General features: G+C 41.5%; 10 protein-coding genes across 15 annotated transcripts in view; 7 read left to right on the plus strand and 3 right to left on the minus strand.

The window, feature by feature from the left end:
• The window catches only part of ipp (intracisternal A particle-promoted polypeptide), a 7,375-nt gene extending 5,250 nt beyond the window's left edge, over positions 1 to 2,125 (plus strand). Inside the window, exon 10 of the mRNA XM_034215174.1 lies at positions 1,633 to 2,125. Within this exon, the coding sequence (XP_034071065.1) occupies positions 1,633 to 1,857 (225 nt within the window). The 3' untranslated portion in view covers positions 1,858 to 2,125. The remainder of the gene's footprint in view (positions 1 to 1,632) is intronic.
• A 17,643-nt stretch (positions 2,126 to 19,768) lies between these two features.
• Positions 19,769 to 21,542, minus strand: LOC117545551 (transmembrane protein 69-like). Its single transcript, XM_034215381.1, has 3 exons — positions 21,328 to 21,542; positions 21,103 to 21,145; positions 19,769 to 21,021 (listed from the first exon to the last, which is right to left on the minus strand). Exons 2-3 carry the CDS (start codon positions 21,136 to 21,138, stop codon positions 20,326 to 20,328), a joined length of 732 nt encoding a protein of 243 aa, XP_034071272.1. The 5' UTR covers positions 21,139 to 21,145; positions 21,328 to 21,542; the 3' UTR covers positions 19,769 to 20,325.
• On the plus strand, positions 21,529 to 41,683 carry gpbp1l1 (GC-rich promoter binding protein 1-like 1). 3 transcript variants are annotated; one of them, XM_034215380.1, is made up of 12 exons: positions 21,529 to 21,806; positions 23,700 to 24,996; positions 25,589 to 25,703; positions 28,073 to 28,202; positions 33,532 to 33,860; positions 35,530 to 35,605; positions 35,843 to 36,039; positions 36,329 to 36,472; positions 38,236 to 38,391; positions 39,345 to 39,469; positions 39,983 to 40,085; positions 41,065 to 41,683. In XM_034215380.1, exons 3-12 carry the CDS (start codon positions 25,644 to 25,646, stop codon positions 41,233 to 41,235), a joined length of 1,491 nt encoding a protein of 496 aa, XP_034071271.1. In that variant the 5' UTR covers positions 21,529 to 21,806; positions 23,700 to 24,996; positions 25,589 to 25,643; the 3' UTR covers positions 41,236 to 41,683. The 3 variants fall into 3 exon arrangements, with proteins under 3 accessions (XP_034071271.1, XP_034071269.1, XP_034071270.1); XM_034215378.1 differs by having other exon boundaries at positions 21,563 to 22,057; XM_034215379.1 differs by having other exon boundaries at positions 21,563 to 21,944.
• Positions 41,684 to 43,214: 1,531 nt separating this feature from the next.
• LOC117545642 (nuclear autoantigenic sperm protein-like) lies at positions 43,215 to 50,303 on the minus strand. 3 transcript variants are annotated; one of them, XM_034215496.1, is made up of 14 exons: positions 50,167 to 50,303; positions 49,920 to 50,030; positions 49,528 to 49,608; positions 49,334 to 49,443; positions 48,898 to 49,227; positions 48,730 to 48,806; positions 48,195 to 48,280; positions 48,035 to 48,108; positions 47,286 to 47,474; positions 46,620 to 46,795; positions 46,307 to 46,378; positions 46,112 to 46,186; positions 43,466 to 43,570; positions 43,215 to 43,346 (listed from the first exon to the last, which is right to left on the minus strand). In XM_034215496.1, exons 2-13 carry the CDS (start codon positions 50,018 to 50,020, stop codon positions 43,487 to 43,489), a joined length of 1,455 nt encoding a protein of 484 aa, XP_034071387.1. In that variant the 5' UTR covers positions 50,021 to 50,030; positions 50,167 to 50,303; the 3' UTR covers positions 43,215 to 43,346; positions 43,466 to 43,486. The 3 variants fall into 3 exon arrangements, with proteins under 3 accessions (XP_034071387.1, XP_034071385.1, XP_034071386.1); XM_034215494.1 differs by having other exon boundaries at positions 43,215 to 43,349; XM_034215495.1 differs by having other exon boundaries at positions 43,215 to 43,349; positions 49,920 to 50,025; positions 50,167 to 50,249.
• Positions 50,304 to 55,626: 5,323 nt separating this feature from the next.
• Positions 55,627 to 61,475, plus strand: prdx1 (peroxiredoxin 1). Its single transcript, XM_034215501.1, has 6 exons — positions 55,627 to 55,728; positions 57,374 to 57,486; positions 58,345 to 58,498; positions 58,579 to 58,701; positions 59,920 to 60,050; positions 61,020 to 61,475. The coding sequence occupies exons 2-6, from the start codon at positions 57,381 to 57,383 to the stop codon at positions 61,100 to 61,102; spliced, it is 597 nt and encodes a 198-aa protein (XP_034071392.1). The 5' UTR covers positions 55,627 to 55,728; positions 57,374 to 57,380; the 3' UTR covers positions 61,103 to 61,475.
• A 728-nt stretch (positions 61,476 to 62,203) lies between these two features.
• zte38 (zebrafish testis-expressed 38) lies at positions 62,204 to 66,014 on the plus strand. The gene is made up of 12 exons (XM_034215254.1): positions 62,204 to 62,491; positions 62,709 to 62,853; positions 63,460 to 63,523; positions 63,649 to 63,685; positions 63,777 to 63,797; positions 63,890 to 63,916; positions 64,022 to 64,089; positions 64,183 to 64,331; positions 64,425 to 64,657; positions 65,602 to 65,650; positions 65,742 to 65,785; positions 65,881 to 66,014. Exons 1-12 carry the CDS (start codon positions 62,444 to 62,446, stop codon positions 65,923 to 65,925), a joined length of 930 nt encoding a protein of 309 aa, XP_034071145.1. The 5' UTR covers positions 62,204 to 62,443; the 3' UTR covers positions 65,926 to 66,014.
• aldh9a1b (aldehyde dehydrogenase 9 family, member A1b) lies at positions 65,986 to 80,602 on the minus strand. Its single transcript, XM_034215253.1, has 13 exons — positions 80,381 to 80,602; positions 79,087 to 79,244; positions 78,652 to 78,868; positions 77,550 to 77,695; positions 76,860 to 76,989; positions 74,938 to 75,072; positions 72,916 to 73,112; positions 71,952 to 72,092; positions 71,682 to 71,870; positions 71,518 to 71,605; positions 69,994 to 70,135; positions 69,425 to 69,537; positions 65,986 to 67,109 (listed from the first exon to the last, which is right to left on the minus strand). Exons 3-13 carry the CDS (start codon positions 78,827 to 78,829, stop codon positions 67,015 to 67,017), a joined length of 1,554 nt encoding a protein of 517 aa, XP_034071144.1. The 5' UTR covers positions 78,830 to 78,868; positions 79,087 to 79,244; positions 80,381 to 80,602; the 3' UTR covers positions 65,986 to 67,014.
• uck2b (uridine-cytidine kinase 2b) lies at positions 79,434 to 85,980 on the plus strand. 2 transcript variants are annotated; one of them, XR_004568843.1, is made up of 7 exons: positions 79,434 to 79,573; positions 81,700 to 81,859; positions 82,465 to 82,561; positions 82,973 to 83,115; positions 83,209 to 83,484; positions 83,711 to 83,759; positions 84,560 to 85,980. XR_004568843.1 is itself a non-coding variant. In XM_034215256.1 (7 exons), the coding sequence occupies exons 1-7, from the start codon at positions 79,469 to 79,471 to the stop codon at positions 84,694 to 84,696; spliced, it is 789 nt and encodes a 262-aa protein (XP_034071147.1). In that variant the 5' UTR covers positions 79,434 to 79,468; the 3' UTR covers positions 84,697 to 85,980. The 2 variants fall into 2 exon arrangements, 1 of the variants encoding a protein (XP_034071147.1); XM_034215256.1 differs by having other exon boundaries at positions 83,209 to 83,306.
• Positions 85,981 to 86,248: 268 nt separating this feature from the next.
• Positions 86,249 to 92,001, plus strand: czib (CXXC motif containing zinc binding protein). Its single transcript, XM_034215214.1, has 9 exons — positions 86,249 to 86,360; positions 86,541 to 86,597; positions 86,688 to 86,771; positions 87,005 to 87,061; positions 87,137 to 87,218; positions 87,304 to 87,335; positions 87,831 to 87,908; positions 91,399 to 91,464; positions 91,724 to 92,001. Exons 2-9 carry the CDS (start codon positions 86,592 to 86,594, stop codon positions 91,799 to 91,801), a joined length of 483 nt encoding a protein of 160 aa, XP_034071105.1. The 5' UTR covers positions 86,249 to 86,360; positions 86,541 to 86,591; the 3' UTR covers positions 91,802 to 92,001.
• Positions 92,002 to 93,550: 1,549 nt separating this feature from the next.
• Positions 93,551 to 121,335, plus strand: scp2a (sterol carrier protein 2a). Its single transcript, XM_034215503.1, has 16 exons — positions 93,551 to 93,688; positions 95,203 to 95,260; positions 95,393 to 95,464; positions 95,807 to 95,938; positions 96,583 to 96,647; positions 97,164 to 97,290; positions 97,431 to 97,494; positions 98,399 to 98,485; positions 99,160 to 99,310; positions 100,394 to 100,541; positions 100,667 to 100,774; positions 105,071 to 105,224; positions 106,489 to 106,585; positions 114,176 to 114,305; positions 119,762 to 119,841; positions 120,745 to 121,335. Exons 1-16 carry the CDS (start codon positions 93,569 to 93,571, stop codon positions 120,838 to 120,840), a joined length of 1,689 nt encoding a protein of 562 aa, XP_034071394.1. The 5' UTR covers positions 93,551 to 93,568; the 3' UTR covers positions 120,841 to 121,335.
• Positions 121,336 to 142,134: the final 20,799 nt, after the last annotated feature.

Raw genomic sequence — 142,134 nt, forward strand, 5'->3', positions numbered from 1 at the left:
AATCTTTCTTAAAAGTTATTTTAGACGTTTTCAAATGAATGCTCTACTGTTGTGTTAATATTCAAGAGGGAATATATATTTATTATTTGCTCAGTGTGAAAACAAAACCACAATCGAAATAAAAGTTTTCTCAGGGTTACCCCGAGCATAACCATTAAGCTCCATGATGACTATTATACTACACTACCAGCTTGTTAAAGGTCCCATGTCTTGGCCATTTCTACTGACCATAATTCCATTGTTGAGGTCTACTAAAATAGATTTATATTGTGCAATTTTCCAAACACACATTGGTTTCTCATACAGCATCTCTGCATAATAATAATAATAATAATAATAATAATAATGGGTTCCATTTATAAAGCACTTCATATTTGATTTCAAATCCCGAAGTGCTACAAGTAGTGAGCATGAACAGTATAAATAAACATTACACAACACGGTAGAATTAATAAAAAGCAATACAAAAATAAATAAAAAGGTCTAGGCAAAGGCTCGTTTGAAGAGATGGGTTTTTAGGCCTTTTTTAAAAGCCTCCACGGTCTGTGGTGCTCTCATTTGGTCGGGGAGAGCATTCCACAGACTGGGAGCAGCCGAGCAGAAGGCCCGGTCTCCCATAGTACGGAGCTTAGTCCTGGGGGGTTTGAGGAAGTTAGAGTTGCTGGAGCGGGTGGTCCGCAAGGAGGTATGGGGGGTGAGGAGTTCCTTGAGGTAGGGAGGGGCAGTTCCATGGACACACTGGTGGGTGAGGACGGAGACCTTGAATTCGATCCTCAGTTCCACGGGTAGCCAGTGTACGCATAGTATGTGTATTCACTCTCTGTCCTAAACGGCTTGTTGGAGCTTCTGCCCCCCCCCTCCCTGTGAGCCCAGTGGCCTTCTGCGAGACACAGCGAAACCCAGCCCGAACACACACACACACCCGCAGCCTGGCTGGGAGTTTGTGTGTGTGCTCACACACAGCCGCACCGCGTCCCACCGTCTCAGGGAGGAGAAATCGGTGGAGCTGCAGCTGAGAAAAGATTGAGTGTGTGTGTGTAACGTAACGGCTCCGCGGACGGAATGACTCCGCGGACGGAACAGAACGGCTCCGCGAATTGGTCCATTTGGAGCAATTGGTCCATGGGGTCATCGTTACGTCACTTGGTTCCCAGAAGAAAAAAATGAAAAAGAAAATGTCCAACGAGGCGTTCTGGGGCAGCATAGACAGGTCTTTTCTGTGTTAGAGTTTTACTCCCTACAGGGTGTACTTTGAGGGGTTTTGACCAGTTTACATGCATACAAACCTTCATAACACACAAGGGGACGGGTAATAACCGGAAAAGCATGACATGGGACCTTTTTAAGATTTATGTATAATATTTTGCTAGCTTGGAGTCCATTTTGCTTAATTTTGCTGCGATAAGGAAGTGCAGACTCAACCAGACATCAATGTAAAATACAATGTTTATATGTGGTTGAAGTTTCTCTGGTTCTTTAAAAAAAATTACCAGCAATCTGATTATTCTTTTGAATGTAACTGTAAGGCAATACAGTTAACTTTTTTTGTATCCTGATTATGTAATCCCATTATATGTAATCCATTACTCCCCAATCCTGTTTATATCTGTGTGCCAACATTTGTTCTTACAGGAGAAATGGATGGAGGTGGCGTCGATGTCCACTGCTCGTGCCGGCGTTTCAGTGTCAGCGGTCAACGGGATGCTGTACGCCGTCGGGGGCAGGGCGGCCAGCAGAGACTTCTCCGCCCCGGTGACGGTGGACTCGGTGGAAATCTACGACCCTCACCTGGATACCTGGATGGAAGTGGGCAACATGATCACCAGCCGCTGTGACGGAGGGCTGGCTGTGCTTTGAGAAGCTAAACATTTTCAAACTGTGAACAGCCATGTCTCCTACAAACAGCATAAACTGAAGAAAAGCGGCACCTTAAAGGTCACATGTCATGCTTTTCTGGTTATTACCCGTCCCCTTGTGTGTTATGAAGGTTTTTATGCATGTAAACGGTGTGCAGAGTCAAAACCCTCAAAGTACACCCTGTAGCGAGTAAAACTCTAAAACAGAAAATACCTCCCCAAAACGCCTCGTTGGAGATACGTCACTGTCCATTTGATTCTTCCGGGTACATCATGATGTCATGTCGTCCCCGGAACGAAATGGACCAATCCGTGGAGCCGTTACGTTACGTCCGCGGAGCCGTTACGTTAAGCCCCCGCTGATTGGTCCAAATTGACCAATCCACGGACTTCCTCACACACTCAGTGCAGGCAGCTCTGCTGATCTCTCCTCCCTGGCTGCAGGCTGATAACAGACAGTTGGGATCGTGGCGAAATTCTCTCTGCAGACCCATTCTCTCTGCAGACCCATTCTCACAGCGTTTATCAACCTTTTTCTTACTCAATATCAAGCCACACTTATTGTTTTTACTTCGGCTGTGACTTTGTGTGCGCTCAGGGTGAGTTTGGCTGTGTATCGCTGAGAGATGCTCTATGCGAAACCAATGTGAGTTTGGAAAATTGCACAGTATAAATCTATTCTAGTAGACCTCACAAATGGAATTATGATCAGTGGAAATGGCCATGACATGGAACCTTTAAGGAACACAAAAGTGTGTTTCTGCCTCGAATAGGCTTTACGTTACAACGTCCTAAAACGTTTCCATTGGGAGAAACGTGCTGTCGTTTCAAAAACAGTGCAAATAAAAAATAACACAAATGTGCCAAAAAACACATGCAAATCAAAAAAACATCTTCACCAACTTGACATGCCCAGCGTTTACTAAAAGCGCTGCGTAAACAGATCGCTGCAAATACAAAGCACTGAAAATAAAAAAAATCGCTGCAAGAATCTCAAAACACATGAAACGGACTATCTCTGCAAGAGTTCAAGTTGGCCAACTTCATATTCCTTTTCCGTTGTGTTTGGAGCTTCTTGCAGCGTTTCGTCTACATAGCGCTTTTAGTAAATGCTGCGCATGTGTTTCACGTTGGTGGAGATGTTTCTTCATTTGCATGTGTTTTGGCTGTTGTAGCGTGTTTGCACCTATGAGCCACCGTAGGTCACACGTTTCTTTTCACATTCATCAGGCATATGACAGCGGATTTCAAAATGGAAAAACGGCCAAAACGGCTACTTGCCTTTGTCACAATTTTTATAGTGACAATTTTATCCACTTGACACTTTTATAAGAAAATCAGTTCCCATGTTGTGTATGTAAAGACAAAGCGACGGACCTGAGTTTTTTCTTTCTACGTGGAACATTCCTTAGACAAGATGTGAAAGCACTGTTTTTATGTTTTCGCCTTCTTTTTTCTTAAAGAAATGTTTAAGTGCATTGCTACTCGGAAGACTGATCAAACCACTTGAGCCTATTGTATTAATGGAACCGAAGTTCCATGGTAAGTGATTCCTGAACAGCACCACCGTTAATATTCACTGGATTATTTTTGGCATGTGATTCTGTTAATAATAGTGCCTCTTAGTCACTATGTACACTCGAAAAGAGTGTTAGATCATTTCACTCATCAGTGGCATCTGACATTACTACGATATTGCAATATAATTATTAGACGTAGAAATGTTTTTACCTTTTCATGGTAATTGATGTCATCATTTCCTTTCATGTACGGTTCTCCCTTTGCAAACAGCAAAATAACAATGTTACATAACATCTTTTAGTGGTTGCTTTTCAGGCTGAATAAACTTCACAAAGAGTTATAGAGTGGGTGGACCTCTTTTCATTTAGGATAATAACAAAGGAGGGTTAAAAAGGATACTCAGTTGACCATTGTTTGCAAGATAGATAGCAAACACAAAATGATGGGTTCTCTTCCCTCCATCCATCATCAACCCCTTATCCGGAGTCGAGTCGAGGGGAAGCAGATCCAGCAGAGGGCCCCAACTTCCACAACAACCAAATACACTGGGGGGTTCCAAGGTGCTCCCAGGCCAGCGTGGAGGGGGCAGTCCATGTAAGCATTTATTTTAAAAAAAACATACTTTTAAAAGACTTTAAAATGGTCATAACTCAAGAAATTGTGTTTTTCAAGGATGGTACGGTGGTGGTATGAATATGACTTTCTGTCAAACACCTTGGTAGCCCTCTTGTACAGCTGTTATATTGGTTTCAGGTGTGTGGCACAAGCAAACGACCAGTTTGTAAAACAGTATTCAATATGGGATAGAATCATGCAGTGGAGGTATGACTTTGCAGCATTGATTTGGCTCCGTTGATCAAAACACACTGTTTTCTGTTCGATAAGTAAGACAAAAACCAATGTATCGAAACTGCCGAAAAATTGAAATGAGTCAGCTTTGTACGGAGCAACAGTGTCAAAACAGTGTCAAAAGCCTTCCTGAGATCAAGGAAGACAGCATATGGGCTCGTGTCCAACATACATTTAATCCGATAATTTCTAGGTCGATAACATAATATTTCAATATTGTGAGTCAAGTCGTTGGTTTATTTTGTATGTGACCATATCATAAGCGGGATAATAATCATCCCTTACATAAAATCGCATTTCAATGAAAATACATCAGATACAAGAATAGCCTACATTGAAGTCAATGGCGAGAGAAAGATTATCTTTCGATCCCGTTTGAATTGTGCCACGAATTACACATATGATAATTTTACAAGTAAAAAAAATAAAAATGTGTCGTAAAACTGGGAAGTAACACTTTTTTTGTGTGAAACCGCTCAATGAACTACATCTCCCGTCTCGCACCACACACCAAGACGGCCGTCACGTTGGCACATTTCACTTCTTTCTTTCAGAATGAGGCGAAAAGTATTAAAAGAGGTTAAAATCACTACAAGTCTGGGCATATTGAGAGCTGTACATACACACAAGGGGAGTTAGTCGGTTCCGTAAGAGCCAGCATGCGGGACCGGGATTCTGGGATTTGTAGTCTTTCTAGTTGCGTATTTTTCAATAGTCTTATATTTCAACAGTTTTACGACAAACTGTGACTTTTTTGACATAGAAATGATTATTAAAGATTGACAAACATCATATGTGTAATTCGTGGCACAATTCAAACGGGATCGAAAGACAATCTTTCTCTCTACATTGACTTCAATACAAACTTTTTCCGAAATAAGGGTTGTGTTCCATTTAGCTTAGGAACCTTCCTAACCAAGTGAAATGACCCGGAAGTACGTCACTGGCAGCCATGTTAAGTGCCGTTCCAATTCTCTAAGGTTTCAAACTTCCTTTATAACCTCCTTTAGCTTAGGAACCACTGGACCTCCCTTGACGAAAGGAGAGGAGAAAATGCTGTCCTACAATGCATTGCAGCCGCAGCATTTGCCGTAACTCAACAGTCGGCCGTTCACGGAAACAACCGATTATGACCGAGAAATTATATCATGAAAGTTACGAGGCTTATTACGCATTTTAAAACGTATGTGGTAAGTTGCCAAAGTGCTTTGTTCTGAACGTTCATCAGTATTATAATCAAAAAGAGAAATATGAACGTTAGTTTTGACTGAAATGATCAAATAAAGTCAACATTTCACAGTCTTTACTGAGCTGTGTGGAGTTTGTTCAACTTTTAAAAGATGTTTGAATGGTGATATACACAGTGATAGATGTTAAGGACTAACGTTTATAATGAATAAATTTGTATTTATTTTAAGATATTTTCATACAATCATACGTATTGTAGCGATCCTGATAGGCTACTCAGGGTGTCACTTAGGCATCCCCCGTCTCTCTGCCAATCATAGAGCTGCACCGTGATGGTGGCTGAGGTGCGGGCCTGTGGTTGGTGGAGCGGACGGGGGAGGGCGGGGAGTTGTGAGTAGACAGTGCTATATATATGGGTATGTGTAGAAGTTAGTGTTAGTGTGAGTGTAGTGTGCGGTAGAACCCACGAAGTGTACTTGACCTGTTATCATCTGTCTTCAAATACTAGTTATTAAAGCCTAATAACTACAAGCCTGTCTCCGACTCATCTTGGGAACGTTACATTGGTGTCAGAAGTGAACTTTTCGAACAAAGGACGTCTATCCGGACGAGAGTCGTAACTGCGTCACGGAGCTAGCCGGTAAGCTAGCGGGGATGGATAAGTTCAACAAGATGGGAGTGAAGCAGGAACACAGTAGTGATGAAGAGGAAGATGGAGCATGCGGGTGGTCGAAGGACATGAGAGAGAAGTTCATGAGTGCACGGGAGGTGAGAGAGCGCCTGAGAGAGTCGGCGGTGAGGATGGCTAGAGACGCGGGAATGTCTCCGTCTTCTGCGGCAGTTCGCTCCATTTCCAAGCGGGAGGTAAACAACAGTGGCGGCGCCCATCAACCCGCAGCAGCCGCCGCCGGGTCAGTGAAAACACCCAAATTCTCGGGTAAGGCAGACTGGGAGGCTTTCCATGCCCAATTTGAACTGCTTGCTCATGCCGAGGGGTGGTCAGTAGAGACTAAAGCACTACAGCTAGCTTTGTGCCTCACAGAAGAGGCTCTTTCATGTCTGCTACTACTTAGCCTTGAGGACCGACACAGCTATGAAGCGTTAGCGGGGGGCTTTGAAGAGGCGGTTTGGACAGTGTTTCCCGCCAGAGCTGCTCCAGAACGAATTGAGTAACCGCTGTAGGAAGTCTGGAGAGACGCTGCGTGCGTTGGCTAACGACGTGGAGAGCCTGACGCGGCGGGCATATGCACACATGCCACCCGGAGTGCAGAGTGAGCTGGCACGTGATCAATTCATCAGGGCTCTCCTCCCTGCGGACTTGAGGGTTGGGGTACAGCTGCAGCATCCACAGTCCTTGCAGGCGGCCTTGGAGATGGCTGTGGAGAGAGAGATTGTGTGGAGTGTAGCGGCGAGGAGCAACGGAAGGCCGGTACCACCGGCTGTGAGGAGCTGCAGAGTGGAGGAGAAGCCTGTATGGGTTACCGAAATGACTGAAAGTGTTAAAGTTTTATTAGAGGAGAAAATGAGGGAGATGGAAGCAGCTGTCAATGCAGAGAGGGAACTGCGGCAGCAACAGGAGGCTAGACTCAAAGCGGAGCTGGCCTCTCTTGAGCGAGATCTCCAGGAGAGTAAAGAGAAGGAGAGCCTTGTGGCCTCTCTGGAGAAGTGCCTCCAAGAGGGCAAAGAGAGAGAAAGGAGCCTGGTGGAGGAGGGTGCCAAGAGGGAGGCGCAGTTCAAAGAGATGCTCAGGAGCCTGGAAGCCGAGAAGGACAACCTGGAGGAGCGTCTGACGAACCAGCTGTCCCAGCTCAATGGCAGCATCGCAGACTACCAGCAGGAGGCGGCGGACAACCGGGAGCACTTGGCCGAGCTGCAGCGGGAGGTGGAGCGGTTGGCGAGGGAGCGGGCCGAGTTGGAGGCTGAGGCGCAGAGCGAGAGCGACCGGGCTGCCAGGCTGGAGGAGGACATGAGGCAAGCACAGAGAGAGAGAGCAGAAGCAGAGTCTGGTAAGCAGGAGGAGCTGCTGAGGGAGAAGCAGCTGCAGAGGGACTGCATCAAGTACCAGTAGAGACGCTAAGGCGCTGCAGCAAGGTTACAACGAGCTCCAGAATAAGCTAGGACAATCCCAGCTGGAGACTTTGAAAACTCTAGAAGACCTGAAAAGGACAGAAGCAGAGTTGGATACCTGTAAACCTCAGCTGGATGAGTCCCAGAAGCAGGCAAGCGTAGCTATAGCGGAGAATCATGGAGCAGAACGCCCAACACAGAGAGGCCTCGATGAAGGCAGAGGTGGAGCAGACCCTGGACTCTGTGAGGTTCAGACTCGGAGGCGAACTGAAGGAGATGGAGCTGAGACTGGACGAGGTGGAGAGAAGCGGAACTATGACACCAGCACAAGAGGGCAGCATTTCCGGGCCGGGGAGCTGGTCTGGATCTACAGCCCACAACGGAAGAAAGGCCGGTGCCCAAAACTGGACAGTCAGTGGGTTGGTCCCTGCAGAGTACTGGAGAGGGTGGGGGTAGTGTTTGTGCTGAGTTTTATTTGTTCCTCGTGGGCGAGGAACTTTGTAGTGGGGGGGTAGTGTAGCAATCCTGATAGGCTACTCAGGGTGTCACTTATGGCGCGTTTCCACTGCAGCGGGTAGCCCCGTTTAAGCGTCCTTAACCGTCCTCAAGCGGCCAGGCCGGTTTTTGGTGGCGTTTCCATATAGCCTAGTACCGGCCAGCGGGTACTTTTTCCCTCTTTTTCCGCCCTCATAAAATCGTGGTTCCCTCAGACCAGGGCCAGGGCTGAACTAGTGACGTCAACACTCTCGACTGCTGATTGGTCAGAGAGAATTGTCACAAGATTGTGCGCGAGTTCATCCCTAGCGTCGCATATATATCTAGAAGCAAGCGTGCAGCATTTTTATACACAGCATTTTGTAAACGGAGGAGCTACAAAAATGGCTACTTCTAAGAAAAGCACACCGTGGTCGACCGAGGAGGTGACGACGTTCCTACATCTCATTGAGGATGATCAAATCCAGCGGGAGCTCGACGGAACAACTCGAAATGTGAACAAAAACAAAGCCGATCGCCCCGCCTACACTGCGTTGCTACCCCAGGTTCTAAACTGTAATGGAAATGCGCCACGGCCTGGGCCGGCCAGCGAGGCAGCCCGAGGCCAGAGCGAGGACGCTTAAACGGGGCTACCCCGCTGCAGTGGAAACGCGCCATTAGGCATCCCCCGTCTCTCTGCCAATCATAGAGCTGCACCGTGATGGTGGCTGAGGTGCGGGCCTGTGGTTGGTGGAGCGGACGGGGGAGGGCGGGGAGTTGTGACGTAGACAGTGCTATATATATGGGTATGTGTAGAAGTTAGTGTTAGTGTGAGTGTAGTGTGCGGTAGAACCCACGAAGTGTACTTGACCTGTTATCATCTGTCTTCAAATACTAGTTATTAAAGCCTAATAACTACAAGCCTGTCTCCGACTCATCTTGGGAACGTTACATTGGTGTCAGAAGTGAACTTTTCGAACAAAGGACGTCTATCCGGACGAGAGTCGTAACTGCGTCACGGAGCTAGCCGGTAAGCTAGCGGGGATGGATAAGTTCAGCAAGATGGGAGTGAAGCAGGAACACAGTAGTGATGAAGAGGAAGATGGAGCATGCGGGTGGTCGAAGGACATGAGAGAGAAGTTCATGAGTGCACGGGAGGTGAGAGAGCGCCTGAGAGAGTCGGCGGTGAGGATGGCTAGAGACGCGGGAATGTCTCCGTCTTCTGCGGCAGTTCGCTCCATTTCCAAGCGGGAGGTAAACAACAGTGGCGGCGCCCATCAACCCGCAGCAGCCGCCGCCGGGTCAGTGAAAACACCCAAATTCTCGGGTAAGGCAGACTGGGAGGCTTTCCATGCCCAATTTGAACTGCTTGCTCATGCCGAGGGGTGGTCAGTAGAGACTAAAGCACTACAGCTAGCTTTGTGCCTCACAGAAGAGGCTCTTTCATGTCTGCTACTACTTAGCCTTGAGGACCGACACAGCTATGAAGCGTTAGCGGGGGCTTTGAAGAGGCGGTTTGGACAGTGTTTCCCGCCAGAGCTGCTCCAGAACGAATTGAGTAACCGCTGTAGGAAGTCTGGAGAGACGCTGCGTGCGTTGGCTAACGACGTGGAGAGCCTGACGCGGCGGGCATATGCACACATGCCACCCGGAGTGCAGAGTGAGCTGGCACGTGATCAATTCATCAGGGCTCTCCTCCCTGCGGACTTGAGGGTTGGGGTACAGCTGCAGCATCCACAGTCCTTGCAGGCGGCCTTGGAGATGGCTGTGGAGAGAGAGATTGTGTGGAGTGTAGCGGCGAGGAGCAACGGAAGGCCGGTACCACCGGCTGTGAGGAGCTGCAGAGTGGAGGAGAAGCCTGTATGGGTTACCGAAATGACTGAAAGTGTTAAAGTTTTATTAGAGGAGAAAATGAGGGAGATGGAAGCAGCTGTCAATGCAGAGAGGGAACTGCGGCAGCAACAGGAGGCTAGACTCAAAGCGGAGCTGGCCTCTCTTGAGCGAGATCTCCAGGAGAGTAAAGAGAAGGAGAGCCTTGTGGCCTCTCTGGAGAAGTGCCTCCAAGAGGGCAAAGAGAGAGAAAGGAGCCTGGTGGAGGAGGGTGCCAAGAGAGAGGCGCAGTTCAAAGAGATGCTCAGGAGCCTGGAAGCCGAGAAGGACAACCTGGAGGAGCGTCTGACGAACCAGCTGTCCCAGCTCAATGGCAGCATCGCAGACTACCAGCAGGAGGCGGCGGACAACCGGGAGCACTTGGCCGAGCTGCAGCGGGAGGTGGAGCGGTTGGCGAGGGAGCGGGCCGAGTTGGAGGCTGAGGCGCAGAGCGAGAGCGACCGGGCTGCCAGGCTGGAGGAGGACATGAGGCAAGCACAGAGAGAGAGAGCAGAAGCAGAGTCTGGTAAGCAGGAGGAGCTGCTGAGGGAGAAGCAGCTGCAGAGGGACTGCATCAAGTACCAGTAGAGACGCTAAGGCGCTGCAGCAAGGTTACAACGAGCTCCAGGATAAGCTAGGACAATCCCAGCTGGAGACTTTGAAAACTCTAGAAGACCTGAAAAGGACAGAAGCAGAGTTGGATACCTGTAAACCTCAGCTGGATGAGTCCCAGAAGCAGGCAAGCGTAGCTATAGCGGAGAATCATGGAGCAGAACGCCCAACACAGAGAGGCCTCGATGAAGGCAGAGGTGGAGCAGACCCTGGACTCTGTGAGGTTCAGACTCGGAGGCGAACTGAAGGAGATGGAGCTGAGACTGGACGAGGTGGAGAGAAGCGGAACTATGACACCAGCACAAGAGGGCAGCATTTCCGGGCCGGGGAGCTGGTCTGGATCTACAGCCCACAACGGAAGAAAGGCCGGTGCCCAAAACTGGACAGTCAGTGGGTTGGTCCCTGCAGAGTACTGGAGAGGGTGGGGGTAGTGTTTGTGCTGAGTTTTATTTGTTCCTCGTGGGCGAGGAACTTTGTAGTGGGGGGGTAGTGTAGCAATCCTGATAGGCTACTCAGGGTGTCACTTATGGCGCGTTTCCACTGCAGCGGGTAGCCCCGTTTAAGCGTCCTTAACCGTCCTCAAGCGGCCAGGCCGGTTTTTGGTGGCGTTTCCATATAGCCTAGTACCGGCCAGCGGGTACTTTTTCCCTCTTTTTCCGCCCTCATAAAATCGTGGTTCCCTCAGACCAGGGCCAGGGCTGAACTAGTGACGTCAACACTCTCGACTGCTGATTGGTCAGAGAGAATTGTCACAAGATTGTGCGCGAGTTCATCCCTAGCGTCGCATATATATCTAGAAGCAAGCGTGCAGCATTTTTATACACAGCATTTTGTAAACGGAGGAGCTACAAAAATGGCTACTTCTAAGAAAAGCACACCGTGGTCGACCGAGGAGGTGACGACGTTCCTACATCTCATTGAGGATGATCAAATCCAGCGGGAGCTCGACGGAACAACTCGAAATGTGAACAAAAACAAAGCCGATCGCCCCGCCTACACTGCGTTGCTACCCCAGGTCCTAAACTGTAATGGAAATGCGCCACGGCCTGGGCCGGCCAGCGAGGCAGCCCGAGGCCAGAGCGAGGACGCTTAAACGGGGCTACCCCGCTGCAGTGGAAACGCGCCATTAGGCATCCCCCGTCTCTCTGCCAATCATAGAGCTGCACCGTGATGGTGGCTGAGGTGCGGGCCTGTGGTTGGTGGAGCGGACGGGGGGAGGGCGGGGAGTTGTGACGTAGACAGTGCTATATATATGGGTATGTGTAGAAGTTAGTGTGAGTGTAGTGTGCGGTAGAACCCACGAAGTGTACTTGACCTGTTATCATCTGTCTTCAAATACTAGTTATTAAAGCCTAATAACTACAAGCCTGTCTCCGACTCATCTTGGGAACGTTACAGTATTGAGATCATTTGTATGAGCATAAGTTTCACTTTCCTTTTTTATTTCAATTCCAACTTTGGTCATGAAAAATATGTTTCTCTGTTGTCCACGTTCATAAAGCATAAAGCAACAGCATCAGAGCACGGTGCAGTCTTATTATACATCCATGTGTAGTCCGCTATAGGCTCTGTGCACAAGATGGCGTCTATCAACTTCCGGCGGCTGGGTGTGCGGCTGAGTACTTCCGGTTTGAGAACAGTTTTGACAGCTTGACAGTTTGTTATGTCACACCGAGAGCAAGAATGAGCGGATTTCGGGGTAAAGAAAAGCGATTGGCATTCCAGCGTGTAAGAAAGTCGGCACTACATTGCTGTGTGCCCCTTTGTACAAATTCGTCCCGTTATCAGAATCAGAATACCTTTATTAGTCCCACAGAGGGAACAGCGTTACAGCAGGAAAGAGCCACAGACAGCTTAGTGTTGAATATCTTACATGCGTTAAAAAGTACTAAGTTATAATATAATAAACAATATGCTAAAAAAAAAAAGATAAAAAGTTACATAATTTTCAAAAATACAGATAAAAAACAAATCAAATCTACAAATCAAATCCTGTAGCTGCAGTTCTTAGGATTTAGCAGCCCGGTATATATTACAGTTATTAAAGATGGCATATGTATATAAACTATATATTGCACATATTGCACATAGTTTGACGGTATTTAACAGCAGCAAGTTACACAATGTTATAATCGGGAGATAAGTTTCCATTCATTTCGGCAAGCCTGGGCAACAACGATTAAAAGATTTCTTGCTCCCAAACCAATTGTGTATTTCATTACAAAAAGCAGTTATACCATACTATGTTTAGGTACTAATGAATTATATCCTCAAAACAAACGCACACATAAATAACAAAGGAAAATACATAATTTAATAAATCCACAATATGATAACATTTTACAGATTAATTTAATAAACTTTTACAAAACATAGGTTGATGTTATATCGGGGGGGGAAATACATATTTAAACATTTCAATTAGTCTCTGCATATTTAAGTAATGCTAGTTTATATAACAGATGAACAGATGAATATCCAGATAGTAGATGCAAAAAATATATATAATGTGTGCATTTCCAACATATCCTCTGAAAGAGTGTTAAGGCCCTGACACACCAGGCCGATTTCGGCTGTTTTCGTAAGTCGGGAGACGAAGCGTGTCCTGTCGCCCAAACTCAATTTGGTGTGTCCCACACCGTCGACCGTGACACGCCTTATTTGGACTGCCTGTCCCGATGCATGGCCGATTCAACATGTTGAATCGGCCATGCATCGGGTCTGGCAGTCGGACCAAACAATCACTCTGATTGGCTGTTCAGCTAGCGAATCAGTGCATGAGAAGCGAAACGGAAGTGAGGGACGTAAGCACACACAGACTGATATTCATTTTCATCTCATCATGGCGATCTGGAATGACGCAAACGAAGACCTGCTCATCACATTGATCCAGGAGAGGCCAGCTCTGTACGACATCACAGAGAAAAGGTACTCGAACCGAGTAGTGAAAATCAGACTCTGGCGAGAGATTGAAACGCAACTTGGTTTCTCAGGTAAGATTATCTTTTTCATCAATTGAGCTCTTTAGCAGATATTGTTGGCTTTTTATTGTTTGCCAGCGTACAGTGACGTTAACGTGAAATGTAATTTGTTATTTCAACCTTGTGTTTTGTTGTTATCTTGTTGCTAGCTGTTGCTAGCTGTGCAGTTTGGCACTGCATATAGATATGAATTGGACATGCTAACTAGCCACAATGCTTACATCGTTTATTTGTGTGCTTCAGAGAAAGAGCTGAGGAAGAAGTGGGATTCTCTGCGAACCCAGTACACCCGGTACAGGAGACTTGCCCCTTCGGGTAGTTGTGGAGCACCAAAGACGGGCAGACAGCAGTGGATCATAACCAGGCTGCAGTTTGCACACGCTATTTGTTGTTGTTTATATCACGCAGTCTGTTCTTCTTCTCTGTCTTCCGGTTGTTGCCTATTTTTAATGACGAATACACACTACCGCCGCCTGCTGGTAAGGAGAGTTATTGCCACTCACGCACTGAAGTCTTTGCGGTGTGTTCCCGTGCGACACATGGCCAAGACGCAGGAGAACACCGCGACGCAACAGCCGACGTCGGCGAGTCCTCTGGTGACTGCTTGGTGTGTCAGGGCCTTTAGTCGTTGAGTAGTGAGCCATTCGTTTTTTTTTCGTGGTGCGATGTCTGCTGAGAAGTCCTTGTATGCCTCGCTGACTTTGAGGGCATCTGGGTCTGGCAGCTCCCCCCGCACGGCCTTGTAACGTGTACTCCTTTGAACATGTTTATATGATAATTAGGACTTTAAGAACAATTTTACACTCAGACAACAATCAGAAAGTTGTAGCAGGCTACATACAATTACTTAGGACAATATATATTACCTTACACCGTCAGCAACTGTAAACTGCTTTGGCTTAGTGGAAATGAACACCATGTCACTCACTCTGCCTGGTTTCACACCCTATTAATTACACAAAATAATTGTCAAATTAATTGAAATGGTCATTGATGCAACATACTAAATCAGCTCTTGGCACAAAGGAAATACTCATTAAACCGTGGATTGGTTGTGAACACATACTGTACTTACCATGGTTCTTGGCTTGTGCCATCGCTGCTCTGTTTCAGTGCAGCTGAGGACAGGGGGGTACAGCAGCCAGGTTGAGTGTGCAGTGTGAGTAGTGTGCAGTCTGGAACAGCAGTGCAACATTGTGGTTGCAGAGTGCTGTTCCAGCTACACAGGAACACTTTGCCACTGCAACCTCCACAGGTGAACAGTTCTTAAAACAAAATGTCAGTCATTTTACATTTAGGACACTGCTTCAATACAACACAGACAAATGAGAAATCTGAGAGCAGGCTGATCAGGCAAGTAATAGGTGTGGGAAAAGGCTAAACCATGTCAGGTTGTCAGTCACATCACATACACAGAAGTTCTGCTGTTTGGAATACTGTAATTTGAGGACATTCAAACAGATACGCTTGTATAGCCTGTCTCAGCTCTCTCAATTTATTATCTTATATTATAACTACATCAAATAGTGTTAGTAGTAGAACGTTGAACAGCTTAACATAGATGTAGGGTACAAAACCAGCACTTACCTAACACTGGCCAATACAAATAATTGGACCCTACATGGATTATACTAACCATTCAGTAAAGAACAGCAGCCGTCACAAACAGTTTCTGGGGTTTCCATGAAAGCAGAGACGGTTTTCAACCTCTCATTAAGAATCTTTGATGAAAGCTAAGTTTGGGTTTAGCTAATGTATTTATCATTTTACACGAGAGGGTTACAAAACGAAAATAAATCTGTAGCCCCTTCATGCTACACACACATAGCTAGCTACCAGTTGATGTGAGCAAATGTATTGTCACTATGTAATCTGTTGCAACACGTCAGCTAGTTGGGCTTATTTGAATCCTAAATCACAGGTTACCTACTCTTGCCACATCAAAACCCCAGAACATGAACCTGATTGAGGCTTTGAACCGATTAACACTTTTTATTTTCCTCCCTACTCTGAGATCGTGAGGCTTTTCATGCTTTCTCATGGACCTGTAACAGCTAGCCCTGATGCTCACTCTCCCTGAAGGTAGATCTTTGTTTGAAACTGTGGGGAATTGGATATCATTCATGTTATCCAAAAAAGCGTAATAGAACATCATTAAAACGCTTTACACTGTATCAAGATTGTCAATTTGTCAAAGTTAGCCAGTAACTACAGCTTTGTTTGTCACTTACCTTCATAATTGTCGACGTAGCTGGATATGTAGCTACATCTTGAACCCCTTTTCTCTTTTGCTCCTCGGGGCTGAGCCTGCCGCTTGTACCAGCCGATGTACATCACTGATGTTAACCTTCGGTAGGTCTTGGAGACATCGAGTGTAAAATAGTGCCTATATAATATCTATACGCTATCTCTTTCTCGCTATCTATCGCTCTTCCCCTCTACCGCTCTACTATAGACCGGAAGTTTACAACCGCACACCTAGCCGCCGGAAGTTGATAGACGCCATCTTGTGCAACTAGCCAATAGAAAACTGTATTTTCCATAGTTTCCCCACAGCAGCAGACGCACATTTATGACGTCCGCTGGCGCATCATAAACACGTCGGATAGTGAAAGTGCAGTCGGATTCTCTAAAGTACCACAGTCTCTTCTCCTAAATCCTTTTGAATTCTCCTATCCACTATCCCTTAACCCCGTGACGTTTCACTCAGAGGTCAAGGAATAGGAGATAGGGTTAGAATTTAGGAGCTGATTTTTGGATTATCGGAACGCAACCCTGGTCCCATGAGTCCCACCGGAAGGGGAGGGACTTCGCCACTCTATGGGCTCGTGTCCAACATAGATTTAACCTTTTCCACAAAGACACAGTTAGCTGTCTCAGTGAATTGGTGAGCACGAAAAGCAAACTGCATTGGGTGGAGTGGAGCAAAACCTTTGTCTAAATGTTTGGTGATTAGTTTTGACACCAATTTCTCAGCTATCTTAGAGACACAGGGGAGGATGCTCATTGGTCTATAATTGGACATCATTGCCTTATCCCCAGATTTAAAGATCGGTGTCACCGTGGCCACCTTCCAGGATGATGGGACTTCCCTAATGCTGATAGATTGATTTACTAGCATAGTAATTGGTTTTATTAGACCGTCGATATGTTTTTATAAAGTTGGTGTCTAAATCATCTGCATAGCCTTAGAACCTCTTAACCCTAATATAATATTTTTTACCTCAACCTCTGTGATTTCCTCCAGCTGGTCCTGGGTATGCCCCTTCTCTCTCCTGTTTGTGAACAATGGTGTAATCCAGGGCACACCACTATTAAAGAACGAATCTACAACAGGGACATAAAGCTGTTAGCTGTTAGCATGAGGCCCCACTATTTACCTCGGGATTTATCTCGGCCCCACTATTTACCTCGGGCAAACAATATGTTATCTGCACCACCAGAGGCAATAAAACACTGGACTTACTGTATGCCAACACCAAGGATGCATACAGCTCACCCCCCCCCCCCCCCCCCTTCCTCCCCTGGGCAATTCTGATCACAACCTGGTTCACCTCCAGCCTGTGTATCAACCTCTGGTCCACAGACAGCCGGTGCCCACACGCACCGTGAAGAAGTGGTCTGAGGAGTCTGAGGAGGCCCTGAAAGACTGTTTTGACACTACTGCATGGGATGTGTTCACTGACTCTCACAGGAGGACATCAACGGCCTTACAGACTGCATTACAGATTATATGAACTTCTGTGAGGAAAACGTCATACCCACCAGGACTGTACAGTGTTTTCCCAACAACAAAGCCTGGATTATCCCTGAAATAAAGGCTGAGGTGGAAAATCAGAGAGGGGAAAAACAGCTACAGGAAGAGGATGGAGGAACAGCTGCAGTTGAGGAACGTCAGCGGAGTCTGGAGAGGCCTGAAAACCATCTCTGGCTACAAAGAGCCAGACTCCCAGGTCCGGGGGGACCGCCAGGGCAAACGACTTGAATAACTTCTTCAACAGATTTGATCAGTTATGCGCCTCCCTCCCCTGACCCATTCCCCTCTGCTGCACCCCCCGTTGTCTCCACTGCCTGGAAATGGCCCTGTTACCTCTCTCACCTCTACTCAGCCCCCGGCCATCAGCTCACAGACACTTCTCACATCAGCCCCTGGTTCCCCTCCACCCGCTGACGACACCTTGTCCCTCACAACCAACCAGGTGAGGAGGGAGCTGCAGAAGTGTAAGGCGAGGAAAGCGGCGGGTCCAGATGGCATCAGCTCGAGGCCCCTCAAATCCTGTGCGGATCAGCTGTGTGGGATTGTGGAGCTTCTATTCAACCTGAAGACCCTGGAGAGGCTGGTCCTTGGACACCTCCGGCCCCTTGTGGGACCATCAATGGACCCGCTGCAGTTCGCCTACCAGCCTGCCATCGGGGTGGATGACGCCGTCATCTATCTACTGCAGAGGTCCCTCTCCCACCTGGAGAAGCCTGGGGGGGGGGGGCACTGTGAGGATCATGTTCTTTGATTTCTCCAGTGCCTTCAACACCATCCAGCCCCGCTCCTGGGGGACAAGCTGCAGCTCTCGGGGGTGGATCAACACCTCACCTCCTGGATCCTGGACTACCTCACCAACCGCCCACAGTACGTGAGGACCAGGGAGTGTCAATCAGACACCATCATCAGCAGTACGGGGGCCCCCCAGGGGACGGTGCTGGCACCGTTTCTCTTCACCCTCTACACTGCAGACTTCACCCACAACACTGCAACCTGTCACCTGCAGAAGTTCTCTGACGACTCCGCCATCGTTGGCCTCATCACCAACGAGGACGACAAGGAGTACAGGGAGCTGACGCAGGACTTCACCCTCTGGTGCCAGAGGAACCACCTCCAGCTGAACACAGCGAAGACCAAGGAGCTGGTGGTGAATTTCAGACGGCGCCAACACTCCCCCCCGACACCAGTGAACATCCAGGGAGCGGACATTGAGATTGTGAAATCTTACAAATACCTGGGTGTTCATCTGAACAATAAACTGGACTGGACTGACCATTCTGCTGCTCTGTACAAGAAGGGACAGAGCAGACTCTTTCTGCTGAGGAGACTGAGGTCTTTCGGAGTGCAGGGGGCACTCCTTCAGACTTTTTACGACTCTGTTGTGGTATCAGCCATTTTCTATGGTGTGGCCTGCTGGGGCAGCAGCATCTCGGCTGTTGACAGGAAGAGACTGAACAGACTGGTAAGGAAGGCCAGCTCTGTCCTGGGGAGTCCTCTGGACACTGTGGAGGTGGTGGGAGACAGGAGTCCTCTGGACACTGTGGAGGTGGTGGGAGACAGGAGTCCTCTGGACACTGTGGAGGTGGTGGGAGACAGGAAAATGGCAGCCAAGCTGTCCTCCCTGCTGGACAATATATCCCACCCCCTCCAGGACACCCTGTCCTCATTGTGCAGCTCCTTCAGCGACAGGCTGCTGCACCCCTGCCGTCTCACGGAGAGATACCGCAGGTCCTTCCTTCCTGCAGCGGTCACACTGTACAACCAGCACAGCCCCTAGTAGACCCCCCCTCCCCTACACAAACCACAACACAGACTATATCACCCCTTGCTGCTAAATACCAATCAACTATGTGCAATATGTGCTATATGTGCAATATATATATATATATATATATATATATATATATATATATATATTATATATATATATATTATATATATGCCGTTAATAACTGTGTAATTTATACCTGGCTGCTAAATCCTTAGAACGGTTACAAGGTGTGTTTTTTGCATTTTGTAAATTGTGTAACTTGCTGCAGTTAAATACCATCAAACTATGTGCAATATGTGCTATATGTGCAATATATACATTATTATATACATATGCCATTAATAACTGTGTAATATATACCTGGCTGCTACATTCTAAGAACTGTTACAGGATTTGTATTTTGAATTTTTTTTTTTTTTTTTTTATTATATTTTTTATTATATCATAACTTAGTACTTTTTTTTAACATATGTAACATTAAGCTTTCTGTGGCTCTTTCCTGCTGTAACGATGCAAATGTCCCCTCTGTGGGACTAATAAAGGTATTCTGATTCCCTCCTCCAAGCTGGATGTGCCTGAAACACCTCCCTAGGAAAGCAGTTAGGTGGCATCCTTACCAGGTGCCCGAACCACCTCAACTGTCTTCTTTCTACATAAAGGAGCAACTGCTCGACTCCGAATCCTCTCACCTTATCCCTAAGGGAGATGCCAGCCCCCCTCCGGAGGAAACCTATTTCGGCTGCTTGTATCTGTATGTTATTCTCCTTGTACTTTTGACAGCAAGGAATATGATTCTGATTAATGTTACATTTGTTGTTCAACATTTGGATATTTTAGAGCCCCTTTTGCAACTGTTTTTATTCATTTCTTTGTAAGATATAACACTTTTATACATGTCACGTTTGTCCCAAAAGATATTATAACTATTTAATATGTTACAGAGTTACTGTTCAGGGATGATGTATTGTACAGTATGAACAAATCACACCAGACTTATTATTGAGTACATGTGACTCAGAGTAAAAACTGTCCTTGTAAATTCAGTTCTGAACGCTTTTTCTCAGTGCAGCATTTCCTCATTTTCAGGCTAGCCACCAGTGAGAAAGAAGCAGCCCGAGTGATCAGAGTACGCACGGCTATTCGGCTAATAATAACTTTTCACAAACAATGTGATTCTACAAATGTTTTCTTTCAAAGTCTTTCTTGTTTTACGCTTGGTAACTTATTTGTTTTCTAAATGATATTTCACTCACATTCGTCCTAAAAGTGAAAAAACTATTACTTAGTTACATAATTATGCACATGTCTTCACAGCTGTGCATAATTTGAATGTTTTATTGAGTCCATGTGGTTTCAAAAGTACACACTGTCCCTTTTGAGTCATTTCTTACTCTCTTTAAGTTTCTTCTCAGGACAGAATTTCTTAATTGTCAGGGTAGCCACCAGTGAGAAAGTGGCGATCAGAGTGAGTATAGTCCGCATGGCTTTAAACCAGGAGGGGTAGCCCGGCAGCAGGGTCAGGTCATAGTGCAGAGACAGGCCCAATCCCATAATAACCACCAGAGCTCCCTCTGCTATATTGTCCCTGCAGAGCAGCGCCATCCAGGCCAGGAGTGCAGGAACCACACTGTTGCCCAAGTTCATCCAGTCAGGCTTAGCAGGACTACCGGCTGGGATGGCAAACCCCCAGCGGGCGCCTCCGAGGAAGGACACTATGGAGGCTCCGTAGACCATCTGAGCATACGCCACTTCCGGGTAGAAGGTCTGTGTGGCAGCCATCAGGAGAGGGGCAGACAGGAAAGGGATAAGCCCAGAGACACCGATGTAGAGGGCTGGTTTAGGAGCCTGGCTGAGGGCCCTCAAACTGAAGCCGTCTTTCCTGTCGACTCTCCCTGAGGTGGCTCTTGAATCACCGTGGCACAGACGTGAGGCATGCCAGCTGATGCTCAACAAACTGTTGGTGGGAGTGAGTCTGGATGACATCAACACTGAGGAGGCTTGAGAAGGAAACAGCTGAGATGTTGTTGTGTAGTGTGGGGCTCTGGTTATCTGCTGAAGACACCTCCATACTGAAACCTGAGAACATGATAAGCATCAAAGTGCATAAAAAACATGTTTTTATTAGTGCATGTGCATTGTCAAGAGTGGATTTCTTACCCCAGAAATTAAACGTCTTCCAGATGTAGTAATCATTTTGAATCTGTAAAATAAACGTTATTAATTAGTAATGACATAATCCCCATAAGACATGCACAATGGAATTGTATGATATAACCACCCTATACCAACGTTGTGCTATTAACAGTTAGCATACACCCTGATGCAATACAGAGCTTTCATACTGTAACAATCAATAAAACACAGAAGTGACGTATACGTTACCCTTTAATTGTTTTGTCATCCAATGGCCACTACACGCACAATTACACAGAGTTAGTGGTCACAAAGTTAACGTTGACGAGCTTAAAGCTTAAAGGTCGTTTGCATGCTGCCATTGTATCCTTGCTCGATTAAATGCCTGTCTTCTTATATTCTCAAACTGAATGAGACTGTTCTGTTATCGACTGGTTTGGCTGTCAGTGGCGGGGGAGGTATTAAGTTATATTCAGGATAGCAATATCCCACTTTACGTGCTACCGACATAGTGTCCTTGGAGTACTTTAAATATATATATATATTGTATATCACTGCAGAATTCCAGGTTCAGCCATGTATGTTATTTCAAAAGAAACGTATTTTCAGAGACTATTGAGCCTGTTCGACTTTAAAAATACTAAGGGACTTCTTTAGGTTGCATAATCACAGCAGATCTTGAACGTAGCATCATTGAGGCTGTTCGAATCCCTCAGTGGCAGCGAGTGGTAAGAAAACCCAAACAAACGTCAATAGCGTATCAGTAAAGAAGTGCATAGTTGTAAAAAAGTGCAATCTCGTTAATGTATTCAGACTATTGATATCCTTGAACATTCTGTATTGGAGACTATGTTGCTTCGGAGAAGGTACACGTCACGAAATACTGCAAGTTAGCTCGGTAGCACTTAGCAGGCTGATGAATGTGTGCTGCCGCTGCTAAGGAAGCCATTTTGAAACTGTGTTGTTCCAACGAAGCCAGGTCTGTTTACCTCTATTATATGTACGTGACAGCTGCCTAAATAGACAGTTTTAGTTGCAGTTAGCATACTGGATACGTTTGTGCTTTGCTTAGCCCTCTAACTGTCTTAAGTAAAGTCAACTACCTCACAGTTATCAGTGGCTAACGTCACTTAACAGGCTGACTAACGCCAGCTATGAGCTAACAAGTGCTACGCTAACGTTAACCTGAGTTAACTAAGCGGAGTTAGCTAACAGCAGAGCTGACATAGATCTGATAACGTTGTTAGTTGGCGATTGACTTTGGTTATTAAGCTCACACCACGGCTGCATTGCTTCTTACCGTATTTCAATGCACTTTAATACATAACATTGCTCGGCTAGCGTTCGTTAGCTGGGTGAAGCGTGCATGTAACGTTACTGTGTGTTGCATGCTGCAGTGTTTGTGGACATGTGGGGGTTTCACAGTGAATAATAATGTTAAAATCCGTGCATTGTGTTGCCGTCATTTACGTGAGTGTTGTTCACAGTGAAGTAACGTTAGATGTTTGTGTTGCTCTTTGAAGCCCGTGTCCGTGGCAAACTCGTTGATGTTTAGCTGTTACGTAATAGTTCAGTGGGAATACGTTAACGGTGTCTCTGAGTGTGTGCTGGCATACAGGGATGGATTTGGTGTGAACTGTATTTTATTGCATGGTTGGTCAAGGTGTAGGGGTGAACAATCGCTGTTGAGGTTTTAGACCTTTCCTCCAGCATTGCACTGTGCACGGTTTAGATGCGCAGCAGTCTGGGACAAGTACCGAGGAAGAAAGTGTTTTGAGTTATTTTTACACTGTTATAAATATTTCATTTACCAAAGCTGACACATTTTTTTTTTTAAAAGAGCCAGCTTTCAGCATGAGATCACTGAGTCATGATTTTTTTTCTTATACCACTCAAAAATGTATTTCAAGTGAGCTTTGAAGGCATCTCTTGAACTGGAAGCTATTTTGGGTTTAAAAAAAGGAGCATTTTACTCACATCCCACATAGCTGTTTTCAGTCAAAGAAGATATTGCTTTAAGCCAAATACCGTATTATGTGAAGCAAGTTTATTATAACAGCCCTGCCTTAAACATGTTACAGAGAGGTTTCATTAGATGGCTATTTTGCTAGCTGTTGCATTGTGGTGGTGTTTTCTTAGGTGTTGATCATGTTTTTTTTTGTTTTATGTCAAAAAGGGTGACCTAAACATGATAAACTCAGTAATGCAAGCCTTCAAAGAAATCTTATAGCCGAATCAAGACTCTTCTAAATCAGGTTTAGTGCCAAGTAGGTTTACACATATGAGGAATTTGTCTTAGTGTATATGACGCTTACATAAACATATTTAATGAAGATAAATAGTTAAAACTAACAAACTAAACCATTATAAAAAACTATATTTATAAAAAGAAATTGTTATAACATTAAAATATAGAGAAATATTTGCAGTATTTGTATTAATACAAAAAAAAGTTTGAACAAAACTGGAGATTTAATTTTCGTAAAGGAAGGATTATTTTTGTTGCCGGACTGGTGAATTTGAGAAGCTATGTGTACTAAAGAAACTAACACCTTAGTGTTAATACGTTTATATTTGTTGAACCTGCTTTTCTGAATGAAGTCTGTTTTTCTTTTATTCAGGTCCAGTGTGTTCCTGTGCTGATACCGTAAACCCTGAGCAAGAACAACAGAAAACTGCATCGCAGAAACTTCACGTGTGGGAGAAAACATCATTGAAGAAAGGAAGGGAAATACCCTCATGACACATTTTGGACGTATTCTATTTTTCAACTCAGAAGAGGACGTTGAATAGGCTGTCGTGGATTTCTGTTCTGACTATTTCTATTTGTCAATGAAGGACTTTTGAGCATCGTATGACACGCAGAACCCTTTTCTTTGGAAGATTTGCTGTTTCGCTTTTGAGCTTGCATACCTATGAAATCAGAGCTAAACCCTATATCTGCTTCAATCAGAAAACGGCAGATAATTAAATGGGGATCTTACAAATGTGAAATTAAAACGTATACAGATAAAAACGGCATTATAATGAATCATCCTGCAGCATCTATATTTCACTAACCAACACTGACCATGACGGCGATGTAACATAGGGTTTTACTTCCTTCATTGTCATGTGACTTTGAACCCTTTTGAGCATTATTTTCTTCAAACTCAGACAGTCTTTTTCAGCCGTTTAATGAGGTGAGCAATGGTTTTCAGTGACCTCTATCGCCAGTAAAAGACTGTCTCTGAACTCCTTTTTTCTTTTCTGCGTGCGTTTCGGTAGATCTTAAAATGATTCGGTAAAAGGCGAGTCGAGGACAAAACATACTGGCACGCAGTGTGGCAGCTGTCTGTCTCCCCTCGTCTGGTGTCAAAGTGGAACTGCTACACAAACTGCTGTCCATGTTCCAGGGCAGACAACTTTCACAGACTGCTTCCCATAAGAATTTGTTTCATTTTTGCCATTCAGCATAAAGTCCTATCAGGGTTACTCCTGACAATAAGAAACAGTGGCTCAAATGAGTTTGTGAAGAATTCAATCTGCCTGGGAAAGAAATACCTGAACTGGAAACGGTAGCACTCGGAAATTCATCGGAGACGTGACCCGCATAGGAGCTGTTAGGGGAATCTGGTTCAAGAAGGAGAATCGCTTCTGCTTAACAATCTGACTTCCTGCTTGGCCAGTTCTCTGGATCGCCATTCCAGATCATTCCTGCAACCTTTTGACCCATCTCCCAGTGTTTCACCCTGGAAGAAGGGATCTGCCTCTGGGGAAAGGGGCTGTGCTTTCCTGTGGGAGGTGGAGAGGGGGTCGTCGGTGTGCCGCTCCCCGTCCGTCAGTGCACACACTCTGTGATCAGCGCCAACGGGCCTGAGGAACCGAGCCAAGCCGGACCGAGAGAGGAGGCAGAGGACTTCAGAGCCAGACTCTGGGGTAATGATGCAGTCTGATTTCACGCTGCAAAACATGCACCGGGTACTCTATAGCGATACATGAATTGCTGTGACTTGGCCATTTGTCAACATTGTGTCACTAGCAGGTGTTCATTTTCTACAAAGTATGCATAATGTGTTAAAGGAGGGCAGCACAATTAACCACAATTGAATGATCTGTGGCAAACATGCTACTTACACATTTTATACAACAGAATAATCTCCACCGATTTTACAATTTGAAGTTGAAATGCATTGGGCAGAAGTAAAAAGCAAATGCTAGGCTATAAACTAAAGTGGTCACATAGCTGCTTATCACCACAGCTATTCTAAATGAGCTAAATACATTTATGACACACTTGTATTATGGTGCACAAGATATCTACCATCCAAGCTGTCAACCTCCTTCACAGCTGCATCAAGTCGAGCTTTGTTGTTTTCTGCTAAGAATAGAACTCTTTCTGGCACTTGAGAGACCCTTTATGCAGTGAATGTCTAAATATCTATCGGTAGACAAAACTCCTTGAAAGAAATGTCATGGAACTGAATTCCTAAAGATGTCATTCCTACTGTCTATTCCCTTTTTGTATCAGATCCTGGCCATGAGGTTTGATGCCTCGATCCACTGACCGGAAACACTGGACCTAAATGGCGCAGCATGACTTTGTCCCTGCCTGGCTTAACTTCTCCACGCCCCAGCCTGCCAAGGTGTGTGTGTGTGTTTATACTGTTTGTATTTGCCGGTTGAATACAGAAGCACATGGTAATTGAGATAGACAGAGCTTGACGATATAATTGTCACTGCTCTAAATGTGTACCTGAGTGAAAGTGTGTGCTGTTGGCAACATGTCAGCCAGCACACGGTTCAGCTGAGGGTCACTGAGATATTGTGTGCTTTCATTTTAAAGTAGGAAGGAAAATAAACTATTTTAATAACATCAGAGCCAGAAATATTTTGTTTTCACTCGGCAGGGAAATTCTAAGCATTACAAAAGCAAAGGAACTGTGCAGACAAAAGGAAAAATTAAACTTTCATATTTAAAGGGGCCCTATTATGCAAATGTTCAGGTTCATATTTGTATTTTGTGCCTCTACTTTGACATGTGTCCATGCTTTAAAGCTCCCATGTCATGGCTATTTCTACTGATCATAGTTCCATTGTTGAGGTCTACTAGAATAGATTTACATTGTTCAATGTTCCAAACTCACATTGGTTTCTCATACAGCATCTCTGTATAGTATGTGTATTCACTCTCTGTCCTACACGGCTTGTTGGAGCTCCTGCCCCCCCCCCCCCTCCCTGTGAGCCCACTGTGCTCTGATTGGTCAGCTCGCCCACTCTGTTCTGATGAGTCTACCACCGTTACAGCGGAACATCAGTGATTATGTGTTACAATGGCGTTTGTTAGCAACCAGAAAATGACAACAGTAATGACAAACAGATGAGAATGCTGCGTGGGGTCTGGGTGCCGTGTTGGCAGGACGTTGGGGGGCTCGCTGCTGCGAGGAGCAGACAGTGTGAGCTGGCTTACTGGTGTGGTTTCCTAGTTGCTGCGTGGGGTCGGCGAGACACAGCAAAACCCAGCCCGAAACCAGCCCGAGCACACACCCGTGCCCTGCCGTCTCAGGCTGAGAAATCCGCGGAGCTGCAGCTGAGAAAAGATTGAGTGTGTGTGAGCAAGTCCGTGGATTTGTCCATTTGGACAAATGGGTCCATTTGGGTCGTTGTTACGTCACTGTGACCAGGAAGGAAAAAAATGGAAAAAGAGAAATGTCCAACGAGGCGTTCTGGGGCAGCAGACAAGTATTTTCTGTGTTAGAGTTTTACTCGCTACAGGGTGTACTTTGAGGGTTTGTGACTCTGCAGACCGTTTACATGCAGAAACACCTTCATAACACACAAGGGGACGGGTGATAACCGGAAAAGCATGACATGTGACCTTTAATGTTCAAAAAGGTCTTTATTTTTCTCATACTGCCCGTGCTGCAGCACCTCTTTTCACCCTCTGTCTGAAACCAGAGCCCAGTCTGTTCTGATTGGTTAGCTGGCCGACTTTGTTTTGATTGGTGAACTGCTTAGTCCATCGCCTATGCGCCTATCGCATACATTGTGTTGGAGTGCTAGCAAATAGAAATGGGAGTGTTACATAGTGATGTCACTATGTTACAGAAGTAAACAAAGGAGTCCAATGGCATTTCAGGCAGATGGAGGGAGGGAGGGGTGGGAGAGAAATTCCCTCTGGAGGGAATACAGGGATTTTGGCCTTTTGTAGACCATTTACATACAAAACTCTAAAGGAAAGGGTTAACCCCCCCCCCCCCCAAAAATAGGGTATTTTTAAATGAAAGTGTTGAATGCTCTGATTGTCCTTTTTTAAGACCTTAAATGTGTTTCTCCTGTGCAGAGCTCAGTGTATTCTGTGAGTCAGGAAGAAGCCCAGCTTAGTGGCCTGTCTGTGAAATCAAGAGTCAAGACAGTGAAACAAGTGCACAGTCATTGACACATGACTTCACCTCAATGTCATCTGTCTTCAGGGATTAGTCTGCACTCACCTGTCAGGGTCGGAGCCGCAGTTTATTCTCATGGTTTGATTGCACATCATAACGCTGTAAATCTGCGGGGGGGGTTATTTCCCTGAGGTGACTCTTGCAGGCATAGGCTGAAGAGAAGTCGTATCTTTGAACCTCAGCTCATGGCGAGGATATGATTCAGATGGAGTCGATTTTATGAAACGCAGAGGCTTTCTGATCTCTGCCACAATCCTCCAGATAAAGCATTCCCAGATTCTTCTCAGTTCCTATGATGTCTGCTTTTGGGATCTCTAAGAATAGATCCCTGCATTGGTTTCACTTTGAGTTATTGAAGTTGTCTGAGGGAGTAAGACAAACTATGGGGATGATTTATAAGTTTCTTCACAAGATCACAAAGATTTAAAAAAATGATGTCATGGAAAATGGGCTAGGGGTAGCTGCTTTATCTATTTTGGCAATTTTTTGTCCTCAGTTTACATTGACACATAATTCATTGTCCAGCATCTCCCTTTGACTGACCCGTCCCCTTGTCTGTCCTCCTCCAGTCCCCTGCTGCCAACCTTGAGAAACAAGGCGAGCCCCACCACCACAGAGACGGCAGAACCTCTGTGAGCCGCCGCCGCCACAACTCCTCCGATGGCTTCTTCAACAACGGCTCCCTGCGCGCTCCAGCAGGTAACCTTCACAACAGTTTACCTCCGCTCTTGTTGTTAACGATGTTACTGTCAGCACATGGCAGAGACGGTGAAAATATGAATGAAACTGTGAGTGTAGTGAATCTTCTTACAGTGAGGTGCTGGATAAAAGCAATCATAGGCGTTCTTGGAAGTCTTGTTATGGGTAACCTATAGACTGGTGCAGTGATGTTTTTTTGTAGACCAGGAAGTTAGCATCGTCGGGGCTCCTTCGACAAAAAGCAAGGAGACTTTTCCATTGGATTCTGGTATATTACAGAAAGAAAGCTCTGTGGCGCTCACGCTCCTGACACTCAACACGTTTTGTTCAGCAGGATAATCTTCACATATTGACACCACTTTGTGATTTCTGAAGCGTAAATTCTATTACCAGAAATAAAAAGCTAATGTTAGGCTTTAACAAGCTAAATGAAAGTTGCATGTCTGTTCATCACCACAGCTTAGCTAAAAGGGGACTCATGTCGGAGTGATTACTTTTTTAAGTAGTCTCATTTAGCCACTTGTTAGGAGCTGCAGTTATTACGGCCCGTCCACACAGCGGCGTGCGTTGAAGCTTCCAACGCTTCTGCCCATTCACTTTGAATGGGGTGACGTCACTTTTAGCCGAACTGCATTTTGGGAAGCGACGTGGAGCGTTGCTGGCGTTGCTGGCGTCAAAAGTTGAGCAATGTTCAACTTTTGACGCCTCGACGGAGGCGTCAGCCAATGAAATCCCGTTTATGCAAATCTGCCAGTACAAGCGCTAGCCAATCAAACCGCGTGTATGCTGGGAGAGACTACGCAGGTCATTTCCTCATATTCAAAAAAATGGAGGGAAAATTCATTGTAGCGGTAGTGAATCACCCGGTGCTGTATGATCAGTCTCTGTTCATCTACCGGGATACAAACCGGAGGAGCGAGGCATGGAGGGAGGAGGCAGAGACAGTGGATGAATCTGGTAGGTTTTCGCCTGTTTGGGGATTTTATATCCAGTTTACTTCGTTTTAACATTGCTATTGCTTTGTATGTCGGGGGCGGGCGATTCATGGGATTGGTTGTTGGTCGCGTTGCTCGCAAAAAATCCCCAAGCTTCAGATACGCCCACCTCCAAGCGTCAACGCACGCCGCTGTGTGGACGCTCCGTTATGACACGTTGAAGCTTCAGACAATCACCAGTGGGCTATTTACTGACATATTCTATGCCGTGGAACGACAGGTTATAATCTCTTAAACTTGTGTGAACCACAGACCTTCGTTCAGGAGTCTAACCAATAATATGAACAAATAAACTGTAACTTCAAGAAGAGGGTAAAAAAGGTAGTACAACGCTAAGTCAATTCCAGGTTTTAGGACTCAATCCTGCACCACTCTCTTTTAAAGTCTGCTGCTGACCATGTCCTGTAATTAATGAACGTTCTAAACTTGTGAGCAAGCTAACAGACCGCATACTGAATACTTAATCAATAAACAATGTCTACTAAATTAAGTATCATAATACATGAGGCTAAGATGAATTGCATCTCAGAGGTGGATCTGTCGAAACTCTGATAACGTTGCAAGACATTTCCAACCAGGTGTTATTATTGTAAAATAAAAACATACTGCGAATCAAAGATGTTACATATGACTTAAAACAGAACCACCAGAACCAGCTTCTTCGGTTGCTGATTATAAAGACAGACACTAAAGTTAAAAACTTTTTTTGGAGCTTTCAGGACAGACATAATGCTAGTTATGTTACCAAAATGTCATTAGTTAGTTCTAGTAAAATAATTCTGCTGAACTTTAAACTGTGTGGAGTTGAAGACGATGGAGAGCTGCTAACTCCACTTAAAGAGGACATATTGATCTCCCTGTAGGACATGATGGTGGTGTTTTAATGAGTTAGAAATGTACCAGTTCTGATTCCCCTTGTCTCAAAGTCAATGTGTTTTTGAATTAGTTTTTGTTTAGTGGCCTGAATTAAGGGCTGTGGTTAACACTGGCTTAAACAATTCTCATGTTTTGTGATGTAAATACCCCACTGGTGAATGTAGGAAGGTTCTAAGGCTCCGTTTACACAGAAACAAAAACGATCAGAATTCGATATCAAAAAAGTCTTCCGTCCACACGCAATCGGCTCAATAAACGTGTCCTTTCACACGAGACCCCTCGACCCGCTAGAGACGCTGTAGTACATATGCCGGGCCTGTAAGTGGCGCTGTACTTCCGCCACAAAATACACCAAAAGCAGCGAAGAAGACCCCGAGCATGGTTGCCTGGTTGCCCTTCTGTTTATTCTCCGCGGTGGATTTAGTAACATGTAGTTCTCCATGTCCACTTGTTGCTGATGGTTGTGGTAGAGGAGCTGTAGATTTGACGCGGGGGTGAGAGGTGGGTTTGAGGGAGGGCTCTGGCTGTTTCGGTGGCCTCTGTTTCTCTTTTTCTCCCTCCCCGAGGCGAGTGTGTGCTCCTGCTGTAAAAGGCAGGTGCACCGCACCCACTGCCACTAACTCTGAGCCTGGCTCCCGAGTAGGGATGGGAACGATCAATCGAATATTCGAAATTATTCAGGTATTCGAATATGAGTTATTAATTATTATTTTTTTTTATTTTTTATTTTTTGGGGAGGGATGCCTAAGTTGATTACATATCAAATTGAATAATTCAATGTATACAACAGTGCCATAGCTAAATAGATGACGTCTAAAGCTGTGTTTTGCTCCGCTCACCGGCCCCTCACAGCGGGCAGAGCTGCAGGTGCTGATCTCTCTCTCTCGCGTCCGGTTATACTTCACTCGCGTTCATGTCCAAATCCATCAGATCTAGCTAGTTCTAGCCAATGATATGGCTGCTGCCCCTCCCTACACGCAGATCACGCAGACTCAAACCTCATCTTATGCCCAAATGGGGGTCGAATATTCGAATATACATTTGCTTTCAAATTCCCAACCCTACCCAAGCGTTCAATCTCCCCGGTAGTCCACCAGCAGATGGAAAACACCCACCTCTCCGCCTCTTCCAAGGGAACCGCGCAGCAGAGTTTCCGGTAGAATTTTTTTACCGCCTGTCAGCATGTCCGTTCCAATTTAAATCTTCCGGACAAAATTAGAAAAGTGCCGGTCAGAGGTCTTCTTTGTTATTTATTGAGCTTTAAAACAAATGAATAACAACTCTATATAATAGTATAAGAATAATACACGGAGTCTCTCTTTTCCTCCCCCTCTCCTGACAGCCCGTCAGTATCCGTCTCAAGCAGCTGGCTGATCCAGTAATGAGTGACCCGACAGTAAAAATAAACATATTTATAACTAGTTTAGGTAGTAAAAGGTCATTAAAATAGCTAAGGGTGATGATCTAACTTGGAAGTGTGTGTTTTGCTCCGCTCACCGCTCCATCACAGCGGGCGGAGCTGCAGGTGATCATGCAGAGCTGCGTGTCTCCATCAGCAGCAGCTGATATCTCTCTCCTGTACGATTAGACTTCACTCGCGTTTATGTCCATATCGATCAAATCTAGCTAGTTCTAACTAATGATATGACTGCCTGCGTGTCAAAGGACACCTAAACAATAAGCATTTTGACCGGAGAGATTTAGATTTGCCGGTTCTACCGGTCATAGTCCGGAAATTACCGGCTAACGGAAACTCTGCAGTGCGGGGGGGTCTGCTGGAGGCTCCTGCTGGGTGCACTGTCCTGCGAGATACCGGGACCTGGCTCGAAACACTCGGAACACTGTTGTTGTTGGCGAAACACATCAGCAATGACGGGGGTGAGCAGGAGAGGTGGGAGAGGCGGGGCTATGGCGTATCGGGCATTTAGCTTAGCGGTGATGGTCAGTTGTCCCACGGAGATGCAAAAGCAAAAATAAACACAAGTTTATGTTTCCTGTTTGACAGGTTCTCCAGTTGTCCCATGTGGTGTCTGTTTCACCATTGTCCCCCACTCGCCTTTTATCTTTGCTTTCACATTTGGCTTCCCCTCAGCTTTTGAAACAGAAGGGCAGATAATGTGTCTCACCTTGATTTTGGTGTACAGTGCCACTCAGGCGAAAAAAATGAAAATGTCTCGTTTGGTGGTTTATTCAATCTATCCAAATACTTTAATAATCTCATGGGGAAATAAGGTTTTGTTGCACCATATTACAATACAAATGTTTCATATTTATATAAACATATATTGAAACAAAAATGCATCTTTAAATGCAACATCTGAGGCACAGGAACAAGGCAGGGGCACACGATGAAGACATGGTGAAGTTCTTGGTGCGATCCATGAAACAGTCCTGAAGCCATCAATGGAAAGGATGCTGTCAGATATATCCATGTTTCCGTAAAGCACATTAAACTACACTCCAGTTAATCTGTCTCACTCCTGGCTGACTACGTTAGCTTGTCCATTATTATTAGCCAGTGGTCTTACTATATGCTTATATCTCATTTTCTCCATAAATCTGGTCCCAGCTCTCCTCCCTCGTAGGGCTGTGCAATTAATCGTATTTTAATCTCGATTATTTTATTTTGGCTTGCAACGATTATGAAAACAACGTAATCGAAAAAAAACTAATATTTTGCTGCATTCCCTTTCCCAATGATGCTCTCAATTTGTCTTGCGTTATACATCCTGCGGGTGAAAGCGCACGCTTTCACCCCTCCCTAAAAGCCCTCTCGGCCAGGTTGTGTTGTGACTTGCAGCTCTGTTTAATAAATCCATATAAACACGTTACAAGGGAAGCTTTAGTTACCGTTTCTCTATTCTCCGGTCCTCCATGCTCCGGGGTTACCAAAATAAGAGTACTGCGTGTAGCAGTATAATTAAACATTACAGGTTGTGAGTGACATTAGTTATCATATTTATATATGTTTAGTAGGTTGTGGAAGTGTGCTCCAAAATATTTGTTTATCTTCTTTATTGGTATTTATTATTTTGATATTATTTATTTAAATGTAGATATAAATGTATAATTTTCTTTTTTTATTGTTTTTTCAGTTGAATTATACTTAAAGTTCAGGGTAATCAACTGTTAAAAACATACTGTTCAAATTATTATTTTAACTTGTTTTAAAGTTCAATAAATGGATGTTTTCAAAGTCAATGAATAATTGTGTTGAATAATCGTGATATCAATATTGACCAGAAATAATCGTGATTATGATTTTTGCCATAATCGCACAGCCCTACTTCGTCACTTCAGGGTTACCCAGCATCCTCTCTGTACAGGCTAAATGAATGGTTGGCTCACTATGAATGAACTTAAGACTCTAACTGCTGGTGTGTTTTGTAAAAAGTTTATTGTGATGTTTGTTTGCCCCGTATTGGCATCATTCTTACGTATATTTGTTCTCTCTGAAGGTGACGGGTGGCAGCAGCCTTCTCTGCTTCTGAGGCATGACTCGGTGGACTCGGGGGTGGCCAAAGGGGGGCATGGCGGGCTGGCGGGGGGCTCCTGTTGGAAAGAAACACCCAACTGGCACGGAGCGCCGCGGGGAGCCCAGGACGGCCACCACCACCAGGGGCGCCACCCCAAACGGGTAGGAGTGGACAGGGACAGGCAGGGGGCGCACCGGCAGCGCAACGGCAACTTTCATCCCCGCAAGGGCCCCTCGTACCAGGACAAGTTCCCCAACGAGGAACGCAAAGACGGCAAGGACGACAAGCTGAAGTTCGTGGAAGAGGACTTTGTGAGTGGATCACTGCGTTCACTGACCTAAACGTAGCTCTTACATGACCAAGCTCTGTTGAAATATCAAATACTCAGTGGCAAAGCTACTTGACATTTAATAAAAAGAGGGTTCCATTAATATAGTTGTACTCTCAGGGTGTTTGTTGTTGACACTGGGTAGTAAAAACTTATGTCAGAAACATTTTCACTTTCCATTTTCTCCCCATATTTACCTTGTGAAAACGTACATTTCAACACTATTTTGTATCACAACAGTTTCCTCTTCTCGACCCATGAGGCTTAATCCGGTTAGCAACAACATGCTTAGATTATTGAAAACTAACATTGCTAAGGTTGTCGCTAGAGATGCTCCGATCGCCAATTTTGGGGCCGATCGCAGGAATCAGTATCGGCCGATCCGATCGAGTGGGCGGGGCCTATGGGGATCTTCCATTTAAAGTGATGTTTAAAACTCAGTTAATGCTCATTCACTGGCGCTTCCACAAACAACAACCAACATAATTATTACATTCAAATGAAGTACATTATTCAAGTTTACATTAACTTTGGATAATAACACGGGAGAAATGAGCGGAAGCGCTCTCTTTTCCTCTCTCTCCCTCTCTCTCCAGGATCTCATGCAGCTCACTGATCCAGTAATGAGTGACCCGACAGTGAAGAATAAACATATTTATAACTAGTTTAGCTTGTTCCAGAGGTAGATAAAATAGCCAAGTGTGTTAGGTCTCTTAGTGTGTTGCTCCGCTCACCGGCCCGTCACAGCGGGCGGAGCTGCAGGATTTCTGCTACACACGTTGCATACCGCTATTTTACCGTCATTTTCGGGCACCTTAAAATACTGCCAGACCGGTGAAGCCATTTTGGAGAGCTTGTTTTGCCGCGCACAGAGAAAAGTGTCATGTATTTTACTTCATAATTTTACGTCATGTGATTGGCATTTTTAGAGAGCTCCGATCGATCGGCAGAGAGTGAATATCGGCCGATATCGATCGGCGGCCGATCGATCGGAGCATCCCTAATTGTCGCTATACCAGAATTTTAAACTTTTTTAAAACTGTTTTTAAAAGAAAACAAGGCTCTGTAACTCTTTCAATACCACAAGAAAAAGAAAAAAAGGCCTAGTCCCACATCAAATGTAATGTTCTTAACCTGCTCATAGTGTTGGTACAGAAAGTCAATAAACACATATCAACACATTTTAAATGTTTATAGAATTTAAATGACTTACATTTTCAGGACTTTCTCTCACGTCAACTAATCTCAAAAAGGTTACTGCACAAATAAACTCCTAGTGTAAAGGAATAGCATTTATTTTCCACTTTCTGTCAAATGCTTTACTTTATTAAAAGAAAGCAGGTGCAACCTATCTATACAACAAAACAGTTGTAGTGTTGACTTGTGATGCTTTCACAAAATCGTCAGTAATGTGGATTTACAGAAATAAATGGGTAAAAGCAAATAATAGATTGAAAAGTCTGTTACGTTAAGAAAATGATTTTACTTTACTGTGATGCAGCCTTGAGCAACAACAGAAAAGACACACTTTCGATATCCAATATTCCCAAAGGATTAATCAATATCCATATCTAGACTTAGTCCAGGCACACTGAGAATCAGTTCTGTGTTTAATAGCTTCCTTATTTAATGCGGGTGTTTTGTCTTTTAAGCCTTCCCTCAACCCTGAAACAACTGGAAAGCCTGGGACTCCGATGCGAGCGGTGGCTCCCCATGCTGGAGTGTGGGGTAAGACTGCGTCGATTCTCTTAAAGGGGCCCTATTATGCTCATTTTCAGATTTGTGTGTGTTTTAGCCTTTGCAGACCATTTACATGCACACAAACCTATATAACACACTACAGTAAAGTGGAAACTCCAAAAAGCATAATAGAGCACTTTTAAATAAAAAAAGAGATGGTTGAAAAGGCTAACCTTAGTGTTCCACTGCAGCTGGGTAACATTTGATCACCAATTTGTGTTCCAGAAAACCCCCCGAGTGGCAAACAGATGGTGTCCAAAATGCTGGTTATCAAGAAGCTTTCCAAGGAGGACCCCGGCACCGCCTTCTCTGCGGGGTTCACCTCCGCCGGCATCCTGCCCATCAACGGCAGCAAAACCCCCATGGCCAGCTCCAGCATTTACAAGAACCTGGTCCCCAAGCCTGCTGTGGCCCCCACTAAAGTACGAATATTTTAGATGACATAAGATTCTTAATTGATCCCAAATTGGAATATGCTTCTTTTTTTTACAGCAGCATGTTAACTTATTACAAACGAGGTCAAAATATAGTTACATTCTGTATATTAATATCAACAGGTAGAGAGATACTGTATCTATCTGAACAGTGTCTTTACAATATACATAACATAAGTGATAATACATTTTATATTAGCCTTCCACTAAGAAATATAAAAATGATAGTGTGCAAAGTGTGCTTTTATCTCTTTTGACTCTTTGTCCTCTTTTCCAGAGCAACCAGTGGAAGTCCGGTGGTAGAGAGATCACTAAGTCCGGCCTCCACATGCCGGGCCGAGACTCGGTGTTCACCAGCCCCGTCTCTGCAGCCAAACCCAGCCCCCCCCTCAGCGCACCACAGCACAACCCCACGAAAGAGGTGAGGAGGGAAAAGACAAACAAATATCTTTTAGGCCAGAGAGTGCGAGGGGGGGATTTTCAAGGCATTTTTCTTGTCTTTTCAAACTGTGTTTATATAGTGGTGCCGTATGAGTGCAGAACTTAGTTAGCATTTAGTCACTTCTCTCTCTGGTTGAAGTCAACATCTTCCTGTAGCGTTATTGGTCAGACGCCTGGACGAAGATCTGTTGTCAACACAAACTAAAGACATTTTCACGTTGGGTTCTACGATTTTAAATATGTCAGTACCCCCACTCGTAAATGTCAGAATTGTGTCCCTACTGTGTTTCATGGGTGGCGTGTGGCGCAGTGGATAGAGCCTCGGTGTTGGGATCAGGGGAGCACAGGTTCAAACCCCACTGCAGTCAGCATGTCGTTGTGTCCCTGAGACACTTCACCCCAAAGTGCTCCTGTGGGGATTGCCCACAGTACTGAGTATGTAAGTCACTTTGGATAAAAGCGTCTAACAAGTGGCGTGTAATGTAATAAAACCAGTGGTTGCTATCAAGTGACTAAATAATCAATGTGATGCGCAGCCATGCGACCGTGATGTTGTTTGTTTACAGCCTAACATCAGCTTTATTACAATAGCATTTACACTTTAACAATTACAAAAGTGGTGTTAATATGTGACCCGCTCTATCGAAATCAGAAGTTCGGGTGTTTTGTTTGATTTTAAATAAACAAAGTCTTGGCTTTCAGAATATGAAACTTTTATTTCCAAACTCACACGATAAATACATTCTTTAAACTTGTAAAGGGACGATCACAGGTAATCTGCTCTTCCGCAGCGCTGCCCCCCCTCCCTCCGGCTGACATTATGAATGTAAGAGTATAGTAATCATGGATAACACCGCAGGGTCCGTTACAGTTTGTTTTCATCTGATTTAATTAAACAAAGTCTTGGCTTTCAGAATATTAAACTTCTTTCAGCAAATTCAGATGATAAATACAACTTTGAAGTTTCGGCATAATTACAAGCGGAGAACGGAGTAACTTGACGTCACAGCAGGCATAACAACAGCCGGTGTTTCTCGTGAGGGTTTTCCCCGGGAAACAAACACAATACACACAAACGCAAAATTACACAAACACACACACACACGTATACACACACACACGTATACACACACACACACACTCGCGAGCTTCCCCCAGACCAGTAATCCAAACGAAAATATCTTCCCTCCGGAGTATTTTGATCATTTGCTAATAACCAATCAGATCGATGGATTCCAGAGAAGAGGAAACTTTGAAGGCCTTTTTCTCAAAATGATGACTCGGTGACAGTCATTATATAATGTGACATATTTCGCTTAATATTTGAAGTACAAAAACAATCCTGATATCATTAGAAAGCTAGGAATATCCTCTTTCCAACAGTGTATACAACTCAAAATGTGTCTTCGGGTCAATGCGACTGATTTCGATAGAGCAGGTCACATATATGGAAATTATCCTGCCGAACAAAACGTGTAAATGACAACGTGTGGAATGTTCCAAAATCCAATCGTAAAATCCCTTTGCTTTTTGTTGAGGGAGCCGTTGCGATGGTGTGAAAGTCCTTGTGTCCGTCTGTGTCTGGCTCTCACACAGTGCAGGAACATGTCGCTCTCTATGGTTATTGACTGTAAAACACATCCAACATTTCTGTTCTGGCCAAGTGGATTTCGTAGATGATAATTTAGTGTCCCAAAATAGGTTTGAATTAACTCTCTTTTCTTTTGTTCCCGGCCCCTGCAGCACCCTTCCAGCACGACTCCTCCCATAGACATCGCCCCGTCAAGGCTGAAGCTGATGCGCCGCGGTCCGGACCGTAAGAGCGAGTTCCTGCGAGCTCTGAAGGACGAGGGCACCGGAGAGCGGACGACCAGCAGCAGCCCGGGAACCTCAGGAGAGGTAAGCTGCACAACGCTCTTATGTCTTTCTTTGTGCTTACTTTGTCTATTTACATATGCAGAGTTCCTCCCCCCAAAAGTTTCATGCTGTGATTATTATTTTATTTAACTTCATCTGTTCACAAGTCGTGTCCTGAAAAATGTATGGATTTTAGCAATACATATTTTTAAAGCCCATTGTCTCCAAGTGCTTTGTTCATTTGTATCAAATGTATTCTTAAAAAAGATTTACTTGGCTGTTTGCAGTATTTCTTTGTATGATACAAAGAGATATCAGAATACCTTTATTAGTCCCACGGAGGGGAAATGTGAATTGTTACAGCAGAAAAGAGCCAAAGACAGCTTAATGTTACCTAAGAAGCATGCATCAAAAGATATAACAAAAAAAAGTGACATCTCCACATTCCCTCCTTATATAAACTTCTCACTCTAATATGTCAAAGTAAAACAAGCATTTTGAACCTGGCTCTTACCCAATGTCTGTACATCAGCACATTTTAATGAGATTATTTGTATTTTTAGTGCAACCTTTTGTATATAATAAATAATGACCTTACTGTACATCAACTGTGTAGTTTTGTAGTAATATCTAGTACTGTGGGATTTGAGCCTATTGACCTGAAGCCTCTCCTTTAACCATGACACAGCACAGTAGCTACGGAAATGACAAATGAGCAGGTTTTCATAGAGCTGTTGCATTATATCCTGTAAAGCTGAAACCCCATTATTCTTCACAAATATAATTCAATTTTCGTATGTAATGTCCCAAAAGAGACATTTTTTCTGTCTGCACAAAGACCGTTGTTGCGTGATATTTAGTTGTCTTTTTTCTGGAAAAGTGCTAAATATTGCCGAAATGATAATCCACAAGAATTCCAAAGTCCTGTTGTGTGCTCCACTCCAATGGGTTGCTATTTATTGAATAGTGTTGTGGTGCTGTGTGAATGTTCTCAGGGTGAGAGCAGCACCCCAGAGCCCAAAGTCTACCGCGAGGAGGTGTGCCACGAGAACGGTCTGTCCTACTCGCTCAGCGACTCGGACACCGAACACCTGTCCAGCTCCCTGGAGGCAGAGCACAGGTACGACCGCCTGACACTCACTCGCATTAAGATGGGCTATTATGGTGAAATAAAACATGGAATAGCAGTGAAAAATATTCTAACAAAAACGATATTCTTTAAGAAAGGAGAGGGCGCTATGTGTTTGCTATGTGTTTCGCCTGTTTCACATGCAGTCTCATCTCTAGAATTAATAACAAGAACATGATTTAGTGATTGTTGCCGATCTGATGTCATTTGACCTTTCGGCTGTATCTAATGTATCTTCACCAACTCGTGAAAGAAAACTCAAGTTGATTCCAAAATCTAAATATTTAAACATTATGGCCACCGTTCTCCAACCGTCTGTTCAACATTTATATGTAGCTACATATTTCTAAGATTATACACCTAACAAACTAACACTTCATATATACAAATACAACTTTCTGAGAAACTCGAAATGAAATGATTTGAAAAGTCAAAATGTATATAAAAAACGTCATCACTTCAAAGCAACCATCAATTGAGCAAAAGCTGTATTTGTATTTGTAGGTTGCTAAAGGCCATGGGCTGGCAGGAGTACCCAGAAAATGATGACAACTTCCAGCCTCTGACGGAGGACGAGCTGCGAGAGTTCCAGACTAAAACTGAGCAGGTGAGCACCCCAAGGTTCTTTAAGATCTACTGCACTACTTCAACCCAGAGGCCCAATTCCAGCCAGCCACGTCACACTCTCCCTCCATGACGGACCGCTTGGCTTTTCAGACACAAAACTTTACAATCATATGCAGTTAACCATGTTCTAGATTGGACACATTAGACACTTATATGTGATGTAAACATTTTGTATAATTTATCGTAACCTGTGAATTTGTTTACATCTGTGTAAAAAGGTCAATTTGTGCAGTTTAATAGTAAATATTTGCACTGACATTCGTACACCGTGTGTTGCATAGGGCACTGACTCTCGAGGACAGAAATACCCGCTCTTCCCTCATTCTTCCTGTGATCTTCAGCATAGAGCATGCGCACTTGACTGTTACTCAAGCCCCGCCTCCAATCCGCTCCAACACGGCAGCATCACAGCCTCTCTCGGCTCTAGATTTGGCTTTCAGCAAATGTTCCAACTGGGTAGTTCATTTACCTTAAAATAAAAGAATACTCTTAATACTCCAATGTAAGACAATGGGAAGAACTCTTTTTGGGACAAATGCCGCCACAGAAGTTGTAGTACGACCGATTGGCCTAAAATGTGCTTCAATGCCCCGACACTTCCTAGGGGCTTGGGTAGGGTAGCTGGTTCAGTCAGGACTGATGCAGACTCCCTGTTGGAAGGTTTTAAAGAGGCCCTATTATTCTTTTAGTGATTTTCCCTCTCCTGTAGTGTGTTATATAGGTTTTTGAAAGAGGTGCTGCAGCACAGGCAGTGTGTGCAAAATAAAGAGCTTTTTGAACATTAAAGCATGGAGACATGTCACAGTAGAGGCACAGAATACAAATATGAACCTGAAAATGAGAATATTATGTCCTCCATTATTTGGAGCGGCACTTAATGTGGCTGAGTAAGAGTGGGTAAGGGAGTGTGTCAGGTTTTGGATTGCAATTGAGTCTGAATGTGTGTGTCCTCCGAGCAGCTGAAGAGGAACGGCCTGCAGAGGAACGGGGCTCTCCCCAGGGCGCGGGGGGTCACCCTCCACTTCACCCCCTGGAGGAGTGTGGCGGAGGAGAACGTCGAGGAGGGCTCCGAGTCCGAAACCAGTAGCAGCAGCCAGACCTCTGACGACGACGACTGCATCAAATCCTAACGTGGCTTTACGGAACAAAAACAACCAACAACAACACAACAACATCCCAGCAAGCAATCCCCCCTCTTCCTCTCATCTTTGTTTTTAGAGCACCATTTTGACTTTCTTCCGTTTTTTTGATTTTCTTTTTGTTGTCATTGTTGCACAAGGGAAAAACCAATCATATCCCAGTGAAGGGGGAGATTCCTGCTCCGCCAGACGTTGTTTTCCCTGCGTTTCCTCCTTCACTGCAGTCCCCCCCCCACTATGTCCCCCACCTTTACCCCTTCTTCCTTTTTTCTTCCTCGCTTTGTGGAACTGACGTGTTCATCAAGAAAAGAAGGGCAATGAATGCACACTTGATTCTGCTTTAAACAGACTAACTCATTTCATTGATGATGCTGATGACACATTATTAATGACATTAATAAAAATTGGTTCCTGACAAGCTGATATGTTTCAATATGAATCTGCCTACTGTGCTGTTTGAGTCGCTTTGTGTCGATCTGTCACACACTGCCTGCAGGCACATTATTCACTTCAGTCAGATCATGGATTTTCAACAACCAATAAGGCGGTAGTTTCTCGCTATAGTATTTTATTTGTGTTGACTGATGCCTATTCTTTTAGTTGCTACAAAAAGGACGGTAGCTTCGGATGGGTGATCAAACATAATTCTGTACAAGCAAGAAATGGGTTTGTAAAAAAATGACAAACTAATCAAGATGATTTCCAGCCATTGTTTGGATTCGTTTCATATTCAAACAGGATTCCAGTAAGGAATAGGTTATTTTCACAAAAGCAGTGTTCAAACACATTATGGAATATGACTTAAAGGTGGGGTAGGTCATTTGAGAAACCGGCTCGAGTGCGCTAGAATTTGAAAATACACAACTGGAAAAAATCTGCCATTTCCTCACAGAGCCCCTCCTCCAACACACACGAACGCGCACATGACCAATGAGGGCACGAGATAAGTTTATGCTCAGATGGAAGGCTGACAGGCAGGTAGGTCATCCAGTTACTTTAGCCGGGCCGGCTCAGATGATTGGTCGTGCTTTTTACAGAACTATGGCTTCCACAGATGATGTTTTTTGTATTTATTGTCAAAGCACTTCAGATATTCATTGCTATCGTGATGTTAAGAGCATTCCATGGAATATAACTGTTTCTGAAATAAATTACATACCCCACCTTTAATTATTTTCACCACCGGGGGTAAAAACACAGAACATTTTTTCCAGGCTATTGCCCCTATATAATGTAATATGAATACATTGATCAGATAATACTTTAACCATATTCTGTCAATTATTTCACAACATGGTCAGACTAACATGCATACTATGGGTTTTCCCTCTTCTGTCGTTCTATAGGTTTTAGTGCATGTAAATGGTCTGCAAGGGATCCCTCCCCCTTCACCTGGTCTCTCTCCTTTTGCATTCTCAGCATTGTGGTTGCCATAAATATACTTTATCTGGGTTTAAATCAAACAGCAGCATTCATATTTATGCTGATATGTGAAGCTCCACAGTAACTATGTACATTTACTCAAATATTGTACTTTATACTTCTACATTTTAGCGACATAAGTACTTTTGACTCTACATTGACAAACTACAATACTCATGCAGGCCAATATAATACTGTAAAGAGCCTGCAATAGTACTTGTACCCTTGATACTTGAAGTACATTTAGCTCATACTTAATTGTGCAGAACCAATACTTTTTGATGCCAATATTGACTTTAGTAAAAGTCCATTTTGAAATGGGGATCTCACTTGTAATACAAGACAAATATATTTGTACTTTTACTTAAGGATCTTAGTTCTTCTCCCACGACTGATCGCAACCAATAGTTTGCACATTTATTTGTTTCCTTTTAAAAATGTAACGGGTAAATAGTTTGGGTTCCTTCTGCTAATGACAGGTTGAACTACTTTTATCTGAGTAAACAAATAAACCCACTGAGCAACTCTTTCAAGGAAAAAAAGAGTTCCAAGATTTATCAAATGATATTTATTTCTCTCAATAGGTTACGTACATGAACAAACACAAAGATCACAGACAAACAATATTTACAGCAGCAAACGGGCGTCGGGACGGAAGAGCTCGGCCTGCTGGGGGAATCCTTCTAAAGTCCAGATACATAGAGCGTAGGTTAGACTCAAAAACAATCCTGTGCACTGAATCACTTGTTCTGACAACACGGCTTCGTGACCAGGTTGTTGCCGTGATGATAACTCTTACGTCTTGAGGTCAACATGTCCGTTAGTGTCCGTTGGCCTGACCGTCGTTCTGCTTCAGCTTCTTCGTCACGCCCTCCTCCTTCACTGGACTCTCCTCTGGTTTCCTCTGAAACAGACAGCTTTGTTCAGATGGAGACAATAAATTTTAGCCACCCAAAGGAAAGGCTAATAAAAAAACTAAATCTGTTTAAGTGTACGCTACATTTGACATCATCTTAACGGCTTTGACTTTATTTCAGACAGCCATTTATGGCAGGAAATCGAAGTCTTGGCCACCAAACACCTTGGGAAAAACCCAGTTAGTTAAACTTTTCCTTTCTGCTCAAACTACTTCCTCTGGAGCTCAGAACTTTGCTGAGCTGATCTTTAAAAGGCTTCCATACAGAAAAGCACAGTGTGCTTGTGATCATTCTAGTGCAGGCCGAGGGCTTCAATCAGATGGCAAAGGATACGCAGCATGCTTTGTTGTCATAACACACAAGTGAGTGAACTGACACGTGGACTTAAGCTGCATTCACATGATACGCCATTCGCTCTGGCGCAGAGTCTTGCAGTGAAAACAGCCAGTTAAATGTTGTTCCCATGGTTACCTTCCCTGCTAGCTTGCTCCACTGAATACAGCAGTCATCTGATTGGTTGAAAGGTAATCTATGTTGATATCATTTTAACTTTGAGTGCAGCGCTTTGGTCAATTTCGAGTGGCGCCAAGAGCATGGAAACAGGACCGTCAGCACAGAGCCGTTTCACCGCTGGCCATGTGAAGGCATCTTAACAGTGGCGGTTCTAGAACATTTTACATGGGGGGCAAGAGGTCATGCCAGGATGGCATGGGAGGGCGGACAGTACGTGGTATTTTATACTGTATATATATATAACCTTTTTATTGTTAAATCATCACACAAGGTGTTCAGACAAACAAACTCAAATATAGTATAAAACAGCAGAAAATACTCATGATACTCTAGAATTCTGTTTACTGTAAGTACAGTAAAAGTACTTGGTTATAATTAAGTACACAAATGACATCACCCATCTCTTCAGAGAGCTAAAGGTGACCTGTGCAGCAACACATTTCAATATGTGTCAATACTAAGAGCTGCTAGATTGTGCTGCTGTAATGGAATGCAAGGAGAATAAGAACATACCATGTGGTCCAGCTGGAGTCTCCTCTGCCTCCTGATCCCTGCCTCTGGCTCTCTTTCTGACACTTCATCTTTATTCCTCACATACATTTCTTCTTCTTCACTAATGTCTTCATCTCCTCCTCTTCCTGCTGGTCTCTTCATCTCCTCCTGGCTTTCTCCTGCTCTGACCCTCCTGGTCTCTTCAGTGTAGCCTACTGTCTTTTCCTCTTCGTCCTGATCACTTCTCAGATAGGTCTATGTCTTTTTGTTGTTGTTGACTCACTCCCGCTACTCTGTCCTGCAAGAGTCTACGTGTGAAAAGCACTGGTACAAATGCTTGTCTAACTTTACACGTTAGGGCCCTGTAGCCAATAAGTAGCATAGCCTATAATAAATATAAAATCAGAAAGTATTGATCAAGCGCACACAGGCAGCTGCGTTTAAAACCAGTTTGACGGTAAAGGATGTATCCTGATTTCATTTATCAGCCTCATTGCTGTGATGTGTAATTTACGTGGATTTAATAGTACCGCATAGTTTAGCAAATAAAGTGATCGATCTCCCAGCTAGCGCTGTCTGCGTAGTATTTTGTAACGTAACGCCCCAAACAGCGACCTTCTGTTAAACGCTATCGATTCAAACGGCAGAGCTTTATTAATATTTTTTCAAGCTCTCGTCCTTATTAAAAACAAAACCAGTCGAAGGGGAAATGCTCCCAGGGGAAGCTGATCCACCTTCAGGTGCTGGGACAGCTCGGTCTCTCTGCAGCGGTGCGAGCCGCGGTCTGTGTGAACGTCGCTCCACAGTTTATTGCAGGGCAGTAGCTACGTTTTTAACGGGCCTAAAATGATATTTAAAATGACTCACTTTTAATTAATGAACTGCTTGTTTTGTTGCTTGAGAAGCTTGTGGACATAATGTAGGTTTGGTTCTACAAGTACATTTTAGGGACACAAAAGTTAGGGGGGCAGCTGGGGGGACAAGGTTCTACAGTGGGGGACAAGGTTCTACAGTGGGGGGAAGTTCCCCCCCCCCCCCCTTGCCCCCCCGTAGATCCGCCCCTGCATCTTAAGTTTGTTTCTATGGAGTCCGAGTTCTTTTGAGTGTTCAAACTAAAATTGCTGCCTAATCACACGTCTTTGTATTTAAAGATTATTTTGGGCCAGTTTAGCCCTTATAGCTAGATTTGAAAGGGTGGGATACAAGTAATGCAACACATATAAAAAAAGGACCTGAGAACTGAGCCCCAATATATGGTTGGCCAACTCTGACCACTGAGTTATGATGCAGCCTATCTCTCTTTATTTTGAGGGCTTAAAGGACCAGATTTGACGACACGCTAAGGAGGCTAAAATAGCTTTCACTGCTGCCCCGTGCCCTCATGTTTTGCACCCATACACCAGTAAGACTCCAAAAGAGGAGGCGTGCTGACCTACTGAAGGTAAGACACAGATTATGAGGAGGATAAATACCTCATACAAAGCCACTCCAAACTATCCCTTTAAAACGTGTAGCTCCCTCACCTTCTTTCTGACCAGGTGGGAGATGTCCGAGGCTGGAGATTTGGAGGCGTGTCCGTTGGTAGACGTGATCTTAATCTGGGTGGAGGACAAAAAAAGTCAATAACTCTGCAAATAGTAAAACAAATAATCCAACCGTACAATTCCTGTGTAATCATTTCCTTATTACTCCTTCAGATACTCCACTATGTGATTTACCTTTGAGCTGCTTGAGGAGTCCCCGGGGAGCGCAGTGGAGCCGGGGAAGGCCGAGGAAGTGGAGCCTCCGTCCTGACAGGAACACAACATGTAGTTAGAAACAAGCCGTGTTCATTTACACCTGCGATAAGTCTCAAAACAGGTCAAGAGTGTATCCAGTAGAAGCAGACATTATGTGGAGAGAAAACCCCAAATGTCTCTTCATATGATGAGGTTTTTCTAAGTTTTGTTCTTCGACATAATACATAAATATAATACCTCCACTCATCTACTCATAAGATTTGAAGTGTCTCAAACCCCAACCATAGCTCACCAGCACCCCCCTTGCTCCTTCAGCAGCAGCAGCGCGGGTTGTTTTCAGACCCTCGGTGGCATCCTCCACCTTCTCCTGGATCTCTGGCAGCAGGGCCTTCAGCTCCTCCATCTCCTTCCTCTCCTCCGGCAGAGCTTCCGGACCCTCGGCCTTTTCCAGCAGCTGCTTCAGTTTGTCTGTCGGGGTCAGATGGAATTTAAGTATTAACATTAAGGCTCGCCATAACAAAAAAAATTGGAAATGGGGGAGTTAAGGGACAGTGTCACCACAGTAGGAACAGATAGTGCGCACAATATGATAGCGGCTACAAGAAGACTAACAGAGGCTGAGCCCAGCTGCTCCGTGACTTCTGCCTTGTCAACGCTTAAGATGCAACAGTCTGTTTGACAGCTCATAGAGTCCTGTTGTCCACCAGGAAATGTTAAGTAGCTACAAGGTTTATGATAGAAGTGTACGGGTCCTAAGAACATAGAAACTTCCGGATGCCAACTTGCATATGTTGGGCAATTTGCACAATTAGCATAAGTTACATATGCATACAGTTAAAAGATGGTTTGGCCGAGTAAGAGAATTTTGGAGGTTATTGAGGATGAAACCAAGCTGAGATGTTTTAATTAAGACACCCTCGATCATTCATCATCATGTTTTGCCGCCATCTGCGCTTACCCAGCCTGCTCTTGATGATGGAGCTGGAGCTGTTGAGCTCCTCGATGGCCTGGCTGTACTGCAGGTTTAGGGCGTAGGTGAGCCCCAGCTGGTAGTGCGTCTCTGCCAGCAGGCGGCTGTCTGGGTCCAGGTGCTTCACCTGCAGCTTCAGACACTCCTGGAAGTCCTCCATCGCCTGCGTGTAGTTCCCTAGAAGAGAGGCAGCATCTCTCAGCAAGGACATGAGGACAGTGTCGGCTGGGAAAGGGGTTCAATCTTTCAGACATGTCCGTGTTGTTAAAACTCATTGGAGAGTTTTAAGAATTCAGGGCCCAAACTGAGGATTTCAATTTTTAGCCAATACCTAAGTATGGAGCGATGGAGTGAAAATGCTTCCTTCAACAGCAGCAAACGGACACAAAACAAGAGTTTGAGTAGACAAGATTTAAAATGTAACAAAAGCTGCAAGGGTTGCTACCACCGGTTATTATTGTTTAACATTAACCATGGTATGGACAAGAAGAGACATTTCCTGCACTCTTTTCGGACATTTGATAAATCAGTTACGCAACATCCATGGTGACGTCCGCACATGTCTTGTGTAACTCCAAAATCTATTTCATAATGATATTAAAACAGAAAAGCATTGTATCTCCATATTGAGATGGTAACGAAAAAGAAAATGTGTGCCATTTTGCATGAAAAGTGACAAACGTTAAATCAATTATGAAAGGAGTTGGGCATTTGTCTGTTTGAAAACGTGTAACTACCTGATTCAGACGAAACTTCGCCCAGTTTCAGGTAAGTCTGGGCTGCCATGAGTTGGTCCTCTTTCGACTCTTTCCTTGTGTTAAAGAAAATGAAAGAAAATCAGTAAACACAGAAGCCGTATCCTCAGCCATCACTCAATACAGCCGGTGTTTCCTTTACCTTTTGTAGATGACTTTCGCCACCTCCAACATCTCCCAGGAGAGCTGCAGGTTCCCCACCACCTCATCATCATCATCATCACTGTCCTGAAACACACATTAAAGAGGCCCGATTATGCTTTTGGGGTTTTCCCTTTAAATGTAGTCACCATCAAATAGGTTTATGTGCATGTAAATGGTCGGCAAAAGCTAAAACCCTAAGTTCCGTGAAATAGGGACATCGCTACACAACAGTTGCGCTTCTATTGGCTAGCGCTCCGACGCATCGTTTGTGATAATGGGCGGGGTTTCTCTAGAACATTCACAACCGAGCCGGCCAGCTAACCAATCAGAGCACTGGGCTCTGGTTTCAGACAGAGGGTGAAAAGAGGTGCTGCAGTATGAGAAGAATAAAGAGCTTTCTGAACATGAAAGCACGGAGACACGTCCCAGGAGAGACACTACATACAAACATGAACCTGATAATGAGCTTAATATGTCATCTCTAACATCCTACACTTCTTTTTCGTGCGTAATTGTGAGCTTTGGTAAAGTACCTTCTCTGCAGCAGCGTCTCCTTCACCTCCTTCTGTGTCACCCTCCATTTCTGCCTCTTCACCCTCCTCTTCTTCATCTGAAAAGGTCAATAACGTCGTTAGTGGTCTTCATTACAAGTGTTAGAAAGTAGTTATTTTATTTTATTTTAAAAAGGTCTGTAAATTCACCTTGCGCGTCCTCCTCCTCATCTCCAGATTCTTTCTCGGTCTCCATCTTTTCTTCACTTTTATCAAATTTGCTTTCTTTAACTTCGACATTCTCTGCAGCGTCCTTATGCTTATCACCCTTTTCTACGTCTCCCTTCTTCTCTTCACTGTCGTTCTCTGAGTCTTCAGTTTCCTTTTCGGAGTCTTCAGTTTCCTTTTCGGAGTCTTCATTTGTCTTCTCGGAGTCTTCAGTTTCCTTCTCGGAGTCTTCATTTTTCTTCTCGGAGTCTTCATTTGTCTTCTCCGCCATGGCATCATAAACCTGAGCCCTCAGCTCATCTCTGGTCTTCTCTGTTGAAGTTTGAGAGGACAGTTAGGATGACAGTAGTAGAGCAGCTTAAACAATTAAACAAACCCCAATGGAAAGATGGAAATGACTAGTTTTGTTTTTTCTTACCATCCATGTTTTCTGTGCTGTCAACGTTGGAGTCCTTGGGTTTCTCGCCTTCATCCTCATCCTCCTCTGGTACTCCTTCCAGGGCATTACCAAGGACAGAGTTCTCCATCCTACAACAATACGGTCCGTTAGGTCTCTGATCTTATTCCGACATTTAATTAAAGTTAAGATTGATGGACGGGGGGGGGGTTTACCGTGCCAAATCCAGCAGGGCTCGACCACACCAGAAAAAAGCCTCTCCACACTCATCTGCTGTGTCTCCATATTTTTTGGCTCTGAAATAAAAACAATACGTTGAATTTGATCTACATAGTAAAAAAGCTTGTTTCTTTATAATGTCTATAAATAACCATTCAACATAAATACATACTAATAATATGTATCTGCAAATATTTAATTATTTAAATTATTTAAAAAATGTTTGATGTTTTTACATCTTATAAGGATCATATACATATTAATGCAAGCAGAGGCGAAGCAGCACTTCTGACTAGTTTGTTTAAACCCATTTTCTGTAGCGGTCAGAATTAAATATAATATTGTGTTTGAAGCTTTAATAGTCCCTTTTGTTAGTTGGTTAACTCACAGCAGGCCGCAGGCCTCCTGCAGGGCGCCCACCGCCTCCACCACCTTCCCCATCACCAGGTGCTTCTTGCCCGTGCCGATTAGCTTCTTGGCCTCCTCCATGTTAACTAAACTGGGCAAACAAAAACACTTTTTTGAAATGAAGAGTTCACAACACAAAAGACGAACTCAAACACTAGTTGGTCCCGTATATCTGTTGTAAGGAGAATTTCTTGTGTGAAACATACACATTAAACTAAACAGCATACCTTGTCTTTGTTATAACGGGCAAAATGTCAATAGCAGTTGTTGTCTCCAGCTCGCCCCTCGTGACTCAGAGCAGACTGTTCCGTTGTTTCAATTTGGCGCGAAATATTGCTACCAGTTCCGGTCTATTTCCGCGTTCTGAAACCAGCGCGGGAGAATTCTTAAAGGCACAGAGCCAGAAATACAGCCATTCACAGGAAAAAATGTAATAAATAAAAATATTAAAATGACGGTTTTGTTGTTCGGATGCATCATCATTTATTTTAACCGTGTAAAGCCTAACACATCAAATAATAGTCAGAACATTGTTATTAAAGTGTGTATTGCACCTTTTAACAAAAACAAATATATATATATTTGGTAATTATTTACATAGGCCTGCATTTAAAAAACAAATATTGAACATTACATTTGTAAGATTTTGAACATTTCAACTGATTTTGTTCAGATTTGTTAAACTGGAGCCCTTTTGCATGCTCTCTATTTGGCCTTTTGGTATGGTGGCATGTTGTTATATTGTATACATACAAACACAAATTATGTTGAACTCTCTGAACTAGCCAATGCATTTTTTGAAGAATCAATAAGTGTTACGAATTATTATTTCAACATTGGAGTAATTAGCTTGACAACAAAAAAACACATACATATCTAAATTTCTACTTTTAATACATTTGAACTATGACATTTTAATCTTTAATTAGTTTGATTAAATTATTTAAAACAGTATTTTTAACATTGTGCTGAGCATAATGCAGACTGCATCATGAAATACAGTACAAGACACTTATACTTTATACAGAATAATTGACTCAAATACCTGCTGTATCATATTTGATACACACATTTCCAACACCATTTTTCTATGAAATAAGCTACAAATATAAACTGATCAGAACTTGCTTAAATTCAGGAAATATTTATATTGAAATATCAGCAACAATATGAAAGTTATTGTCACCGTAACTTTTTCAATATTAGCAAAAATGGATTTGGCTTTTAAAAACACTATGCGTGCTGAGCCTGGGTAATCCACCAGAGGGCCAAAGACATGTATCACATTGCATACAACAGGGTTTTCAGGAAAGTACCAGTCATTTGGAAAATGTAGAGGTCTCAGAAATACATGTATCAAATATGATACACTTAAGTAGATGATACATCATTTGAAAAAAAGAACAGTGTGAAACTTGGGTTGAGTTTAATCTGTTAGCTGTCTTCACTTCGATATGAAACTGCAGAGATGTTGAAATGCATCATCCTTTCATTCTGGTTCTTTTCACAATACTTTATATATAAATATATATTTGTATGGTTTTTCCCCTTTCAGCACATTTTTCTAAATTAACCATTTGCATTAAAGCGTCAGTACCTTAAAGATTAAATGATAAAATAATATATACGTGTGTTTGTGTTTTCTGCATGTGTGTTGTGCTGCTGTCATGTCCTGCTGTGAGGGGCAGGGACTCCTCCTGCTGTCTCACTGTGTCCCTGCCTCCTCAAGACAAGTCTGGACCTGGCATCAAATCAAGCTCCCACTGAGACGATCCCATCGAGTCCCCTCACACTGCCATCATTAGAGACAACAGCTATAATTCCCCAGTAAAATCTACCAAAACAACGAACCACAGCTCAATGACCTTACATTTTTTCTGTCAGTGCCAATTAGTTAAAGTGGGAATATTCCGGGAGGATATTCTTAGGTAAAGGCTAAGATTGAAGCTTAACGAAACATTAAAGGGGCCCTATTATGCTCATTTTCAGGTTGATACTTGTATTTTGTGCCTCTATTTTGATATGTTTACATGTTTCCTGACACACCGGGGACACATATTTATGTATAAAAAACATCAAAAAGTGCATTTTGCAAGATAGGAGACCTTTAATGTTCAAAAAGCTCTTTATTCTTCTCATACTGCCTGTGCTGCAGCACCTCTTTTCACACTCTGTCTGAAACCAGAGCCCAGTCTGCTCTGATTGGTTAGCTGACCGTCTCTGTTGTGATTGGTTTAATTGAACTATTCATATCTTAAACTGCACTGTAACTTTTATCCGTGTATTTTTTCTTTTAATGTTTATTTTATTATCCTTGCTTTTTAATGACTGGTTTAAATGCCATATTCTTAATGTCTTTCATTGTTGTAAAGCACTTTGAATTGCCTTGTTGAAATGTTGCCTTGTTGAAAGGTGCTATGTAAACTTGCCTTGCCTTGGTCAACCGCTTAGAGATGTCCCGCCCCTTAGCCTATCACATACAATTTGTTGGAGCTCTGGCCACTAGAAGCATGGGTGTTAGATAGTTATGTCATTATGTTACAGAAGTAAACAAAGGAGTCCAATGTACTTGTTTCAGTCAGACATTATTACATTCATGTAATAATGTAACTGATGCTTTTATCCAAAGCGACTTACAATAAGTACATTCGACCAGGAAGATACAACCTTCAGACAGCGACAAATGCGTTACAACGGCCAAAAACACTTTTATTAGGAGAAACGCTCTGCAGTTTCAAAAACGATGCACTGGAAAATGACCTTTTATTGTCTTATTTTAACAATGTGATCACATGATTTCTTCCAACATTATTGCAGATCTGCTGTAAGCTTGTCACTTCAAATATACTGACCAAACTTTAGTATTGAAATAATCCCCAAACATCAACAAACATCAACAAGCGCTCCGATCCCAGCTGTGTGCATAAGTGTCCCTGTTTCCGTTGTGTTTGGAGTTTTTTTAAGCGTTATTGTTTTTGCAGCCTTGTTGTTTTTGCAGCCTTATTGTTTTTGCAGTGTTTTGTTTATTCAGCGCCTTTAGTAAACACTGTGCATGTTTCGTCAAGTAGGCAAATGTTTTTTAAATGCTGCGTATGTGTTGTATGCGCATGTGTTTTGGTACATTCGTGTTTCCATATTTACATCGTTTTACCGGTAATACACATTTGATGAAATCCTACATGTGAAGCTTTTAACAATTAATGTTTATCCTCACATAAATGCACAGCACTGCATGCATGGATCAAATACTATTCAACCGTTTTTCATCCATTAAAAAAAACTGTTGTGATGATCTGCACAGCTTAATGTGAGCAGGATTATGGACAGACAGGCCCTTCAAACATCCAGGTGCTTTGCAAGCAGCGGTGGAGCAGATGCACTAATTATTGGCATATTGTGAAACAGGAGATGAACGCAGGGCAGTGTTTGATCATTAGCCCACCACGGTGCTTCTAACAGGATGTTATTGTCTGTCCCCCTCTTATCTAGACCCTTGATGTGTTGCCCATGGCAACCACATGCAAAGACCTCAAAGGGTATCAGCGGAGAAAGGAGGCGTAGTGGAGGGGCTGATTGAATAGATAACAGCCTTAGGAGACAGACTCGGTGAGGTGACCTAATACTCTCAAATGCTGTGTTGAACAAACAGTAGAACTTCATTTTGTAAAATACATGTGTCTTTATCTCCACTAAGGTACTTGATTTGTTATGGAGTCCAATTTGGCTATAAGATTTTACATTTGTAGTGAGGAATTTTTAGGGTCAGAATCAGAATACCTTTATCGCCAGAATACCTATACGCTAAGAAGGGTTCAATTATGATGAAAAGCAATGGTAAAAATTAGACAAAATATTATTATTATTATTATAAAATATATTTTCCTTTTATGGCCCCAAAATGTTAATAGCTTCAGTAGTTAGGAACACAAAAACCAATAAAAAAGACATAACCCGGAACCTTTTTTTTGTTTTACGGGTTTAACAGGCATACACTCAATATTAAACAAACTACAAACGTTTTTCTATAATAAAAGATTATTTTCAAATCATATACCAGTATTTATAACCTATAACAGATCCCCTAACAGGAAATGATATGCCAGAAACGGTGCCAGTCAGTATGACCAAGCAAACAAAGTTAGCTGTTCCTGTTAGCAGGGGTGAGGAGGAAATGAAAATGAAATATGCCTTCTGCAGCCCATAGGATAAGTACAAGATGATGCAACAGTGCTCCACACCCCGATTATACAGTATAAAGTCGTTTAGGGAATGACATTCCAGGAAACCTTGAGGAAACTGGCTAGCCTGTGCAATACAAATAGGTTTTTCTTTAGGTTTCCCCTTTCCTGTGTGTTATACTGAATGTGTGTGTGCATGTTAATGGTCTGTAAAGGCTCAAATCCCTGTGTTCCCTCAAGAGGGAGTCGTCTGTTGTCGAAAGTCTCTAATTATCATAGATTTAGTGTATTAATTTTTGCTATGATTTAATTCTACTTTGAAGAAATTAGACTTATTTTCTTAGAACGAGAAACGAGTTCCCTAAGATCCCTCTGAAATATACTCTGCTGACCATCAATGTGTAAAATAACAGTTAAATGTATTATGTTAGATCATGTTTATCTTTTACAAGGCTACTTTTAAGGGTCTCAGTCCTGGGAATCAGTAAATCATTGATGAGACACTGAGATGCTGCAATATAGAGCCACGGTTGCAGCTGCAGTCTGCATGGGTTTTTGAATGTCTATTCATGATGACAATGTGTTGGCTCCGTAACCTGAGAGAGGTTGAGCCATGTGATGAAACCTCATGACTCTGTGACCCCTGCATGGCTGTTAGCTTGGATTAGAGAAACGCATGACATCAAATAACTGCTCTGCTTTTTGGGTTTTAAATGATTCAGTGTTATGTATCACAATTGGCGGTTGAACTATAATGTAGGTCCAGGACCAAGCCCAGGGTCTCACATGCCAAATGTCACTCAAAGATACACGTAACATCCAGGAAGATGCGCAAAATGACCACAAAAAAACATGAAATGACTAATAAAAACAAACAAAACAACCTCAAACAATCAGAAAGCGACCACAAAGACACGCAGTTAAAGAAGAGGAAACAACAAGACTTAAAATGATTTAAAAAGAGATAAAGCAACTACCAAAAGAAACAGAAAGGGGCAAAACAACCATAAAGAGACCATTTTTATAACAAAATACACAAAGAAACCATTTAAAAAACCTTTTGCATGTCTTACTAGAAGGGCCCTTTAAATGACATCTGCCCATGCATATCTGACAGATGAAATATAGAGGGACTAAAAAAATGGTGTGAGACTGTAACTTTAATTGTGAAGAGTACTTCCTTCTGTGGTTTCACACAAGCTCACAATTTCCCAGAAAAGTCATAAGGAAAAAGTGCTAAGTCATGCTGTTTCGTGGGAGGTTGAGGTTGATACTGGAGGACTGATGTTGGTTGTGATCTATGGGCTCAGAACAGTCTCATAATACACACATGCATTTTTTAGACATCTGATTGGCTATAGATAGAAACAATTACAAGTATACGAATCGGTTGACCGTCAGGGCAGTCTCAAAACCCCACACGGATCATGAAATACAAGTGTGAATCCTTCTGTGTGCATGTGTGTATTATGAGACTGTTCTGAGCCCATCGTGATCAGTTATCGCGAGAAGTGAGTCGTGCTATAAATACCGCATTCGAGCCTCTCACCGCCTGCAGTCCGCTCTCCTCTTCTCGCCTGCTTCTGACTGTGTGGTGAGGTCAAAGCTGAGGTAGGCCTATGTGTTGTAGAATACATTTAATTACGTGCTGTTTTACACTTTAAGTTTTTTTTTGCAAGTGTTCTTTTGTAAGGTTTACTTTTTGTTTTTAGTTGAGTAAGAGTATTAGGCTGCAGTTATAGTTCAACAAGTGGTTCTTCACTAAATATGTAACGTTATTGTTGATTTAGAAAGTTTTCTTTAAAATTGCTTCGAGAAATAACGTTAATTTGTTGATAAAGTGGAAACCGAGAGACTAACTCTCGGAAAGTTTCAGGAGAAATCGACCTTTTTCGAGTTTAACGTGAATTAAATGAAGATACCAAAACGCACTCGGGGCATATTACTTTAAATTTGACCATTACAAATAAAATGTACCAGAAATGTGTATCAAGAAAAAAACATATTAAAAATCAATGCAAGGCTAAATATACATTTGCGGAAACACCTCTGAGATATTTAAACAGAAGTTGAAATGGTTCATATGGTTGGCTAAAACATTTGCGGAAACACCTGTGTGATATTAAACAGAAGTTGAAATGGTTCATATGGTTGACTAAAACATTTGCGGAAACACCTGTGTGATATTAAACAGACGTTGAAATGGTTCATTTCGGTGGTGTTTTGTGTTTTAGTGCTGGGTGCTTAAATACTGTAATGCCGGTCTGAGCTAACACAATGTGTGGTGGTACATTTAAAGTTTAGCAACACAGAAAAATGTCTCTCTTCCACAATATAACAGTGTATTGTAAAGAAGTGAAAGAAGTACTCACATCCTCTTCTTAAGTAAAAGTACTAATACTACAGTCTTACAATTCTCCATTACAACTAAAAGTGGGATATGTTATTTAAATAAAAGTACAGAGTTATCATCAGCTAAATATACTCAAATATCAAAAGTAAAAGTATCAATTGTGCCTCTTATAAATGTGTTGTATTATTATAGAATATTATTTTATTCTGTTATTATCATAGAAAATAGATAAGAGTTTTTCAATGAATTCGTCAATATTGAGCACTTTTTGGAGAGTACTGAGTAAATAAGTAGTTAATATATATCATATAAACATGTGTTTGTTTAAAAAGGAATTACAAATAATGTAGTAAAGTAGAAGTACATAAAAGTAGCAGAACATGGAAAGACTCAAGTGCTCAGTTACATTCAACCACTGGTATTGTACACTGTATTACACATTTGTATATGTCATTGATATTGACACAGTTCTATAATAACTGCTTCATCATTTTCGCTGGAACTGTCCATTTATTAATACTTGTTTACAATAAGCTGATTTATTGTTTTTGCCCATTATAATTTTGTAGAGTCCAAGATGATGTCAGCAGATATGATCTAAATCAAGCCTACTATCATACAAGACAAAGAAAATAAACATTGTATTAAGGAAGTTGGAGTGGGCCAATGTTTTGTTCATAAACAATCACCACCATGTCAATTGATTATCAAAATTAATTAATTCGTTTTTTTGCTCTTTTTGACATACATCATTATTTTAAAATTGATTATTTCTTTAGGTTATTTAATGTAAATTTAAAATGTTTGGGTTACAACGATTTCAGTACGCAAGCATGAGTTCTTGAAATGCTGTCATTTGGAAAAGAGATTGTGTAATACATCAACGTTTCCTTCTTCCGTTAGACTGAAGATGGCTGCAGGCAAGGCGCACATTGGAAAGCTGGCCCCAGACTTCACAGCTAAGGCGGTGATGCCAGACGGACAGTTCGACGACCTGAAGCTGTCCGACTACAGAGGTAAACCTCCACCTGTGTCTCCTCCACCGCTAGAGTGGAGGACATGCTTTGATGAAGCTCTCTTTTTGACTGTAATTCACTTTGCTTTGAGATCCAACAATTGTTATTTAGACATGTATTTACACTTCTAAAGACCAGCATGAAAAAGCGTGCAATGACCTTATAGAGTAGTAGGGCAATGACTCCTAAAACTTGGAAATTAGTTAGCATTTTATCTCTTCCACTTCCCTCGTCTTCAAGATTAGGGTTTTGAAGGTATTTTTGGTTAGAGGCCCGTCTGTAGTTAACACAAACTTTAGATATTTTATGTTTTGATCTATGGCATAAAATATGTCAGTAAATACCTCACTCGTAAATGTAAGAAGCTTATATCATATTACATTTTGTTTAAACTGTAAAGCTCCCTGAGACAATATAAAATGTGTGATATTGGTCTATATAAATAAACTTTGATTGATTTAAACAGAGGTTGCTAACAAGTGACTTAATAAAACTACTAAAGGCATCATGCCAAACATTAGCCACCTTTAGCTTATCGGTGGTGACCAAAAGTCATGCTGTCGTGATGTAGTTCATTTATAGCCGAACGTTAGCTTTTAACGCTTCAAAAATCACAAAGTGGTGATAACATGTGGACATTATCCTGCCAACAAAATGTGCAAGTATCATTAAAGTCTCTTTGCCAGAGACATTATTTTTGCAATATTCTGAAATCCAATGGAAAAATCCCATTGCATTTTGTTGAGGGAGCTCTTGACATGCTAACTTCCGGGTGTCTTCATTTATACATCATAGAAGCACCACTGTATTGTGATACATTTACAAAAGCCTTACTTGTTTCCATTTCCTTTGGTGCAGGGAAATATGTTGTCTTTTTCTTCTATCCGCTGGACTTCACCTTTGTGTGTCCAACTGAGATCATCGCTTTCAGTGACGCTGCCGAGGACTTCCGGAAGATCGGCTGCGAGGTCATCGCCGCCTCTGTCGACTCACACTTCTCCCATTTCGCATGGTAGTTACCAGCTTGATTTCTTACACAGCAGATTTGATGGATTCACTGTTGCAAAGTCCTCACTTTTTCTTACCTCTTAGGACCAACACGCCACGGAAGCAGGGCGGTCTGGGTGCCATGAAGATCCCCCTGGTGTCTGACACTCGACGCACCATCTCCACAGATTACGGTGTCCTGAAGGAGGACGAGGGCATTGCCTACAGGTGGGTTTTACAATGCAGAGTTTAAATATGCTTTGAAAAAGGTTCGAAACAAGGAAACATTGTTCATTGTTTAGGCACAATTTAAAAAATACACAACAGATAACTTATTTAAAGCTTTTACCCAAAAATATTCAGAATGTAATTGAGCAGTGGTTCCCAACCTCTTTCTCTTTGGTAACGTGTATCCCTTGAGCTGTTCTTTAAGAACCCCCCCACTCATCGGTGATGATTCACATATATTTTTTCTTGTGTTAAACCCTTTGTAATCGTATTCAACCCAACCGCTCCTTAGATGAAATTCACTTGTATAACTCACCCTTAATAAAAATCAATTTAGAAAAATAATAATATTAAGACTCACTTCTAGCACTGTCAACATCTTTTGTTAGGACTAGAGCTTTTAATTAAGACACTTGAGCTTGCTTTTATTTCATAAGTTTTAATAGTTCAGGACACCAGGATTATAAAAATAATAATAATAATACATTTTATTTATAAAGGCGCCTTTGAAGGCTCTCAAGGTCGCCGTACAAGGTACACAAAAAATGTTTTAGTTGTTCTAGGGGTCCCCGTACCCCCGGTTGGGAAGCACTGTAATACAGAACACAAGATACAAACAATTATAAGAATTCAACTGTGATGGCAAACTATTTTTACAAGCTATAATACAAAATATAACATTTAAATTCAATGTGTAAAAAATAAAATAACTATGATTGTGAAAAGAGTATGTTAGTATATGTGTGATATTTCAGTGTGTTTGTGAGAGGGATAGTGGTTTATTATACCTGCATTGACTGCTTAGCAATAGTAATGTTAAATGCCACTATAAGTAAAACAAAACAGAAATACAATATGGATACACGCATATCAAAAACACAGGGAACAGCAGTTACAAAACAGCAGTTAAATGCTCTTTTGGTTGATTTTGTAACATTTTATATAGGAATAGTATTTTGTCAGTTGGGAAAAGCCATTCTATAAAAGGGTACCTCTGCATCTAATCGGAAATGACCCCTGCAAGTGATAAACTTGATTGAGCTGCATAAGAATGAACCTGTGATTTTGCTTAAAGTCGTTTTTGTGGTAGTTGGGGTTTCTCGCTGAGTGAGATAGCAAAAATTCAGAATATATCATGAAATTCAAAACCATTAAAATGCTCTTTTACGGGACTTCATTTTTTGGTGACTGATAACCTGCTCTTTTTCTCTCTTTAAGGGGTTTGTTTATCATTGACGACAAGGGCATCCTGAGACAGATCACCATCAACGACCTGCCTGTTGGACGCTCAGTCGAGGAGACCATGCGCCTGGTCCAAGCCTTTCAGTTCACTGACAAGCACGGAGAAGGTAAGGTAGCACTGTTACATTATGCAAATGTGTGGCACCTGTGAGGCATTTTACCACGTATGGTAGCATCCAACTTGAGTTTGACTATTCTGACACTAAACATTTTCAAAATTGCTTGAAATGTTATATTTTGTGAGTGGTGTAATCACTCTCACCTCACTCTCCATGACCCTTATGGATATTTTAATCATTTAAAATGTAAATATTTAAAATGTTAAAATTAAAATGGGTAAACACACTGCTCGCGTTTAGTTTTGTACTTAAATTACCCCAAATGTTTCCAACAATTTAAAACCTAGAGATGTGTGTATTTTCAATCAAGATAACAGAGTGTTTAATTTTGTCTCCAGTATTGGCAACATTGTCCTAAAAAATATATATAGACTTTTTACCAAGTTTTAAGCTACATCTTAAAAATACAAAACGTTAGCCGTTAGCTTGTAGCCCACCCATACCGTGTCCACAAGAGAAACACAGTCTTTTACTGCAAAACTGCTTTATTCAGCATTTTTGCCTTTTTTTTATCAATGCGTCTGTTTGTTCAGAGAGTTGTAGACCTCTGCAGATAATTTGGCTCCTGGAGAATAACCTTGTGAACAGTGACAAATAAAAAGAAAACAAACTGGAAAAATTGACAGCGATGACAAACTCCTCTGATCCCATACTACTTCACGACACAACTCAACTCCATCTTTGGATATTGTTTTGATTGAGGGACCCCAAGCGGCATAAATTACATATTGTGCATTAGTATTACTTCTAGTACAAATAAATCCAGAGTTGTTTGTTTGGAAAGGATTTTCCACATAGGCCTACTGTATGTCAAACAGGGGAAAGACTAGCCAACAATATGATGTTTTTCCTTGCTTTGAATCCGAAGGAAATAGATGTTAAATTATACGTTTGTCATGTTTTTCCCATACTGTTTCTTCTACCGAGCCAGGACTCATTACAGGCTTATCTTTTCAGTGTGCCCAGCCGGATGGAAACCAGGAAGTGACACCATCAAACCCGACGTCCAGAAAAGCAAAGACTTCTTCTCCAAACAGTAAAAAGGCCAAGCCCAGAGTCTGCAGCCTGCTATAGGAGATTTCATTTAGAGATAACATTTCGTGAAAACAATATTTAAGTCAGTCCCTGTGCCTGTGGAGGACTCGTTGTGACAGTTTTTGTAGTGTTATGTTGTGTGTACAGTGAAAAGTGCACTTATGACCAAAGTATATCAATGTGCTAGTAGTGTATGCTATTTTTACTTTCAGACTGAGCAAAATGCCTGCTTGTTCTTTCTTATCCTTCCTTACTGTTGTTAGATGCAAATTGCCATTCAAATTTTCATTTGAATGAAACCACAAGCACCTCTCTAAATGTCGTACTTTTTTTACAGTGTTCTTTCATCAAAATAAAAACATATTGTTTATAACACTCCGAGAAGAACATGTTTACTTTATATTTTCATGGTATATCTAGTATAAGTCAGCTGTTTTTGTGTATTCATGTAAGATGCCCTAAACACTTTCTTAATGACAGTATTTTATTGAGGTAGTATGACTTCCTTTAATCTATCACATCTATAATCTCAGTGAACAATTACTGCACATAGTCCAACAGATTACTAAATGGAGGAAGATAAACTGCAATCTATTATAATATGGAGGCTTAAGTATGTCCATGAATGAAGCCAATGAGTAATCATTATGTTCAAGATAAATCTGCATTCCCTTGACAGGTGTTTTTACTTAATTTCGCTGATAAGACCTCTTCGAACACCAACTTTGAATCTTTTATAATGCAGTTATAACATATTAGGTGTTTTTGCTGCTATACTGTTAAGAGTAGTGTTGGTAACTGATGTAACTGGTTGGACATTTCAGTGAGTTACCTTTCCCTTATTTTTGACCTAAATTTGCACCTACACACTTTCACCTGTGATTGAATGCCTTGAAAGGGTAATATTTCAATTTTGTATTAATTAATTAATTACCTATACTTATTTATTTCACAGGCGTTTTAGCTTAGATAAAGTAATGTGTAATGTGCAATTAACATCAGTCAATTCAATGTAAAAATTACTTCCGGTCATTTACGTACAGTAAATCCGACAATCTACTGTTGGTTTACGGCACGCAGATTAGTGGCGGGAAAATAAACAAAGATATCCTGCCTAATGTATAGGTCGTTTTTGTGTTTTATTAACATAATCCTAACCTGTTAAAACTTCCGATAGGCGTTTTAATACAATATAGCATAAACATATTAAAAATGAGCCCGTGAGGAAAGGTTTCATTACTTTAATAAGTGTCTGCGTCACTATCTGATATTGAATGTGTGTATTCATCTTGTTAGTTTAGTGTTAGCTTAGGTAATGAATCAGTAGCAATAGTGATAAGGTGAAAATGGCTGCTGGGAAGATGTGCACCAGGAGCAAGGAGGAAACTGCCGAGGTTTGACCACAACACATTTAAGCTAAAAGTAACATGTTTACCATTTGTTTTAATTAGTGTGTACATCTATAAGTGTACATTAACTTGATGTTTAAGTAAGCTCTTGAGGACATATTACGTAGACAACGGCGCCATCGTGTGGGCCTTCAAGTCAAATTTAGCTCCTGTTTTCTCATTTACTTAACGTCTTTATTTGTTCCTTTTAATGTTTTAAAAGTGGATAGGATTGTTCCTGAATGACTTGAAAACGGAGCAGGAGTCTCTCGTTTTTGTCAAGAGGATGATGGCGGTGGCGGTGTCCTCCATCACCTACCTCAGAGGGATCTTTCCAGAAGATGCCTACAGGTCCAGATATTTGGAAGGTAAATATTAAACACCCTCAAATAGCCTAGAAGTTTAGGAAGATAAGGACAATTCAGGCATTCATCTCTCAATGGGTGTGTTGTTGTGTAAATTGTAGGCTACCCCTAGCTGTACTGTGAGTGTGAACCCATGAAAATCTGAGAAGAATATACATTTTTAGGACTTTAGCCAACACGTAAAGTAGTATAAACTTAATAAAAGGCTCTTACATATCTAAACTTTAAACAGATGTATGTGAAGACATACTGTACATCTGTTTGCACTCCAAATATGTATTTATATTACAGTATTACAATATGGAGTAAAATACTCCAATCCTCTGTACAACAAATGTTACTTATTTCTACTTGCAACCTTTTTGTCACTTGCACTATTTTATTTCTCCTCTGACTATTATCATTTCTTTGTATGTCTTAAGTTTCTAGTATGTTGCATTGCTGGAAGAGCCTAGGACTTTTGGGTTGGGGACTGGATTTTGATTGCCAAACTATGGTGTAGCTATTGTGCATATAACAATATTGCCTTGAACTTTATATTGTCTCGGTGGTAATCATTGCTCTTCATCAAAAAGTAATACATGCTGTTTTATTCTGCCATTCCCACAGATTTGTGCATCAAAGTTTTGCGTGAAGACAGCAACACTCCAGGTGCCAGCAAGGTTGTGAAATGGTAATTACAAAATTCCTGCCTTAATGCTCCCATAATAAACATTAGTACTGGCCACATTAGCTAGCTCAAGAAGTAGGAAGTAATAAGCACTTAGACTGAAGGTCTAATTATTAATTTTTTTGCAGGATGATGGGCTGCTTTGATGCTTTAGAGAAGCAGTATGTAAGTTAATGCATCCGTGAATAATTTACATTTGTATAATATGTTTTTTTTAAATTTTTTTACTAATTTTCAATGTTGTCCTTTTCTACAGCTCCAGGTTGTTTTCATTGGGGTAAGTCAATCGATAAAGCAACATTTAATGACAACACATTGCTTACAAGAAGAAAACAGAGCAATAACTCTGTACATGTTATTGCAATATAGGTGTACACCAATCCAGATGAACCTAATGTAAGTCATTTTAAAAATACAAAAAAATAAACAAACCCCATTTTGTCAGATCCCAGCATGAAGCCTGATCATCATTGAAATACATTTATTTGTCTCCTTTTGCAGTGCATTATCGAGTCGTACCAGTTCAAATATAAATACACTGAGAAGGGGCCTGAGATGAACATACTCAGGTTAGGATTATACTTTCTATGTTTGAGTAAATAAGTTAGAAAAGGCTTCCACGTGACCAAACTGATGTCGCGGTTACCTCCATGAAACCTCAGGAACAACGATGTGGAGATGCAGGTGACATTGGAGGACACCAAAAAAGCCTCAGTGCTGCTCATCAGGAAGCTCTTCCTGCTCATGCAAAACCTGGAAGCCCTCCCCAACAACGTGTACATCACCATGAAACTCTACTATTATGATGACAGTAAGATTTTGTCTCAGCCCAAACAAATAAATAAGAATCTTAGCGTCATACCTCGGATAATAGGAATCATCTCAATCTGCTCTTCTTTCAAAGTCACCCCGGCCGACTACCAGCCCCCAGGCTTCAAAGAGGGCGAATGTGATAGCCTGTGGTTCGAAGGCATGGCCGTGCACTTCAAGGTGGGTGAGGTGCAGACGGCGTTCCACACCTTGCTAGTGCGCGTGTCAGCCGAACAAAGCCGGCTGGAGAAGCTTCAAGACGGGAATCACCTGAGGGACAGCAAGAAGGATTCTCTGAGACATCCTGCAGAGAGCGAGACCATCGAGGTGGGGCAGGAAGGAGGATTTTTAAAGTGCTGGAATTAACTTATATATTTGTCCCACTGTAAACTGGCACAAAATTCCCTTTTTCTTCTTTTTTGTTGTAATTTATCCTAAAAAGAACTAAATCTAGCTTATTCATGTTAAACAAATGCACAAAATGACTATTCGTTTATCAGTTAATCATCCCGTGGTACCTTGAATTCTACCACGGGATGAAATATAGTATACAAAGAATAAACTCCCAATTTCGCAAACTCCTAATCAACTAGTGCAGTATATTCCAAGACCCATTAGGTTGTAAGCTCACTACTTCCCAAACTCATGCACAATTCACAAAAACCTTACTATTTAAAACACTTTGGACATGCACAAACATTAGCATGCCTGCCCAAGTGTGACACTGTTGGTTTGAGCTATTAGTTGATTTGTATGATTTAATAGTCAAACTTTTATTTGATTTCTGTTTTGCAAAGAGTCGTTTCAGTGAAGTTAATTTGAGTAGGCGTTCATGCTTTTATTTTGAGGGCTGATTCAGGCACCAGGTGATCTGGGTATTTAATGATTGACAAGTGAATACCTTTGGAATACCACAAAGGCATATTTAGTTTGACCAGGGAACAGGAGAACAGGTAAAGCCATTATTCATTGTACTTTTTGATCGTCTCGTAAATGAGACTTGGATTATTCTGCATGAGTTTGTTAAATAGATATGTTTACATAATGCAAACCCAATTATCAAGGCTTCCTCAAGGTTTGTTTGAATCTTTGTTCACCCTGGAGGTGAGAAAACGTTTTCTTCAAGAATTCAAGTTTATCGGGACTGAGTAATTCATTGACCAATGGTCGTTTTTGTGGTTGAAGTATTCATTTAAAGTCATCTCATGCATCAAGGTTGTTTTTCTTGTTAGCTGTATGTTCCTTTAAATTGTTTTTAATACCGGTTACAGGACCCTCTTAAGAAAACATACGACGAAGAGGATCTGCCTTCTGAAGATGGTAAGTCTTCGCTGCTCTCAAAACTGTAAATCTGTAAAAAAGGTATCCAAACGTATCAAAACGTTAACACTGCTGACTATCCTTTGAACAGAGTCTGCTGCACAGTTCAAGAAACCTAAAAAACCCATGGCAAAGGTACAGTGTAACTAGCAGAGGCATAATTATATTGAAGTATTCAGGTTACCGAAAAATGTGACGCAATGAAAACTTGACTCTCTTTTTTATCTTAGAGAAACGCAGCTACCAGAAATCTGTCGCGGAAGAAGAGGATTTAGCCACAACATCAAACAATACAATAAGCTGTCAGCAATGAACACACAAACATAAAATAATTCTTCATTTTATTGCAATGTTAACACTGTTTAATGTTATGTTACAATTGGTTACATGTGAAAATGCGTTGGACAGTTTCTTTACATAATTAAAGTTCTAATTTACACTACTTTGTACAAAAGACATATTTGAAGTGTACAATCTAGTCTATTAATCAATACCTGTTCAAGTAGCTTAATTTATTATTGTATTTTGCATGTATAAAAATATATTTATATGATTGTTGAGGAAATAAAGCTTGACTTGTAAACATTTGTTCTCAAGTAGAAATATTATTCTGCATACGGATTAAAGAGGATTTTTAGCAAGAATACATACGGTGCAAATCATATAAATCAATACATGTATGCACAACAAGCGGAAAATTCATCTTTCAGCAAATACTGAGGACCTATAGTTGAATCCATTTGGAGCAGATGTTAATTGAAATGTGCTTTAGATGTAAATGTCAAATTTCCGCTATAGGGAATGGGAACCGCGGTGCATTCTGGGGCAAAGAGAAGCTTTAGGCAGAAACACAGCTGGTGTCTACTCCTGTCTGTATTTTAAAAATATCAAAAATGTAGAGGCCCATGTCAAGTTCACAAACGGGGGGATACTGGACCTTCAAACCTACAGGGTCAATGACAACTATAGTCACACAGACGGGTAAGATAGCTAATGTTATGCTAACAAAATGTCGACTTATCATGCATAATTGATCTGCCAGTACACGTATGTGCGTATACTGTGATATTTCATGTTGTAAATCATACTGTAGTTCAGCAATTATCATCACTTGCAGTATACAGTCAGCAGGCAGCTACTTTAAAGTTTAAAGGGACTTGCTGTTCATGATGTCACTTTCCCATTCCCCTATCTGTAGTTCCTCTCCCCTCAGTTTAACATTAAGATGACATTCAGAAAAATAGAAATGGCTCATTTTCAGGAGCACAAAGCTTTGATGGTATTTCCCTGAAGCTTTGTACTGGTCCACACTTTGAGTCTCTGTCGCAGTTACAGCTCCACCTTCCTTTCCATGCGTCTCTGTCCTAGAAGAGGCTGTCCACATCTCCCATCTCCACATACACACTCTTCAGCTGGGAGTAGTGTTCAATGGTCACCTGACCGTTCTCCCGCCCTATGCCTGGTGAATGTAAAGAAAAGGAAGTAGTCTCCACAGTGATCAAATCAGCTAACGACTCTTGTTTAGGGAAGGTTTTTTTATACACTGAAATGATACCAATAAAACCAAAATCGCCTGTGATTGCGTGCTAACCTTTATGTATACAGTCTAAGGTCCTAAAACCTGATAATGAGTTAGCATTTTACCACCTAACCTCATCAACCTAAAAGTGAACCGTTTTTTGAACCTGCTTTTGGTTTGACGCCTGAAATATGTTCTGTGGTTAACATCTTGTTTTATGATATGAAATATATCAATACATAGCCCATTTGGAAATCTCTTAAGCTTTTATGAGTCATAAAAACAACGGAGGCTTATAAGTGACTAAATAAGACCAAACACAGGGTTGCCAACTTTGGGTACCTGGCTGGAGTGAGATTTTGATATCATGGGTTTAATTACACATCTGCACACGAAATGACTGCTATCGTGTCAGTAGCGGGACCTTAGCATATAGGATATACAATATATACAAATACACAATATTGGACACAGACTACAAAGGGGCAAAGGGCACACAGTTTCATTCACTAATGAAAGTCAAACACATGTTTGTTTCCACTGTTTTATTGTGTGCCTGTCGCGATAAGCAATTCATTGACTTATCGGCTCCGGAGTACTTTTGTTGGGTAATCTGTGGTAGGGCTAACCCATACAGTGGTGGGGCTCAAGTCAGTATTTGCAATGTAATTACATACACGCTATATCGCCCCCTTGACAGTGAAACGCCACGCGTGAGGTTTAGATTATTTCCCTGTCTCAATCCAAATTGAACTGTATGAAATAAAAAGGAACATTTGTCTTGTAGTAAATAAAAAGAGCGACCTGGAGCCAATCCTGCTATTTCCCCACAGGTGAAAGAGTTGACCTGCTGAAAACCCAACCCCTGCAGGGGGGTCTGGGGGGATTGTCCCCGAGGAGATTTTTTGAAATACTAACATAAAATACACATTCTGGTACTCTCAATAAATAAATCTATTACTACACGACATATTTAAATGAAGCTGAACCTGCTGAACCTTCTCTCCTCACAAAGAGAAGAGGGAAGAGGCTGTGTGAATTACTTACATGGTGGATAAGGGTGGATAGCCCCCATTGTTCTGTGTGTCAAAATGGAAGACAGCCCACACACCTATCAATCATCAAACCGTGGGGTCTTATTTCATTACGTGTTGATTTCTATCAACACGTAATGTTGTATCGATGTATATAGAGATGTACTACATAGTGATGTGTCGGTCGCGAACGAGCCGGCTCAAAGAGCCGGCTCTTTTAAGTGAACGACGGGAGCCGGCTCTCGCCCGCGAACGAGCCGTTTTTTTTTGCGGAGGGATTTAGATCGGCTTGAAGGCACATTATGCAATGTGCAATGTGCACATTATCCCGCTTATTACACATGGCCACATTCTCAACAAAGTAACGACATGACTCCCAATATTAATTGAAATGCTTTTATGGATTTAGAAAATGATTTTATTGATTTAAAAAATAGTTTTATGTATTGATTTAAATTGACATGCAACCGCTAAGAAAAGTAGTCCGTTGTTACTGTTTGAACTAACGTAGCAACGGCAGGAACTGCTTTGATAGTGTTTTTGAGGAGCTTTTTGATTACAGATTTGAAAACATCGTTGCTTGCTTTAAAAGTAGCACACTTCATGATGTCAGACCTTGGGAAGTATCTAGATATCCCTGCCCTAATGCCAAAGTAACTAGCAACTGAATATGTGTCGCCGTTTGATGTCTATGTCTGGACCGCTGCGTAAAAAGGAGAGTTTCTGCCCCATTACTTCTCTTCTTACTTCTATAAGAATAAAACACGGAGGACGGAGATGTTCTATTGAGAAGACGATCACTGCGTGACAACAGTTTTCAAAACCGTTTCTAGTCTTCGGTATTCTTGTTTTGGCGTGAGAATAGTTTTGGCAGCGTGAGAGCGTGAGATTGAGAGTGAAAGCGTGTGTCACACGCCAGATGCGTGAGAGTTGGCAACCCTGCCAAACATCATCACGCTGAACATTAGCTTAGCAGTGGCGATGCGCAGCCTTCTGATTGTGTTGTTTATAGTGGTGTTAAAATGTGAAGTTTCCTGCTGAACAAATTGTGTGAGTATCATAAACGTGTGTTTGCCACATAGCTTAGTTTCTGCAGTATTTGAGAATTCTAATATTAAATCCCACTGCTTTTGTCGAGGGAGCTCCTGCGATGCTAACTTCCTGATTTGACTACAACAACAGGTCATCACTGCAACACTCTACACAGCCTACGGTCTGTACCTGACATTTTGAAGCCTCCGAAGGGCACCTCCACAGGGGTGATGTTGTAGTTGTTGATGAAACAGGAACCAGCCTTCAGGTGTTCCACCACACGATGGGCTCGCTTCACATCACTACAGGAACATAAAGAGACAAAATCTAAAGGTTCAAAACAATCCCTATTCAGTTGTGTTGATTTTAACCACTATTTACCCAAGCCTTTGTGGTCTATCAATAGTTCAATTTGACTTTTTTGTCCCTTCACTCCTAATATTGCTTCTTTCGACCTTAATTGTTCAGAAAAGTTAAAGATAATAACCATTTAAACATTTTCTTAAAGAAAAGATGGGATGGGAACTACAGCGCTACACTGCTGTCTTGTTTTGACCTATGATCAATACGTCTGCAAATATATTGCAATAATATGATGAGATGTTACTGTATTGTATTTAACACATTTGTTATAGGATATTTCTGTTTTGCCTAAAATAAAATCTCAAAAGATGCGGCTCATACTTCACCAACACCACTTTTTCAAAAATCGAATTTACTAGCCTGCGAGATTGCCCTGAATGTGTCACCACACCCACCTGGTGAAAACTCCTGCAGCCAGTCCCAAGTCGGTGTCGTTGGCTCTCAGCAGCACCTCCTCTTCACTTTCAAAAGACAACACGGACATGACAGGACCGAAGATCTCCTCCTTCACGCAGGTCATCTCATCCGTGCAGTTACCTTAACGAGGACAAAGAGAAAGCCAATGGTGTAAAGTAACTAAGTACATTTATTCAAGTACTGTAGTTAAAGGTCCCATGACATGGCTATTTCTACTGATCATAATTCCATTGTTGAGGTCTACTAGAATAGATTTACATTGTTCAATGTTCCAAACTCACATTGGTTTCTCAAACAGCATCTCTGTATGTGTATTCACTCTCTGTCCCAAACGCCTTGTTGGAGCTCCTGCCCCCCCCCCTCCCTGTGAGCCCACTGTGCTCTGATGTGTGTGTATGTGTTACAATGGCGTTTGTTAGCAACCAGAAAATGACACCAGTAATGACAAACAGATGAGAATGCTGCGTGGGGTCTACTCTGGGTGCAGTGTTGGCAGGACGTTGCGAGGCTCGCTGCTCCGCCCTTTGAGGCTCGAGGAGTGGACAGTGTGAGCTGGATTACTGGTGTCGTTTCCTGGTTGCTGCGTGGGGTCTGCGAGACACTGCAGAACTCAGCCTGAGCACACACACTCACAGCCTAAGCTCCGTGTGTGTGTGTACGGAGCTCCGCGCTGCACCGCGGCTGAGAAAAGATAAGGCTGAGTGAGTGTGTGTGGAGCTCCGCAGATTCCGCGTAGCTCCGCAGCGTTACGTCACTATGACCGTTACGTCACTATGACCAGGAAGAAGAAAATGGAAAAAGATAAATGTCCAACGAGGCGTTCTGGGGCAGCACAGACAGGTATTTTCTGTGTTAGAGTTGTACTCGCTACAGGGTGTACTTTGAGGGTTTGTGACTCTGCAGACCGTTTACATGCAGAAAAAGCTACATAACACACAAGGGGACGGGTAATAACCGGACAAGCATGACATGGGACCTTTAAGTATCAGAATCAGAATACCTTTGTTTGTCCCACAGAGGGGAAATGTACATTGTTACAGCAAAAGAGAAGATGGAGAACCTTTACCAGCTTTAAAAACAATTAACAATCAACAATTATAATCCAAACTTTTACTTTTATATATAATATATATTATTCTAAAATGGGCCAATCTGCATAATGAGAACTTTTACTTTTGGTACCTTGAGTATCTTGATGCTAATACTTTTGTACTTTTACTGAAGTAAGATTTTAATTGCAGGACTTTTACTTGTAATAGAGTATTCCTACACTCTTGTACTTTTACTTAAGTAAAAGGTCTGAGTTCTACTCCCACCTCTGAAGAAAGCACAAACACTGATGTCACCTAAACTGCATTCAGATAGTAATGAATCCCCTTTGACTCCTGACAACATACTTTTAAATTACATCTCCAAAATTGGGAGAGTAGTAAAATAGTGCGCCACACTTTCAGAGATCTTCTGAATGCATTACATCATGGAGGAATTGACAGAAGTCTTACCCAATACACATGGAGTCATGTAGTATCCTCCTCTGAGTTTAGGATCTGATGGGACAAAGGGTTCACCTCCGCACAGCACCGTAGCTCCCTGGAAACGGTACGATTAACGTCAAGGATATCAAAATTGTACTCGCTTCACACGAGCCTATGAGGACAAGCCTTACCTCTTTCTTTGCCTGGTCAACAAAGGACAGGACTCTCTCCAGGTGTGACCTGCTGACCAGGGCTCCCATCCTGGTGCTCTCCAACAGCGGGTCTCCTATCTCGATCGCCCGGGTCCTCTTCACCACCTCCTCCACAAACTCTGGCAGAATGTCCTTATGAACAAACACCCGCGTCCCGTTGCTGCAGACCTGTGATACATTTCATTAAATCAAGTATGCTTCCATGCGCAGATTGGACATGAACATACAACATTCAAACACACTATTTACCTGGCCTTGAGACAGGAAGTTGGCCATGAGCGCTCCCTTCACAGCGTTCTCCACATCACTGTCCTGAAAGATGAGCAGAGGAGATTTCCCCCCCAGCTCCAGAGTCACGTGCTTTACTCCCTTGGATGCCATCTCCATAATCTGTGTTATCGAATTATAATACAAACAATTCATATTCCCATTTATTACCTGTATGTACCAGGATGTTTTTATTCAATATATCATGCTGATAAAAGCAATACAAAGTTGACAATTCAATTCATTTTATTGTCAAACTGTTTAAAAAAAGTGCAAAAATAAGACATAATGGAGATATGTGAAATGACACCCCGATAAACTATCCAAGGCTTAAAGTAGGGGACGCTAAACATACAAAATGTACAATATATATTACTAACACATCGGGATTTGGAGAGGTCATGTATCGTACAGGAACATTACAAGCTAAACAAAACTTAGAGGAGCCTATTCTACTCATTTTCAGGATCATGTGTCCTCTGTGTCTCTACTGTGACATGTCTCCATGCTTTAATGTTCAAAAAGCTCTTTTTTTCTCATACTGCCTGTGTTGCAGCACCTCTTTTCACCCTCTGTCTGAAACCAGAGCCCAGTCTGCTCTGATTGGTTAGCTAGCCGGCTCTGTTGTGATTAGTTAACCACTTAGAGATGTCCCACGTACACTGTGTTGGAGTGTTACGTAGGGTTGTTCCTATGTTACAGAAGTAAACAAAGGAGTCCAATGGAGGCGTTTCAGGCAGGGGGGGGGGTGTGGGGAGAGAAAGTCCCTCTGGGGAGAAACTGTTGGATTTTAGCTGACCACTACAGGAAAGGGAAACCCCACAAAAACACAATAGAGCTCTTTAATCAGTCTAAGGATTGATTTAGAACAGGCTAGATATAATGAAGACGGAGACATGAAAGATAATAGTAGGACTTTCAGTTCCACCGTGTATAAAACACTGACCTTCTTTCCTGTGGGCACGCTCCCGGTGAAGGACACCTTAGCTACATCAGGGTGGTGGCAGAGCAGGCTGCCGGTCTCCTGGCCGCCCTGCACCACGTTGTACAGCCCCTCTGGAGCTCCGGCCATGGCGTAGATCTCTGCCAGCAGGACCGCCGTCACAGGGGTCACCGGGGAGGGCTTGAACACCATGGAGTTGCCTGTTTTAAATGACAGACACAAGATTTGAACAGTGAGAAAAGGCAGCGACTGATATTGAGAACAAATCCAATCAAATGTACTTCTTCACATATTCATGCACATATGTTTTATATAAAGTTATATCAATTTAGACATGTTAAAAATAAACATTTGTCAAGGCCATTGGTGGCGCTGTGTCCTGTGCAGCTGTGCTTCCTGAAATGTCTGCTGACAAAAGGTTACGCCCACACACACAGCCATGGCTTGTGATATATTTTGATTTATACAAAAAAATGAGAGGGGTGGTGTAAGGTCCAAAAGGGTTGTTTGTTTGCAGCATGCCATAGAGGTTTGAGATGCTTTATAAATCAGGCTTGTCTTTACCAGGATGTAGTCTTCACTGTAAGGGGACATTTCGTAGAACCTCGTCAGTGAGAACAACTCTTTGTACAACAAAGCTCTATGAAAAAGCCCCAGGATTCTTGACATTCATGAGAAATGCTGCGATACTACACAAGAAGAAACTAAAATAACAAGAACATGATTTAAATATTATAGCAGATCAAATGTCATTTAACAATTCAGCTCAGGTCTAATGTTAAACAACTGAGTGTGGTAGTGAAAGGGAATTAATGTGGTTGCTCACAGTTTTCCAACTATGTAGACATTATACATAGCCCTAACTGTAAAGGAAACTTCTGTGTAGCATGCAGTGGAGTCACCGACTCAGGAAGGAGACACGGGAAGAGTCGGAGCTTTGATGTCAAACCACTGTGATTTATTTGGAGTTGGTACCAGAGTATTCACATCACAAATCCAAGAGTCAGAGGTTCTGACTTCACGGTAGAGTTGCCACGTCAATTCTGGAGAGCCTCTCTCTTGCCAGCCCATCTAACTGGTTTCGCAGAGAGTAAACAACATATTTGAGGAGATAGCCTAAACAGTGTGGGAACACTGAGCTACTTGCGTCGGACACTTATGACCTCGAAGATTTCACCTTGGAGTCCACAAATACAGAGAAGGAAGTGTCCCAGTGTACCCACAACACAGACCATCTGTGACCCAGTATTGACCGGTCACAGAATGGGAACAATAACATTATTGGCTAAGCAGCCTGTGTCCTTAAAGGAGGTAAACAGACATCAAGGTTTGTCCTGTATGTTACAAATTGGCATCTATGATAATTATTTCCATAACACTAACAACAACAAAATAAGACTTGTTATATATCAAACTAAACCATTCTGAAAATCTATAACTCAACAAGGAAAAACTCACTGAAAACTGTCCAAAACTTAAACAAAATGGCAAATTCCAAAATGTAATCCAATAAAAACGTCTAAAATGTGACCCTGCTGTAGTGCCATCCATAGGTGAAGTGCCAGAACCTTTTTCAGGATTGCTCCGTGCAACTAGCATACCTAACCTGACATGTAACTGTGGCTTAAATAGCAGAGTATGTTTGAATGAGTGAGTTATAGCAGTGTTTGTCCAACAAGCCACATCTAAAAAAAAAAAAAACACTACCAATTACAGAAAAACGTTTCCAATATTGATCCAATAGCACAGAATTCAAGAAGGATTGTATGCTATGTGTTGAAGATGTTTGGTCCAATGTATAAATTACTTTATAATGTTTTAACTTGTAGGTTTATCCAATGGGATCTTCTTCACATATTAACACCACGTTTATGATTTTTGTAGCGTTAATGCAACAGGCAGAAGTAAAAAGCTAACGTTAGGCTAAATAACAAACAGACATAGTTGACCTTACAGAAGGAATGGTGTACACATGTTGTGCTATAGCTAATTGTTATGGCTAAGAGCTTTAATAGTCTCCGTTACCACAGGCCAGGGCTGGAGCAGATTTCCAGGCAGCGATCTGGAAAGGATAGTTCCAGGCCCCGATGCCGACGCAGACGCCCAGAGGCTCCCTGCGGGTGTAGGCGAACGATCCCCCAGGCAACTGCACATGCTGGCCTTGAGACACGGAATATAGGTGACATTTTTAGGATTCACGTTTCAAAGGGGCGCGTACATTGGAATGTGTTGCCTAAGCATTTTCTCTTATCAACACATACAATATGACAGCAGTACTTCTCAGGGTTCAGGTTGAGTGATGTTAAATAGATCTGACAACTAAGTCATATCACAGTAACGGTGTTAGTAGTTTCATATTTTCAATTTGTATTGTTGTGCTAACATTTTGATTATGTTTCAGTTGAATTCCAGTTTTGATTGACTATTTTTGTTGGGGTCAGATATTATGTTTCAGAAGATACAAAAACATACAGAATAAATGTTTAGAGAACTTTGTAGGAATGGCCATAACTTTAAAATCTTTAGATGTGGGAATAACCTCAAGTTCTCTTACACTACTTCACAGAAACTAAATTGAGGTGATTAACAATAGACCTGCGAGGAAGAGCTTGGTTGAATGTGATTTGATTGAGTACAATATATCATGTTCTTGTTATTAAAGTGTAATAGACAATAACAACAGGGAGTATATTGTGAAGTATTAACGGTGTAGAGCCATCTCCTACAATATCATGTCTGTTCGAATTCTGTGGAAAAATTGTTTACAAATATTTATGATCTCTCCTTTTTTTTGGTAGTGATATATTACACCAATAAACCTAAAATATTTAGATTTTTTTTAACCAATCGATATCATTTGAGCTTAATGTTTCTTAAATCATATCACTTTATTTCATTTTCAGTTTAATCACAATATTTCTCACTACATACAGCAACATCTTATTGGTGGCTTTCCACTAAGTGATTATATAGTTAGATATTGAGTAAAATGTCTTTCTGTTTATTAGCTACTATATTGGTTTCGAGACCTTCCACTTTTTAAACTGATATACGGCACATATTTTGATTCTAAGAGTAAATGTTCCTATTCTTATTGTCCTTCCATTTTTGTATATTTATATTTATTGTAAACATTTATTTTTTATAATCATTTTTCAACTTAATTCCTCCTAGCTGCCAGCTCAGAGTCCTGTTGTGAACCCGGAAATGTTGAGAACCCAACGGTTTTATGAGAGAAGTATATAGTACGGGTCCCCAGCACATAGAAACTGCCGGATGCTAACTTGCATATGTTGGGCAATTTAAACAATAGGCATAAGTTGAATTTATAAGCAGGAATGACTATTTTAGCCTTTTTGGGTCGGATTTAAAGATTTAGAGGACTCTGGATCATTTGTATTGGAAAGATTGCCTATTGATTCGAAGAAAAGTTGTCCAGAGTAGAGATAATAATTTGTATCTTGTGCTCTCTATATCCAATGCTCGCAACACTACTCATGGTAGTCAAAATCAGCCCACTGAGAGTACTAATATGGCCACTTTATGGTGAACACTGTAATGTTTTATCCTGAAAATGTCAGACATGGATTCGGCATTCTCAATAACACCCAAAACCAATCCAAAATTGTACAAATCCGCCAAGTCATTTTTTAAACTATTGTTTACATAGGCTATAATGCCATTCATTTCAATTAACGCAAATTATGCTAACTGTGCAAATTGCCCAACATATGCAGGTTAACATCCAGCAGTTTCTATGTGCTGGGGAACCGTAATATACATTTCTATTATAAAACGTTGGTGTACTCAACATTTCCTTGTTCACTAAGCTGGCAACTGGACTATATGTAAATTATTTACATGAGTAAACCCTACTGGGCAATAAACCTGATTCTGATCGAAAGTGGGAAAACACGTAAGTAATGAGCGAGTTGTATTGTACCAACCTGCCAGAGTGGTGGCCAGCGCTGCATAGTACTCTATACACAGTCTGGCCGAATCCACATCCAGACGAGCCTCTGTGATGGACTTTCCGTTGTTGACTACTTCAATTTCAGCTATCTCCTCTCTCCTGCGCTGTGCATGAAATCCAGGGTAAGTGTTACACATCGTGTTTGTGTAATCAAACAGCTCAGATCCATAACTGGAGTTACAAAACAGGCCACTCTTTCTTCATCAAGTACAGGCACTCTGTGACCTTTTAGGGAACCACATTTGACCTACAGTCAAAATACTCTCTGTTAGGACTGCATGATTTAAAGAATATGTATGGGAGGTATGGGAGGGACTACATTTTTTTTCTACGTCTTTTCATTTAAAAAAAATGAGTAAAATGTGATTTTGTAAGAGGCTCTGTAGCAAATAAATGTTTTATTAAGTCTGATAGAATACTATTCATAGGCTGGGATATCTCTGCAATAAAAAAATACTGCATTAAATAAATAATATTTTAACAGATATTCTCCTTCCTGCGACTTGAATATTGCACTAGTCCATATGGCGATGACGATAACATGTTAATTCATTATGCAGCCCTTCTCTCTGCAACAGTTCTTATGTCATCCGGGTAAATGTACATATTCTAGTAGCAGAGACTGAATAATAATAATTTGGAGAAAATAAATTAAGAAAAACACCTCAATGATGTGAGCAGCTTCTATCATGATCTTCGCCCTCTCCATCCCAGACATTTTGCTCCAATGACCAAAGGCAGACTTGGCAGCCTCCACAGCCTGATTGACCTCCGCCGCACCACACGGCTCCAAAGGGCACAGGACTCGCCCTGCAAAGTGAGACACGAGATGGTAATAACAGTTAAGTACACAGGTTGTAAATTAAATAGCATTTTCTACTTTGTTAGGCCATGACTTGTTCACATAGTATGCACTGGTTCAGCCATCCTTTAATATAAGGAAATTAAGTTTAGGCCTGGACACCACAGGATGTAACGCACTGAGAATACAGCTTAGTTTTTACACTGTCTTTTCCAATGAGAGGCAAAATAAGGAGCACCATTCCGCCTGATGAGTGGGCTGCACGCAAGCTGTGCTCAAATGGAGTCACGACATCTGAATTAAAACAAGAAACCCAGCCAGACAGCATTCTAGCAGAGCACTTTTTACAGTGAATTCTAACTTATTCAGTTGGTTTTAAATTGGGTTTTATACAGATACTCTATAGGTATTTATATTTCTACTGTTGATATGTATATAGTAACTGATTATGTTTATTTTAGATGTTGTCCTTTTTGCTTATTTCTTAAACTTATTTGCAATGCATTGTAAACATGCTGCTGCGTCAACACAAGTTCCAATTTAGGATCAATAAAGTATATCTAATCTAAACTAATCTATAACTAGGTTTTTAAAAACAAAGACATGAAGTTAATGCAATAAAAGGCTGACAATCAATCAGTACCTTTCCTTATTTTGAGGTGTGTTGTCCTAAACAAGCTAAGAAGGAAATGATCCAGCTGAATGTGGCTGACAGGTTGACAGAGAAACCCATTTTAAGTAGCATTTAAATCAACAAGTCTCTGCTGTGTAATAACGAAGTTATGTTTAATAGCCAGGAAGCGGGAACTTTTTCTCTGCTCCACTGACACTGCTCAGGGTCAGTGACCATTCAACTGGTTGCACAACAAAGGTGCCATGTGTGGCTTTTTAAGAATAGGCATGTTAATAATCACACTAGAGTACTTTTGATCTGAATAGAATATCAAATAATTGTGTGTCTCACCTGTTGCAGGTTCGTAAACATTTTCCTTGTTGCATTTCTCTTGGCTCGTCCGTCGTTTCCCTGCCCAGAAGTTTAGCGGGACCTTGATCACCACTGATCCCGAAGAAAGGCACCGTACAGCGGCCGCGAAGGGAGGGACAGCCGGCCGCTGCAGAGACGTAGCGAGCCTATGGAGCATGCTCAAAAATGGCTCTGTTGCTCCAAGTTTAGCCGATAACTGAAACATATACATTCTATGTGTAAATGCTATGCAGACATTTCCCTTATCTAAAGCAAACCCGACCACATTGGGAAACGTCAAAAGCTGTTTTACTTCAGTAGTTAAACATTAGCTTCAGCAAGTGATTCTGTAACAAGCAAGCTACTTTTTTCTCGTTTTGTATTGTTTGTCATTCACAACGTTTCACGAATATATGTAAGGATTGTCAAACTTACCTACAGGCTTCTTCCCACGCGTACTTTAAGTTGATGTATCTAAATAACGGTTTATGTGTTAGTTATTTTTCTGATGAGCTACAAGGGGGAGGAGCAACTAATACGACCGTTGCTGGGAGTGCCATTGGTTGATGAGGGCTGACGATTGGTTATTTTCACTGCCAATCACAAAAAAGAAAAATGCAGATAATGTCTATAAATGTATATTTTAAGTCGAATATGAACAACGTAGATCACAGTTGACCCTTTAAATAAAAAAATACATGTAAATAAATTAACTTAGAAACGAAAAAGCGGATAAATAAAGTGAATGTTGATGCTGTGGGAGGAGCTCTACTTCAATGATCTTCCAGCACAGCAGCTCTGACTGTACACTGCAAGCATGGCCGGGGACAGTGAAACACATCTTAGGGACCGTGGCGAGAAAACCGACGTTATCCGACAACCTTTTCTCATCGGTGTATCTGGAGGCACCGCCAGTGGCAAGGTTGGCATCCTAGCTAGCTAAATTGACGGTTTTTGAGAATTGTCAGGGTTCCGTTTTGAGCTAAATCACAGCCAGAGGTTAGCCGCAGCCGGTGGCTAGTTGGCCGCGTGGTCAAAGCAACGCGACGTTGAGATTTGATTGACAGGTCTCTCATCTATTTAGCCATCGTGTGCTTGTACCTCTCGCACTCATGTCTGTAAACCGGCTGCTTTAATTGATTTCGTGTTTGTTCATTTTCCCTTTTGTACTGGGTGGGCGGTCAATTTAAACTACGTAGAAACACTGTTAGCCCACTTAGCTGTCTAACATTAGCTGAATTCCATCACATTCTAGCATTACTGGTTGTGCTAACGTGAAACAATAGCTACTGCTAGCCCTATTCTCCATGCTGTTAGAACTGTTCGTACACATTTTGAACCACACTAATGAATGTCGAGGACATCTTTATGATAACACTGTGTAGTGTGTACCATTGATCAGATACATGTACAAGTAGCGTTAATTGTGTTTTTAAGTTCGAGTGACCTGGAATAACCGCTTACGTGTAACACCGTTATAGATGTTAGTGTAATGAATCATAACACAGGCGCTTGCGGGAAATGCCATCTCTAAACATTTCCCTCAATGCGCCCACGTCCTTTGTCTTGTGTCTTGTATACTCTAACCGTATACAGAAAATCTGACTTTGAACCGTAGATTTGAGTTCTGTAAAATGTAATTATTCAAGATCAACTTCTTCATAAATTCAACGTTATTTGAAAGAGCAAGTTCATTTTATTTTGATTTGCGCAATAGTGCTGAACTTACGGTAGCACTGACGTCCTTCTTGTTCCAGTGAGAACACAGACGTGGATTTTTATCGAATACGTCATTGTTTTCCTTTGTTATGAACCGGGTGGAGTATATCTGGCCTGACAGCTGTGAAAAAGGGACCTCGTGTTATCAAAAGACACCAGTTGAATTGATAAGCTTGACACAACCAAACTGCAACAGAAACTAAAGTGTCTTATCCCGACTGTTAGTGGCTGTAGGGTCTTACTGTGAGAGATCTAGGTAGCCTACAATACAGAATGAGACAAGAGGGGCCGAAGCCCCGCCTCCCAACTTTGTCCCAGATACCAGCATGCTGGCAGCGGGCCTGTGTTGTGCTTCCCATAGACTGTGTGTATATATATATATATATATATATATATATACTTCCTGATAGCCCCACACAAGGGACTGGAGGAAGGAGTGACTGTAGTGATATGACGCCAGACAGGACCAGCCTTACTTGGTAAGGTGACTGCTCATTGATTGGACGATGCCAGCTTGTGCTTCCTGGTCTGTAAGCAGACTCCAGCACAGTATGCATGGAAAGAGAGGAGGGCAGATTCAGCACTTTCATCCGCCCTCTAACTGATGCTCAGTTATCACAGAAAAGCTTTTATTTGTGCTCCATCGGTATTGAACATTTAACTGTTCCTTTTTAAAAAGTGCCATGTAAAATAAATGACCAGCTATAAAGTGACTTTGCTAAAATGAAAGCAATTATTTGATGTTTATGACATCTTCTTAATTACAGTTATGGCCTTAGTGGTGCAGGAATGAGTCCCAGAACCTGGAAATAAGTAAGCCTTTTCCACATTAGCGACAGCTAACAAGTGGCTAAATGAGACCTTTAAACACCAAGCTGAACAAGAGTCCGCCTTTAGCTTAGGAGTGGTGACATGAAGTCATGCAACCGTGATGCAGTCTTAAAAGTAGTTTATATGTGGATATAATCCAGATAAACAAACGTCTAAGGTATTGTATGAAGTCTAAGTATCATGGAGTGTTTGCTAACTTTTCGAGTCGCCCTACTAAAATACGCCATCACTGCACCACTCTATTGGATCAAGATTAGATATGGACTGATTATCAGTCAGAGAATTGACCCTTTGATGCCACGTCCTGTGAAATGTTGCAAATAAAACAACCACCCAGCTCTAAAGTGGCTGCGTCCAAATTCATTGTATTTTAACGGAGACAAAGACAACAGAGCCCCGTGGATCTGCCCAGTCAGCATTGGGTATGAGATACATTTAGTTGTGTAGGTCAGCGGGGCCAAACATGGGGTGGTCACTTATCGTTATCTGTTTCCGCAGTCGTCAGTATGTGAGAAGATCATGGAGCTGCTGGGCCAGAACAAGATCGACCATCACCAGAGGCAGGTGGCCATCCTCAGCCAGGACAGCTTCTACAAGGTGCTGACCCCGGAGCAGAAGGCAAAGGCACTGAAGGGCCAGTTCAACTTCGATCACCCAGGTATGCCCACACTGGATATGGTGAAGCAGCTAATGCACTTCTCTAGAGTATATCACCTCCACCGGCCCGCAGCATGCACATGTTTGCTCTCCTTATCACAGTTTGCAGTTGCCTCAAGTACTTTTTAAACAATTTGAGACCAGATTCAGACTTCTACCAAATTAGTTTTGTATGTAAATGCAATAATTTTTGCAATAAGTAACAGCTGAGGCTGTTTAAGCGTAACGGATTTTTTTAAAATGAGGCTACGGTGACATTTAATTGCTTATTCATACAACAATTGGGCTTGTGTGCAGCAGCATTTCTTCCAGCGTGTTTTTGGCAGATGCACTGACTCCATTTTTGGTGCCCAACTTTGCCCCCTCACGCTCCTGCTTCCTTTCTCAGCTGGTTTTAAATCCCAGCAGTCAGCAGGCCTTTCTCCGAGACAGCTGCTGTACGGCTCACAGACTGAACCCAACACCTGTTACAGGAAATGGATTCCTCGCTTACTAAACATGCAGCGCGGGGTCGCACATGTCCATAAGCGCACACAAGGACTAGGACTAAGTAATACGACCATATGAACATCCAAGCTGATAGTTTGTCTTTTCCTTTTTTCTCAGATGCCTTTGACAGTGAGCTCATAATGCAAACACTCAGGAAGATCCTGCAGGGGGAGACGGTCCAGATCCCATTGTATGACTTTGTTCATCATTCCAGGTAAGCGCCTCACAGGAGATACACAAGAACTGGCTCCTGAATAACTTTGTGGTGTGTGTTGTGTTTAAAACCCGGGAAAGAGTCGGCCTTTAGCACTACTGACGTCCCTTGTTTTGAATTGAAATAAGGTCTGTGGCTAACAAAAGCTTAAATAAGACTACTAAAATGAATCACGCTGAACATTAGCCACCTTTAGCTTAGCGTTGCTGACGTGAAGTCATGCAACCATCATGTCGTTTGTATATAGCCTTACGCCAGCTATTTACTTATGGTGGTTGCATTAACGCTTCAATTATCATACCAGTGGGGTAAATATGTAACTTGAACGTGTAATCGGTTAATATTGGCACCAGTCCAAGTGTAGTCGCTGACGGACATGAGGGAATCTCTTCCATGTTTGTGTTGTTCCAGGAAAGAGGAGTTCATCACGGTGTACCCGGCTGATGTGGTGCTGTTCGAGGGCATCCTCATGTTCTACTCTCAGGAGATCAGAGATCTGTTCCAGATGAAGCTGTTTGTCGACACGGATCCAGACACACGGCTCTCTCGCAGAGGTGTGTAGTTTTGAGAAGAGCACCCTCCTTCCTTTTCAGTTATTGCATTGAATGCCTTGTATTCATATTTGTGTGTGATATTCTCTGTTTCAGTTCTCCGAGACATCAGTGAGCGTGGCAGGGAGCTGGAGCAGGTGCTGGCTCAGTACATCACCTTTGTGAAACCGGCCTTTGAGGAGTTCTGTTTACCAGTAAGTGATGTGCCGGCCTTACAAGCGCCTTTCGTTTTTGGAGTAGAGCCTCACTGATACACTGGGATGCCAAACATTACTAGCCAATATTAGCTTCAAGTTTTATGTTGGTTTTAATGTATTTCATCCCATGTAAAACAAGAAATGACAGCACAGAAAAGCCAAAGATGTATTTGAGGTAATTAAGAAAATGTCAAAATACGTTGTGAGTCCACCAGGGAGCACTGATTGCTTAAATAAATATAATTCAAGTGTCCTTTACGAATTCTATCAAAAATGTTTGTATATATTTTGTGTTATTAATGAACAACTACTTACGAAATAAATGACTCCCAAATGTCAGTCTTCCGTCGTGCAGTATACAACTGTTAGAAACATGTTTTCTCTTTCTCTATTTCTCACAGACAAAGAAGTATGCAGATGTGATTATTCCACGAGGAGCAGATAACCTTGGTATGGATTTGTATTCTACAGTACATCGACACTGCCTTCGCGTTGATCAGGCTCCTATTGGTGGATAAGAGGATTTCCACAGATTTAGCACATCAAAGTCAGTTTACAACCGTGTAGAGTTAAATAAACATCAGTTGTGTTTAAAGACTAGTTTAAAAATGATGGGGTAAATCTGGTGATTTGGAGGCTACATTAGCTGCTACAGGGTGGTGCAGGAATGAGTCCTTAAACCCGGAAATGAGTTGGCGATTTAGAACTTCTGGCTTTCCTCATATCAAGGGAAAATTTACAATTTATTCTACAGCATACAATACGTCAGAAAATACATGACTCGAGAATGGCTGACGTTTTTACGCGTCTTCACACGGGACTTGCTAACAAGTGTAGTGTAGTTCGTATATAGCCTTACGCAAGCTATTTACTTATGGCGATTGCATTAACGCTTCAATATCATAACCGTGGCGTTAATATGTGCAGATTATCCTGCTGAACTAAACGTGCCAGTATCGTAATCGTGAGTTTTCAAGAGGCTTTAATTTCTGCTATATTTGGGGAAAACATTAAAAAAAAATCCCTCTTTGTGTCAAGGTAGCGATGCTTACTTCCAGGCCGCCCTACACAAATACATCATCACTGCATTACCATAAATCCCAGGTCTCTGGCCAAACTGTCAGCTAGTTGGTTGCATACTTATTTCTGCATCCATTTTGATATATTCTTTATTACTGTCCATTGTGATGAATCGGTTGAGGACATTTTCCAAGATTTCTAACCATCTCTCTCTTCCTCATTCCCTGCAGTCGCCATCAACTTGATAGTACAGCACATCCAAGACATTATGAACGGCGGACCAAGCAAGCGCCACAACGGCTGCACGAACGGCCACGTTGCCCCCCGTCAGCGGCGGACCTCGGAGTCCAGCAGCCGGCCTCATTGACGTCGTGGCACCTCTCTCACAGGGCGGAGAGGGGTGTGGGAGCTGCCTGTAAATAATGCCTGTCGGCATCACTGTATTTAAGAGAGGAAAAAAAAGAAATGCAAAAAGAATTGAAATGCCTATTATTATTATTATTATTATTATTATTATTATTATTATTATAATAATGACTACTCATGTTATTGGTTACCTTCATTTTAATTGTTAATTTTTTTCAGGAGGTTTAAAACAAGTTGTTGTGATGGGTTTAAATGACCTCATGCATTTTCCTCCCAGGTTGCTTTTTGTTTTTTTTATGTATCCCCGCTGCTCCATGGAGTTTCATGCCGCTAATGAATAAAAGAGGGGAACCCCTTTTTTTTCCCTTTTTTTTGTAATGACTGATAAAACTTGAAGCCGTAATGCCAGCGCGAGTCTGATAAATGTTTGGGTGTGTTCCAAACGATAAGGATTTGAAGAAGAGTTGAAGAAAACCAGGATTGCAATGTGTATTTGTACTGACAATCTATGGGTGTCTTTCCAACCCTTTTCTTCAGTGTTAAAGATGTGTTATTCAAGAGGTCTGTTTACTACAAAGTGTCCATCACTGACTACACACTACAGGATTGTTTTTAGTACTGATTCTCATGTGCGGATTAATGTGATCACCAGACCAATGAAGCCTAAGGCTGGAAGGATCAGCTGACTACTGTATCAACCCAGTCTAGTGTTGCGGGTATTGTTACACTCTTAATGAAAATATTGATATATATCCCAATCAAAAGAAAGCAAAGAAACACTTATTTTGAGAGTGAGATTAAATGAACTATTACAAAAATGTAGATATGTGAATTCCTCTATGAAGTCCCTATTTTTTTTGCTGGTTTTTCTAGCTATCACATGGCAAAAAAAAGCCTGCAAGATTATGATATGAAATATATACTCTGGTTAGGAATACCATCATGATATTAAAATGCCAGACAAAGGTGTTCGGTGCCACAGCTATATTAGTTTCCCCCAGTGTATGGCCATTAACCACCAAGACCTACCGCATTGCCTCAGGTTAATATGTACAGCAAGTATCCACAGTAGGGGCCAGTTTCCATTCTTTAAGTTAAAGATACAATAAATAAAAAAAAACTGTTGAATCAATTTTGTATTCCATGTGCTGTATTTGTTGTGTATGGTGTAATTGAATGACTGATTTGTACCATGAGATTTGTACTGTATGGCTGTTGCATTGTCACGTTTTTTTTAATGAATTGTGACAGATTGCTTGGTGTTCAATAAACTGATGCAGCCGAATTTCCTTGTCTGAAACGTGGGATTATTTTGTATCAGATGCGTTCATGAGATTTTCATACACGTGTGAACGCATCACTGGTGTACATGCGAACAAAGGAACATTCTTATTGAAATCATATTGAAATACAGTATGTTGCATAGTAGGTAATTGAGCGTCAGTGTCCACTAGAGGGCGCAATAGGCTATTAGAGTAAAGGTCCCTTTAAGTGCTAACGGATATGTGAGTATTTGGATGGTGGTTATCGTCCCATATAACTAAAAACAACCTGAAAACAATACCCGACAAGCTAGGCTTAGCAAAAACTCATGGTTGACGTACTGTATGCGGTATTATATGACAAATGAGTTATTCTAATACAAATAAATAAATTGCACGTAATGTAAGTACGGTGAACGTTTTCTATATTATTTTTCTGCTACATTTTTGCCAAGGCAACGCTATGCTACTCGACTTCTAGAACAAAACAGCCGTGGACACGTTACTATTTTCATTCACTACTTTGTATTCATCCCAAAAGCCAACACCATCAAACAAATAAACTCGTTCCTTTTTGACTCAGAAGCCAGAATTTACGAGGGGTACCTGAAGACGGCAGTAGGGGAGATCCAAGATGGTGGTATGTGTCACCGTAGCATGCTTCAGATGTAAACAATTAAACAATTTAGCTAATATTACTGGATTTCAAACTATTTGTCTCTCGTTACAGAAATTTGGACTCCAGTTCAAAGCCACTTTGGAGAATGTCACCAATGTGAAACCATTGGGCGACGACTTCCGGTGGTTTCTAAAGGTAGGATGGCTGTCAAGCTAGCATGCTACTTCACTTAAGACTTTAGTATAGTATTATTAAGTATTTTATTTCCCTCTGTTTTCGCGAATGTTGTACACTTTATCCTGCTTTTTGTAAACGTATTGCATTTTCACCCTACGTGACAACTAAATATGGGAACGCATTTACATGGCAAATGTTTATTTAGTTTTGTTGTCACTATTCACTACTAACCAGTACAGTATGTGTTACAGCTGAAGTGTGGAAACTGCGGAGAGATCCCAGATAAATGGCAGTATATAACCCAAGTGGTAAGTACATGTGTTAACCTTTAGTGTGGCAAACTTTGCACACGTATTCAACCTGTTTTTTTTGTTATTCCTCAGGAGAGTGTGCCACTAAAAGGAGGAAGAGGCAGTGCCAGTATGCTGCAGAAATGTAAACTCTGTTCCAGGGAAAATTCAATTGGTATGAGAAACTCACACCCCATCTTTTTTCTGACGTAAAGTCTCTGGTGGAAGTATAACTTGTAAACTGTTTCCTTTCCTTACAGATATCCTTGGAGATACAATCACACCGTATAATGTAAGCAAACATCTCATGCTTTTACTTTGAAAAAACTCCCAAGATACACTATAGATCCGACTTTAGAACATTGCTGTTATGGAGAGTTCACTTGATCATTTTCAGTGCGATCGTCTTTTATTTAGCATGAATACCTATTTAGGGAGACACTTCGGATATAAATACACAACAGCAGGATTATGGCAGTTATTAGACGTCTTAGCGGGAACATTCTCAAATAAAAAAATCTGTAAAAAGGCAGAAGGATTACAAGCAAACCCTGTTTCCATGTTCCTATGGGTAGCTGCCTTTTGTTTTAAGACAAACTACATTTTGAACCAATCCCTTTCTGTACGTTTTGTAACCTTTTGTTTTCATTTCTGCAGTTCTTAAAGTAAAGTGACTCCTTAAGATCATATCATTACTCTAAACACATGCAGGACACTTGTCACATACATTGGTGAGTGCTTTTTCTTTCAGCTGTGTGGTTTTCTTTTTTTGTTTGCTGGGTTAAAGGCAGAGAACAGTGAAAGATTCAAGACGATGGTGCAGTTTGAATGTCGAGGTCTGGAGCCCATTGACTTCCAACCTCAAGTAAGACACATTTTCACAGAAGAAAACAAAGCACAGATCACCAATCAGATAAAAGGGATAGTTCAGACCTTTTGGTATAATGTCCCCGTACATAATCATTTATAGTATGGAAGCCAAGCGACATACTGCTGTTGACAGAAGCAGCAGCAAAAAATAAACAACTTAAAGGAAGGGTCACCTAAAAAAATATCAATACAAGTTTAAATGTACGCTATATTTAAATGTTTTGGATTGCTTTCACTTGCATCCATTAGTTGTTTATTTGTGTAATTATTAGGGCTGTTAACGCAAAAAAAATTAACGCCACTAATTATTTTAACGCGATTAACGCATGTGTATTTTTTTCCCTCGGCCGCCCCGTAGTTTCAGAGCGCATCGAGTTTAAAATACCATCTACAAGCTAATGCTGACAGCCCCGCTCTTGCCGCCCGCTTGCAGCAGACCACACTTCCACGCTCACCGGCAGGCACCGACTGGCCATCTAGAGCAGTGGTTCTCAAACTTTTTTCAATCATGTACCCCCTATGAAAAAAAAATTCAGCCAAGTACCCCCTGATCAGCGCAAAAACAATTTGTTAAGGAAAAATGCCTATATAAAGAGGTACAGCGCTGCACCATCAGAGTCTGATTTATTAAAACAACAACATTGTAACTGAGAAACACTTAAATGCTACATTTCAAATTTTAACATCATGCAATAACACTAAGACGGCATTAGTTGCATTGAACTGATCTTTTTAATAAGTTGTCCTTACAATGTAGTGAAACATGGGCTTGTGCTTCACTGAGGATCGTTGTCATTCTGATAGGGAGGCCACTTATTACACTTTGCGTTTTGAAAATATGTGTAACTGTTCATATAAAACTCAAACTTCGTTACTTTTCCTAAAATTTGTATATTTATTTATTTTGGGGCGTGGGGAATGAAGAGAAAAAAATATTTAAAAAAGATATGGGTCACCCTTGAAAAAGAGATCTTTTGATCTCAAGGGGCTTCACCTGGTTAAATAAAGGCTACAAACAAACAAACAAACAATATGAGCATTTTATGAGCATGGGATTTTGACCCCTCATATAAACATATGCATAATGCTGGGCTATACTTTGCGGCCACACGCCATTGTCAAGCAACGCTTATTATTTAGGTCCTTTTGATAAGCAGGCAGTGATACCATTAGCTAGATCTGATAGATTTGGACATAAACGGGAGTGAAGTCTAACCGGATGGGAGAGAGAGATCAGAGATCAGATCAGCTGCTGCTGACAGAGAACACGCAGCTCTGCATGATCACAGCTCCGCCGCCGTGACGCACCGTTGAGTGGAGCAAAATACACTAACCCCCTGATCCCACCGGAAGCGTCTGCGCCGCGCTGCGACCTCCTCCTGCATCATAACCCACCAGGCGCGTTTCAAAACGTTGCGGAAGCCGAGCGTCGTGTGTGCAGCCTCGCAGTTGTTGGATGAACGTTCCACTTCCTGCCTGCGCTGCGCTGCGCTGCGCTGCGCTGCGCTGCGCCAAAAATAGGATTCATCCTATATTTTAGAAATTCCTTGCGGCGAGGAGCTTCTGGGACGCTTCAAGCCGCGGCGCAGCGGGTCTGGTGGAATAGCACCCATTGACTAGAGTGGCCGCGATCGCTAAAAACGTCGCAGCCGCAGCGCAACGCAGCGCAACGCAGCGCAGCGCGGACGCTCCTGGTGGGATTAGGGGGTAGACCTAACACACTTAGCTAGTTTATCTACTCTGGAACAAGCTAAACTAGTTAAGAATATATTTATTCTTTACTGTCGGGTCACTTATTACAGGTTCAGCGAGCTGCACGAGACTGACGGGCTGTCAGGAGAGAGAGAGGAAAAGAGAGCACCCCGTTTATTTTCCCATTTTATTATCCAGAGTTTCTGTAAACCTTTGAATAAAGTAGTTAATCTACTATTAGTAGTTTGTTTAAATGCATTAATTATGTTTTTTTTTTTTTATTAGCATAAAATAAATCTCACGTACCCCCTGCAGTACTCCAACGTACCCCTAGGGGTCCGCGTAACCCCATTTGAGAACCACTGATCTAGAGGACCGGGAGGGTGTGTGTATGTGTGGCCCGAGCGAGCGAGAGAGAGACCTTACGTGCATTGTTGTTGTTAGCATCTGGTGCTAGCTAGCTGCGCTAACGGATATAAGGAGCTGTTTAAATGAAAACAGAGGAGCGACATTTCGCCACAACTGCGCCGAGCACTTGACTTTATGCAGGAAGCCAGACAGTGGGACATTGTACGAGAAGTCAGCACACTCAGCACGGATAGTGCGCAACATGATTGCAGCGTCCAGGCAGCTCCGGTTCGAGCATATGCCTTGAGTTGCTCCAACGCATAGCGTGCGCACGCACACACACACACACAAACACACACACACACACACACACACACACACACACACACACACACACACACACACACACACACACACACACACGCACATTGTATGAGAGAGGTTCCAGGTTGAATTGAGGCGAATATTTGTAATGTTCAGAGGTTGTTGTGTTTAATATTCATGAGAATATTTGTCATTGTTCAAATGATAACAAACATTTGCATAAAGCATATTTGTCCACTCATATGATGATAAGAGTATTAAAAACTTGAAAAATATTCCTCTAAGGTACATTTAGAACAGATAAAAAATGTGCGATTAACTATGGACAATCATGCGATTAAATATTTTAAATCGACTGACAGCCCTAATAATTATGCTACTTTTAGATTCAACAAAGTCACAGACACAAACTCACTGATTGAAGCAGCGGTAGACCAGGTTCCCTTGAGTTATGCCAGGTCAAATGACTGTTTTTGTCAATGGAGTCGGTGGATTTGGCGAAACCTTAGAAGGAAATAATGGTTTGGGTTCCCCATTGGAAAGGGATATCTGACGGCAAGCAAGGTAAAGGGGTAAAACACTTCAACTGCCTTGATCCACAGCAGTGTGACTCCAGTGTTTTTCTATTTACAGAGGAAGTCCTGACTGCTATGTATTGTAGGAAATACATTGACTGTGATAAGTAACCCCACTTCTAAACATCTGGACTATCCCTTCAATAAAGTTACATTCAAGTGTCCATGACAGTGAGTTAGCATACACAATGTCAGGACCCCAAAACTCCATCATTGATTTGCTTATTGACACCTGGTAATATGCAATATGCAACCTAAATTGGTTGAAATGGAATAATGTTATTAGATACTCATTCGTGCTCTCTGCTATGTCAACATATTTGCTTTGGGAAAGAAAAGGATATGTTTCCAGAGTCAGAGAGTTTACTTAGGCAAGGCAAGTTTATTTATATAGCACCTTTCAACACAAGGCAATTCAAAGTGCTTTACAAAAAATGAAAGACATTCAGAAAATGGCATTTAAAAACAGTCATGTTAAGGTAACAAAATCCATGAACTGAACTAATGTCATGTGACTCTTCTCGATTTCCATGAAACCCACTCCAGGCTGGCTTCGCAGCACAGGGGGCAGAGTCTGGAACAAAGTTTCCGGAAGTCAACCTGCTAGAAAAAGTAAGTGCAGAGGGAACAACGCGTTCCTCAGTGATTGTCGATTTTGTTTATTCTAAGAGAATATTAGACTTAAAACTACATTTTAACCGCGGTACTGCATTGTTGGATATCTTTCAGTACTTATTTAGTTACTGACTCTTTCATGTATTTCCACTCCTGCTTCTGTCTGAAAATTACTTTTAATATTGCCAACTGTATTTACAGATTGTGAAGGCCTCTTTCATCGCTGCTACTTTTAAAATACTTGTGTGAATTTCAGGACTGGACAGACTACGATGAGAGAGTCAACGAGTCGGTGGGAATATATGAAGTCACACATCAGTTCATCAAGTGTTGATGTCATCATGCGCGAAGCCTCAGAGGGGGAGTTTGAACACTACAGCCAAATATCCTCAGGCCAATTGCTAGCCTCAAGGATGCTTCATATGCTGAGGTGATGATGAACATTAAAGGCTGTGGAATGATACCACAACATTTTGTATTAATCAACATGTTTTTTTTCACTGCCTCAATAAAACTGAAAGGTGTACATTTTGAGTTAAGCTTTTTCTTTGCAAATGTGAGTGTCACGTTTAATTATCAGTAGGTGTATTAAACCAAGATACAAGACACAAAAAAAGCCCAGAACATCATAAAAAGGCTGTAGAAACTGTAATGTCTTTAAATGAAGACTGATCAAAATGAATGATTTACATCCCAAATTGTGAAAATGCACGACTTGAGCTGATAAGAAAGAACAGAAGATGATTGTTAATCTGCTCCTGATCTACCTGACGGGCAGACCCCAGGCTGTGCGGGTGGGAAACATCACATCCTCCACCCTGATCCTCAATACTGGAGCCCCTCGGCCTGGTACGGCAGCTGCACCGCCCTCAAGGCTTTACAGAGGGTGGTGAAAACTGCACAGAACATCACCAGAACGGAGCTGCCATCCATGGAGGACCTTTACTCCCAGCAGCTCAGGAAGAAAGCCCTCAGGATTACAAAAGACCCCCATTACCCCCAGCCACAAACTGTTCTGCCTGCTGCCGTCTGGCAGGCGGTACCGCAGCATCAGGACTACAACCACCAGACTCCGAGACAGTTTCATCCCACAGGCCATACAATATAACACCTGAGGTTGCACTATTTTTTATTTGTTTGTTAATGTTTTTTTATATATTTGTTTTTATGTCTTGTAAATTGCACTGTTGAGGAACATGCGATCTAAGTTTTTCATAGATTACATAACTACACTGTAGTTGTGTACATTGGCAATACAACTTTGAATCTTGAAAAAACCAAGGAGAATAAATGAAAGAGCTCTCACTCTGTCAGTATTCCATGGTACCGTGAGCTGTCCAGAAATGTTTATCAACGTAAAGTGGCTGGGAAAGGATTGTAACAAAGCAGATCCCACTCTCCTTCATGTTATTTGGTAAAATAAAAAAAAGTTGGGACAATTAAAAGTCAAACTGCATTTCAAGAAACACTTCCAGCAGCCATCATGCAAGAGACTGAAGATACAAACTCAGAATAGTATGGCTTATTTGTACAAATGTACCTGCAGGTTTGTTGCTATTCTAAGTGCTTGTGCATTAGTATCAATTAAGCTTAACCTTTTAGGTAGTTAGGTTTTGCCTACCATACCATATTGTAGGATACATTACATTACATGTTACTTGTTAGACGCTTTTATCCAAAGTGACTTACATACTCAATACTGTGGGCAATCCCCACAGGAGCAATCTGGGGTGAAGTGTTTTGCCCAGGGACACAACGACATGCTCACTGCAGTGGGGTTTGAACCTGTGACCCCCTGATCCCAACACCAAGGCTCTATCCACTGCGCCACACGCCTCAATATACGGATACAATATCCCTTACTGTTTTAAAGCAAAATCATGTAGCCTGGCATAATAATATGTTTAAGTGACTATGGAATAAATAAGGACTGTTAGGTAAATCATGTATATCTCAAGTAATCTCATCCTGCATCAGTTTGTGGAAATGTAAACATATTTTTGTATTTAGTCAAGCTAAATATTCCTACCGAGTGACGCATCGTCTTGCGTGCAGAGGATCTTTGCTCTACAGTTGAATCAGTTGTATCCTGTCAGTGCTAATGTTGTGTGCTGCCCACAGACCTGTCTGTCTCTCTGTGTGGACCAGCTGTCGAAATAAAGCAACTATGGCACAACGAGGCAATAACAGGGTGTTTGTCATCGGTGTGGGCATGACGAAGGTAATATTATTTAACATTTATGGTGTCCTATTTTGCAAGACAACACCATACAGACAACATGTAGGACCCTAGTGAAGACTTGAGGCTAGCATTGTGGGCTGACAACAGTTTTCTGTGCATTAAACGCCTGTTTTGTTAAAATTACCCAGCAGGCCATAGTGTAATGAACTGTTTATAAGTGTTAACAAAGTACAAAGCAGCTAGCTATGTTAGCTTCAACCTATAATAAACTCTGTATCTTATGCCTAGACTGTGAGTCCATAGTTTCATGGCCAACAGAGTTGACAAACTGTGCTAAGGGTCATTGCTGCTGCTAACGTGAGGAGCTGCTCCCCCAGAGCTTTAGCTGCTCAAAGCAGAGATGGGAGAAGTACTCAGATTCAGTAAAATTAGCAATACTACAGTGTACAAATACTCTGTTACAATTAAAAGTAATGCACTTACAATTGTATTAATTAAAGGTAAAAAATAAAGGCATCAAAACCTACTCAATTATTTTATTATATTTATTTTTTATAAACTTTATTAATCATTTAAGTCCTTTACAAACCTTTAAGGCACTTATGTTCAGTCAATACAATTGAAAGGTGCAAATACAGTTAATAGTTGACATCTTACAAACATTTAAATTACAAACAAAAAACTAGTAGACTAAAAACTAGATTAGTAAAATAATCAAAATGAAGAAAAATTGTTCACAACAATGGATAAAATTAGTGGCAGTAATTTACAAAAGAAAATGACATAAATAACACATTACGGTGTTTAGACATTATGATTGGGGATTTTTTAAAAATATATTTGTACGTAACGCAACTATTTGAAATGATTGGATTATCTTAGTTATAGTTATTATGTGTATCACAATGACACAACTTGTGTGTTATGAAACGTTTTTAATGAAGAATTTTCAAAGTGATGCTTTAAGTGGTAAAATGCTGTCATTACATACACATCTGATGCCCCTGTCTCTCTAAAGTGAATACAAACAATATTGATCTTATTTGTTTACAACTGCTTGATGAGATAAATATTTGTATAGTAGTATTATTTCTTTATATTGATTATAATTTAAAATATATGCACAAATACATCTTTACAAACAAAGTATTATAAGATGAAATTGAATTGCAAATAATTGTTGTCCTTGATTTCAAAGTGATATGACAAGTAGCAGTGAAGATGTTGGAACAAGATCATATTTTGAAACATTTCTAAATAGGACGAATAATGAACTCAAAAGATGAATAATCAAAACAAAATCGTTTTTTTTTCTTTTTCTGTCAATCGACGTATTGTTTAATCTTGAAAAGCAAATCATAATGGTCTTAAAAGTAAAGCTTAATCCCATTGACTGTGTGAGGTTTAGTCTGATCTAATGGTTAGCTGACAATACAGTTAAATGTTTACCAATGAAGAAGAATGATTTTCTTTAATGGAGAACAGGAAAATATGTGATTGCTAATATTGATTAACATTTACCGTTTGTCATACTTTTCTGTGTTTTGCTGCAGTTTGACAAGCCTGGAGCCCGTGGCGACTATGATTACCCGGACATGGCTAAAGAAGCAGGTGCTAATCTTCAGAATATGGACTTTGTTCAGTCGATCGAAAGATAACATTTCTGGATATCTGTGAAATATATCTTGTTGCTTAACATGGGACAAAGTGTTTTTATAACTGTATGTCCACATCCTGTTCCAGGTCAAAAGGCTCTAGCAGATGCAGGAGTCCCATATTCTGCCATTGAACAGGCCTGTGTAGGATACGTCTATGGTAAAAAAAGATCTGCACGTCGTTCAACCCTGGTTAAAAACAAATATTATGATATTTAATTTAAATGTTTACTATATTTTAATTTAATTTCTTACATTTTGTTTGTATTTGTTCTTGCACAATTTTTTATTGGCTTTTATTTCTTCAGTTTATTGTATGTAGTATCGTTTGGAGGAGCCTGGGTCTTAAGATTTCTGTTGCCAAAATACACTGTAGCCAATGTGAATATGACAAATGAACGTTTTAATCTTTAACCACAAGAGAAGGTGTTTCTGGTCCTGGAAGAAAAACAATGGGTTTGTCATGGTCTAATTACACGTCTTGCCTCCTTCATTCCCTCAGGGGACTCCACCTGTGGGCAGAGGGCCATTTACCACAGCCTGGGCCTCACCGGGATCCCCATCATCAACGTGAACAACAACTGCTCCACCGGCTCCACCGCCCTCTACATGGCCCGCCAGCTCGTCCGGGGGGGTGAGTCTAAAAAGGGAAAAACCTCCCAAATGCTATGGCTGTAAGAGCTCAGGGTGGGGTTGAGTGGTTTCTAATAATAACACATTTTCACAAAAAATAAATAAAAATGAGAGACAATACATTAAAGAGGCCCTATTATGCTTTTTGAGGTTTTCCCTTTCCTGTAGTGTATTATAGGTTTTTGTGCATGTAAATGGTGTGCAAAGGCTAAAATCCAAAACAAACTCCCCCCCTGCCTGAAACACCTCTATTGGACTTAACTTTACTTCGGTAACATAGTGACATAACATTGTAACACTTGCGCTTCTATTGGCAGGCGCTCAAACACATTGTACGTGAAAGGCTAAGGGGCGGGTCATCTCTAAGTGGTTGACCAATCACAACAGAGCCGGCCAGCTAACAAATCATAGCAGACTGGGCTCTGGTTTCAGACAGAGGGTGAAAAGAGGTACTGCAGCACAGGCAGTATGAGAACAATAAAGTCCTTTTTGAACATTAAAGCATGGAGACATGTCACAGTAGAGGCACTAAGTACCAATATTAACCTGAAAATGAGCATAATAGGGCCTCTTTAATTCCGTCATCTATTATTTAAGTGAAGCTGTAAAATCCTCTCTTTAAGCACTTCTCATCTCCTGTTGCAGGTCTTGCTGACTGTGCTCTGGCCCTCGGGTTTGAGAAGATGGAAAAGGGCTCTTTGTCATCTAAGGTATGAAACTAAATGTGTGTGTTGATGGTCTGACTTGCTAAAATGACGGAATATCAGTGTGGGTTACACTTGTCCTGAGAGGGATAATGATAAACATTCAAAAGCAGATCACAGCAGACACAACAGTTTAGTGTAGCTGCATCCCAGACATAAAGATGAATGAACTTCTACCTTCTTTTATGAGGTTCCATTAACTGCTTCTTACGAATGATTTCATTACAACTACAATGGAGAAGAAGGGGTAGATTTAATAAAAAGTCAAAGCTTTTTTTAGAGCAAATATCTAAAACAAAATGGCTGAACAGTTGGTCGATAAATCAATTTATTTTCTGTCACATGCCAGTACAGCCAGATGTTTATGGTGTATGGTTTATTGACACAATTGTGTTTCAGGTAGCTCAAGATTTTGGTTCCCCCCGTTGTTTGAGTCTAAATAGAAACTAGCCTTAATAAACCCTCATTTCCCCCTTTTAAGATGTTTTTTTTTACGGCGTGGAAAATGTTCCTTTTTTCTAGTTTATGGACAGGACCAATCCCATGGACAAGCACATGGAGGTGATGATCAACCGCTACGGGATGGTGGCCGCTCCAGGAGCACCGCAGATGTTCGGAAACGCTGGCAGAGAGCACATGGAGAAATACGGTACATGCTACGTGTGTGTTGGATAAAGAGGGAGCTGACAGGGTGTTACAAGTAAAAGTGTTGGATTGTTGCATGTTGCATTATGGTTGTGATTGTCCTTTATCATATAGAGTTAACATTTGTGTTTGAATCTCTTCCAGGCACAAAACCGGAACACTTTGCCAAAATCGCCTGGAAAAACCACAAGCACTCCACCAACAACCCGTAAGACTGAGATTTAAAAAGACATAGGGATGCACCAAGTTTTTCAGCCGATATCGATATTTAAAATAACAATTTAGCCACATTTTAAATGTGTATTTTTTGCCAGGAAAACAAATAATTATTACTTGTAAAAAATATAAACCGCCTCTCAGAACTTCATGACACCAACTGGAAATAACTTTTTTTTACAATGACCTACTCAATGAGAAAAATGTTATGTACCAACAGTCAGTGGGGACTTTCTCGTTGTCCCTCATTATGTATTAAACCTGCGTTTTCTTTATGATACAAATACATATTTCATTAGATTATTTTAGATTATATTCAGCTTGCACAGTGAGAAAAACTAAATACAAATAGCATCAAAATCAGAAATCCTTTATTAATCCCGGGGAAATGTATAACATCGAAACATAACAATTTAAGCATCTCACCAGAAGTGCGAAATAAGCAGTAGAGTGATGTCTAGTATAACATAGTAAGAATATAAGTATTTATAAGTGTATACAGTATGAACAGCCTTTATTGGTATACACACTATTAACAGTAGTGTAGAAATGAAATACACTATAGAGCCGGTAGAAATAAAGATAGTATAATATGGACAGAATAACTATGAGTACGCTATAGAAGGAAGGTATAGCTGTTTGAACAGTTTTATAAATAAAATGAGTAAATACAAAGTGTAAGCAGATGCAACAAAACAAACTGACTTCAAATTCAAATGTAAAAGTACCTCTACAGTACTAAGTCACATGACCCAGCAAAACAGATTGGCTACTGTCATCGGCACATTTCGCTTTACTTACAGATGTTCCTGTGCATCCCAAAAAACCTTAATAATTGTTTTAATGTATCCTTTTTTTATGTGTATGTGTGAATATGTGTGTCTACATGCTTGCAGGTATTCCCAGTTCCAGGAAGAGTACAGTTTGGAGCAGGTGCTTAACTCCAGGAAGGTGTTTGACTTCCTCACTCTGCTGCAGTGTTGGTAAGAACCTCCTTTACATGTAGAGCCATCTTTAGAACATCAATGATAACCCTGCCTCAATTGCAGTGGAGTACAAAGTATTCATTTCTTTTACTTTAGTGAAAATAGTAATACCAAGTTATATAATACTCTGTTACAAGAACAAATCCTGCTTTCAAAATGTTAAGTACAAGTATAAAAGTTTCATCAACATGTATTTAAAGTTAAAAATGTGAAAGTTCTCATTCCGCACCAGACAATTTGAGAAAAATATAGATTATTTTATTATATTTATTGATGCATTAATAGGTTTTTCACTTTATTGTTGCGGCTGGTAAAGAACAACTAACTATATAACACTATATATATATATAAATTACAGCCTAGATTGTGAATTTCCTTGAGGGATCGATTAATATATTTGTTTCAAAATAACTGAAGCCGTATAATACATTTAGTGGATTAAACAGTACAATATTTGCCATCCAATTGTTATGGATTAGAAGTATAAAGTCACAGGAATTGAAAAGTGAAGTACAAGTGCCTCCAAATTGTACTTAAGTATAGTACTTGAGTAATTTTGTAGTTAGCATTCACCAATGCTTAGTGTAACTATGTCAGCAAAGTAGTCATTTATTTGATTGAATCAAAGTTCAGAGTTACTGATGATAACTGTTTCCCGTCCTGCTCTCCAGCCCTACATCAGATGGAGCTGGAGCAGCAGTTCTGGCCAGCGAGGACTTCGTCAGGAAACACCATCTGGAGAAGCAGGCGGTGGAGATCGTTGCCCAGGAGATGGTGACTGACCTCGCCTCCACGTTTGAAGAAAACAGCTGCATTAAGATGGTGAGAAATGACGACGATGTAAACAAAGTGTCTGAATGATGTCATGAGAAAGACCATCTCTGTATGTTACAGCCAAGAATCACTCTTCACTAATACAAATGACATGATACACTACAGCAGGAGTGTCAAACTCAATTTCATCGCGGGCCACATTAGAATTATGGTTGCACTCAAAGGGCCGGTTGTAACTTTAAGACTATATCAATATACATATATAATATATATTAAATAATGTATTATATTATATGATTGGCTCTTCATTGGATTATTATCAGTTCTGGTAATAACTTCATAAATAACTACGTCTGAAAGCAGAAGTCTAGGGCAAATAATTGAAAGCAAATATTCAACAATTACACCAATTGTATTATATATAATATTCTTTGCAAGCTCTTGCGGGCCACATAAAATGAGGTTGCGGGCCGGTTTTGGCCCACGGGCCTTGAGTTTGACACCCCTGCACTACAGCAACAACAACCTCACCTTTCACATGTCGTGCTCGCACATCAGTTTCCCTCAGCTGGTATTTAGCGGATTTAAAATGTCAATGGCCGTTTGTTACAAACAGTTTTTAATCCGTTTTTATTTTATCAAAAATAAAAGTTTAGGTCTGATCCAAAAAATATTTGTGGTAAGAGTTCCAGCGTAGGCACGGGTATTATTATGTTTTTAACACACATTTTGTGTTAGGCAAGAGTCTGTCGACGGGATTTCTTTTATTTGAAATTCATTACTTTTCATTACATTTTAATCTACATTCTTTGATGAGGTCATATTTATTTGCCTTTTTATAGGTTGTTTTTAAGTTGAATAATAAATACATCATATTTTATTGACAGGCACCAATATGTTCACGCAGAATAGAACCCAATAGAGCAAACAGAGCATTGTGTGAGGAACATGTACACAGTGAGGCTTTATCCACTCCCAGGATTGGTTGGATGTAACCCTCGTCTTGTAATTCTCAGCTGTACTGTAAACCCTCCTCACAGTATCAATTATCTGTGATTTATCGACTACAATACGATTAATTAGTCTCCTAAAATGAGTTCCTAAACATACCTCTCTCTGGGTTCTGATCAGGTGGGGTATGACATGTCTCGGATGGCTGCTGATAAGTGTTATGAAGCTGCCGGTCTGAAGCCCAGTGACGTGGATGTGGTGGAGCTGCACGACTGCTTCTCAGCCAATGAGCTCATCACATATGAGGCTCTGGGGCTGTGTCCAGAGGGTGAGACCACAGACTGGCAGCCTCTCTCACTGCTTGAATACAATATTATCAAATTGTAGGGGAGAACAATCCAATGTACTCTAGATTTCCTGTATCATCTCATTGTTTCTTCATGATCTTTGCAGGTAAAGCCGGGGAGCTGATTGACAGAGGGGACAACACTTATGGAGGCAAGTTTGTGGTCAACCCCAGCGGTGGGCTCATCTCTAAAGGACATCCTCTAGGCGCCACAGGTACACACAGCCACGACTCTTTATGAAATATTCTCGTCGGATACTGCAAATGATACATAATCAAGTCTGATAGGAAGTGAAAATATCAGACGAGGCCCTACAATTTTTCCAGCTAATTCTTAACTTGTTTGGAGCATCAGAGTGGTATGTAGAGGAGAGTAAAGTCATACATCTATTGTGTTTTTGTAGAGTGCACACTTCCCTGGTGGCCACTAGGTGGCATGTGTCACATAGTAATGGTCAGAATCAGGTTTATTGCCAAGAAGGTTCACACACAAGGAATTCGCTTTGTTTTATGTGGTTCATATATAAACAAGTTACAAATATATAAAAGCTGTTTTAAAAAAAAGTAACAAATATATACCTACCTATAGTAGGAGCTATTTTAATAAAAACATTATTCAAATAAAAATAAAAAAGCAATCTCGATTATAGGGAATAAGCTGTAGAGAAATACATATTTTATTTTAAAATCTGTTAAAACAATAATTATGAAATAAAAAATAAATGAAACATATGTTAAACAGAAATAGCAATATAGAAAAAAGTAGCCTACAAACTCTTAAGAATAAAATATGATAATGATAATAATTTAAAGCGGCAGAACTGTGCGGTTATAAAGAGGTAGCTTTGAAAAAAGAGCTGCTGACGGCAACCAGGATTATAAAAGCCTCAGTGAAACTCTTGAGGGACGAGACCCTGTGCTCAACAAGCCTCCATCTTCCTCCCCACACTTCTAATTCTACTCTTAACACAGTTCTTTGTATTGTACACAGTCATTCAGTTCCAGTTGTGGAATGTACATACTGTGCTGTAGTGATGAACACTTTTGAAATCATTGAGTTTTTCAATGTGTTGCTGTTTTATATATTTGACAGCTTCAGTTACTTTATAGATCTATCTTATGAGCTTAAACAACATATTAACCAACTATTAAATATTGACGTATATCAATTAAAATATCTAGCAGCTGTATAAAAAGTAAAACATAAAAGATCCGCCTTGACAAGCTGTGATGGAAACTTTTAATTAATTAATGTACTCATATTTCAGGAGATTAATATATAGGATCAGAAATGTGGCAGTTATGCAAAACAAGTGTTTTTATTTTTGGTTCTTTAAAGTTTATTTTGAAGCGAATACTTTTGCCCTTTTTAAAAAATAAAATAAAATGGAAAGCAGGACTAACCTGTAATAAGAGTATTACATGTATATATATGTCATTTAAGAAAAAAGTTGTATTGACACACACACGTTAAAAACATTTCTTTATTTGTCTCACACTGCCTGTGCTGCAGCACCTCTTTTCACCCTCTGTCTGAAACCAGAGCCCAGTCTGCTCTGATTGGTTAGCTGGCCGGCTCTGTTGTGATTGGTCAACCGCTTATGGCGCGTTTCCACTGCAGGCCTTGCTCGGCCTCGCTCGGTTTGGTTAGGCCCGGCTCACTTTAATGCTGCGCTTCCATTACAGTTTAGGAACTGGGGTAGTTACTAGTAACGCAGTGTAGGCGGAGCCGTGACGTAATCTTCAATGAGCGCCCCAGAAAAACAACACAGCCGTTAGCTCTTAGCACTCGGAGCTCACAGCTCTTCATATCTGTTCAGAAACTTGACAAAAGTTAAACAAGTACAAACCACAGACTGCCTGTGTCATGGCGAATATAGTCGCTGGTTTATTTATGTCTGTATAGGCCGTTGTTGTGAGTGTGGACGGTCGGAGCATATATAACGTTAGCTTAGCCAAGCTACATTTAGAAAACACGCATTTTTAAAGGGTTTTTCGCCTGCCGTCTGTCTGCAGACATGTCAAAGCATTAATTCATGGTTTTTACTAACCGGTATCAGTATGTTGTTACTTCGGCATCATTTTGAAACGTGTATTACAATTAAATCACGGTCAAATATGTTCATCTTGTTGTAGTTGTAGCCCCCTTGCCAGCGATTCTCTCTAGTTTAGCATACTCAGCCCGACTCAGCCTGGTTGTTCCTGGCCCTAGAACCACGATTTAGTCGGGCCAGAAAAAAGGTGAAAAAGTAGCCTCGGGCCAAAACTAGGCCAAGTGGAAGCGCAACCAGAAACGGGCCCCGCTCGGCTCGGCACGCTTAAAGCGAGCTACACGCTGCAGTGGAAACGCGGCATTAGAGTCCAGCCCCTTAGCCTTTTACGTACAAAGTGCTGGAGCGTTGGCCAATAGATGCGCAAGTGTAACACAGTCATCTCATTATGCTCAAGAAGTAAACAAAGGAGTGCATTCGAGGCGTTTCAGGCGGAGGGAGGGGTGTGTGGGAGAGAAACTTCCTCTGTAGGTAACTTTTTTCAGCTTTTGCAGACCATTAACATACACAAAAAACACCCTACAGGAAAGGGAAAACCCTCAATAGCACTTGAACAATATACTGTAGTAACTGTGCCCACCCATGTCATTATCAATTCCCCTGGGTCACGCTCAGAGTGCGAGAGCCCGAGTCAGCGATAAGCTCCGCCTGATCCTCTGTGTTGCTCCTAATCTTTGCTGCGATCTCTGTCCCCCGGTTCACCGTCAGCTGAGATATTCAAGTCAATTCACATGCAGGAAGTAAGATGAGCCCCCTCAAGACAATGGGAATTGTACACGTTAACACAACATCCATGGGCATTAAAGGGCAGCTTGATGAATATGACGGACAAACCAAGCCCTTTAAACTTCAGAAGGTTAAAGGACTGTGATGATCAAGTGCATTATTTCAGAGTTTACTGAAGGACCATTTCTGAATGTTCCTTATGTATGAATAAAATGTCTCAAGTGTTTTCCAGAGGCTGTGTTTTCATAAAAAGCCCTAGCCTTGTTTTTTTCCTCACAAACAAGTCCTTGTGGAAAAGATTAGGAGAGTGGCTCAGTTTGCGAAAAAGGCACCATGATGAGGTCCTTACCCTTAAGTTCTTTAGCCTATTGGGATAATAGAGAAATGCAAAAGCTCATTAAGCAGATGGGATGAAATACTTAGCTTTAACGCTAGCGCAGTAGCTGGCCCTGTCGAGATTATGGAGTTGTCAGATTAGGAGTCAATTTGTCACCCCTCTTGATGAAGCTATTGTGTTTATGACTTGCAGAATGCCAAGACATATTACCCTATTGTAACAATACAGTGTCTGTTTTGGTGGGGTTTCTTCAAGGATCACTCCCAAACAAAGATATTGACTGTGACTCCACATGTGTGAGTCTTGAGTCTCGTGAGTCTCATAGCAGTCAGGCCTTGACAATAACCGTTGCCAGGTTTCCATTGGCTACCATTTTTTGAGAAATTGGCAACCAAGTATTTGCTTTTTGTTCATCCAACACGTAGGGACAGCATATGGTAAAACATGCACCCTGAAATCAATCCATCCATCCAACTTCTCAACTTGTCCCCAAGAAAGATGCTATCCGTTCCCCGGAGAAAACCCATTTGGGCCGCTTGGATTCGCGATCTGGGTTTTTCGGTCATGATCCATCTTTCATGACCGTTAGTGAAGGTCGGAAACAAGATGGACCGGTAGATTGAGAGCTTTGTCTTCTGGCTCAGCTCTCTTTGTCACAATGATGCGGTAAAGTGACTGCACTCGAGAACTTAAACTCCTTCACATGAGTTAAAATAAATATTTGAAATATTTATTGCTTAAGTGGTATTTAATTAAGCTTATCTGGTTGGCCGGAGTCCTTTTTTGTGGCCCAAATGTAGATGTTTCTAAAAACAAGACAGAAAAAGCAATACAATTCAACCTTTCCTCCTCTTATTGTAAGCAGAATGGAAAATTATGTTTTATACCTCTCACAGTCTTTTCGTCCAAAGAGTTTGTTGTCACTTGCAGGTACATAATATTTGTTGGTTAACACTAGATCAAATGACTGTGTAATGTAGAAACCATAAATAATTATAACCTGACCCTGCAAAGGCCCTTTTTGAGCTTTTTAACATTTTCAGCTCATTGTTCTGGTTGTACAGTCCGCAAATTCACTGTTTTGTCACTCACACTACTCTCATGGACATGGTGTCCAGACGCAAAGGGCAGCTGGTTTCAGCCCAATAGATCTGATGCATGACGTCTGTCAGCAGTTAGACAAAGTTAGCAACAAGGAGGTGTACACATTGGAGCATTCAGAAACTCAAAAGACAGGTCCACTTGTTTTCTCACTTTATTGAATACAACGTTATTGTTATTATATATACATTTTCAGCCATTTGCAGCTTCATCAGGCCAAAATAACGCCACATTCCCCTCTTAAAGTCACGTCACCGTCTTTCCTTTCCATCCCTCCCCTCCCTGTGCTCTCTCAGGTCTGGCTCAGTGTGCCGAGCTGTGCTGGCAGCTCCGAGGGGAGGCTGACAAGAGGCAGGTCCCCGGGGCCAAAGTGGCCCTGCAGCACAACATTGGCTTAGGAGGAGCTGTGGTTGTTGCTCTCTACAAGTTGGGATTCCCTCAGGCGGCCAGGTGAGGAAGTAGTTACCAACTATTTGTATTAAGTTCAGGTAGGTAATATACATGGAACCAATAAACACACACTCACTGTGTCATTTACATTGGAAAATAACACATTTTCTTGCTGCTGGTTATAAAAAAAAGCAACAACTAGACTGCAGGCTCTTACTTTGAAATGCAGAAAAAACGTCCTCAGCAGTCTATGAAGCCATCAGATGTTTTCAGTGATATAGGTAGATTTAGCTTAAACCAGTGACATTTTAGTGAACACTGATGCCTTTACGACACAAATGCCTCTTCGATAGTTGTGGTAGGAACAATAAAAAATGCTGCATTATGGAATTTTTTTGTAAATGTACAGTTCCGTTTTAATATCTGTGGAAAGTGTTGTACACTTGCAGATGACACATTTACACATGAATTGTTGATCTGTTCATACAAATATTAGGTACATCCATCTAATTTATTTATAAAATTCTTAAGTTTGTAATTTAGGCCTTGGCATTTATAAACATGGTTCATTAAGAGTGCTTGAAATGTTATATTTGTGCTAGAAATGCAGGTTCATCAGTTATTTTTTTGAAGTAAATTACAATTTTAAAGAAAATTAAAATGTATCAGTGTTGTTACTGTGAATTAACCCTGATCCATCGTCTCAAACTTGACGTATTGGTTTGTACAGTCCTTGAACAATCCTGAATTTGTTGTTTAAGAAAGTGTGGTTTCGCTGTTTTTTAGGCAGCTTGTTTTAAAACCGTAGCTTTATGTTTTTATCTAGCCTTTCTGTGGCTATCTCCAACATGCTGCTTGAGGGAACTCAATCTAAATAACATGGTGATCTATTCACGCACATTTAGGAGATTGATCTATTGGAAGAAACCAAGCAATTAGATGTAAAATCAGACATTTATTTTAATAAAGCCCCAATACAACGTTTCCCAAGGCTGTGCCATCGGTGTGTGAGTGTGTGAGCATTTACATTACAACTCGATGAGCCTCTGCCATCAGTGTCTGTGTGTGTACCAATATATGAATGGGGAAACATTAACATGTACTTTAAAAGCACTTTGAATGGTAGGAAGGCCAACAACAACCATACATGGATTGGCCTTGTACTGTACATTAAGTGCATTGCTTTGTACTCTGTTCCTTAGTCTGCCACATAACATTTCAAATCATATGTGTACACATGTCTGAGTCATGGTGAAATTACAGATAGCTGAAGCACTTTTTTCAGCGTGTACTTCGTATCTAGCTGCTTTTTTCTGCCCCCCAGTTCCCAAGTAGCTGCAGTTCCCACCAGCTTGGTCGGCGGTCAGGAAGGGTTTAAAGCCTACCCAGTCTTCAAAGAGATGGAAAAACGTCTGCAGGAGGTAAAGTCACTAACAAAAAGTCCCCTCACAACTTGATTCAAACATCTGATGCGTTTAATCCTTTGGAATTATTTGATTTCAAATGTGTCCTTCCATTGGCAAATGCTAACATATATGGACACATCAAAGAAAAGCAAAGTTAGTTGTAAGTCTTATATCTTTCTGTTTTTAAATTAATGCAGTAAGCTACTGAACTGTTAATGTGCTTGAAGGCTGGAATATGGACGCAGACTGCAGTTTCATGGCCATGTAGCATACACATTTTTGTACCATTAGCATTTCAACATAGTAATAGTAAATACAAGGATGACTCCTTCATAGTTAGACATTTGGGAAAATGCTTGCTGCTCCCATTGAGTGTCAGGATCCAACTGTTTTCCTATCATCTGATGGCCCATTTCTTTTTTGACTTTGGAAGCTTAAAAACGTGGTTCTATTTTTTTCTTACCGTGTTGAAAGGGAATCCCACCACAAAGCAGCTGTATGGCATTTTTCATGTGGTTTGCTAGCAGACAACAATTGCAAGGAGGCACCTTCACTTAATTTGAAGTCAATAGAGAAGAATGTATGGTTTTCCCCTAAGGTGCATAGGGATGAATTTAGCTATGTCTCTATTGGCATCAACATAAACACAAATCCACACAGTTGACATCTTTGCCCAATTTATGAATATCGTTTCAAAAGAGTATAAAGAGTTTCCAGCTGTGAGTATCTGCTGAAATGAGTTCTGCATCAGGAAGTATCAGAAGGACCTGGGTGTGCAATTCTCTTCCTCTCTGCCCCTTTCACACCAACGCGTTTTCAGCTCCGGCTCGGAGCTGGAGCCTGAAAAGTACCGGTTTTTCCTGTTCACACCGCAGAGGCGCCGCCTCTTAGCTCCGGAATCCGGTTCACTTCCAGCTCCAAAAAATTGTCGGTCTAGAGCAGGGGTTCTCAAAGTTTTGATGAGTGAGGGCCAATTTAGGTACCCAATATTGGATTGAGGGCCGCCCAAGAAAAAAACGGAACACAAAATAATTCCAAAACAAATCCTTTCTTTATTGTACTAACCAATTATACATACAGTATACATTAAGATTAATCAAACATTAATTTGTCTCAAAAGTGCCTTGCAAACACACACACACAGAGAGAGAGAGAGAGAGAGAGTATTGTGCTGGAGTGAGTGATATGCTGTGGATTTCCTGTCTAATGTGATTGGTATCATAATGGCGTTTGATATATACTCCTTGAGCATTACATTCACCTGCTTGCAGATGAGGCATATCACTTTATCCGACCCCTGAGGTAAAACGAAGTAAGCGTTGCTCCATTTCTCCAGGAACTTCCTTTTCTCCTCACTGACACAACGTTTTTTACGCGACGGCCCTCGCTCCTCCATCTCGCTTACACAACGAAAACTTCCAACAACTTTTGTTGCGAAGGACTGATGGTTTGGGCCACGGGCTGTTCACGTGAACACTTTGCCGCCTTTGGGACATGCTTCCAGTGCGGACTTTTGTGTGCGTTCATATACTTAACCACACACGCATACACGCACACGCAAATAACCACAATCACACACACGCCTTTTTACATACCTATATATAGGCTACAAACAAACACACATACATTTTGTGTACATATATTGGCATTCACCTCCTATTTACAATAAACATCATTTGGAGTATACATCTTCTCTGGCATTTTAATCAGATGCACCACAGCGGCTTCTCATATAATTTCTTACCAGTCAACTAGTGACTCATCCAAAACAACTTTCGACTTTTGATCTAGCAAAAATGACAGTGTAGCATTTCCCTCCGAATAATGGTCGTAGGCTTTACTTTACGGATGAATCAGAATTTATTTGTAACTCCAGCCCCTACGTAAGAGCTTGTGGCCTCTTCGGGGGGTGCTAAACATTTAAAACATACAGTCCGCTGTTCTCTTTCTCTGCCGTTACATAGAACAGTGGTTCCCAAACTGTTTGTGCCCAAGGCACACCAAAGGTGAAGTAAAAATCTCAAGGCACACCTATTGTGCAAAATAGCCCTTATAACACGTGTTATCACTCATATCATGTAAAATATCTGTAAATGTGCATAATTATTTACTAATGCCAAATAAAATGTGACAAAGACAACTATATTACTCATGAAATATTTCAGAAATTAATTTGAAACTTTATCAAATTAGGCTTCATCAAAGCAGCAACACACTCATTTAAACCAGACAGGTCACAAAATAAAAAATGAGGCAAAGGAAACTCAGCAGAAATTCAGCACAGAGAACTGTCAATGTAAGGAAGCTGCATTTTCCATGGTCCTGAACTACAAATTATAAATGTAACATTTCAGCAATCAGCATTGAAACATGTGCTATTGTAAATATTTTGTCGATTTACAAATTAGTGAGATACATGTGCCTGTCGAGGCACGCAGAATGTTTTAATCCTTGGTGGCACTGAGGAGAGGGCCACTCGCAAGTCCTGTTCAACAGAGAGCCGTGACCTCCTGTTGTTCTTCATGTAAATCAGAGTAGAGAACGCCAACTCCAGAGATGGGGTCGTTACTAAAAAAATGTAATATATTACATATTACTTTAAAAAAAGTAATATATTACACTACTTCGTTAATATCTACATAAAGTAACTCGTTACTTTACTCGCCGAGCACGTACATGCATGCGTGAGTGGCAATAACTTTCCTTACCAGCAGGCGGCGGTAGTGTGTATTTGTCATTCAAAAACAGGCAACAACCGGAAGACAGAGAAGAAGAACAGACTACGTGATATCAACAAACAACAAATAGCGTGTGCGGTAGCTTCACCTTAGCATGTGTTCTTTGCAGGTGTTTGTTGAGGTTTGACGTGGTGTTTACAGCAGTGGATAACAGCTTCTGGCCTGGACACAGTTTGCACCTCACCGTCACATTCCTGTCTATTCTTCGGACGAACTCAAAATAATGGGCATACCTCCACCCCTCGAAAGTTATCGCTGACTCAGCCATGTTTATGCAGCACTGCACGTGGAGATGTGGACGCGCAAGTCGCGCAGATTACGTACATATAAACCTACAAAGTACTGATATAGTAAATTCAAAAGTAATTATTTTTGTGTAGTTGTATATTGCAATAATAACGTATGGTTGTCACAATATCCCACGGCACAGCCGGACTTGCCTCACGGCACACCAGTGTGCCGCGGTTTGGGAACCACTGACATAGAAGACACTACTTTATCCGTCAACTTCCTGTCAAACACGTTATCTCGCCTTCAAAATAAAAGCATGCAAACGAAACACTAAGTTAACCTAAATTACTAGATACGAACCATGGAGGATTACAAATATAACGCATGCATTTCAGCGTGTCACATTAACTATCGCGGGCCGCCAGAAACATTTCCCAGGACCGCCATTGGCCCGCGGGCCGCACTTTGAGAACCCCTGGTCTAGAGGCAAGAGCTTCGGAGCTAAGAGGCGGCGTCACTTACGTCTCTCTTAGGTCGAGGCGGGTTGAAGTAGATGCTGAAGACCACAAAGAAGTCTTGCATTTCGCATGTGATGTTTGTAAAGTTCCAAGTAAAGTCGTCCCTTGTAAAGTCGTCCGATGCCTTCCATTTCGTTTCGTAAGAGGATAACCAAAGCGAACAGCGCTTCAATACAATCGGCCGTTGTTGTTGTCGATGTGAGGGATTTCCGCGCGGTTTGGATTTTATGAAGCAGGCACGTAAACGGTGACGTCATGACGCAGCAGCGGCAGCTCTGGGCGGTGTGAACAGAGCGGGAGCAGAAAAGGGAAACCGGAGCTGAACCAGAAAAGCACCCGCTCGGAGCTAGAAAGGGAAAAGCGCTGGTGTGAAAGCCGCATCTTAAGCCCCTTTTTGAGCACCCGATTGGCCAAGAGGAATTGCACCCAGCTGCTCTCAATTCTTAATCGGGAGCCAGCAGGTGATCGGTATTTTTTTGCTTGCTGTTTTATGTTACAAGAAAAAGTTTAACTGTAGCTGTATCAGAGTCCTGCACGGGTCTGATTTTCAAGACCCGCTCCCGCCTCGCACCCGCGACGTACAATACCGAACCTGCCCCGTTACCCGCACATATTGCCAATTAGTTCCGCAACCCGACCCGACCCGTCGGCACAAGATCCGCAACCCGACCCGAACCCGCATAGCATATGAGCAGTGAAAACGTGCAATTATTAACACACGCAGTTGCATATTTGTCTCAAAAAGCGTGGGATGTTGGTTATTTTCTCCATCTAGGATGACACCAAAAGCCTCCCAGACGTTGGATTTCGCTCTTGAGGAAGTGTTATTGAAAATGCTGTATTCTCTGCTAGAGAGCCTCACCTCAGCCATTTCGAATGTGGAGAATTTACACAGCAGCAGATTGATGCGCTGCAGAGGTTACGATTATGCGTGGTCCCGCGGGGGAGAGGTCTGAGGATTTAAACATTAAACTAAATTATTATTATTTTAATATATTTATTATGCAATACCCGCGACCCGACCCGCATCATCTTTGTTTTACCCAGAACCGAACCCGGAAAAAAGCGTTTGAAAAAATACCACCCGCGAATCACCTTTTTTGCGGGTCACCCGTCGGGTACCCGCGGGTACCCGCGGGTACCCGACCCGATGCAGGACTCTGAGCTGTATATTGTGTTCAAGGCTAAAAAAACACACTATACCTCATTCACACCAACGGTGTTTCAAATCTATAAAACTATATATATTAAACTTTACAGCTGTTACATACCTGGGTGAAGGTTACAGTTCATTTAAATGAAAGATACAACGTTACTCCACACTCATGGTTCAGTCCACCTTAAGAAATAAGACCGACCTCGGAAACAGTTGTGTTTTAAAAAAACCTTTATTGACACAAGTACACTTTTTTATAAGAATATAACTAAACCACAGAAATGACTCCGGAAAAGCTGCAGATAGAGCCATAAGAAATAAATGCTACTGATTTCATCCGCGCGGTTTGGCTTTATGAAGCAGGCACGCAAACGGTTACGCCATGACGCAAACGATGACGCAACGACGCATTACCAGTCGGACTCTGGGCGGTGTGAAAAGAGCCGGAGCTAAACCGAAGAACCGGTTCTGAACCTGAAAAGCTCTAACACGGAGCTTGAACCGGAGTTGCGTTGGTGTGAATGAGGTATAGGTGGGCGAGTACTTTATGTGCACAAGTCAAGCTGTTACAAATGGATGCACACTTTCTCTCGATGAACACCCAGGCCTCTCTTACTGTGTTAGAATATTACTAGTTAAAAACGTGAAGTTTAAGGCCAGTGGCGGATTTAGGATTGTAGGAGATCCGAGGTTTAGCCTAGGATTTGTGTTGGGGTGCTATTTTTTACAAGTGTGGGGTGGACCGAACATCCTTTAGGGGAGTCGTCGCCTCCTCTAGGGGGGTTAGGGGGCATGCTCCCCCGGGAAGATTTTTTTTAAAATATTGAAGTTAAAAGCATCAATCTGGTGCACTTTGAGAGCAACATTAACCCTACCTTAATAATACCTTAAAGCGGACAAAAGGCACTGGAGAACACGTATTCATTAACACCCTTTAATGAAGCAAACTAATGCCTTAACTCACTCAAATACAGTCGTTTACTTATTTCGGTGAAACTAATGTGCGTAGAGTTTTAAAGGATGCGGATAGTCTCACCTTGATTCTGGCGCATTGCTTATCGTTTTATAGATCTATTCTCATCCACCATCTTTGTTTGTGACGTAAAAAGTGTAATGCTACGTTCACACCGGACGCGATGCGACGTTTGGGGGCGGCGCGATTACATGTAAAGTCAATGCAGAGACACGATCAGACGCGAATTCGCTCCGACGGTGCGCATGAAGCGGTGGACGCCGCGCGAATCACGCGATTGAGGCGATTGAAGGGGGAGCGAGAGAGACAGCCCTCTTGCTCGGACAACTTTACCAATCAATCCAACTGATCTTGCAGCTGTCACTCCTCGGCTCTTGGTAGTTCAGGCATTTATCAAACCTGGCAACTCCGGGCTTCCTGGCAGCTGTCAATCAAAGTCCAGTGGCTCCGCCCCAAAGTATCAGAAACTTTTCACGCGCGCGTAGACAGACTCCGCGAGCGAGTGAGGCTTACACTCCCGCTAGCGAGCAAGAGGGCTGTCTCGCGGGGGTTTAATCTGCGCGCGAGGGTCATTTCATGCGCGTGTAAAAGCACATTTTCTGCTCGTGAGTAGCTTGTTTTGTGCGCTATAATATTGACCCAAATCTGACTCCATAAATATTCGCATCGCGTCCGGTGTGAACGTAGCATAAGAGTCACGTTTCTGAATCAGACACTCTGAGTGGATGCAGTCACAGCCAATCGGATTCAGAGGGTTGCCTGTCAGTTCCGTTGCTATGGTTCCATTGTTATGTGTACTGAAACGAGAGCCGGTATAATTCCACGCGAGAAAACAAAATAAAAATTGGAATATGTTATTTGAGTGTCTTAAAAGTAGACTGAGGTATGAAGGGTTAACGTTACATCTTAGGATAATTTGTAGTCATGTTCTGTATACATACTAACATATAAGGGTATACTTAGTGTGGTTACTCCATGTTTACTAGCTATAACATTAACGTTACATCACTCTCGCAGATATCACCATTAGATTCACAAACCTGAAACATCATCCATTTCTTCACTGCTGGTGATGACATTGTTGTCAGCTGCTGATACTGCTGCAGCTTGTGGCGCCTGCTTCGATGAAAATAACGTTCTAATATCCATAACTTTATAGGCTATTAGCTTAAAACTCGTCAGGCACTAGGAAGGATCACTTCTTCTTCAGGGCAGGGAAGGCTACGCAGTACGAAGGCTAATGTCCCGCAGCGGCTGCCTCTCTGGTGGACTCCGGTACTACACATTACTCAAGAGACGTTTTCAAACTTTTTTTAAATTTTTTTTAAATTTTTTAAGTGAAACATCCGGGGCTTTTCAGAAAACATCCGGGGCTTGAGCCCAAGTAGCCACCCCCTAGCGCCGCCACTGTTTAAGGCTCTCAAAACCGCATAAGCCTGTCATTGATTGTCTATTATAATCGACATGTGACTGTGGCTGCTGCATTGAGCTGCTTTACAATAAAGGTGTGAAAAGGTGGGCAAATGTAAAGCTTGTTCAAGGGCGGCTGATGTGCCTGGAAGCCTCGGGAGGGAAGATTTAATATGTGGAATATGCATGCCTCTGTATTTGAATTGGGCTGTCAGGATAACAGAGGGTGATTAAGAGTGGAAAAATAAAAAACTGGATTATTTACATAGTATTATCATGTGTATTATTACCATGAATATAACAGTTATCTTCAATACCAGTGTTATCCCTACCTCTGATTTAAATGCTATTCACTTCATTTTAGTGCAAGGCCAGAATTACGAGCATTCAATGTGTGATATTATGCCTCGTATCTACATTTCGATTATTGAATTGCCTTGTGGTAAAAACGAAGAAGTAATTACAGGCAAGGGAGTTATAGTTTTAACAACACTCATATGACTGTGATTTAAATGATTCATGTCTATGTCTCCAAACATTATCTGTGAACTGAAACAAAGCCTTGTGGACTCCCTGCAGGAAGGAGAGCAGCTTGTCAAGAAGATTGGTGGAGTGTTTGCGTTCAAAGTGAAGGATGGACCCGATGGGAAAGAGGCGACTTGGGTTGTGGACGTGAAGAATGGCAAAGGTTCCGTCAGCAATGATCCAGGTGTGTATCTGCCAGGAATGTGTGTGATGTATTTTCATTGCAATGCGATTTTATGTACGGGATGATTATTATCCCGCTTATGATATGGTCACATACAAAATAAACCAACGACTTGACTCACAATATTGAAATATTATGTTATCAACCTAAAAATTATCGGATTAAATGTATGTTGGACACGAGCCCATATGTAGGTGCTGTCTTCCTTGATCTCAGGAAGGCTTTTGACACTGTTGACCACCAAGTGCTCCTTACAAAGCTTACTCATTTACATTTCTCTGCAGTTTCTATACATTGGTTTAAGTCTTACTTATCAAACAGAAGACAGTGTGTTTTGGTCAACGGTGTCAAATCCTCCTACCTTGTGAACCCTGTTGGGGTTCCACAAGGTTCCATTCTTGGACCGTTACTGTTTTCACTGTACATGACTTGTCTAATGTATGTCCTGAGTTGAATGTGCAAAAATATGCCGATGATGCGGTCATCTTTGTACACAGGAAGAACACTGAAATGATCTCATGTTGTCTCAAATGCTTTGGACAAAGTTCAACACTGGCTGAACAACATTTGCTTACAGTTAAACGTAAAAAAAAAAACAGTATGCATGATGTTCAGTAAACGACCAGTCAAAATCGAAGGATCCAACGTGTTTTTAAACGGAGTAGAAATAGAACTAGTCTCCCAGTTCAAGTATCTTGGAGTCATACTGGACTCGAACTTGAATTTTAAGAAACATATCAAGAAAGTATCCAATACCGTTAAATTCAACTTGCAAACATTTTAAACAAATCAGACCTTTCTTAACTCTCAATGCTTCAAAGTCATACCTCCACTGTATGATTCTATCCCACATTGAATACTGTTTTACAAACTGGTCGTTTGCTTGTGCCACAAACCTGAAACCCATAGAACAGCTGTACAAGAGAGTTATCAAGGTGTTTGACAGAAAGACACATTCATACCACCACTGTAGCATCCTTGAAAAACACAATTTCTTGAGTTTTGACCATTTTAAAGTCTTTTAAAAGTATGTGTTTTTTTTATAAATGCTTACATGGACTGGCCCCCCCCCTCCCTTAGGGGAATTCATCCACAAAAAAAACACTGGACGCTGCACTAGGTCAGAAACTAGATGAGACTGTGAAGTCCACCGCAGACGGACCACTTTTGGACAAAATGTCCTCTCTGTTAAAGGCAGCTCATTGTGGAATAGCCTCCCAACTGAGATACGGGATTGTCCCACTCTGAACAGTTTTAAAGGTTAACTCAAAGAATGGTTGAGAAACAAACATCCGTGCAATCACCGATAAATGCACTTTAACACAGGGGTATCTCCTCTTGCACTTTAGGTAGCTCTTTGATCTTCTCTTGCACTTTATATGTCGTAGCTGCTACATTGTACTGCCATGTGGTTAATGCTTGTGTGTGCTGCTCTTGCTCTTTTGCACTTTTTGCATATCATGTTTTTTTTTGTTGCTATGTTTGTCAAATGTAAACTCAATCATTCCATTACATTCTCTTAACAAAATAGATAACTGGTACATTTGACTAAAATGGGGATTACTAGCAGAATGACTGAAGTTACTAATTAAATTGTTTACAGGTAACTAGTAATTGTAATGGAAAACATTTTGAAGGTACGTCCCCCAACCCTGTAGATTGAATACATGAAATAATGGATTTACTCGGCGGGCCTATTCTCCCACTTTTTGCCTTCATGGATGTTGTGTTCTGCGCAGTATGATGTCACCAAAAGTGCTCTGGGATTTTTATGAATGTAGCTTTTAATACATGATTACAATTCTCTCAGCGGTCGGTCGGAAATGTCTGTTAAAACGTGACATTTCTCCCACAGTAGGACTTCTCTCTCAGCCCATCTACAAGCACCTACTGTAGCTCTCAGCCGCAGTAGGAACACGCGTGAGCTTCTTGTCGGTAAAAAATGTATTCCCGAGAAAATTGTGGCTTTGTATTTCTGAGAGAGCTCAAACATGAATCTGTGTATCGCATTAAAACATTCTTTGCTTAGCACTTATTCCTTGCAGCCAGATGTTTGAGAAAAGCTGGCCTTATTGGCATTTTTATCAAAATAATGTTCCTGTAAAACTCTGCAGTAGAGCAATAGAAATGGTTTGAAATTTTAAAACCTTAATCACAACAATTTTTTTTGTATGTCTTCTTTGGATTTGAAGCTGCTGCAATGGATGTTAAACATCAAACTACATAACAATCTACATCACACACAATCTATAAAAGCACAATTCAATTCACACATATCATCGAAATGCTAAAGGTATTCTGCTTTTTCATAGGATGCTTGTGGCCGCTACACACTCATCATCAAAAAACCCTTGACTGTTTCCATTAGGCTGCCCCCCCCCCCTCCCCCCCCGCCCCCGAGTTACTCTCAGGTTGTTGTTTTTTAAAGGTCAGCTAACCCTTTCCATCTTACTCATTTTTCAGGAAATGGAAAGGAACAAGACAAGCTCTGTGGAAAATGAATCCCAGTTTTGTTGAGCCTCTACGCCGTACGGTATACTAGTACCACATTTATATTGGTTGGTTAGCAATGTTGAAGCTAGACTATGGCGGCTGTGGCTCCCCATTTACAAAAAATGAAGAACACTGCCACACACACTTGGACGCGTTAATGCTTGTGATTCATCTGGAAAGTTTGACCAAAAAGTTGCTCAGGCAATACCAGCGCGGATGTTTACCATGAATTGCATGGGAGTGAAATGGCAAAAAAAGGAGAGGCAGATGGCAAGTGCACTCTTTTGTTGGTGATCACAATATGATAGTGACAGAGAATACGCCCTGTGTATCGCACATTACACAGAGGGGACCACAGCGGCTCTCTGTGACAGCGGCTTTGTCGATGCTTTAGCTAATTGTCAGAACATTGTCAGATCTTTTGCTAATAATTCAGAAATGGTGTTCTGATTTCTCTTACCAGTTTGTCATGCATGTCCTTATTTAAACACCACACAGGTATTTATTTTATTTGTTTTTGTTTATTTATTGACAGCACTAGTTAAAAGCTTTCTGGACACGTTAATTGGCATCAATTCTACATAAATCAAAAAACACAACAGTGGGGTGCATCCCGGTTTTCTTTTACAATGGAAAGTGTCTGTCCTTGCCATTTTGTTAACGTGATAGAGGAGAGGTTGTATTAGTGTGTGTGTTGCTACTCGAACATTGTGACAATGTGAACGGGGACGCTTGTAGTGAGGAACCTACAGAGAATTATCAACTCAATTTGCAGCCTCTCACGACTCAACAGAGCCTTATAATGAGTTTCAGGTCATTGTTGATTTGTATACTTAGCTGCTAACTTAAAATGTAGGCTTATGTTCAGTCTCTCAGCCCTCATGTTAAGTCACAGCATGCAGCTGTCAGAAAAAACTCTGAAAAGCCTAAGAGTACACTACCATACCTTTGCAGTCCTTACATCCCATTCAATTACACTTCATTTAGCTGACGCGTTTATCCAAAGCGATACAATAAGTGCAATAAACCATGAAGATACAAAGAATAGCAAGTACATTATCTTTTGTTAAGACAAACCATTTTAACAGCCACTGCATTGGCCTAAAAATAAGGCGGGCTCAGGTAATGTGCTGCATAGATAAATGTACGGAAGAGGATTAGAGCCACATCTGAAATTCTTTTGATATCTGACCAAAAGTTTTTCTTTTTTGTTTTATCTGAGATTAAAGTCAGTCATTCAAAACAGCCTTTTTTCTCAGAATACTGACTTTGATCTCAAACATTTAAAAAAGAATAAATCACTTTTGGTCAGGTCATATAAAAAAGATTCACATGTGGCCCTAATTGTCTTCCGTAGGAATTAGAAGTGTTTTTCCTTTTTTATTGGCTAAGTAACATTGGAAACAGGTGAGTGATCATTCCTTGACAGAAGATAAGTAAATTGTTACTTTTAAATCCTGTAATGTGAACTTTGTGTCCAAGAGATTTTTTTTTAATTAGGACTCTAATTTCCTAAACACACAACAACTATTTTGATGTATCAAGTGTAGAGGAAACTTCTGTGTAGCAACGCAGTGGTAGTCACCGACTCAGGAAGGAGACACGGTGGAGCAGGAGCTTTGATGTCAAACACTGATGATTTATTTGGAGTTACGGCCGGAGAATTCACATCACAAATCACAGCAGTCCCGGTGAGACTGCACGGGTGGTTGCCACGTCAATTCTGGAGTGCCTCTCTCTTGTTAGCCCATTTAACTGGTTTCACAGAGAGTAATCAACATATTTTGATAAGATAGCTTTAGACAGTTGGGCACACTGAGTTACTTGCGTCCGTCACTTATGGCCTCGAATATGTCATACCTTGGAGTCCACAAACAACAAAGAAGGAAGTGTCCCAGTGCACCCACAACAACAGACCATCTGTGACCTAGTGTTGACCGGTCACAGAATGAGAACAATAACATTATTGGGCGACTGTGGCTGCGAGGGAGTGCGGTCGTCTTTCAAACCAGAAGGTTGTGGGTTCGATCCCAGCCCATGCAGTCAACATGTCGATGTATCCTTGGGCAAGATACTTAACCCTGAGTTGCTCCCGATGGCATGGCCAACGGTGTGTGAATGTGTATGCATGTTAGGTCCTAGAGTAACATACACTGCTCTGTATGAATGGGTGTGAATGGGTGAAAGACATGTAGTATGTAAAGCGCTTTGAGGGGTCTTAAAGACTGGATAAAGCGCTATATAAGTACAGTCCATTTACCATTTACCATTATGGCTGAAGCAGCCTATGTCCTTAAAGAAGATAAACAGACGTCAGGGTTGGTCCTGTACGTCATATCTAGGAGTCTAGGACAATTATTTCCCTAACATCAAGCATATTGATGGATGATCATCATACCGTAGGCAGAAGTACATCCTATGTTGATGATGATGGAAAAAGGTGGTTTTATGTTTCAACAGGCTGATGTTAGCAATCATACATTTTGTCCTGGAAGAAGAAAACAGGGCCAGTTGTAATAATGAAATGGCATTGAACTTGTGTGCTGCACAACAACAACAAGTTTCATCGAGACATAGTGTACTCTTGAGTGCTATCTATTTGGAGCAGTGTTACAATGGTGAATCACATTTCTCTTCATGTGCAATGTTGCAAAGGTTGTTCTTTTTTCTTTTCAGCCTATGGCGTACAATCCTTTCTCCTTGTGTGAACTCAGAACAGAAATTATGCATTTGTTTCTGTGGTTTAAAAAAATACATCATACACTATATACATTTAAGTAGTGTTGGAGCTATATATTGCTTTATATTTCTTAACAGTTAAACATGTATTTTCTGGCTGTTTTTGTTTATAGTAAATGTATTATTATTTAGTGTTGTTATTTCAATTAATTAAAGTAGTTTTTATGCTTTATGACAAGTAGTAAGCCATTAAAAAATAAAACATTAATTTGCTTTTCTTTTAGATAAGACAGCAGACTGCACCTTAATCATGAGTGACGAGGATCTTCTGGATCTGATGACAGGAAAGATGAACCCACAAACGGTATGTGATCATGATAAACCATATTTATCTGCACTCACATAGTGATGCGCATATTGTTAACAAATATTATCTTAAAAATGCAAACGCTATAAACAACCTCACAGACTAGTTGGAGATGGAGCTCGTTCCAGCCGTTAATCAAGCACCAATAGTTATACAGCTTATACACCAAAGAGGGGAAGAACTAAACAGAGAAAAAGCACCAGAGTCTATTAAAACCAAACATGATATGTTGGAACCTTTATATATACAGTCTATGGTTGGAACGCACTGGGAATACGAGTCTAAACACGCAAACGTCAATTCACCAGAAAAAGTGTAAATTCTGGTGCTGTTTTGTTTTGGGAAGCCAAACACATGCCTTTAGACATGAATTAGTTACTTACTGAGAGCTGTGTAAATGCCACATAACCACCTGTGTTTACAAGATGAATCCATTGAAATGGTCTCTGTATGAACATCATCTCCATTTAGTTTGTCATAGGAATTTTTAAAGGGGACATTTTATGCTCCGTTTCAGTTACATACTTGTATTTTGGGTTTCTACTTGCACATGTTTACAATCTCTAACAATCCAAACACACATTATATTTCTCACACTGTGTTTCTGAATATAGCTGTAATCACTCTATTTTGGCACCTGTCTCTTTAAGACCCCTTTCTTTAAAAAGTGAGTGAAAAGAGGTGCTGCAGTACGAGGAAAATAAAGACCCTTTTTTGAATATCAAAGCATGGAAACATGTCACAGTAGAGGCACAATATACAAATATGAACCTGAAAATTAGCATCATATGTCCTCTTTAAGTACCTCACTTATTCTAAGAAAATAAACATTTTTGAATGTAAAAGTTTAAGGTCAGGTAAACTCTTTTTAATCTTTCCCCTTTCAACCCCTGTCCACAGGCTTTCTTCAAAGGGAAAATTAAGATCACTGGAAACATGAGCATGGCTATGAAGCTGCAGAGCCTGCAGGTTACACCAGGCAAGGCCAAGCTGTGATTCCCTGATTAACCTTGTGTTCTCGGAGCAGCACTTCAATGGCCACATTTTATCTTAGAAACCCTAATTCTCTCCTCTTGCATTTTGCTATTCAATAAGCTCATGGAATACTTTGATTAGGAGTTTGATCTAGAGAGACGATCCATAATGATAGCGGCTACTTTAATATCAGAGCATACTCACAGTATACTTCAGTACAAACAAAATCCTCAATATCCTCTTACGTTGTTGTTTGATCTTGTCCACCATACCATATCCATTTTGAGTCTTTAGTAGCTTTCTGCTCATATGTGAAATTTGCAGGACTACTCTCTGCTTAATTAATAATGTGTTTACACTCAAAGTGCCTCTTGTTTCTGACTATGGAATCAAGCTTGTGGTTTGAAGCCATTTTTGGCCTTCTCAATTTTAATAGATGATTTTGTATAAATGATGTGTATGTAATTAAAGCAAATATCTTTTAAAAAAAATATATAAATCCTTTCCTAACAATAACATCATCTGAGTTTGTTATTTTTTCTTAAAGGTAGGTATCCATATTTAGTATATTCTTTATTTTATATTGTTACACTTTGAACATACAACATAGAGTAGGTTAATGCACTGACATTTTTTTTGTAGACAAACCTGTAAGTTATCATCGCAAGTTGCCCCACGACAAAAAACATAGATTTTTCAATTGGGTTTTGGAATATTACAGAAAGAAAAATCTGTGGCAGGCATGTTCAGCGGAATAATCTCCATATATTCACACATTTTTAAAGATTTTTGAAGCATAAATGCAAGTGCCAGTAAAAAGCTAATGTTAGTCATGACTTCACATCACAACCGCTAAACTGAGAGCAGCTAACGCACAGCGTGATGACGTTTAGTAATTTCACTTATTCATTTCTGTTCATGTCGTAGAGCAAAACATGAACGTATTTTAAGCTTGTCTTAAGCTAGTGGTTCCCAACCTGGGGGGCGAGCCCCCCTTGGGGGGGCGCTAAAGATCGCAGGCTAAGATCGACTTTTTTTAAATTTTATTTAAAAAAAATACATAAAAAATGTATACATATAATTGTAACGCAATACATGATTGTCACTAAAGGCCTTGTCTCTACATTACAATAAAATGTAAAAAATAATTGATTCATTCATTTGAATAAAAATTCAAGTTAGTAGCTATTAAAGGCATAAAAAGACAGAAATGTATAATTCTTTCTATAGAAATGTTTCTTCTGCCCGTAAAGTTTCCAAACCAGGCTTGTCTGGATAAGCGCATTTTTAAAACATAGTCATTGTCCATGCCGGTTTCAGTTGGATTATTTGTCAGTTGCTCCGATCAGATCGGTCTCCTCCATTTTGTAGACTATTTACGACTTTTGAATCCACATAAACACAACGGCAAAATCCGGTTTACTTTGAGCATGTGTTTTAAACAGTTTAATCCCTTTGTGAATTGTTTCCACTTGCGCCGTCCTTTCATTTCTTCATTCAGCGGGAATCCAAATGAATTAATCCTGAGTCCAATAACCATCAAAGTCACTCCAATAGTGCTCCTTAATTACGCTTTCATCCGCCTTTAACAAAAATACTTCACATTCATCCAGTTTGTGACAGTAGTTGTAGCATTTTTGAGACTTTTAAACTTTAATTACCGCTGATGCGCCCCTGCGTAAGTGTGTGAGGGGGGGGGGGGGCGCAACTTCCAACAGGAGTCATTTGGGGGGGCCCTTGGGAAAAAAGGTTGGGAACCCCTGTCTTAAGCAATAGACATTATTTCAGACCTAGCCAAAAACACATTCAACAAACAGTAGCCTTTGAGACGTGGGACCAAGCAGTGGTCTGTGTTTTAGGACTCATTCCTGCACCACTCTATCATGGTTCACAGTAGAGTGAATGAATAGGATTTCCTTGAATTTGTCACGTGCCGTAGTGTGTGTGTGTTTCTCCCCCTCTCCCTCTTCCACTGATTGTCCCCCTCCAGGTGCAGTCTCTCTCCCAGGTGTATCCAATCTCTAATCAGGGCCTTCATATAGAGCTGAGGAAAGCTGCCGCAGCGCTCTTCCCTCTGACTGCCAGGACTCAGCGGGTGTGCAGTGCTGCTGTGTCTCTGCGTGACACGTGTTAATAGAGTTTTGGAAGGGCTGAAAAACCCCTACTGCAGCTAGTTGTTATTTTCATGTGCTGCTTTCAAGAACGTCTCCCATTGTTTGTTTCTCAATCTGCTGGTTAGCCTTTTTCAGTTGTAGTAATACACAACATCTTATGGCTGAACAGTTCAGTTTTCCCTTTCTTTTTTACACCGGTCATTTTTGGTTTCTTTTGGATACTTCCCCTATTCCCTAGAGTTTTGGGGGAACGTAACAGTGAAAATACTTAAGGAATTAGTCAATTGTCTTGGTTTAATACAAATAAATGAATAAACTTAATACAAAAGTAAGGAAATGTGTGTTTGGTAAATGATTTCTTTGTTGTAACAATGCTTTTTGGCAAGACATCTTATACCTTTGGAAAGCCTGCTTTCTTACCTTTCCAATGGTGCCACATTTTTGGAACATGCAAGTAGTATTAAGGATTCCCTTTCAATCACATTAGTATGCATGCAAAATGACAGGTGACACGCCCCCAATTATGCAAATGAGTGGAGTCCCGCCTCCCATTGTTCGAGATCCTTTGATGTGAGGGGTGAGGTGTTATAACAGGTAGGTGTGAAAAGCCCCCCTGTGTAATGCCTTTGTTGTCTAATCCTTTGATGTGTTGATTAAGGCAGTCTCTTTGAAGTTATGCTGTCTGGCCCCTGTCCCCTCACACCCCTTTGTAGTCTAATCCTTTGATGTGAGGGGTTTAGGTGTTATAACAGGTAGGTGTGATATAAGCAGGGGTGCACATCATTTTTATGCCCTGGTTCTCAAAGGAGCACCTGGAGATGTTGCTTGGTGCTCATCCTTAAAATGAAATAAACCGTAACTTTTGAGGGGTCTTGACTTTATTTGCCAGACACACGGCACTAAACGCACATGCAGAGGTGAACACAGAACACACATGCAGAGGTGAACACAGAACACACATGCAGAGGTGAACACAGAACACACATGCAGAGGTGAACACAGAACACACATGCAGAGGTGAACACAGAACACACATGCAGAGGTGAACACAAGACAACATTAGCACGACCAGTAATCCTACAAGCTGTCATCACTACCCTCCTGACTGTTCTCCTCACTGTCTTCCTCTCAGACATGGTAGCTGATGATGTAGGCCTACTACTTTCTCTCTGGTTGAGTCTGCGATTAGCTGCTTGCATCCACAAGTCAACAGCTGGTTTTGGGTCGAAAGTCTGTTGTCATCTTAGAAAAGTGGATGTAATCAAATAAGTATGTGAACATACATAACCAATAACCTACCATAGCCAATAACAAATGAATGTAACTTATTTTATTTATGTTGTTCATTCATATTTCAGTTTTAAAGGATATTTTTTGGTTACTGTCCTATAGTATACATTGGAATGATTTCAAACCTGTTTATCCCAATAATTATAAAGGAGTGCCTTGGAAATATGTGTTTACAAGTTAACTATCTAAACACTCAGAGTCCTTTACCTCACTGAGCTGTAGTTATCAGCCTCAGTCTGACTGGAGAGGACTCTCCCTCCACATTATTTTAGAAACATCTTCTTCTTATATCCGTTAAAGCAGCTAGCACCAGATTCTAATAACAACAGCGCCGGTACCGGTGCACCCTCCCTCTCTCCCTCGCTCACTCGCATTTTGGCTGTGAGCTGCGGGCGCCAGATAAGCCAACATCCCCCATTTTCATCACTTACAGCGCCCATCGTACAGGGCAAATGAAACGTGTAACCGGGGTGAAAAGGGTGTTACATTTACTTAATTATGAATGTTGTTACATCAAGGCCGAAAACACCTGCGCACCAGTTATGTGCAGCCCTGGATATAAGCCTCTGATGTTAATCTAGGTGTTGATTAAGGCAGTCTCTTTGAAGTTATGCGTGAGACTGTCTGGCCCCTGTCCCCTCAGAGCCCTTTGTTGTCTAATCTAATTAGCCTTTGATGTTTGCCCTTTGATGTGAGGGTTGAGGTGTTATAACAGGCCGGTGTGATTTCACACCGGTGTGTTATAAGCCTCTGATGTTAATCTAGGTGTCTCTTTGAAGTTATGCGTGAGACTGTATAGCCCCCGCCCCCTCACAGCCCAGGCCTCTCCCCCTTTCTCCACCCCTTCCTGTCACACGATATGAGGCCAGCAGATAGTGGGGGGTGGAATTAGATGAAAATAGAAATACGCTCAAACTAAATAACAAGCCAGTCATTTCCACTCACCAAGTCACCTTTCAAAAAAGAAAAATGGCCAAGAGACGCCTCGATATGGGTTTAATCAGCGAGACGTCTGTGACAACTTACCGCCATCCGTCCGGAGCGCCAATCAAGAAACGGATGCAGTATCTGTGCCGGGTTCAGACGCCTCCAGCCGAAGAACTTCATGAAGAATGGACTCTGGAAAATGGTGATGTTTGGGGTTATGTATTCAACTATATGGCGAATGAACTGCATTTCTACAATCTGAAGAATGGAGAAACGTATGGACCCCGTAGTGTTAAAGCGACACTGACCTCAACAGATTGGGCTGTGTTAACTCTGGTGTCTTCCAGAGATCTCCACGCAACCACTGTATCGGAAGAAGTAGTGCATCAAGAAACCATAGTGGAACCAGCGGTGTACAAGATATTTGCATAGAAACGCAGACAGCATGCGAGATCAAAGAAGAGTTTTCACCGCTGCCCCTCAAGGTGGAGGAAGAAGAAGGAGATATTCCCCCGCCGCCAGAAGTGAGAAGAGTCCTGACAAGCACCGTCTGGGAAACTAAAAGCGGACCATTGGGGCGATGGTATTACCGCGCAAGCCGTTTGGTGACGCTGGGGAAGGACCCCTATGATGATTTTGTCTTGGAGTATTTCAACTCTACATGCGGGGTTTTTCAGACATCCTTGCGGGTGCCTCTGACTGCTTGGCTGAAAATGATTGATGGAAAAGCTACAACGCTTAAAGAACTTTTTAAACAGAGTCAGACATCGATGGACATTATACTGGTGAAAAAGACTCTCACTTTTGCAGAGGACTCCGCCTCCCAATCAACATAACAAGTCACACCCTCCTCACCAGATCATTTAAAACTAAGAACTCCTCAAAGAAAAGCATTGTGTTTTCTACCTATGTAATAGAGCGTCGGGGTTGTCTTACGAAAATGTGTTATCTCTGTATCAAGATGATGTGTTTAAAAATGAATTTTGTGAAAAATACCAACGGTGTGAGAGACGTCATAAAGACACTCATTTTAACCACAGTGTTTGTTCTCCACAAATGTTTAAAGATTGTTACAAAATGTAGAAAATAAAAAGGTCTGAAGACAAAATTAATTCAGGTGACTCTGTCTTTATTAGGAAAACAAAAATATAATACAAATGGTTTAGGGGGTAAAATGTAACCATCTTGGACCTAATATTCTAACTCTCCTTATTCTTTTCTTCGTAAGGGGGCACTCGGAGGCTCTTCCTCCTCTGCGGATATCACTGGCTGTTGCATAATGTGCAATACCTCGTTTCTTCAATAAGGCTTGAAAAACGTTGTTAAAGAATTATTTCCTTGCGTCTGTTTGTATCTTTGTAGGAATCTGACTTTTGTGAACTAATGTTTTTAATTATTTTATTAACTACAAGGAATTCTCTTTGAAGAGGGTATTAATAGTTTAAAGATCTTAATGCCCTCTTGATCATGTCTTTTTTTTAAAAGACTGTTTCTCTAAAAGGCAAGTTTTGTGATTTTAACACTTATTTTAATGCCATTAGGCAGATTTTGGCTTTTGTTCTCTTGCCAAGATACTTTTAGACACACTTTGAGGTATGCAAAACCTTAAACATTTCTGAAAATAAAATACTTTATCTGAATACATTTTCTTTTAAACGCACTTTTTGAAATTATTTATTTATTATTTCAGTGGAACAATACAGTTTTTTGTTAACATCAATGCTTTTTTCTCTTTTCTTGTGTTACTAAGATACTTTTAGACACACTTTGGCGTATGCAACACTTAACAACTGGTAGAATATTAAGTACTTTGTAAGGAATTTGGTTTCTTTTAATGGCAGGGTTTAAAAAAAAAAAAAACACTTGTTCAGTTAAACAAGGTTTTTTTCTTTTCTGATAACCTTACATATTTTAGTTATTTTCTGCTACCAAGATACTTTAAGATACACCTTGATGTACGCAACACTTAACAAAGGGTATAATATGAATATATTTCACTTAAATTCTCTGAGAAAGTTACTGAAAGATACACTTTTGTGTTTAAAAGCTGACCACTACCATGAAGTACTTTGTGTCAGTAGATTTCGTTAAGAATCTGACTCTTAATGGCAGTTTGTGATTTTGAGGCTATTTCAGTGAAACAAGGCTGTTTTGAACATTTGACAGATTTATGCTTAAATTCTCTCAGAAAGTTACTGAAAGATACACTTTTGTGTATAAAAGCTGACCACTACCATGAAAGTACTCTGTTTTAGAAGATTTAATTAGGATTCTGACTCTTAATGGCAGTTTGTGATTTTGAGGCTATTTCAGTGAAACAAGGCTGTTTTGAACATTTGACAGATTTATGCTTAATTCTCTCAAAAAGATACTGAAAGATACACTTTTGTATTTAAAAGCTGAAAAGTAGATAATGAAGTACTTTGTGTCAGTAGATTTGGTCAAGCATCTGACTCTTAATGGCAGTTTGTGATTTTGAGGCTATTTCAGTGAAACAAGGCTGTTTTGAACATTTGACAGATTTATGAGTAGTAGTACAAATGCCCCTTTCGTCTCATTAGTATGCAAGAAAAGTGACAGGTGGTGTGACAGGTCACACCTCTCCCTACTTATGTTAATGAGCTAAGTCCCGCCTCCCTTTGTTCGTGGTGGATGTCCCACCTAGGTGTGAATTCACACGTAGGTGTGAGATCCTTTGATGTGAGGGGTGAGGTACATCACACGTAGGTGTGAAATGCCCTCCTGTGTAGTGCCTTTGTTAGAGATCCTTTTGTGTCATGTGAAAAGCCCGGGGCTAGCGCTTTTGTTGTCTAATTCTTTGATGTGTTGATTAAGTCTCTTTGTGTTGTCTGGCCCCTTGTCCCCTCAGAGTTGTATAATCTAATTATGAAGTCTAGTCCTTTGACGGGAGGTGTTATAGCAGGTATGTGTGACTTCACACTGGTGTGTTATAAGCCTCTGATGTTAATTTAGGTGTTGATTAAGTCTCTTTATGCTGTCTGGCCCCTGCCCCCTCAGAGTTGTATAATCTAATTATGAAGTCTAATCTATGAGGTGTTATAACACACCAGTGTGACTTCACACCGGTGTGTTGTAAGTCTCTGATGTTAATTTAGGTGTCTCTTGAAGTTAGGTGAGACTGTCTACCAGCCCCCTCCTAGCCTCTCCCCCCTTCCGGGCTATGACGCAGGCAGATAGTGGGGGGTGGAATTAGAAATATGCGCAAACTAAATACAAGCCAGTCATTTCCATTTACCCACCTTTTCAAAAAAGAAAAATGGCTAAGAGACGCCTCGAATGGGGGTTAATCAGTCAGCTTACCGCATCCGTCCGGAGCGTCAGTCAAACGAATGCATCAGCAGCAATGCGGGGGTCTCTGTGCACAAACTTATCTCGCGCCCTCTTTTGGTCATGCGCGTTCATGTGTGTTGGAGGAGGGGCTCTGTGAGGAAGTGGCAGATTTTCCCCGGTTTGACTGCAAAATACTTTTTTTTACAGAGGGCTCCGCCTCCTCCCTTAACATAACAAGCCCCGCCTTTTCCTCACCAGATCATTTAAAAGTAAGGGGGTGGAAATAGATGAAAAATAAATACGCTCAAACTAAATACAAGCCAGTCATTTCCATTTACCCAGTCACTTTTCAAAAAAGAAAAATGACCAAGAGAACCCTAGATATGGGTTTAATCAGTGAGACTCCAGTGACAACTTACCGCCACCAGTCCGGAGCGCCAATCAAGAAACGAATGCAGTATCTGGGCCGGGTTCAGACGCCTCCAGCCGAAGAACTTCATGAAGAATGGACTCTGAAAAATGGCGATGTTTGGGGTTATGTATTCAACTATATGGCGAATGAACTGCATTTCTACAATCTGAAGAATGGAGAAACGTATGGACCCCGTAGTGTTAAAGCGACACTGACCTCAACAGATTGGGCTGTGTTAACTCTGGTGTCCTCCAGAGATCTCCACGCAACCACTGTATCGGAAGAAGTAGTGCATCAAGAAACAGGCGTGGAACCAGCGGTGTACAAGATATTTGCAAAGAAAAGCAAAGAAACGCAGACAGCATGCGAGATCAAAGAAGAGTTTGCACCGCTGCCCCTCAAGGTGGAGGAAGAAGAAGGAGATATTTCCCCGCCGCCAGAAGTGAGAAGAGTCCTGACAAGCACCGTCTGGGAAACTAAAAGCGGACCATCGGGGCGATGGTATTACCGCGCAAGCCGTATGGTGACGCTGGGGAAGGACCCCTATGATGATTTTGTTTTGGAGTATTTCAACTCTACATGCGGGGTTTTTCAGACATCCTTGCGGGTGCCTCTGACTGCTTGGCTGAAAATGATTGATGGAAAAGCTACAAAGCTTAAAGAACTTTTTAAACAGAGTCAGACATCGATGGACATTATACTGGTGAAAAAGACTCTCACTTTTGCAGAGGACTCCGCCTCCCAATCAACATAACAAGTCACACCCTCCTCACCAGATCATTTAAAACTATGGACCCTCAAAGAAAAGCAGTGTGTTACCAATGTAAAAAGAGCGTCGAGGGTTGTCTTACGAAAATGTGTTATCTCTGTATCAAGATGATGTGTTTTAAAAATGAATTTTGTGAAAAATACCAACTCATAAAGACACTCATTTTAACCTCAGTGTTTGTTCTCTACAAATGTTTAAAGATTGTTACAAAATGTAAAAATAAAAGGTCTGGAGACTAAATTAATTCAGGTGACTCTGTCTTTATTAGGAAAACAAAAATATAATACAAATGGTTTAAGGGGTAAATGTAACCATCTTGGACTTAATAGTCTAACAAAATACTTTATCTGAATACATTTTTTCTTTTGGGGAATCAACAACTTGGCGTTCATTCGGTTCAATACGGCCATTAGGGACGCTCTACAATTAATAAAGTACTGATATTTTGCATGTCATGCATAAACACGGGGTCGTCTTTCTTGAAACTGACGTGCTGTCCGTTTTACAAAACAAGTTATGTTTTCTGCTTCTTCATCCTCTGAATTTTCCTCCCCCGTCCCTCTTCCTTCACCCCTCACACAGCAATCAAGGTGGATCTGTGAAATGAAACACCTCTTCCCAAAGCGTGACTTCCCTATTGAGGGCATGCATCTAGGACAATAGGGTCTAAATCGATTGGCCAGATATACTAACATGCAGAACGTACGGTATGTTTGAAAAAAGACTAACCATTTATCCAGTTCAAGCTGTCTTTAAGATGTGACATCGCGCACTGACTATTTCCCGTAAAATCGTGACAAACTATTACTTATTCTTAAATTTGATCTCTTGCTTCATGGTTGAAAATGATAGATGAAAAATAACTTTTTTTTTTTAAAAGAGTCAAGTTTTTCAAGATCAGATACAGGTCAAGAAAATGCATAGAGGAGGTATGGTGCTGGCTCCTTAGCCCTCTCACTCTTCTTAGAATGATCCTGTGCAATTATAGTTAATAAAAGTAATTACCCATTAGTTCACAAATCCATATACTGAAAGAGAATACCCTTAGGTATCACTATTAAAACCTAAATAAGATCTTTTGAAAAATAACCTCTTTGCAAAACAGATACTTCTTTAACAGTTTCCCTAGTTTTAAACTCTCAATTCTATAAATGACTCCCCCCATTCAACGCAATAAACCCCACCCTCCACTCAGCAAATCATCTAAAACGAAGGACCCCACTAAGACGACCGTTGTAAACTAGACATGGAGCTGAGAAAAACCAAGACTCCCACCGCGAGTTGCATCCAGGAACAGACTCCTGGACTGCCACCATCATCACTACCATTTTGGACACCCGAATCTAGCAATACTACTGCTGCTGATTTTGCTCCTGGGGGCAAAACATCACTTGTTCGATACATTGACTTTTTTCTTTAAAGTAAAATAAAAATGGGAAACTACTATGCAAAACGCTCTGTATATATTGATCAGAATGTAGTCAATACCCTTTTAATAAGTGTGGTGATGAGGACGATTGAAAACAGAACGAGTAGTGACCCCTGTGTAAACAGAATGGCTGAAGTTTGTAAACTGGAAGACATTTTTGGATATCGTTCGTTCTGGCAGTACTATTCCTGGTCATTGGGAAACGATTGTAAACGAAACATTTAAAGTGGTCCTGGAATCTTCATTTTCCGAAACATTCTGTAACATTATCTCAGAAATGAAACAAACATCAAAAGTGTATCATGTGCTATCAGTGTATGCTCTGTTTGTAGATGTAATGCATCTATGTGCAGAAAGTAGCATGCACATGAATATTCTGACTGAAGTGAAAAAACTCCATCACGATATCTCCAGTCATATGGGGAACTCTAAGCTGGAGACGGTCCTGCGGATGTTGCAATCAGTATAACTATTTGATTTTTGGGTGTGAAAAATAAAAAAGTGTTTTTTACATTTAAAAACTGTTGTCTTCATTATAGCAAGGGGGGAGCGTGTCTCATACATGTGTATTACAGTCCTTCTTTTTGTGTTTTTCAGTGTTTTTCTGTGTGTCTGTACACACAAAGCACAAATCATTTCAAACAAACCCTGAATCAAATTTAGAGAGGACCATTAAGAGTCAGATTCTTAATGAAATCTACAGACACAAAGTACTTCATTATCTACTTTTCAGCTTTTATACACAAAAGTGTATCCTTCAGTAACTTTCTCAGAGAATTTAAGCATAAATCTGCCAAATGTTTCAAAAACAGCCTTGTTTCACTGAAATAGCCTCAAAAATCACAAACTGCCATTAAGAGTCAGATGCTTTTACGGAATCTAATAAAACAGAGTATTTTCTACAGATGACTCCTCCCACTCAACGCAATAAGTCCCATCCCACTCAGCAAATCATATAAAACTAAGGACCCCCACTAAGACGACCGTTGAAAGTAGCCATGAATCTGAGAAAAACCAAGTCTGATATAGCCTCCCCTTATTATCACCAGGATAACGGATATGGGCTTAATGACTGGATGTTACAAAGTAAGGGGGAGGATGTTCCCGAAGAAGAGCCCTCCTCTATATCATATCCATGTAAGGTCTTTAGGACAAAAGAGGACCACGATAACATGACATATGAAGAATATCTTTCTTTAAAAGAGGGTATTATAGATAACCTTTATAGAAACAGTATATCTCATACCACTCGCCAAGATCGTAAACGACAATTAGCAGAAAAGAAAAGAAAAAGTAAAGAAAAACGAAGAAAAATGAAAAGGAGAAGAAAAATGAAAAGCAAACGCAGAATGCGAATGAAAAGAAAAGGACGGAAAACCAAAAAGACAAAACGAAGGAAGGTGAAAAGAAAAAGGAACAAAGTGAAGAAATGTAATGGTGTTGTTGAGTCATTACCGGATCATAATAATCTTATAGATCATCTACCGCTAACCGACTGCTGCGAATGTGTTGAACAAATACCAAAAGCAATGGCAGAGCTTTGCTTCAATATAATGAGAGAAAAAGCACGATACTGTGGAATTGCCCAAATTGGCGACAGTGCCAGAACATGCATTAAAAGACTGTTGGAGGATTTCTATTCTAGTATCGGTTGTCATTACATCGAAGGATATGCCAAAACGTGTGACGACATAGACAAAGCTTTTGAAGACAATTATATGGTACCTGTCCTTACAGCTAAACAAATCCTACGCCAGGTATTCAACAGACCACAAGAAGCACAAGAAGCCCCAGAAAGGATTACATTCAGAGCTAATAACGGTGAAACCGAAGAAGAAGCAAAGCAGATTATAATCGTTGCGGGTGAAAGGATAGAGAATTTGCATGTGATGTTAATGCATTTATCTGATATAAAAAATGCATTTGTTTACTTCCAAGAGACCCCTAAACATCTACTTGGGCAATGTGAATTGAACGATAAACCGATCACTGTCAATGAAACGCGGAGAGAAGCAGCAGTGCAAATCGTTAAGTCTATTACCTTGTATGCACTACGGCATTAACTTGGTCAAATGTAATATGTTTTTATGAAAGTGTGTTGAATGTTGTGTTTTCAATTAAACAACCATTACAAAATGAAAATGTGTTTTATTTTTTTGCTCTCATATATAGTAATAGTATTGTAAACGAAACATTTATAATAAATCTTCGACAGGCTGCCACACAGCCTGCAGTCCGTCACCCCGACCCTCAGTATGTGCACTAAAGAATGGGCAAAGATTACGGCTTTTTCGGTTTTCTAACCACCATTAGGCGTCTAAAAAGAGTTGGTTTTACTGAGGCACCATTTTTTCCACGTAATGGATGTCCTGTGGTGCTGGTCAGTCAGAGTTGAATAGGCCTGCGTCAGGGGTTCACACCAAAGCCATAAAGGAGTCTTTTGTCATTGATGAGCGAGGTCATCTCTCTCCTCCACTGGCCAATAAACTTTCACATTCTCCACTTTTTATGATTTTGTTTAGCTCACGGACCCCAAACAAAAGTGCAAAGAATTGAATTATTCACAGGGAAATGAATAAAAGGATTAATTTGCATTGATTTTTGCTCCACCACAAATGGAGTCATTTTCTTGACCATAAGGACCTGAGATGTGCACCAACCTGGTGACCAAATACAAGAAGCATCTGACCTCTGTGCTGTCCAACAAGGGTTTCTCCACCAAGTACTAAGACATGTTTTGCAAGGGGATCAAATACTTATTTCCCACAGTTTAATGCAAATCAATTTTTATCTTTTATATAATGTCAATTTCTGGATTTTCTTTTTTGATATTCTTACTCTCATTGTTAAAATAAACCAGTAATTTATTTGTAAGTGGGTACACTTACAAAATCTGCAAGGGATCAAATACTTATTTCCTCCATTATATTTGACTCTTCACTTGCTGTAACAAATATGCATTTCCTCTCTGTGGGACGAATAAAGGTATTCTGATAATTCCTCATACATACTCCTTTAAACCATTTTTTAAAAGTTAAGACATTCAATGGTAACCTTGTTAACAGAAGTGGCAATAACAGAGTGATATTGACTTTTAGTGATTTATTTATTATGCACTTTTTTCCTGCAGGTGTGGCTTGAGCCTCATCTCGCATAGCATTTTGGGCAGATGAATTTAGAGGCATTCAGGTTGTCCATCATCTCCAAGGCCCTGACGCTCCGTGGCAGGGGGAGACGTGATGGCAGCTTATAGCAGCACTGGTTGATTATACTGTTGGACAACATATACACAAGTTTCAATTCAACATACCAAGTTGTATTGACATACTGTATGCACAACAGCGTTGTTTAGGCAATGAAAATCCTAACCCTAAACCTAACCCTGGGTCCTAAGCTTCTCCAATAATTCAACATACAATATACTCAAGACATAAAAAGATAAGTGAAAACACTTCACAGAGCTCAGGAGTTTTACAGCCTTATTGCCTGTGCGATAAACTTAAGCTGCACTCAATAAAGACATCATTAATAAAGGGTTGCTGTCAGAGAACATACCTGGGCACCAACAATGCACCTCGTCTGGGCTTTGGCTTACTAGCCTTCACCACCCTCTTGCTCACAGTCTTTCCTCTCCTGCTGAGCTCAGGCTCTTCTTGTTCAATAGGCCGTTCTGCTCTAAAACCAAACATTTCGATTACATTTCTTGAGTTTTAGAAAACCTAATCTATAATTGGCACAAAGGGGGATTAATGAAACACTTACTCGACAAACTTATCAGACAAATCCTTGTCCTGTTTTATTTTCTCCTGCATTACATGGGCATCAGATGTCCCAGGGAGCATGGACAGAGGTGACTCCTGTGGGTTTTCTATCATCCTTGCTGCAGGCTTCACCTATAGGTTGAGGCTGATGTGCATTCATGGACAATCCAGCCATGGCATCTGATAATTTGTCCAACGTGTCATTACAACGAAACTCTTTTGACCTGTCCATATAGATGCGTAAAGCACGAACTGGACATAGAAAATTCGGCCGCTGTTCCTCAGAGGAACACAGCGGCGGAGGAAATGCCACAATGTCAATTGGGGTACATCCTTCGTGCACTCAGTTTGCCCCGGGGCAAACGAGAGTGTTGCTGGCTGAAGCTCAGCGCTAACTTTTATACGTTCTGCCTTGGCTCCAAAGACCATTACCTCAGTTTTATCTTTGTTTAATTGGAGAAAGTTCTGACACATCCAGTCATTGATTTGTTCAATGCACTTACTCAGTGTTTTAACTGGAGAATAGTCTCCTGGTGAAATGGTTATGTAAATTTGTGTGTCATCCGCATAGCTGTGGTAACTTATGTTGTTGTTTTTCATTATCCGAGCCAGTGGTAGCATGTAGATGTTAAAGAGAAGAGGCCCCAAGATGGAGCTTTCAGGAACCCCACATGTAATATTTGTCAACTCAGATGTATATTTACCTATAGAAACAAAGTTGTTTCTGTCCTTTAAGTAGGATTCAAACCAATTCAGAACTGTTTCCGAAAGTCCCACCCAGTTCTCCAGTCGGTCTAGTAATATGCTGTGGTCAACAGTGTCAAACGCAGCACTGATATCTAATAATACTAACACTGAAGTTCTGCCACTGTCTGTGTTTAAGTGGATGTCATTGAAGACCTTTACAAGAGCAGTCTCAGTGCTGTGGTTTGGACGAAATCCTGACTGGAACACATCAAAACAGTTATTTAAATGCCAGAAATTACTCAACTGTTGAAAGACTACTTTTTCAATGATTTTACCTAGAAATGGGAGGTTTGATATGGGTCTGTAATTGTTCATTACTGAAGCGTCTAGATTATGCTTTTTTAAGAGCGGTTTAATTACTGCAGTTTTCACGGCCTGTGGAAAAATACCTGAGTGAAGAGATTTGTTTACTATATGAAGTAGATCTGAGGCCATGCAAGGAAAAACATTTTTGAAAAACCTTGTTGGAATAATATCAAGGCAGCAGGAGGAGGTTTTCAGAAGTTGTATAATGTCCTTTAGGTTTTTATCATTAATCTGATGGAATTGTGTCATGGTGTTTGAATTGATTTTAAGTGGACACAGAGACAAAACATTTACTGTACCTGATGCAGAGGCACTGACTGCTTGTCTGATTTTTGTCAGTGAAGAAGGAGGCAAATTCATTGCACGCCCTGGTGGATAGAAATTCAGAGGCTACTGACACTGGGGGGTTAGTTAGTCTGTCGACGGTAGCGAACAAGGCATGTGCGTTGTTTCTTGTTTTTGGCAATGATATCAGAGAAGAAAGACTGTCGGGCAAATTTCAATTCCAAATTATAAAGGCCAAGTCTCTCTTTATAGATTTCAAAGTGCACCTGGAGATTTGTTTTTCGCCACCTGCGTTCAGCTTTTCAACACAGGTCATGGCCTTTCTCCATGGAGATATTTTCTTCCCAGTCACTTCCTTTACCTTAGTTGGAGCAATGGCATCTATAACATTTTCAATTTTTGAATTAAAATGATCTACTAGCTCATTTACTGAGATGTTAGCAGGGGCAAGTGTGGAAGAAAAATTCTGAGTAAACATTTCCCTAGTGTTTTCAGTTAAATATTGCTTTGTGGTTACCTGTTTTTGAACATTTTTGTGAACAGAAATAGAGCTCTCAAAGAAAACACAGGAATGGTCAGAGAGTGCAACATCAGTCACCACAACCTCAGAGATATTCAGACCCTTTGAGATAATTAAGTCCAGAGTGTGCCCCTTATTGGCTATGGGCTCCGTCACATGCTGAGTCAGTCCATAGTTATCAAGAACACAAAACAGTTCTTTAGCCCCTCTGTCCTGGGGGTTGTCAACATGGATGTTAAAATCACCAACAATGACTAGAGTCACTAGACGGTCAAAGTCAATACACACTATAGACAGCAGTTCAGTAAAGTCATCAAAAAAGCTTGCACAGTATTTGGGTGGTCTATAGATATTTAGGAACAGAGCTCGAGAGGAGCATTTCAGCTGAAGGGCCACATATTCAAAAGAAGCAAAGTTCCCATAAGATGTCTTCCTGCATTGAAGGGAATCATTGTACAACATAGCAACTCCACCACCTTTCTTTTGCATTCTTTCCTGACTCATAAAACTAAAGTTGGGAGGGGTTGATTCAATAAGAACAGCTGCACTGTTATTTTGTTCAATCCATGTTTCCGTTAAAAACATAAAATCGAGATTGTGCTCAGTGATAAAATCATTGATTAAAAATGTTTTTCCTGCCAAAGACCTGACATTTAATAAAGCTAGTTTAAGTTTGTTGAACACACTATCAGTCAGGTTTTTTGTAACAAGCTGTGGCTGACATGGAATCACTTCTAAATTTGATAAACTCACACAAACATTTGAGCGCTTCCTGTCTCTAAGCTGATTCACCGCTCTTAATCTATTGTCTATCAACACAGATATCGGCAAAGCTACTGGCAGGCAGGGCCCCGGCATGTCCTGGAAAGAGTTGAGAGTGCCATACGCCCTTGAGCCTGGACCCAGCATATATCAGTCAGTGTTTGCGTTTTTTACACACACATCCTTATCAGGCTTCGGAGACAGCAGTCTTGAAGGGGGGGAAGGATGTTTTGGTCCGGATGATTATGGTAGGCATAGGGTTTTGGTGCGCGTCCAGGGGGAGGTGTTCCTAAAAGTGAAAGTATTTGTAATGAGACTTATCGACTTATCGACTCTGTAAAGGCCTGGTATTATATAATTAAGTTGACCACCTGCTTATAGAGTGGTGCAGGGATCACGTATTTTTGTAAGCCAACCTGGAAGTTAGCTTCAAAAGAGCTCCCTCGACCAACAGCAATATAATTTTTTCACTGGTTTTTGGAATAATGCAGAAAATAAGATCTTTAGCAAACAGGCGTTTATGATACTTGCACGGTTTGTTTAGCACGATGATCTTCACTTATTACCACCATTTTTAATAATTGTTGAGGTGAAATTCAATCAGCAGAAGTATAAAGATAACATTAGGCTATAAGAAAGCTACATCACAGTCAAATGGCTGTGCATTTCCACCGCTAAGCTAAAGGTGGCTAATGTTCGACGTCATGGAGTTTAGTAGTCTCATTCAGTCACTTGTTAGCAACCGCTGTTTCTATGATGCATAGAAGCTTCAGATATCACAGTGGGGTATTTACTGATGTGTTTTATGTCAGAGAACACTTTAAAATATCTTAGCATCTGTGAACCACAGAGACCTTAAAGAATGCTAATGCTAACCAACTTCAATGTTTTAGGACATGTTTGTTCACAACTCTAGTTCCTTTTCAAAAACTAGCATACATCCTGCAACTGTTAATATGACTGCTATGAACTATAATTCTATAATTCCTTTAAATGTTTCAGTATCCTCCATCTGAGAAAAAACGTTCACAAATGAACTTGTAGTAGGCCTATGTGTTATTTAGCGAAAGGGCTCATCTTGTCACGATCACAGGTACATATCAGAACCCAATAGCACAACCAGTGTATTGCAATGTTCAGTTTATTCAGGTCAGGGACAGGCAGGGTCAAAACCAGGAAATCCGTCAGACAGGCAACCAAAACCAGACAGGGAGCAGGCAGGAACTCGAGATCCGTAAACAGGCAGGCAGGGATCAAAAACTGGGCAGGACAAAAATCTAGGCTAGAGAACAACACTCACTGGAGAGATTGGCGGAAACGACAAGAAAATCTGGCAAAGGACCAGTGATAGTGAGGTGGTATAAATACTGTGGAGTGATGAGGGAATGAGTAACAGGTGAGGGGAAGGGCTGGGGAGACCAGGTGAGGGAAGTGAGCTGATTACATAGGCCTGGAGGAAGGCGGGATCTGAAATGACAGGAGAGTTTAGATGAGCCACCAAACAAACAATAATAGAAGTGTCTAACTTGTGACAGAACCCCCCCCCTCTATGGATGGCTCCTGACGTCCCACATGGTTGATCGCGATGAGCCTTGTTGAAAGTCAGTAATGAGAGATGGGTCAAAGATATTGCGAGCGGGCACCCATGAACGCTATTCAGGACCATAACACTCCCAGTGTACCAGGTACTGCAACCCTCTACCACGTCGCCGGGACTTGATGAGGCGACGGACAGTGTAAACAGTCTCCCCGTCGATAGTCCGGGGTGGTGGGGGTCTAGAGGGGGGCTGAAGAGGGCTCACATTAACTGGTTTGATCTTGGACACATGGAAGGTAGGATGAATCCTCATAGAAGGGGGCAGACGCAGGCGGACAGCTGCAGGATTGATGACCCTAGATATGGGAAATGGGCCTACAAAACGGGGAGATAACTTCTTTGACTCAACTCTGGCTATCCACACGGGATCTCCCCCTCAGACACGTTAGCCTGGGGAGTACTGTGGAGCTGGCTTGCGATGGCGATTGGCGGACTGTTGATAACGGTCGGAAGAGTGCAGGAGCGCACAGCGGGCCTTTAACCACATGCGTCAACATCGGCTTACAAACGCCTGTGCAGATGGGACACTGGCCTCACGTTCCTGTGCAGGGAAAAGGGGTGGCTGGTATCCGCGGGAGCATTGGAATGGAGAAAGACCAGTAGCAGAACTAGGAAGGGTGTTGTGGGCATACTCAACCCATAGAAGCTGCCTCGACCAGGAGGAGGGAGTGGAGGAGGCTAGACAGCGTAAGGCAGTCTCCATCTCCTGGTTCATTCGCTCTGCTTGACCATTGGACTGGGGATGAAATCCGGATGAGAGACTGACACTGGCTGCCAGCAGCCTGCAAAACTCGGACCAAAAACGAGAAGTAAATTGTGGTCCCCGATCAGACACAACGTCACTGGGGAGAACATGCAGCCTGAACACATGTTGTAGAATGATTTCAGCCGTTTCCTTGGCAGTAGGTAATTTGGTTAATGGAATAAGCCGGGCAGACTTGGAAAACCGGTCTATGACTGTGAGTATGACTGTGTTACCGTCTGAGGGTGGTAGTCCAGTGACAAAATCCAAGGAGATGTGGGACCAGGGACGATGAGGGATAGGCAAGGGATGAAGAAGACCGGAGGGAGCTTGGCGTGAGGTCTTATTTTGGGAGCAGACTAGGCAAGCAGCAATTAATTCCTTGGTATCCTTCTCCATGGAAGACCACCAAAATCACTGTTGAATCAGGGCTAGGGACCGTCTCACTCCTGAGTGACAAGCCAGGCCACTGGAGAACCTGGGTACGGAGAGTGCCAGGAACAAACAGACGGTTAACAGGACAGGCACTTGGGGCTGGGTGTTCAGCATGAGAGCGCTTGACCTTATCCTCCACCTCCCAGGTCACCAGACCAATGACACATGTAGAAGCGATGATATTCTCATTATGAGATGGAGAGCTCTCTGGCTGGAACTGGCAAGACAGGGAGTCAGGTTTGATGTTCTTAGAACCAGGTCTGTATGAAAGAGAAAAATCAAAGCGCATGAAAAACAGAGCCCACCTGGCTTGACGAGAGTTCAGCCGCTTAGCTGAACGGATGTACTCCAAATTGTTGTGGTCAGTCCAGACCACAAAAGGCTGCTCTGCTCCCTCCAACCAGTGTCTCAATTCTTCCAGAGCAAGTTTCACTGCCAACAGTTCTCGATTTCCAATGTCATAATTTCTTTCTGCTGGGGACAGCTTCCGAGAGAAGAAGGCACACGGGTGCATCTTCTGATCCTCGGCCGACCGTTGAGAAAGAACTGCCCCAACTCCAGTGTCCGACGCATCTACCTCTACAGTAAACTGCCGAGTAGAATCTGGAAAAATCTAAATAGGAGCAGAGGTGAAGCGTGACTTTAACTCACCAAAAGCCCCTTCTGCCACAGAGTACCACCGGAAGGGAATGTTCTGAGAGGTGAGAGCTGTGAGAGGGGCTGCCACCAAACTGTAGTTTCGAATGAACCTCCGGTAGAAGTTGGCAAAACCCAGAAAGCGTTGGAGCTCCTTGCATGTTGAAGGGCGTGGCCAGTCAGTCACCACCTTGGTCTTGTCAGGATCCATCTTGATGTTTCCGGTGGAGACCACAAATCCCAGGAAAGGGACTTCTGTGGTGTGGAAAACACACTTCTCGTCCTTGACAAAGAGGTGGTTCTCCAAGAGCCTCTGGAGGACTAGGAGAAAATGGACCACATGCTCCTGTTTAGACTTGGAAAAAATCAAAATGTCATCCAGGTATACAAAAACACAAATATTGAGTAGATCCCGCAGAAAATCATTCACCAACCCCTGGAAGACTGCAGGTGCAATGGTGAGTCCAAAAGGCATGACTAGATACTCATAATGTCCACTCGGAGTGTTAAATCCCGTCTTCCACTCGTCCCCCTCCCTGATTCTCACCAAATGGTACGCGTTACGTAGGTCCAGCTTGGTAAAAATAGTAGCGCCTTGTAACAGTTCAAATGCAGAGGAAACAAGTGGAAGGGGGTACCTGTTCTTGACAGTGATGTTATTGAGTCCTCTGTAGTCAATGCATGGGCACAGAGTCTTATCCTTCTTACCCACAAAGAAAAAACCTGCACCAGCAGGAGATGATGAAGGCCGGATAAGCCCTGCACCCAAAGAGTCATTGATATACTGTACTTCTCCATTGACTTAGTTTCAGGAGCCGATAAAGAAAAAAGTCGACCTCTAGGAGGAGAAGTACCAGGTCAATAGGACAGTCATTAGCACGATGAGGCGGCCCGAACCTTGTTAAAGGCCTCTTTAAGGTCCCAGTAATCCTTGGGAACACCGGAAATGTCTTGACACTCAAAGATAATCGGCTGACTGGAATCAATTGAGGAACTAGATCTTAAGCAGACAGCATGACAATGAGCACTCCACTCTCTAATAGTCCCTGAATCCCAATCTATATGAGGATTACGCCTCCTTAACCAAGGAAACCCCAAAATGACAGGCTGATGTGATGCATGGATAAGGTGAAAAGAGAGTGTTTCGCTGTGATTACCTGACATGCTCATTTGAACTGGAGTTGAACGGTGTGTCACTCTGCAGAGAAGACGACCATCTAGAGCTGTAGCGTTGATGGGCTTCTCCAAAACCTCCCTGCCAAGTCCCATCTGAAAGGCCAGTGTTATGTCCA

This window comes from Gymnodraco acuticeps, unplaced genomic scaffold, assembly GCF_902827175.1.
Source record: "Gymnodraco acuticeps unplaced genomic scaffold, fGymAcu1.1, whole genome shotgun sequence".
Taxonomy (NCBI): Eukaryota; Metazoa; Chordata; class Actinopteri; order Perciformes; family Bathydraconidae; genus Gymnodraco; species Gymnodraco acuticeps.

Coding starts and splice junctions, on each gene's coding strand:
- LOC117545551 (XM_034215381.1), bottom strand. CDS start 21,138: ATGATTACTACATCTGGAAGACGTTTAATTTCTGGG. Junction 21,022..21,102: donor GAAGACGTTTAATTTCTGGG/GTAAGAAATCCA, acceptor TCATGTTCTCAG/GTTTCAGTATGGAGGTGTCT.
- gpbp1l1 (XM_034215380.1), top strand. CDS start 25,644: ATGGCGCAGCATGACTTTGTCCCTGCCTGGCTTAACTTCTCCACGCCC. Junction 33,861..35,529: donor AGTTCGTGGAAGAGGACTTT/GTGAGTGGATCA, acceptor TTGTCTTTTAAG/CCTTCCCTCAACCCTGAAAC. Junction 36,040..36,328: donor CTGCTGTGGCCCCCACTAAA/GTACGAATATTT, acceptor CCTCTTTTCCAG/AGCAACCAGTGGAAGTCCGG.
- LOC117545642 (XM_034215496.1), bottom strand. CDS start 50,020: ATGGAGGAGGCCAAGAAGCTAATCGGCACGGGCAAGAAGCACCTGGTG. Junction 46,796..47,285: donor CATCATCAAGAGCAGGCTGG/GTAAGCGCAGAT, acceptor TGACCCCGACAG/ACAAACTGAAGCAGCTGCTG. Junction 46,379..46,619: donor AAGGAGCAAGGGGGGTGCTG/GTGAGCTATGGT, acceptor TGTTCCTGTCAG/GACGGAGGCTCCACTTCCTC.
- prdx1 (XM_034215501.1), top strand. CDS start 57,381: ATGGCTGCAGGCAAGGCGCACATTGGAAAGCTGGCCCCAGACTTCACA. Junction 58,499..58,578: donor CACTTCTCCCATTTCGCATG/GTAGTTACCAGC, acceptor CTTACCTCTTAG/GACCAACACGCCACGGAAGC. Junction 60,051..61,019: donor CACTGACAAGCACGGAGAAG/GTAAGGTAGCAC, acceptor TTATCTTTTCAG/TGTGCCCAGCCGGATGGAAA.
- zte38 (XM_034215254.1), top strand. CDS start 62,444: ATGGCTGCTGGGAAGATGTGCACCAGGAGCAAGGAGGAAACTGCCGAG. Junction 62,492..62,708: donor GCAAGGAGGAAACTGCCGAG/GTTTGACCACAA, acceptor ATGTTTTAAAAG/TGGATAGGATTGTTCCTGAA. Junction 63,917..64,021: donor CCAATCCAGATGAACCTAAT/GTAAGTCATTTT, acceptor CTCCTTTTGCAG/TGCATTATCGAGTCGTACCA.
- aldh9a1b (XM_034215253.1), bottom strand. CDS start 78,829: ATGCTCCATAGGCTCGCTACGTCTCTGCAGCGGCCGGCTGTCCCTCCC. Junction 76,990..77,549: donor AAGCTGCTCACATCATTGAG/GTGTTTTTCTTA, acceptor TTTCATGCACAG/CGCAGGAGAGAGGAGATAGC. Junction 69,538..69,993: donor GCTGCAGGAGTTTTCACCAG/GTGGGTGTGGTG, acceptor ATGTTCCTGTAG/TGATGTGAAGCGAGCCCATC.
- uck2b (XM_034215256.1), top strand. CDS start 79,469: ATGGCCGGGGACAGTGAAACACATCTTAGGGACCGTGGCGAGAAAACC. Junction 83,116..83,208: donor CACACGGCTCTCTCGCAGAG/GTGTGTAGTTTT, acceptor TCTCTGTTTCAG/TTCTCCGAGACATCAGTGAG. Junction 83,760..84,559: donor ACGAGGAGCAGATAACCTTG/GTATGGATTTGT, acceptor CATTCCCTGCAG/TCGCCATCAACTTGATAGTA.
- czib (XM_034215214.1), top strand. Junction 87,062..87,136: donor GGCAGTATATAACCCAAGTG/GTAAGTACATGT, acceptor GTTATTCCTCAG/GAGAGTGTGCCACTAAAAGG. Junction 87,219..87,303: donor TTCCAGGGAAAATTCAATTG/GTATGAGAAACT, acceptor CTTTCCTTACAG/ATATCCTTGGAGATACAATC.
- scp2a (XM_034215503.1), top strand. CDS start 93,569: ATGTTGTGTGCTGCCCACAGACCTGTCTGTCTCTCTGTGTGGACCAGC. Junction 99,311..100,393: donor AAAACAGCTGCATTAAGATG/GTGAGAAATGAC, acceptor GGTTCTGATCAG/GTGGGGTATGACATGTCTCG. Junction 106,586..114,175: donor TGGAAAAACGTCTGCAGGAG/GTAAAGTCACTA, acceptor GACTCCCTGCAG/GAAGGAGAGCAGCTTGTCAA.